We start from the raw sequence: 123121 nt of genomic DNA on the forward strand, positions 1-123121 counted from the left end.
TCAAGGAACAAATTAAATGCCTGATTATAATAGGACTCTTTCCAGCTTCACCACAGTTTTAACTGTAGACATCAACAATATGGGAGAAAATGAATAAGAATTTGCCGTAATTCTCAAGTTATCAAATGAATGTGACATGTAAGACAATCCCCCACCTTGAAAAGTGAAACTGAAATAAAGGGAACTTCAGTGACCTCCCAACCCCAGAAACTGTCAGATGTCCAGTATCTCGCATTTCAGTACCTGGTCCCCTTCTGTTTGTTTTCTTTGACAGAGTGGTGACGCTGGGGACGGTGATGCATAACATCACTTACTCAGTAGCTCTGTCAAAGCTGCTGATGACAACTGTCAGCACATGGAGCACCGCACCTCCCTGGTTAGATTCAGCCTCCTATTCGCCAGGGATCCAGTGGCAGAGCTTTATCTCTTAACTCTAGATGGGGGCAGAATTTCCACCCACCTTTACTCTCTTGATTCTCTTCCGTTTTTGCAACTGAGGGGAAAGACTGCACTAAACTACTCCCATATCACTTTAGGGAATTTAAAACAAGTCGCCACTTTCATAGCTTAAACCTTGTTCTGATTTAGCTAAACTAGTGAGAGGGATGAATACTGGTTAATCTAGAGCATAAACATTGCTAGAGAGCAAATCTCTCTCCCAGTGTGGTGCTCAGGATAAACATACATTCACATACTGTTTATTATACTTCAAAAAATTTTTAAGTTTAGTGTAGGGAAAATTTTTCAAGCTGTATTTAGAGAGTGACCTGAGATGTGGGAAAGTTGTCTATTGCTTATGTTACTTTTTCACCCACTTTTGAATCCTTTGAGGCTCCATTTCCGCTGAGTTCAGCGGAGACCGCCGCCCCCCTCGGCTCTCCCTGCCTCTGCCCGGCAGAGCCTCTTTGTCGTTTTATCTGATCGGATCCAGAGGCCCTGCTATGGCTACTCAGATTTTTCAAGGAGGTTGTATTTCTTATTTCCCAGGCTTCAGAAGACCTAAAAAGAACTGGGTAAAAATCTAAAAGGCAAAGCTGCTCTATCTGCCAGCATTGCATGGAGATAGGATCAGACTTAACTGAAAGAGAGCCTATCTCTGTCCTCCGATGGTTAAAGCAAATTTGTATGAGACCAGTTCAGTAACTACGGTCTCTGGTTTGCTGTAGGTCCATGCTTAATACACTTATTTTTTTCTTATTTGTCAATGAAAAATATCCATATGAACATCTATGCTTTCATGACCAACTTAAAAATGAAACTGCCCTTAAGTCATGTTTGGCCCTCACATTTGCATATCTAATATTAGGATAAAAGAGAGACTACAGAATAAATTTGAAATGGCACCAGTAAGAGGTGTTCAGTCTGAATGGCTGCTATCACCGTTTATATAATTACAACCACTTTCTACATTTGAGTCTCACGGTAATTCTTTTACCACTTAATGGAGAATCTCATTCAGAGTGTGGGGACCCTGAGACTCATTATGAAGGATTTGCTAATCAAGGCAAATGACCCTCTTTTCATGAGGCTTTGCTGGCAGAAACATCCATCGCTTATGTTTTCAAAAGACAGATTATGCCCATGAAGCATGGGTGAGGGAACATCTGTCATACATGAAAGATAAAATATATCTGGCTTTGCCTTTTCATGTTTTATTTTTTAGAGCCATAAAAAATTCAGAGACTAAGTCAGGGGAAAAAGTTCAAAAAAGTACCTTGTGCCATTAACTCTGCTAGGGCATCAGAGGAGATATAGGATTTCAGTTCTGAACTTGAAATATGTGAAAATAATTGAGATTATGAAAATAAATATTTAGTCATATTCCTAGTTGTCTTTTCATAAAGGTTAACAGTTTCATGCTGAATTCAAAGCAAACAAACAGTGGTGAATTAAGAACTTTGTTCAAACTGCTTTATCATGTTCACAGTGATAACCTCCTTATGAAACTCAGCAATTAAAAAATATAAGACTCTCCAAGAAAACACTAAAAAATGACATTGTTATCAGAAAGCATTTGCATGCAACATAGAAATTTTAATAAGTCATTCATCTTAAATATAACATATACATATATATATAAAACATAAATAGCTGAGTTCGGTCACCAGATTTGCCAAATTGTTTCATATATCTGAGCTAAGGCCCAGTTGGCAAGTCAGAGTAGTAAAACAGACTGAAGTTGGGGTAGGGGAGCAAAGAGTAAGACTGTCTGCATATGGGAGCAGGAAGGGTTTCATTCCCATGTCTTCTAGCCTTCCGTACTGGATCACAAAAAATGGCTGGCAATGATTCTGGGTGCTCTAAGTGGTTTTGGTGTAAACTTTTCCAATTCTGACCATCTTTAAGCTCTGTTCGTGCAAGGGCCACCTCTACTCTATTCACAACTCTTCTCCAGAGCCTATCAGTTACTAGTGCTCACAAAATATTTGTTCAATGATTGAATGAAAGAATGAACATATCAACAGTCTGAGTAGAAATGGTTTCATTTCCAATGATGCATTTTAAGTGACTATCTGAGAAACATGCAAAATTTGTTACTGTTGAAGGTAACATTTTACTTTTCCACTCTCCCTAAAAAGCTTCCAGTCTAAAACTGCAAATGATGAAATAGAAAATTTAAGTCAGTATCTGCAAAACCTTTATGTAATACTTTGTTTGAGAAAGAAAGGATGAATGGATTAGCAAGGAACAGGAAATCTCTTTGAGGAACTTTCTGTTATGATATAAAGTGAGAAAAATAGGAGAGTGTATGGTAAAAGAACATGACAAAATGCTGCTTTACAACAATGAAAGTGGTTAGTATCTGCATTATTTGTCTAATAGCGTGAGTGCTTATTTTCATTCCCAAAGCTTGTTTTGCTAAAAAATGTTTTTAAAGAGTAAAAGTTTGCTCCAATCATGCTTGGTGTCTGGAGGCAAAAGGCACAAACACTTCTGCACCATATTTCCATAGGGCCACTCTTGCTCAGACGTTGTTAGTTGGGCATATCTTGAAAAAATTAGTGTAGTTCAAATCATTTCAAAACAGGATCTTACATACACAAAGTTTTTAAAGAATACTTTGTCTCCATAATAAAAAGAAGATAAAGTTCTCCAGACATATTAAATGATTTCACATATTCAATATCTCTCTCATCTGTGCATAAGAACATTATCTCTTCTGTAACACATATGTGCACACACAGGAGAAGTCAGTTTTGAATGAAAGACAAAGAGAACAAAGCACAAACCACTTCAAAGGACCTATGCTAAGTGGACCCATTTAAAATATCTGGGAAAACAGATCAGAAACTTTTCTTAATTATTTGCCAAACACCTACCTATGCTGAGTACATTACCAACACTATCTAGTATCTTAACAGCCCTGAGAGATAATTATTTTTGTTATTTCCATCTTACTATAGAGGAAAATTCATGCTCAGGGAGGTGAAGTAATGGAAAATCCAAGTCACACAGCACTAAAGAGTATAAATGAAATTTTGGCCTTGTCCTGGTGACAAAACAATTGTTTTCTAAACCAATGCAGTGATTTTTAAGCTGTGTTCCATGGGTAGCAGGGCATTTTTGACTGGATGCTGACGGTTGAGCCATCCAGCCCACACTCTCTCCACATATACATTCCTACATATGTGTATACACATAAGCACACCTTAGCAAACATATCTGTTTGACTTCATTTATTTGTTTCTGTTTTTGTTTTTTATTAAGGTATTATTGATATACACTCTTATGAAGGTTTTGCATGAAAAAACAATGTGGCTACTGTATTTACCCATATTATCAAGTCCCCACCCATACCCCATTTTAGTCACTGTCCAACAGTGTAGTAAAATGCCACAGATTCACTATTTGCCTTTTCTGTGCTACACTGTCTTCCCCATGACCCCTGCACCATGTGTGCTAAACATAATACCCCTGAATCCCCTTCTCCTCCCTCCCCACCTGCCCTCCAACACCCCTCCCCTTTGGTAACCACTAGTCCCTTCAAGGAGTCTCTGAGTCCACTGCTGCTTGGTTCCTTCAGTTTTGCTTCACTGTTATACTCCAAAAATGATGGAACTCATTTGGCACTTGTCTTTCTCTGCCTGGCTTTCTCACTGAGAATAATATCCTCCAGCTCCATCCATGTTGTTGCAAATAGTAGGATTTGTTTCTTTCTTATGGCTGAATAGTATTCCATTGCGTATATGTACCACCTCTTCTTTATCCATTCATCTACTGATGGACTGTTAGGTTGCTTCCATTTCTTGGCTATTGTAAATAGTGCTGCAATAAACATAGGGGTGTATATGTCTTGAAATCTGAGAACTTGTATTCTTTGGGTAAATTCCATGGAGTGGGATTCCTGGGTCCAATAGTATTTCTATTTGTAGTTTTTTGAGGAACCTCCATATTGCTTTCCACAATGGTTGAACTAGCTTACATTCCCACCAGCAGTGTAGGATGGTTCCCCTTTCTCCGCATCTTCACAGCACTTGTTGTTCTTAGTCTTTTCGATGCTGGCCATCCTTACTGGTGTGAGGTGATATCTCATTGTGGTTTTACTTTGCATTTCCTTAATGATTAGTGATGTGGAGTATCTTTTCATGTGCCTGTTGGCCATCTGAATTTCTTATTTGGGGAATTGTCTCTTCATATCCTCTGGGTTATTTGCTTTTTGGGTGTTGAGGCATGTGAGTTCTTTATATATTTTGGAGGTTAACCCCTTATTGGATATGTCACTTACAAATAGACTTTCCCATACTGTAGGATGTCTTTTTGTTCTGTTGATAGTGTCCTTTGCTGTACAGAAGCTTTTAAGTTTGATGTAGTCAATGTGTTCATTTTTGCTTTTGTTTCCATTGCTCAAGGAGATGCATTCAGGAAGAAGTTGCTCATGCTTGTATTCAGGAAATTTTTGCCTATGTTGTCTTCTATGAGTTTTATGGTTTCATGACTTACATTTATGTCTTTGATCCATTTTGTGTTTACTTTTGTGTATGGGGTTAAACAATAATCCAGTTTCATTCTCTTGCATGTAGCTGTCCAGTTTTGCCAACACCAGTTGTTGAAGATGCTGTCATTTCCCCATTGTATGTCCATGACTCCTTTATTGTATATTAATTGACCATATATGGTTGGGTTTATATCAGGGATCTCTAGTCTGTTCCATTGGTCTATGGGTCTGTTCTTGTGCCAGTACCAAATTGTCTTGATTACTGTGGCTTTGTAGTAGAGCTTGAAGTCAGGAGCTTAATCCCGCCACCTTTATTCTTCTTCCTCAGGATTGCTTTGTCTTTGGGGTCTTTTGTGGTTCCATATGAATGTTGGAATGATTTGCTCTAGCTCATTGAGGAATGCTGTTGGTATTTTGATAGGAATTGCATTGAATCTGTAGATTGCTTTAGGCAGGATGGCCATTTTAACAATATTAATTCTCCCTATCCATGAGCACAGGATGTGTTTCCATTTATTGGTATCTTCTTTAATTTCTCTCATGAGTGTCTTATAGTTTTCAAAGTATAGGTCTTTCACTTCCTTGGTTAGGTTTACTCCTAGGTATTTTATTTTTTTGATGCAATTGTGAATGGAATTGTTTCCCTAATTTCTCTTTCTGCTAGTTCATTGTTAGTGTATAGGAATGCAGCATATTTCTGGGTATTAATATTGTATCCTGCAACTTTGCTGAATTCAGATATTAGATCTAGTAGGTTTGGAGTGGATTCTTTAGGGTTTTTTATGTACGATATCATGTCATCTGCAACAGGGACAGTTTAACTTCTTCCTTACCAATCTGGATGCCCTTTATTTCTTCGTGTTGTCTAATTGCTGTGGTGAGGACCTCCAGAACTACACTGAATAGAAGTGGAGAGAGTGGGCATCCTTGTCTTGTTCCTGACCTTAAAGGAAAGGCTTTCAGCTTCTGCTGTTAAGTATGATGTTGGCTGAGGGTTTATCATATTGACCTTCATTATGGTCATGTATTTGCCCTCTGTACCCATTTTATTGAGAGTTTTTATCATGAATGAATGTTGAATTTCATTAAATGCTTTTTCAGCATCTATGGAGATGATCATGTGGTTCTTGTCCTTCTTTTTGTTGATGTGGCAGATGATGTTGATGGATTTTCTAATATTCTACCATCCATGCATCCCTGGGATGAATCCTACTTGATCATGGTGGATGATCTTTTTGATATATTTTTTAATTCAGTTCGCCAATATTTTGTTGAGTATTTTTACATCTAAGTTCATTAGGGATATTGGTCTGTAATTTTCTTTTCTTGTGATGTCTTTGCCTGGTTTTGGTATAAGAGTGATGCTGACCTCGTAGAATGAGTTTGGAAGTATTCCCTCCTCTTCGGCTTTTTGGAAAACTTTAAGGAGGATAGGTATTAGGCCTTCACTATATGTTTGATAAAATTCAGCAGTGAAGCCAGGTGGTCCAGGGGTTTTCTTCTTAGGTGATTTTTTGTTTACCAATTCAATTTTGTTGCTGGTAATTGGTCTGTTCAGATTTTCTGTTTCTTCTTGGGTCAGTCTTGGGAGGTTGTATTTTTCTATAAATTTGTCCCTTTCTTCTAGGTTATCCAGTTTGTTAGGATACAATTCTTCATAATATTGTCTAGTAATTCTTTGTATTTCTGTGGTGTCCATAGTGATTTTTCCTTTCTCATTTATGATTCTGTTTATGTGTGTATACCCTCTTTTTTTCTTGATAAGTCTGGCCCAGGGTTTATCTATTTTGTTTATTTTCTTGATGAAGCAGTTGCTTTCATTGATTCTTTCTATTGTTTTATTCTTCTCAATTTTATTAATTTCTGCTCTAATCTTTATTATGTCTCTCCTTCTACTGACTCTGGGCCTCATCTGTTCTTCTTTTTCTAGTTTTGTTAATTGTGAGTTTAGACTGTTTATATGGGATTGTTCTTCTTTCCTGAGGTAGGCCTGTATTGTGATATACTTCCCTCTTAGTACCGACTTTGTTGCATCCCACAGATTTTGCATTGTTGAATTATTGTTGTCACTTGTCTCCATATATTGCTTAATCTCTGTTTTTATTTGGCCATTGATCCATTAGTTCTTTAGGAGCATGCTGTGAAGCCTCCATGTGTTTGTGGGATTTTTCATTTTCTTTGCAGAATTTATTTCTAGTTTCATACCTTTGTTGTCTGAAAAGCTGGTTCATACAATTTCAATGTTTTTGAATTTACTGAAGCTCTTTTTCTGGCCTAGTATATGATCTATTCTTGAAAATGTTCCATGTGCACTTGAGAAGAATATATATTCTGCTGCTTTAGGGTGTACAGTTCTGTAGATGTCTGTTAGATCCATCTGTTCTACACTGATGGACAGTGACAACAATGGGTTTTGTGGGGGACTCGATAATAAGAGTGAATGTAATAACCACATTGTTTTTCTTGTGAAACCTTCATAAGATTGGATATTAATGAACACCCTTTCACATGTTATATGCAAGATAGCTGGTAATAAATGAAATGTTTAAGGTACCTTTGAGAGTGGTTGCTGCTGATATTCCTGAGGATATTTTCTTTAGCCAGCTATGTATGTCTATAACTCTCACAGGCACTCCATCCACCCTGCCCATCTGAAAGGCCATCCATGTCTTTCCATCCCTTGCTTCCCAACTCAAATTCTGCTCTGCATATGCACCAGTCCCAGGATATCTCCAGCTGCACCTTCCATTCAGTAATTCAGTGTGCCCAAGCTTCTCTAGCTCATTCAGTCAATGACCCCATCACTCCTCTGCCCATCCGGTCATTCAAGTCAGAAGCCTCACAGCCTCTTTCCTGCTCTCTCCACCCCACTCTATAAGTTACCCAAACCAATACACTTACCTTCTGTAAAATCTCTCCATCCTTTCTCTTTTCCTCACTGCTCCTTTCTTTTAAAGCCCTCATTATCTCTTACTTGACCATCACAAAAATCTTCTACCTAGACTCCTTGCCTTCATTCTCCTCCTTGCCAATCTCAACATAGATAACAGAATTGTCTCTTAAAAGTAAAAATATGATCATATAATTTCCCTATGATGAAGCCTTCAGTGTGAAAAAAAAACTATTTAGGATGGCATTTGAAATGCTTCATATTCTATCCCAGCCTTCCCGACTCAAGCATGAGCAATTTTGACCTAAACGGGGTCATTAGTTCCAAGAATTATGGCTTATAAAACAAGAAAGGAATTCATGACATACACTGAGGAGCTCACAGAAATCTTGGGAAGGTTGAAGAATCAGGATCAGAAAAAGCAGGAAGGAAGGGAGGCTAAGCAAAAAAAATGACAGCCAAAAGTAAACTATACAACCAAGATAGCTGAGACCAACACTAACTGCCACCACAGAACACTGGTCCTTTGGTTTGGACCATGACGGCTGCTCTGTCTGGATACTGTCTCTGGGCACTGAGGGGGGACTGGTCCCACAGCAACTGCCCTTGGAAGCTGTAACCCCAGTGATGCTGTTAACACCAGAAGGACTCTCCACTCGATGTGTTTTCTGCCTCCTTTGCTCTGCCTGACTGGCATAGCCGGCATTAAATATCCACTGCTTGCCAAGAAGGGAGGGGTGGGAAGGGTGACAATGACAAGAGGCAGATTTTCCAGCTTCACAGGGCGAGGCTCGCCACAAAAAGTGGTATCAGATGCTGGACAACAAAAAATCAACAGAGGTTCGATCTATACTCCAGCTCCGTGGGCTATGCAACATTCTCCTAAGGAGAAATACTCCTTTTGCCCTTTTAAAAAATGCTGTTCTCAATATTTGAAAAGATGGTTCCCTGTTTTCTAGTAAGGGAATGACTTTTATCACCTCTGCTGTAAAGCAGTGGCTGGTAGCAGGCAGAGCTGGTAATCCTTTGGCTGGTGGTCGCCACATGGTACTGTAGCAGGGTGTTGTAATTGTCATTTCACCATTCAATTTCCCATCTCAGCAGTGAGTTCTTCTGTGCAGGGGTTACTTACTTTATCTTCATGCCTTCAGAGCCAGGCATTGCACCTGGGACAAGATATGTCCTTAGTAAAGATTGTTAAATAATTTTTGTGGCTCCCCTAGAGACAATGTGTTGGAGTCTATGGGTGACCCCCAGAAGATGCTGGCCTCTACTGCCATAGCATCAGGTTCCTCTTGCCCAGTGACAGAAACTGACAGTTCCTAGAACTTTACAAAACAATTGCAAGCTGGAAGGTGCTCCAGGCATGAACACTGACTGTTAACCTCGTAACCAACACCTCTTAACTCCATTCTCAGTTCTGACCTTCAATATGGTGTGGTCTTTGGCATATGCAGGTTATGCCTACACAAAAGCTTATGTGTGGCTGTTTTACTGCCCAAACTATCTATAAGCTGGGTAGTAGAGCAATCTTGTGAAAATGTTTCCATTGTTTCATAAATGAGGGCTAAAGGAATTACTAAAGTATCCAATTCCTGTAAAGTAATACTCATGGACACCAAAATCTATATTGTCTTCCCTGTGCCATGAAGACAGTAAAGAGCCCATTGTCTCTTCCTAGATTTCAGATTGAAATTAGATAAATTCTTTAAACTCTTTAATATTGTATGTCAATATAACAAAATTTGATAGTTTTCAGCATGCATTATTACATTTCAAAAGATAGTAAATTTCATGCAAAGTATTCAACTTTTTGATCAATGACATAATGGAAGATAACATTCTTTATACTATTAATATTAACTGAGAGGTAAAGTATTTGTAAATAATGTTCATTTGTTTTAGGGATGAAATTTTTTTACTTGGTACCCAGTTAAATGCTAGCATAAAAACAGTATGATTCTCAGCAAATACATTGACGGTTGTCAGCTGGATGCTTCTTGGAGGCACAGGGAGCTGCTGCTCCTCAGGCAGTTGAGAGGTAGCGGTCAGAACGCACGGTGATCACTCCACCAACATGCACCGAGCTTGCTAAAAGGAAATTAAGCTGAAATAGCTGACTGAAAAAATAAATGTTACAAGAGTTGACATGGGAAAACTGTGAGAAATAAATACCCATAAATTCAGGGGGAAATGTAATTATTCTCTCATTGTGAGAGTCAGCCATATATTGTTTTCATACCTATGTACACTTATTTTTTCATTGTACAACTGACTGCTTCCACCAGGGTGCCTGGGAAGTCTTGGCCCTCCAGCAGTCCTCAGGAATGTGTTTTGATAGAGTTTTTAACCTGAGTCTTTGAGAACCTTTCTACTCCATTCAGTCGTCCTTGTGTTTGGTCACATGTTCTGCCACTGTAGCTGTGGGCAGTATTTTGAGAAACTATTAGATTGTATTGCTGTCCTTTCCCTACTTCTGTCCCTAAATGGTCTTCTCATCTTCACTCTGGACCCCTGCACTTGGTTCAGTACAACAAGAAATCAAATAATGTGTGAGTTTCCAGACTTACGAAGAAATACTTAGTTCATCATGACCTAGATAAAGAAACAACATGGAAGGGGAAAGTCTTAAGTCTCAACCTGCATATTAACCATTCCTATTTTAATATTTATTTATTTTATTATTACCGCAGTTATTATTTTGGGCCCCTTCCACAACATGAAATCTTTATTATGAACATACAACTTATATTATTATCACCTAAGCTATAAATATACTTAAAAGTTCACTGATCATTCAGTAATCTATGGATTTTTTTTCAAATATAAAACTCTAACATTAGGAACTGCCCATGGAAGATGCATAAACATCTGAAATTCGACTATGTTAATAATAACTTCTCAGATAATTAAAGGCTTTATTGATTTTTCTGGTTATAAATATATTTTAAATATAAACTTAAATTTTGTATTTAATGTTACAATTAAATATAGAACTTTAACTTTATATCTGATCATTTTTTTCCCAAAAAATATCTCAATCAAAATTTTTAAACATGTAAACAAAAGTAGTGCATACTTGCATGCTTCATAAATTATTTTGTACTTTCCCTTTTTAAACTTCAAAAAGACTATACTTCCAATGAAGATAATTAGAAAAATATAATAAAGTATAAAAAAATTAATCCAATATGCCTTCCCAGCCCAGATAATTTTCATGTATAGCCTATGCATTTTTTTCTGAGTTTGTATGTATCCATGTATAACAAATTTTGAATTCCAAATTCTAAATGTGATATTTAAATTCTGTCATGTACTAAGATTTCAAAGACTAAGGAATTTTCCAGAATTTAACAAGAAATAGAAAGTAGCTTTTCATCCTTGAAGAGTTGCCAGAACTAAAAATGTAAAACAAACTCAGATTAGCCATGTATTCTGGTTGTGTTATCTGACCTTAAAAGACTTGATCTAGGCCAAAAATATACAATTGTCTTCTAGTGTTCAGATGCTTCTTTCTCAGTAGCATGTCCCTAGTTGGTTTTCACGATGATTCCTGCCAGCCCTGCCTCCCCACCTGCATGATTCACCAGGCTGCGGTTCTGCTGCAGAAGGCTGGAAGTTCTCAGACTATCCAACTTAATCCTCCATGGTGGTAGCCATCTCTGCATCATTTGTCTGACATATTTCTGGTGTCAAAACAAACCCACTAGATGTTTTGCTTCAAGCAAAGTACGTTCATGGTGGTGATATTTCCAAACTCTGTCAAGGGTCCATTCTCCACTTAAAACCAAAGCCTATGGCCTCTTGTTAGATTTACAAAAACAAATATGCTTTAAAAACCCAGGGCTAATGTTACCAATGCTACCATGTGACTTTTTTCTTTATTTCTTGCAGTGTCCGTGTTACATATTTTCAAATAAAAAAGTCAATTTCAACTAAAATTAAATCAAATTTACCTCCTTTAAAAAAGTATCAAGAACTCACAACAAACCTTGAAATATGGAGGTTATAACCTAATGGGTTTTATTATCTTTTTAAAGAAAAATGAGGCATTAACTCTTCCTTGGCTGGGAGGGGACATAAATTCTGCATCTTTACCTATGTATTACAAAATAGCTTTTCAGAGTAGGTAAATAGCCTAAATGTGCTTATTGTTATAAAAGGAAGGAAATGAAACCTCTGAAGAAAGTTACTTTAAGTTACATTAATTTATGAGAAAAATATGATAAAGTTAGCAAAGCTTCTTCAGGCTTCCCAAAGACACTAGACAGGTAACTTACCCAGAAGGCACCACCATTGGACACCCTCATCCTAAGGACTCTGAGGAGCCCTATTCCAGAGCAGTAAGCAATTAGCCAAGATTTTTTATTTGTTCCAGGCCTTCAGAATTTAGACACAAAAGGAAAGAATTTTCCCATTGATGCAACATACAGATTAGAAGAAGCAATTTATTCATCCATATGCTAGACCCTAGGGAGGTAAACATGTGCAATGATGCTGTGCAACTGCTGAGCTGATAGAAGAGTCTGTACAATTCCCATGTTTCTCATTTTTCTACCCCTAGATATTTGGTTATCATTGCCATCACCGTTATCAGAGAAAGTAATAGTGGACCACCACATTATATTGTAACTGTCATACTCCTGCCTGGGAATAACGTGTTGCTATTGCTTAGGCCCAAGGACAATCCTTCTACTAATGCACAGCAGTGGGCTTCAAGGTGAGGGTCGTGGGGAGACTATTACCCCCACCACACATGGGACAACAACCATTCAAGCAGCATTAACACTTAGGAAGTTTTAAGTTATAACTTAAACCATTAGATAATAAAATAGGACCAAATACTACTCTCAGTATCATCGATTATTGAATGCAGGATGGTGGTGGATTATCCAGGATTTTTCTTCCTCTGGCTTTCATCATAAGAACCAAATCATTGTTCATTAAAACTTCCTGCGGAGGGCGAACAAGGGAGGGGATGCAGATGAAATTCATTTTGGAACTTGTTAGAAGCATTGGTGAAAGGTCTGGTGGAACTGTAGAAACAGTCTCTTTATATTTTCTTTTTCTTTCAAAGAAATCTTGTTTTCCATCAGTGAGATTTATATGGTGACTAGAAAATAGTACGTGTGCTTTGACTTTCCAGATAAAGGAGTTCTTCAGAGAATGACTTCAAGAAAAAAACCAAAATTTTCTCCCATTTCATATTGAATATTAATTTATAATTTATAGTTTTCCTTTTAAGACTGATTACATCACCAAACCAAACAAAAGTAAAGTAAAATATTTCTAACAGAGCACATCAGTATTTATACAATAGCAGAATATATTTTCATGTTAAAGGTGATGGACCCTAAATTTACTAATGAATTAAGCAAGTGTGAGAAACAAAAACTCTAAACTGATTTTGGAAAAAGAAAACAAAGAATGACTTCAGAAAAAGTATTATTATTAAGAAAGAGCATGAGTTAAAATAATAAAATCTGTGGTGAAGATATCAGAAACTCCAGATTCTAGCCGACCTCCCCAAGCACCACACACCCATTGTCACTGTATGGGAAGAGAGTGATTTCAGGCAGGAACGTGCTGCGCCTGTCAGCAGAGTGGTGGGCTCCACGACCTGAGGGCCGCTGGAGTCTTAGAGAGTAAACTCAGTAAGACCGAACTGACTCAAAGACGACAGCAGACATGAGGGGAAAGACAACTGTGTGGATGCTGGTGAGGACTAAGGTTTGACTGTTTAAACAGATAGTCCATAAAAATGAATTCCTCTATTAGTCACAAAGATGGGGTTTTTTTAATTATTATTTTTAAGGCTTTCTGATAACTGTGATACTCCTGGGGCTCCAAGAGACAAACACAAATATCTTTTCATACATTAGATGGGAAAAATGGAATGAGTAATAATGGTGATAATAATGAGTATCAAATCATTGTTTACCACATGCACCATATGACGTGCTTCACAAATAACACGACAGCTAATGTTTATTGAGTGTTATGATGTACAAGTCACCATTCACCATTTTTACATGTTTTAACTCATTTATTCCTCACAACACTATTGTGTAGATACTATTGTGCCTGCTTAATCAGGAGGAATTTAGGATGGATGGTGTCACATTTTAATCTAAATTTCTTGCATAAGTCAAATACACGTCTCTCAAGCAGGCCCCTGCCTGCAGGGATTGCTTTTGCCCCCAGTGGCTCCTTTGACTGGCCAGACTGACAGCTGCTGAGAGGCATCCCAGACAGCTCCAGGTGCAGGTGACATTGGACTCCAACTTCAGTGGAAAGGATTCTGATTGCCCAATGTTGATTCATATGCCACAGTATTGTTTTATTCCCATTTAAAAAAATTATAGTAAGATAACAAAATTTGCCATCTTAAGTATTTGTGTTTGTAAGTGTACAGTTGAGTAGTGTTAGGTACATTCACACTGCTGTACAACCATTCCCCAGACATCTTTTCAAGTCTTGCAGAACTGAAACTCTACACCCATTCAATAATCCACAGACCCATTTTGCTTTCTGTCTTTGAATTTGACTACTCTAGATATCTACCTCATAATAAGTGGAATCAACATTTGTCTTTCGTAACTCACTTCATGAGCCATAGACATTTCACAAACAAAATTATGCTAATGCAAAAAATTAACAATCAACAATAAGTTTTTATTATTATTACAAAAAAAGGGCAATGACAATGGATGACTTGTGTATTTTTATTACCCCAATGGAAATTATTTTAACTTATTTTTTGCATTTATAATGATTTACCTAGAGCAAGAAAAGTTTTGAACCAACACATGCTATCTATGATAAACAAAATACATATCAACAGTAGACATGTAAAATTTATTACCAATAATAAATATTTAATACATTTTGCATTTAGTTTATCAGATGCAAAGTTTATGAGACACATCTTTCTATGTTTTATGAAATATATGCTATGTTCACTAAGAGATGCATTCTTAGAGACTTCTGTTTTAACTTTAGTGCCTTTTTTTTAATGAGTGGAATATTTTTGTCAATTACATACCCAAGTCCAGTGGAAATTAAATACAATATAGTTCTAAGACAAATAGTCATTAACACCTTGCATTTAAAATTTTATTCTTAAACTACAAATTGAGAGCACCTAGGTCAAATAATAGCCTGATGTTCTTGTCACCCATCAGATCATTACATTCTTAAGAATTATTTTCTTCCTTTACAAACGACATTAAGTAGATTGTGATTTTCTTTTTAACAAAGCATTCCAGGAATATTACAACTCAAATTACAAACTTACATTTATTTTCAAACGAAGCTCAAATTTTCTTTTCAACATTGTCCTTTCATGACCTCTGATGGCGAAAGCATAAACTGACATTACAAATATCAGTGGAAAAATGCCACAAATTCCATTTACCTTGTTATTGAAGATCCTTTCCCTTCTTTTCAGTCTCAGCTTGTGTTCCTCCCAAAAAGGCTTCCCTACAAGTAATTTATCTGGGAATATGACCCAGAGATCAGGAATAATGAAAGGGGGGAGGTGGTAAAAACAGGAAAGAAGAAAAGCTGAAATACAGATGCATTGTCAGAATGACCATGGCTATGGCCAACCAATGCTGGATTCCATAGTCCTACCAAGTCGCCCTAAGGAAATCCATGAAATAAAAAGAAGGATTTTTCCATGAGTTTCCATGTCCCATTGGTGTGAAGTTGATGCTTTGGACTTTGACTACCACATAACCACTTGTAGATTGCACTTACAAGGCAATTCAGTGGGAATCGCACATTTCTATGTCAGAAAAGTTTGTGCATCACTCAAAATCCTCTCAGTCCTACATTTACTGTCCTTTAACTCCAGTCTGCCATTGAGCCTCCTACAAGGTGCTGGCCAGCTGCAGTTTCTGCAAGAGCGCCTGTGAACTAGCCAGTCCCCATTGCTGCGGGTGGTCCCAAAGCCATGCTGATAGTCATCATTTCTCTCCTCCTCTACTAATGACACGTTTCTCTGTGTTGGCCAGCATCTCAGCTGATCTAAGGTTGTTTACCTGATAGTGTGACTCAGACCTTCTTAGTCTGGGTTTGGCTTGCTTTGCCGCTATCACGGCAAAACTGCTGTAACTTGCCATTCACCATTATCACCTGGCACAAAACACCAGGGCAGAGACTGAGACAGCTGTGTCGGTAGAGAGGCCCAGAGACAGAGACCAGCTTGCTGCGTGCAGACTCGCTCTCAGTGGCAGGATTCTAGTGATTGACTTGTCACGGTGGGAATAAAGTTGAATATAAACCCTTTCACCCCAACAACGTTCTATTGTCATTTTTCGGTCTCATTGAATCCATAGTGAACTTCCCTGAGGCTGAAACCCATTGGCAAGACAGCAACCATCCTGGAGGCAAAAGGGAATCATCAGCTCTGTCTTGCCAACGGGTTCATGTATCATTAGAAACAAACAAACAAAAAATATCCTAAATTGAATTGACTTGTACATTGTAAGGATTAAGTGAAATACTGCATGTGAAGCTATCAACTTCAGTGCTCAATAAATAGTAGACTTTTAAAAATATTATTATTATTCAAATCTTTATTTTCGCAACAGTTCTTGGAATGTATACATTTGTATCGTAATAGACTTGCTGAATGAGAAGTTAGGGCCGGAGATGGGGTTCCTTAACCCTGAGCCGCTAGTAGCAACCCTTTCAACTATTTTACTTAGTGAAATCCTAAATGCTGTCCTCTGAAACTCCAGCTTGTGGGGTTTTTTTCCTTTTTAGAAAGAAGAAAAAGCTAAAATAAAATAAAATCCAATAAGTAATTGTAAGATGCCCCTATATGGGGGAAAAGGAGGGGTACTGGCACACCGTGCAGATATTCTTACGTGAGTAGAGGGTTGCGGTGTGTAGGTGTATTTTCAGTTCTTGCCCACTAGATGGTGGAAGAGTCCCTATCCTGACAACAGTTCTTTCTCACAGGTTTGCATTTTTCTTGAAATGCCCACACAGGGCTTTGCACATGGAGGAAATCAAGTAAATTAAAATTTTTCAAAACTTCTGTATGGAAAGCAAAGAGCTGAAACGACAAGGGTAGGGAAGAGAGGAGATGCGAAGTGATAAGAAATGAGAAAATAAAAGGACCGCGGGGGCTAAACTACATTTCCCAGGAGGCCTCGGGCTGTGCCTACATCACCCATCATGCCCGAGCTCCGGCCCTAGCCGGTGTTCTCAGGAGTGCAGAGAAAGCCACGGGAGTCTTCGTTGATGGAGCAGCGGCGGCTCTGATCCACCAGATTATTCGGAGCTAAGGCTTTTGCCACCTTCCTTCCTAGCCGCAAAAAAATACGAACAACTGTCCAGCCCGGGCAAGAACCACGTGATCGGCTCGTGTCACGTGACCCAGGTGCTGGGCCGCGGAAGTCTGTTACCCTGGCAACTGACCGGACCCCACGGCATTCCGGAGAAGCGCGGAATTTAGAGAGGTAGGTAGGTGAGGCGCGGATGCTCGCTTTGCACCCGGTTCACCATGGCCGAGACTGTCCTCAGGCTCGCTTCCCAGAGCCACTCTCTCCCCTTCCTCCGCCCAGTCTCCCCTGCAGGTGCGTCTTTGTCTTCCTGCCAAGTCCGGAGCCCGCGCTTCCTGCTGGGGCCCCCGCGGACCTGAGCCCTTCCGGGGGATCCGCCTCTCACCAAGATCTGAGGCCCTGACATTAACCACACACACTCTGAGCCGAATCGGAAACGCGCAGTGTGTGGGAGGAATTGTTCTGCAGGTTGAGCAAAGTATTATCCAGGTCTGCACACACATACTGTCTCCCTCTCTTGCCTCTGGAAATAAGCTGCAGTTTGAGCTGCCTCAAGGAGTTACAATCCAGAATCTGTAGATCTGAAGTTGGATTCAAAGAAGAGAGCTTTGCGTTCCAAGTCACTATTGCATTGTTTTTGCTGCATAGTTTATTCTCTTCAAAAGAAACAAAATTCGTTCTGGTTTGAATACTCCATTAATTTAATTTTCTGGTAGATTCTGAGTCTTAAAAAATTACGTTTGTCTGTATCTGGAAACATCCATATCTGTAAGCTATCTAGTTCGCAAAACCGTTAATATGGATTGATAAATAGCTGAACCATAAGGTGCAAAAACTCTGTCCTGTGCTTTGCAAAAAAGAAAGTGTTTTGGATTGCTAATTTACAATTTTTAAAAGATTCTTCAAGAGGACTTGGTTTGATTAAGACATGTTAACACACGCACACACACACACACACACACACACACACACACCCCTCTAATATGTATAGATTTAGTTAATATTGTGGAAGCCATCTTTTAACAATGTTAACAATGAAAATGTAATTCTGGATCTTAAGTGCATGACAAACTGTGAAAGCTGCTTTTCCAGATCAGTTTTATTAGTGAATTAGGAATCTCTTGTCCAGCTGACTGGTCTGTATTGTGCATTTATGCTAAGTCGTAAGAGAAATAAGAGGTGTTTGAGGTTTAAGTCTGGTTGTTTTCATGATGTAATGTGGATTTCATCAAAAAGGTGTTCATTATTGTTTCTTGTTTTATGGTGTTTTCAATGTTTCCAGTGGAATGTTTAATTTGAGAAGTGAAAACTGTTGATTATGGCTTACTATTCCAAAGAAGAGCTGGATGAAGAATTTGAACAGTTCATGAAAGAGGTAAGTTTATGTTTTTAAAAGTTTTATTGTAAATTTGTCTCATAAGAAATTCATCTTTCAGTTCTCTCTCACCCCTAAGATACAGTCTGCCTACCTTGAAAATAAGACAGCTAGTTATTTTACCAGCAAAGTGGGTTTATTTGGGAATGGCAATTTGGGACGAGCAAGCTATGGCAAAACCGTAGGCAAATCCAGAAAACAAAGGAGAGGTACATTATAGAGGAAAAAGGAGGAAGTTGGAAGGGGCTGTTCTGAATAAAAGTACATTGGAAGAAAGAGAATTCAAGGTGGTGACGATTTTCTGTTGACTGAGCTGTTGCTGAGTGAGGAAAAAATTTTCCTCCTCCTGGGGTAGGAAAATAGGCTCTTCCTGTTGGAAACTGTAAGATTCCCTTGTTGGGTTCTGCAATGGATGATGAGTTGGTGGGATGAGAGAGCCCTCCCAGCTGTATTTCAAGTGAAGTGCCCTTTCTTAAGTCTCACATTTCCCCCTTTTGATCAAGATCTTTCCCTGAAAGCATCACTGACCAGGAATTGGATCATCTATGTCCCTCAGTTCCAGGAATGACCTTTCCTGTGTTGTGTCCTATGTCAGAGCAAAAGTGCATAGCAGTTGGAAACCATTGAAGGCCACATTCGAGGTTAGGATGGAGAACTCTCAAGCATTTGCCATCCAAGTCTATATCTTCTCAAGGTTGTACACATTGGAGATCATCTTGAAGCACTGAGCTAACTTCACACCTAATTTGGTACACTGTTTCTCCAAAAGTTTGATAGTCAACAGTTATAAAACTTAAAAGTACTTATACAAACATAATTAAAAATAACATGGCTATTCTAAATTGTATGATAGTTATGAACCAGGACCCTAGGCCTAAATTAAAGGTCACCAACTGAACAAATCAAAGGACCATGGAGAATCAGGTGAAATTTGTTGTAGTAACTGTTCTTATTCCCTAATTTTACGGAATTGGGTTTCTACTTCCTCGGAGTTTATCCACATGCAATAGGTGGTGTTTACCATCACCTAGACACCTTGTTCAAAAAGTAAGTAAAAGAGGGCGATGTGATTGTCCAAAACTGCTTCTGACAATTAGTCAAGTGATCCTTGTTGGGCTGCTTCTGCTTTGACTAGGGATGTGGCCGACTCCCCTGATGTTAGGGAGGGACAGCTGATCGTGTTGTCACTGGTACTTATTCCCATTGACGGAGAAAGGCTCTCCCTGGGGAGGCAAACCTGGAGTCTCGGACACCTCTTGAAAGTTATTTAAGGTGCCCATGAAGGTTCATCAGAGGGAAGCTACTGTTTTGTTATGAAGAAAAATGTAGAAGAGTGAGTGCAGCAAGAGCACACTGTCCTTTTATTCTCCAGACGTCAAGGTGATGGGCTGCCCAAGCCTAGAGGCCATTACCAAAATGTTAGCCAGGAGATGCACATAGGGCTCCCTCCTAAGTAGTAAGTAGTAGCATTTATGGACCTATTGTTGGTAGAGAGGTATTAGCATCATTTAGTCAAAGCTCAAATACCATGTTATTACATACAGAAAGCCTTCCTATATGTGGCTATGACAGCCAGCTTACAAAGGGTCAACTTATATTGGCTGTTTTGTAGTGTCTTTTATGTATATATTATATATATATATGGGGTTGAGTTAAATTGAGCAGGACCAAGGGTTGTGGATTTAGTGTTCTATCCTGATAAAGGGGAACTACGGAACAGTTTAGGCATGCGGTGACTTTCGGGATTCCGGTTAAATTACTTAGAGGGTAAACTAAGGGATCACTGTTATTGTTAACATATTGAGGTTTCTGGTGACAAATGAAACAATCAGAGAAGTTTCACCCTTTTGCAATAGATGGGAAATGTGGATGAGTGTTATTTGTCTGAGGAAGAAAGGGAGAAAATATAGTATAAGAAGCAACAGTGAGAAAGGGGTACACAGGACTAGTCTGGACATCTTGGGTTTGTCTCCATGAGATGTCATCTGCTTCAGTTCCTAGAAATACTTACTTTCAGGTCACCAGTCAGTGTGCAGGTCCAGTCGGGGTTTGATACTCTCTTTTGATATGACGTGAATCCAGAAGTCTATTTCCTGCAGTTTGGCAGCCCAGGGATTGTTTAATAGTACCTGGTAGGGGCCCTTCCAACAAGGTTGAGAGTACTTGTAGAGGTGTCTTTTCTGACAGACAAAAATCTCCGGGTTGCAAGGTGTGATGTTCACGGCCATTGTCTCCTGGAAGCATGCTGTGAGAGGATGGTTCTACTGCACAGGTCATTCTCAACAGCAGCAATAAGGCCTTTACTGTGCTGGAGCAGATCTCCTTTCTTCAGCTCTGAATCAAAGGCAGGAGCCAGGGGCCCCAGGCACCTTGCAACAGTCTCAGAACGTGAGAGTTTGAGTCCCAGAGGGGATAGATCTGGAATTTAGAAGGATCAGTGGGGATGCTTTTGGCCAGCGTATTTGAAGGCTCTTTATAAATTTTGCCAGTTGGGTCTTAATAATGCCATTAGTACATTTAACTAGCCCTGAGGGTTGAGGGTAGTAAGCAGTTCGAGTGCTATAGCACCTGCACAGACCTGTCAAAGGACTTGACTAATGAGGTGGGTTCCCCAGTTACTATGACATTTGAGAGGAGTTCCCCAGGTAAGAATAATCTTTTCTAATAAGATTTTAGCCACAGAAGGCAACATAGCCTGTCTGCAACGGAAAGCTTCAGTCAAAATGAAAAAACATCCGAACCATGACTAAAACATTTATATCCACGAGGGGGGAACAGAATAAAACCCATTTGCCAAATCTAGGCTGGGGGGTTCTTGTGGATGGGTTTCTCAGAATTATATATTGGATTGGTGGGACAAGCAAAATAGGCATTTTTTGCAGCCTTATTGATAGTTCCCCACAAGTATTGGTTCAGGAAGACTGTCATTTTGTCAGTAGACCAGTGACTTAATGCATGTCCAGTGACAGGTAATAGGGATTTTAGTCTCTGGCAGGACTAGACTGTTACTTGGCCCAATCTGGAGTTCTCTCTTTTTAGCGAACCAACAATTACTAGATTGCTGTTATTGCTGCTACTTTTCTGGGTCCATTTTGGGCATCTCTTGTCAGTTTTCCTAGATGATCATTTGGTGAATCATTCCTTTGGACCATGGCAGAGGTTTGGTTATTGATTCCTTTAAGAGCCACATTTTTAGGAGTTTCCTTTGGCCTCCAGGGAGTCAGAGCTGAAATGCCCGGGAACCTCAGTAATAGCCAGAGCAGCTGGCACAAGTATGGCTTCTAACCAACTTGGACGGTAGAGCCATTTTAATTTTATCCCATTAGAAGTAAGGGAAACTTGCTGTTTCCATAACATCTCAAGATCATGGACTACCCCAAAGGCATATTGATTATCAGTATATAGATGTTTGTGGTTTTACCCTTGGCCAAGGTACACCCCCAGCTAAGGAGCATACAATTCAGCCTGTGGGGCTGAAGGTAAAGGTGCTGCTTCAGTGACTTGGAAAGGAGTTTAAAAAGTGCACCCTGCGTGATACTTACCATTTTCATCTTTTAAATAAGACCTATCAGTAAACCATGAAAAATCTGCAATGGTTAGAGAAGTTTTCTGTACTTATCATGGAGTCAAAAGGTGATCTTTTCAGCATCAAGCAGCTCGAAAGGGGAGAAGAATAGTAAGATTAAGGTTGTTACAGCGGGAAAAGGTTCAAGCAGGAGCAGTTGGCAAAAGGCTTTCATAGGAGGTAAGATGACTGCCAGAGAGCACTGGATGCAGTGCAGACTCACGAGGGCCGCCTCACGGGGCACAGGGATGGTTGGAGGGACCCCATGGTCATTTCCTTGGTGGTCTTACCCAAAGGGCAATGGCAAGAATGGCTCTGAGACAAGGTGAGCTGTCCGTGGGCCCCAGGGCCTACTTGTTGGCTTGAATACCCTATGGGTCAATGATGCTTTCCATATTTTTGGGTGAGTACTTGAAGGGCAATTCCCTTTCTTCTCACATACAAAAAGGAAAAAGGGGAGCTGACAATTGGGATGTCTGAAAGCAGGGACTTTATTAAGCTTTTCTTTAAGGCCCCAAAGGCTATGTTATCTCGATTTCCCAAATTATAGAGTCAGGTTTGTTGTTTCTTAGTAAAACTTACAGGGATTGGGCTATAAGAGAAGCTTGGAATTCAATTTTGACAGTAACCAGCTAGCCTGAGAAGAACTTCATGATAGGCAGTTAGTTTTAGGTATTGGGAAGTTCAGGATACTGTGAAGCTGGATCTAAATGTAGTCCTTGCTCCGAGATCGGTGCCCTAAATATTGAACCTTAAGTTTGAACAAACAGCAGTTTTTCTTTGGAGACTTTATGTTCTTCTTAGGCTGAAAGTTTTCCTGGGTGACCGCTGTCCCCCTGTGGAGATGCCTGGGAAAGGGAGCAGAGGGGCAAGTCATGCACACACTGTAGGGCCTCCAGGAGAGGTCGTGTCATCTAAGTCAGCTCTTAAGGTTTGCAAGAAATAAGAGGAACTCAGAAAAACTCTGGAGCAATACTGTCTGGGTATACATATTGTTTTCCTTTCCAAGTAAGGCAAAAGATACTGGCTAGCCTTATCAACTGGAATACTAAAGAATGCCCTGCATAGATCAATTATAGAAAAAAATTTCATGGAATTTTAGTTATAGTGAAAAATCTCAGTAGGAATAGTTGCTAGTAGTGTATGGGGTTAAGAACAACAGGTTGCTGAGGGATACTGATGTTATTTATTGCTTGGAGGTCCTGCGCAAACCAACATCCTTGGCCCCTGGGTTTTCTTACAGGTAAAATAAGGGTGTTACAAGGACTAATGCAGAGGATAATGAGGTCCTGAGCCTTATAATCTACTATAGGCGTGATGCCTTGGATGGCTTCTTTATTTATAGGGTTTTTATTGATTAACTCTGGGAAGAGGTGGTGAGGGATATATTTGAATCTTACGAGGAGGTACACTGTGGATTCTGCCAATATCGGTTGAGAATTTTGCCCATAGGGAAGGTGGTAGCTGACCCAACAGTGACAAATGGTTAGTGTCCTTAGAACCAGCTCCAGTGCCATCAGAGATGGAACAAGTAAAAGATGTTGAAGTGCTGCTTGATTCACCCAGGTTTATATTAGTTGCTGCTATCAAATTGTATAATTATTTCCCCCTTTTTAAAGAAAAAAAAATCCAGCATATTTTTCCAAGAAATCTTAGCCCAGTAAGTGAATCAGGTCAGAGGACCTGAGGAGAAAATGGTGGGTATATTTTAGAGGACCTAACGCAAAGGGATGGTGTGGAGACGGGAACTGTTGCGGTTTCTTAGAGACCCCCGCTGTGTAGACCGTTTTGGTTCTCTGGGGCAGAGGCTGCTCTGTTCCAGTGGGCAGAGCCCTGAGAATGTAGCTCAGTATCGGAGAGGGCAGGTAAACTCATTCCCAGTCTAAGGAGGCGTTTCTGTGAGCCGGTCAGAGGGAGGATGGGATGAGCCCTGTATCTCTTGGAGCCCCGTCACTGGGGACTCAGAGGACATTGGAAAGACTGGGTAGAGGGCGGAAGGCATCTGGAGGGTGTGTTTGTAACAGTCTTTTTTCCAATGCCCTGGTTTTTTGCAGTAGTGTCAGAGATCAGGTGGGTTTTGTTTTTGTTTAGGGACCTCCATTTTGTTGGAGTTAAAAATGAAGAATTTTAGTGGTTTTCCTTTTAGTTGAATCATCTAGAGTGTGGGCAAGCTGGTTTGCTAAGTTAACTAGATCTGGGGTGGACATAGTTTCCCATTCCATCCTGGTTCTCTTAACTAGAAGGCAATGATCTTGGCTCAATCCATTAATGAACACAGAATTAAGGGCTACCTGAGTGGACTTGACATCCAAAAGAGGACCAGAGTTTTCCTTAAAAACTGAAGTTGATTGCGGTAATCATGAACAGGTCCGTCAGGCTTTAATGCCCAAGTGTGAATTATGATCCAGTCAGCAGGCGTAGGGAAAGCTCTTGTAGTTCTGTGGAGGCCTAGGGCCAGGGTTCAGCCTCCTGCCAAAAGTGAGGTCTGGTTCTTTAAATCCCTTTTAGGATTTTTTCATCAGGCCAGTTTCAGCCAGTGTTGGGCCTGGCCCTCACCAACAAGCATATGAACTACTGGGTTGATAGGTTTAAATAATGATTTTTAAATTCCTCAGCTAATCTATGCAGAACTTCAGTCACTTTGTAAAAGTCTTTGACTTTAGCATCTAATTCAGCTTTCTTCCAGGGAACACAAACTAAGGGTTTTGCAGTCAGATCCTCAGAGGACTTAACTTCAAAGAGGCAGGTTCTAATCAGTTCAGAGGAGTCAGGAGCAGGGAGAGGTTCAAGGTCTGAAGAAAAAAGAAAGCTCAGAGAGACGATTAGAATAAGGAAGCAGAGAATTTAAGGGAAGAAGGTTGGCTCTGGAGGCAGGACTTGACACAAGATGGCTTGAAAGACAAAGAATAGGGGAAAGGGAAAGAGAGGCCTCGGAAGCCATTTTGACTTATTTCAGTAGTTTATTTGCCTTGGATAATTTAGAAATTGGTCTTTGCAAAGAGGCAATTTTAGTGTCCTAAATACATTTGGTACCAATTAAAATAGGCATTCTTTTCACTTTGTTTAATTTTAGAGCTGTGGTCTTCTAATTTGCTTTTGAGAAAGGTTAACTTTGGAGGGATCAAACATTCCTCATAACAGCAATTGAAGTCTAAATTATCTTTGGCTAAGTTGATCCATTTGGTTAAAAATACAGAAGAGGAGGGACTATAGCTTTAAGCCTAAAGTTGGCTGGGGTCCCAGAAGGAAGGCTCTCCTGAGGGACTTCAGAGGATTGGGATCCCATTCATCAAAGCCCGAAGTTCAGAAAAACAAATGCGTACTCACCAGAAAGGACAAAGCCTTCACAAAAACAAGAGTGACTAAGCCTTTAAACAGAGCCAGAATAAAGCTGCAGAGCTCAAAATGCAAAGGGGGCGGAGCGTGGATCCGAGAGAGACTGACCCTCCAACCCCCAGGGTCAGCCAGAAAGCACTCAGGTCAGAGGGAATCAGCACCTGGGCGCTCACTAGCCTCAGTGTTGTTGGAGGACATCTGGGTCCTACTTCTGATCACCAAGTGACGACAACCTTGAAAATAAAGCAGCCAGTTATTTTACCAGAAAAATGGGTTTATTTAGGAATGGCAATTTAGGTATGCAATTCAGGACATGCAAGCTGTGGCAAAACGATAGGCAAGCCCAGAGATCAAAGGAGAGGAATGTTACTAATAGAGAACAGTGGAAGCCGGGAGGGGCCACTGTGAATGAAAGTCGTTGGGAGGAAAGCCAGAGTTCAGGGTGGTGGTTTCCCGTTGGCTGAGTTGTAGACGTTTCTCACTGGATGGGCTGTTGCTGGGCCTGGAGAAAACCTTCCTGCTTCCTGCTGGGGGAGTAAAGTAGGCTTTTTCCTGTTGGAAAGTGTACGGTAAGCGTCATCCTAGGATTTGCAGTTGAGGGGTTGGCAGGGTGTGAGAGCTCCCACTTTGGGCCGCCCAGCTCCACTATAAATGAGATTTCCTTTGTTCAGTGTCACAGGTTTAGCACCAAACCCTGTCAGCTCTGCCTCCAGGATATATCTATCATCCCCCTAGGCCTCTCCCTTTTCACTGTTACCATCCTAGTCCAGGACAGTCTTCTCACCTGGGCTACTGCAGCTGTTCCCAAGCATTGCTTTACTGCTCTGCAGCCAGCACGATTGTTCTGTAAATCAGACTGTTCCTCCTCTATGTAAAACACTGTTGGCTTCCCATTACATAGAACAGAATCCAAACTCTTGCCTGTGGTTATAAAGCCCAGGGTGATTTTGCTCATGTCTACCTTACTCACCTTATACTACTCTCCTCCCTTATCCACTTACACTGCAGTGGCCTTTTTTCTCCCCCAGGGATGCTTTGCACTAGCAGTTCTCTTTGCCAATAATGCTGTTCCCCTATTTTTTACCTGGCTGTCGAAGATCTCATCTTAAAAACCACTACTTGAAGATTTCATCTTAAGAGAGCTTATCCAGTAAAAAAGTAACCACCAAGGCATTTCTTAGTGGACCACATATTTAATGCTCTATGTGGCATTTAGCATGATTCATTATTTTACTCGTGTAGGTCTGATTTCTGCCTCTCTCTCATAAGAATCTATGGTCTGTGATGTGATGGCTATATGTTCATTGCTATACCTGCCATACTGAATAGATGCTTAATAAATATTTGCTGAATGAATAAATAAGAGGATTGTACTACATCCTAGGTACTTATATACATGGAGAGGCCTTGCAGGACATTCAGGAGAGACATTTTAAACTGTTACACTAACATTCTTGTTCATAAAGGGCGCTGATAGTAGAAAGAACCTCAGTTTCATTATCTAACAGGAAAAATAGTACTTACTTTGTAGGATTGTTGTCAGGATTTAAAAGAACATTCGCCAATTGCCAGGATGTAGCAGACATTCAGGGTATGAGTACCACTTCCTATTTGAAAATTGAGTTTTTTTATGTAAAAAATGGGCACATTTTGAAAATTAGGTTTACAGGAAATATTTCATTGTAAAAGAAAGCAGTTACAGACCGATTTTTTTCCCCAACCCTCATTTACAACCCCTTCAACATTCTCTCCCACTTCCTCCCTCCCTTCCTTTCATATTCAGCCTCAACTCATGGAAGCTCTTACCTCATGTTAGAGATTTGTGTAAGGCCGTGTCTCTTTTTTTACAGTGAAAACCATGATTTTAGAGTCATGCTAACTTCTTTAGTCATTTTGATAAACTATTGTTCAAACTCTTTGTTCAAGATAGGTTTACATATCTTGGCTTATAAGGAGATTGGTGAGACCAGCCTTTTTTTTTTCCTACAGATTTATTGAGATATCATATGCCATACACTTCACCCATTGGAAGTGTACCATTCAGTGGTTCTCTAATATATTCACAGAGTTATACAGTCATCAACCCAAACACTTTCACAACATCTCATCATGCCAAAAAGAAACCTTGTACTCATTAACAGTTACCCTTTTCTCTAGCCTTAAGCACCACTAATCTGTCTCTGAATATATGTTTTTTACGGATATTTCATAGAAGTGGATTTATACAGTATGGAGTCTTTTGTGATCACCTTCTTCCCCTTAACGTTTTCAGGGTTCATCTATGTTGTAGCATCTATCAGTACTTCTGCTTTATAGCAAAACCGTGTTCCATATGGATTTATCACATTCTATTTAGCCACATACCAGTTGATGGACATTTGAGTTATTTCCACTTTTTGGCAATTATGAATAATGCTGCTGTGAACCATCGTGTACATGTTTTTGTGTGGACTATGTTTTTGTTTCTCTTGTTTATATATTTAGTAGTGGAAACAGTGGGTCATATGGTAACTCTATGTTTAATCTTTTGAGGAACTGCCAGATGTTCTCTAAAGTAGCTGTGCCATTTTATGTCCCGACAGTGGTGTATCAGTAGAGAAGGGTTCCAGTTTCTCCATACTTTTGCCAGCACTGTTGTCTGGCGACCAGCTTTTTGTTTTGATTGTTTTTAATGATAGAAATCTGGAAAGCAGAAGATTGTTGAAGGTGAAAATACCAATTATGTGGTAGGTGGTGGGTGTTCTCCTTTTCTTTTTCTGATCTTTGCCACAACCTTGAAAGGTCAGTGGTACTATGACTATAACTGATGTGTAAACTAAAAAAAGGGGTAACTTTCCCTAAACAACAGAGCTAGCATATTTTAAAGTCTGAAAATCTGCCTGGCCCCTAAAACCTACACTCCTTCTTCCACACTCTTATGAGGCCATGGGGTTTAGAAGGAATAGACTGAGTCTCAGGCAGATTGTCTGCATTTGGTAAACAGTGAAATGTAGGGAGGAGAGAGAAGTGGCACATTTCAAAGTGATAGTTGTCGCGACCCTTCAGGGACCGAAGCAACACGCCCAAGGTCTTGATTCTTCTCTAGGCTTTATTGTCTAATCTCTCACGGCGGTTACAGCAGTTGTCGGGAAGCTCTTCTCCCTCCCGGCGGGCCCCTTATATTCAGTCACCCAACCAATCCGGGACAGTATCACGCGTGACCTTTAAGCGGATCGGTGTCACGCGCCACTCTAAGCGGGCAGCACGAGCTGTGCACGGGTACGGATGTCTGCTGGGCCAATCCCCAACAGGGAAGAGGGGAAAGGGTGGTGAGCAGGAAGCAGGCGCCATCCAGCTAGAGTGGGGCTCAGCCTCGGCCATAGGCCGGGCCCCCACAATAGTGAGTTTAGAGACTGATTGGAAAGTGATGCAACTAAAATGCAGATGGTATAAAGAATATTTTTCCTTCTTCCTACTTCCTGCCTGGTTGTCAGGGAAGACAATCAGTTCTTTTTTTAATATTTAAAAACTGATATTCTTACAAGTCATTGAGGTAGAATTGTTTGGTTGGCAGGGGGAAGTGTGGAAGTTTATAAGGTCACCCCAGAACACAGGGTAGTGGAAGACAGGCAGGTTTTAGTCAGAGAGGCTTCAGTTTGAATCCCAGCTCTGTAACACTCACAGTAGAAACTTGGGCTTCAGGGTTGCTTAAGATTACTTAAAGGGTGATATAACCTAGGTGTATATCCTAAAAGAGCAGGCATGAAATAAATGTTGGTTTCTGCACCAGACAAAATGTATAGAATGAGAATAGAAAGGACCAAGAGTCGATCCTAGTCGAACACTAGGGAAGTCTAGTGTTAAAGAGCCAGAATCTCCTAAAAGGGATGAGTGGGAAAGGTCACAGAGCTCAAGTCTGACCTGGAGGACGTGATGCTGTGAAGCCAAGGTAAAGACTTTCAAGCAGCAGGAGTTGGTCACCAGTGTCAAATTCCGTGATGTGATCAGGATGACTGGCAGGGATCCTTCATCTGTGGGTTGTAGGCGGTCTTTGGTCTCTGGAGGGCTGTTTTGAATGGGAACCAGATTTTAAGGGGTTGACTGGTGAACTCACAAAGTTGGCATATAAAGAAGTGATCAGTAGAGTAAAAGGGGAGGTGGGGATGAGGAACTCTTCCTGGTTGTTCTGTTTTGTTTTTGCTTTGCTTTTTCTTTTTTTTTAAAAGGTCGTGTAGACCCGAGTGCTCGTGCTTGCATTCCACGGTTGTGCCTGGTGCTCTGCTAGGCCTGGGGATGCAGTGGTGGGCAGGTTTATGATCTGAGGGGAGGCAGGAGGGGAAAGAGGAGGCGGGGGAGCTTCTGAGATGACACGGGATACCCAAGGGTGAAAAAACCAGGAGAGCTGGGAGTGACCCCTCCGCAGGTTCTGTTGGGAGAGGAGGAAAGAATTGCTCTTCTGTGACAGGAAGACAGTGTCTTGGTAGGGGAGTTCAGTGGCGGGGTGAGGGGAAGGATGGTGGTTTTTGACTGAAGGTCTTTATTTTCTCTGTGAAGACAAAGCCAGAGTATTGACTGCGAGCAAGGGAGGATAGCTTGGTGTTAGAGTAGAGATTTAGAATTAGTAAAATTTGGACCTGAAGAGCAGAAAAGAACAAATAAACGCTTATTAAAGCTTATTCATCATTGCGATGAATGCTCATTTCTCTGGTAAAAGCCTAAAATTCAATTCTAACCAATCTTAGAATTCTGTGTTCTTCTAGATCGATGCTAGGTAATTTTGCTCAGTCATTATTTATTCTTAGGTCTGAGAGAATGTCTAGAAGGGGACTGCATCCTTTTTTCTCCTTTCCTGATTAAGTTTCTTGGTCACCTTGTCTTTATTTCATTGTTGTTGTCGCTGATTTTTTCTCCCTGGCTAGTTTACATGTTTAATTCTGGATATTAAATTAATGTTCAGAGATAAATGCTTGATTTTTAACCTGTTTTGGCCACATGTTTAGAAATACAAATTTATCCATTTATTGCTGAGAGTACTGTTCATGTGTGTGGCAGCTGAATATTTTTAGTCATGAATCTGGGATTCTTGAATTTAAATTCAGTAACTTGTATCTGATTCAGCTTTCAGATGAATCTTTTGAAAAGTCAAACAAAACACCAAAACAACCCAAAAGAGAAGTGAAAATGAAAGATACAGTGCCATGGTGGATGAGTGAAGATGATTTTGAAGATGGTGGTAAATATTACTCATTTTTAATTTAAGATGATGTGACCACAAGGGGTCAGTCAAGACCTTAATTCTGGATTTTGTTACTTTGCTATAATATAGAAAAAAATAGTAATACTTAGAGCATGAATTTTTGAGATATGAATTGATTTCTTTATTACTTATTACATAATTGAGAAATACTTCTGCATATTCAGTTACTTTACATTGAGATAATTTATATTTTCTCAAATTATGATGACCAGTACATTTACATATTATATTTAATGGTAAATTAATTTAAGGTGATTTAATAAAATATGATGACAATATATTAATTAGTCATCACATTGAAAAGGTTTTAACAAATCTATAGACTTTGACATCACAATCTGTTACTTATAATAGTAAAAAATAGTTTATTGCTTTAATGGTAATAAAACTAATTATTGAGTCTGTCTGTACTTGTGTACAGCTTTCCCAGAACTATTCCTGGTCACATGTTTACAACTGGGAGATTACTCTGGGATGTTTCTTCAGTATGCCTGCTATACGGTATACTGCTGGGTCTGTAAGGAACCCCAGGCCACTTCTGTTAAGTACCGACCTTCACACTCTTTGTGGATCATTAAGCACCATTTTATAAACTAATAGGGTTTCTGTATCTCTTCTTTAGGGGAATATTTACACATGACTTTGTTTTTTTTCACATAAAATTGAGCCAAATTCCTTAATGTGATAATTAATGCTCTACATAGTCTGATTAGAACCCTCCTTTTCTGGCCTCATGTGCTCCAGCCACACTCAGTTATTCCTCATTTCCTGGAAATGCCATTTGCTCCATGCCTCTGTGCATTAGCTCATGCTTTCTTGCCACTAGAATTCCTTTCCTTTCATCCTTCCTGTGCAGTAAAGCTTGGCATTACCTCTTGTTTGCAATCCTTCCCTAATTCTTCTAGCTTCCTTTGCAACATAATTGTTTTCTCCTTTACATACTGTGTTGATAGTCTTAGCCTATAAGATTACCTCTAAGGTTAGGAGCTTTGTGAGGGCAGGAAACACATCTTTTTTCTTGTACCCCTTGACTCTCAACAGTAAGTAAAAAATATGTTTAATACATGAATGTTAGAGTGAATTTGATAGTCACTTTTCTGTCCTTAATACTATACAATAAGGAATTGTCTTAATGAAAAATTCAGTGCATTTTTTTTCATAAAACCCCAAACCAGGCAACAGTGCTGAAGTTTGCATGTAAGGAATTCTTTTTTAGAATCTTTTCCCCATTTGGTGCTTGAAAAGGATATTATGTAATGAAGTACTATTGGAACTGTTGACAAAGATTTGAAATTTTATTAGCATTAAAGTCTCACTTCTAGAAAGTAATGAATCAGAGATGGAGTATGCAGCTCACCCCAAAAAGAAAGACTAGGCCATAGACCAACACTTGAATGTAAATTGACTGAAGTACTAATAATTAAAAAATAATTTGTCAGTCAGAAGTGGATTTGATTAGTAAGGGAGACAAACAAGGATACTTAAGAAGCAAACTGACAGTATCCACTTAAATAAGGGAGAGGGTTTCTCAGCCCAAGGCCATAACCTAGTCCCTCATTCAGCACAGATATTTATTAAATTTATGTTATGTTTTGAGTACTAGACACTAGCACACAAAGCCAAGATATGATTCCTAACATCAAAAGTGTAGAACTTTTTGAGGGAGAAATAACTTTCTCAGTGTTTCAGTTTTCTAGTGCTTTTAGAATTAAGAGCAAACCCCTACCTGGCCTAGAGGACAAGAATGGTTTGACCATCAACTCCTGCTCCGGGCTTATTTCCTCCAGATGCACCCTTACTCTCTGCATCCAGCCTCCCTGGCCTTTTTGCACACACCCTCAAACGTGTTCTGTGGACACTTTGTACCATCTCTTCCTCTGCCTGAAATTGTCTCTGTTTTCCAGTTCACCCAGTTACAGCCGCCTCTTCATATAAGGATGAAGATACTCTTAGGTGGCATGGTATACTGGTTTAAATACTTGTGCTTCAAAATAATTGTTAAAATATTATCTCACTATGCAAATTTTTGAAATAGTCTCTCTAATAAGATCTACTGCTAGCAAATAGAACTAAATTTTTCTTTTGTGAATTTTAGGTCTGATGGATATTTATTTAGTAAACCAAGGTTTATTTTGTAGCTAATATCCACAAAATTAGTTATTACTGAGTTGATATAGTACTGAAAAAAATTTCCTAAACATAAATATCTAACGATATTAACTCTCATCCCTAGGACGGCTTGGAACAAATGTAAGCTATTTGAAAACAAAGCAGACCGCTCAGCCTATTACGGTAACAGAGGAGCCCTCTGCCAGATGGGTTCAGGTTCTTAAGAACAGTGGAACCTCTGTCTTAAGTATTGACAGTTTAGAAACAAATGGTAAGAAATTTAAGGGATATGAGCTGACAGGCTAATTACTGTGCTTATAATCAGAATTTTTATAAAAATTAATTCATAACTGTCTTGGAGCTGCCTTTACTGACTGAACCATGAAACAGCTGTAATATCTTTAATTCTTTTAATAGCTTAGAATTACACATCTAGAAAAGCCTTATGACCTTACATTTTGATTATGAATATAAATCTGTTAGGTGGGTGAGAGATTAAAGTATGTTTTAGTTTTTTAAAAATTTACTATAAATGTCAAAAAAGGCATTATTATAATTAATTTTTTCAAAATTATGTACATTAATAAAATATATTTGTGCTTTCCATTTAGACATGGTAGTTTCTGAGCTCAATCACAGTGTCCTTGGATTGGGATTGGACACATTAGAAGAACAAGAAGAAAAAGAACAATTTTTTACCAGGCTTGAGAAAGGCTTAACATCTTCCATTGATTATTCAAGATTAAATAAGGAGTTAGATTCTAATGACTCCATATATTTTAAAGCTTTACATAGGTAATGTAAATTCAACATAAACTGATCATTAAATGCTTTTCATGTGTATGTTTTTGGAAGGGTGATATCTGCATGGACTTAACGGTAAACATTGTAACAGGCAAAGGTTAGATCCTATTTTTAATTCATTATTTTGGTCAGGATATCACTGCTACATGAATGACATGTGTTGATTTGTATTTGAGAGCCCTCTTTGCCTCCAGATATCTGAAATTTCCTCCCTGAGATACTGAGAGTAACAGTACATTGCCAAAAATATCCTACTAGGAAAGTAATTAGAAAGTGATTTTCCACAGAGAGGGTAAATAAGAAAGTCCAGGGAGCTGATATAGCTTCAGGGAGAAAAGGAACAGGAAAGAAGGGGAAGCAGGCAGGGTTGGTCTGTGTCCTCCCTTCGTGGATGGTTCACCCTGATGATTATCAGGAGGTGTCCATGTATCCTGGAAATCCTACTGGTTGACTGAAGTGGTCCTCTGGTACGTACAGTAGACCTTTGACATTGTCACCTTTGTGACACCTGGTATCTTTAATTTCCTCAGGTTCAGTTTTCAATTTAAGTTTTAAAATTACAAATGGAAGTCAGATTTACAACTTTACAAACACCAAGTGTTAATAAAGTAAGGAGCAGAAAATCATAACCTCTGGATGTGTAGTACCTGGCCCCCTCAGGCTGTGTAGGTTCTTGCCGACAGCGGATAAAGCAGTACAGTGACTGTCATGAACTACCCGTGCGGGGACTGACATGTCTCCTCAGGGCACTACTGCCTCATTTTACCCTCCCTGCAAGCTGACAAGTTAGCCTGCCAGTTCCGTGGATGCCGATTAGAGAGACAGGATTCCTGGGTCAGAAATGAAGGACTATTCCTCACAACAAAAGCAGTGCCCGCGTGTCATGGTTACTTCCCTCAGTTCCCCATGTCCCGCAAGGCCCTCGGAGGCAGCGCACCGCGCCATGATGGCTGTCTGCACGTGTAGTCGGCTGCTTCCCAGGAGAGGATCACTGAGCTGGCGGAACCTATTGCTCTTACAGTTAGTGGAGCCACGCCTTCTCTTTGGGAGATGCTGTTGCTGGCTTTGTCAGGTCTCTCTGCCAGCACAACCCGGAGAAACGCCCTGGGAAAGGAGCGCCTGTGCTTGGAGCTCACGGCACGCCCTGCCAAGGGCCACCCGAGGACCTGCGCGGATTGCCCCTCCCCACCGTGTCCGTGCAGATTAAGCACACAGGCTTGTTGGCCACAAGTTTTTGCCTCACCCTTTGTAATAGTTCTTAACTTTTTGTTATTTCTTAAAAATATTCTTACCCACTGTTATTTCTGCTCTCGAACAAGCTAGTCAGAGTGCTGCACAGCATTGAGTATGCAATGCTGTTTGCTGTTTTTATTATTCTAGTTTTATAGTTTCTTGTATCTGCTAAAGATCTCACAGAAGACGTGGTTGATGGATTGGAAAAGGTAGAACTGATTCCTTGGTTTGAAAGAAAGCGGTAGGTGATTTGCTCAAGCTCCTTTGTCGCTTGTCTGAATATTTATTAGTTTAAGGCTCCTATTCAGCTTCCATTTCAGGATTAAATTGCTTATTAGCATGTAAATGCTGACCCTGGCATTTTTTTTCTGGCCTCCACGTAGACTTCACTGGTCTCATCACTTGTGGTCAATTCCTAATCTTCCCTGTAGAAAGAATATCTGGGCCTAGACATGTAAATGGATAGATTTAAGTATAAAATTGTATATTTGTGTTTGAAGTTAAGAAATAGTGGCATTTCTTACCCTTTGTATTTGGCAGTTACAGTTAGTCTTAGACTTTGATAATCTTTTAGTTTCAAAGCATTATCCTCATAGCTCCCGAATTTTTAGCTTTTCATAGAACACGAGTACCTGAGAAAAAATATATAATATTAGAGGTTTTTAAAAACTAGCACAAAGGATTGCATGGAGGTGTATTATTAACATGTAATACTAAATAAGTAAATATTTTTCCAGTAATCAAGCTAATGCAGAATTTACTGAAGATAAAGAGGAGAATGAATCAAAACATGAAGAACAGCCAGGTAATTTCACTGGTTTTAACATTTATAATATTTGAAAAGATAATTTAGCTTTTAATAAAGACATTAATAAGAGAAAAATAGTTAAAAGTAAAATCAGATTACCTTGGGAAGAGCTCTGAACAAATAGAGTGAATTCCCTGCTACAATCTGAGCTACTAAGAAATTGTTGCAAGTGCCCTCCTGCGTCGTTTGTTGGCAGTGGGCAGTGGACCAGTGGGAAGACAGAAAAAAGGATTTTTGTGCTTAGCCCGGGGCACCCGTGGAGCCTGGACAAACACCTCCAAAGCATGGTTGGGGGAGGGGAGTGGGTATTTCTTTTTCTATCTTTTGATATTTAATGTGCCTGTGTTTTTCAAATGGCTTTCTTATAGATAGCATATAGCTGTAATTTGGTGTTTTAGCCAATCTGATAGCCTCTGACTTTTAATTGAAATGTTTATACCCTTTATAAAAACATTCATTGGCAATGGTTATTTACTGTTTGCCATTTGTTTTTTAGCTCTCCATCTTCTTTTTTCTTGTTACTGTGTTTGTCCTGTATTCTATTGGATTATTTATAGCATTCCATTTTATCCCTTTTTTGTCTTGTTAGTTATACCTGTTTGCTGTATTTTTTCTTACTTGCCCCATGATTCACAATATGTGTCTTTTTCTTATTAGTCTATATTATGCTAGTTTATACAAGTCTTAACAGTAACACTCTCCAAACACTCAGTTTTTGTCATACATTTTTCTGCTACGTATCTTAAAAACCCCACAATACATTATTACTTATTATTATTAATGTTAATGGTTTTATATTATCACTTAATTCTTAAGGATGATAAAAAATTTATATTTATATAAAAATTTCTATTTATCTACATATTTACCATTCCCAGTGCTTGTACTCCTTTGCACAGATTTGAATTTCCTTTTTTAACTTTTATTTTGAAATGAATCTTTTAAAATTTAGTTTCAAATTGAGGTATAATTAACATATTTTTCAGGTGTACAGCATACTGATTTGACATATATATACATTGCAAAATGATTACCACATCAAGTTGAGTTAATATTTGTCACCTTACATAATTACAAAAAATAATTTGCTTTTCTTGTGATAATTTTAAGATGTTCTCTTAGCAATTTTCATATAGTTGCTTTCTAGTATTATTTTGAGTTTCTACCCAGTATTTTTTTTTCATCATGAAGAACCTCCTTTAACAAATTTCTTGTAGTGCAAGTGTACTATCAATGAATTCTCTGTTTTTGTCTGGAAATATATTTGCCTTTGTTTTTGAAAAATACTTTTGCCTGATATAAAATTCTAGGCAGTTTTTTTTCTTTAAGCACTTTAATGATTTCATTTTGTTAACTTTTGATAATAAAGAGAAGTTACTGGTAATTCCTGTTATTGTTATTTTGTATATATTGTGGTTTTTTTTCTGTTTTCGAAATGTTTTGTCCATTAATTCTTCAGATATCATTTCTGTCCTCCTCCCCATCCTCTGGCCCTAATTACAAATAGGTTAGAAAACTGAATTCTGTCCCACAAGTTACTCAGACTGTTTCCTTCTTTAAAGCTTTTTGCCCCTCTGTGCTTCTGCTTTTTTTTGCTATGTGTTCAAGTTCACTGATCTTTTTTCTTCTTTTCTTTAATCTTCTGTTAATTCATCAAATGATTTTTCTTTCACTCTAGAATTTCCTTTTGGACTTTTTTCCCCCAAATCTCTTTAGTCTCTTCCCTCAGAGTTACTTTTTTCTCAAGTTCTCAGCATTGAACATATTCTGCATGTGTTCCCAACATTTGTTCCAATATATTCCCAACATTTGTTCATTTCTGGGTCTCTTTCTATTGACTTCTTCTAGTTATGGCCATTTTTTTCCACCTTATTCTAAGTCTAGTGATTTTTTTTTTTTTTAGTTGGGTATTGGATATGTAGATTTTTACATTGTTAATTGTCTGGATTTTGTTTTCTTTTTTAAAAGATTGTTGAGGTTCGTTCTGGCAGTTGATGCTGCCAGTTTAATCCTTTCAGGCTTTTCTTATGTTTCGTCAGGGAAAGTCTAGAGTGACCTTTGACCTAGCTGAGTTTGGCACCACTGCTAATGCACAGCCCCCCTGAGGTTTCTGCTGAATGCCCTTACTTCACAGTGAGGACTTATTTCACTCAAGATGTTTAGAGCTCCAGTCTTCTTACCCTGTGTGAACTCTGGGAATTGTCCAGCCTGAACCATCCCAGTTATTCTTTGCTGAAACTACACAAGAATGGATTAGTATTCAGCAAAGACTCAAGGAGACCGCAGGCAGATTACTACAGCTCTGTTTCTACGTAGGTACTTCCTATCATTATCACTGCCCTGTAACTTCTAATTGCCTCAACTTTTCTGATCTCTTATCTCTGTCTGCTTAGCACAAGACCATCTTGATCTCCACATTTCCTGCTCAGCTTTCTAAAATGTATATACTTTCAAGTACGTTAGGGATCATCTCACTTGTTAATCATTTCTTGGAAATCAAATTTTTGTGCTGCGGGTTGTCCATTGTCTGAAAACAGTTGTTTCATACATTTTGTTCAGTTGACTCATTGTTTACAAAGTCCTTAAAATCCAACATGGTAGAGGAGAAAGTCCTCTAGTGTGCCTCCTACTTGAATCAAAATTTGTAGCTAACTTCCAACAATGAAAAATGTTTCCAAAATGTATCATTTAGATCTTTTACATTGAATATTGTTTATTAGAATTTTAAAAACATTTTATGTAAATACTGTTTTCAAAGTGACAGGGGTACGGAATATAATAATAGAAATAGTACCTTGTCTTTGTAACATCCTCCTCCCACAAGTATCGGAACACTGCAAATATTCTCCTTTTCCAACCAATATGGGAGAGCCTGGGTATTAGCTCTGATATTTCTCAGTGGGGCACCACCTTCTCGGCTTGGTTTTATTCTTCCGTTTTTGTATAAACTTAATTTGCTTTGGTATTTCTTTCTGGAATCTTTGATGTGCTATTATTTTCCTTCCCTTTATTTCTCATTTTATCTATCTCATTTCTATCTACCAGTGACATTTTCTTCCTACTTCAAACATAGTTTATTCATGACAAATTCCTGGGGAAGGAATATGTTGGACAACAATATTTGCCTATAGACTATTCAGTTGCTAAGTGCAGTTGACAAAATCTATTTTTTTTAAATTCACAATTTATTAGCACTTTTCCCAATCAGAAATAGTATTTGGCTTATTAACTTTTGGTTCATAGTAAGTACAATGCTAGGTGTAATAATACTAACAGATAATTATTACTACTAAATATAACACCTAACACTTGTATATATAATATATAGTGTATATCAGTCACTGTTCTAAACACTTTAATTTTTAGTCTTCTCAGTGACCTTTTGAGATAAGTACTATTTTCATCCCAATATTATAGATGAGAAAAATGAGGCAAAGAGAATTTTTGACTTGGTGATGGTTCTGCAGTTGAAAGTAGCAGAACCAGGAATTGAATGCAGGCCTTCAGGCTTCTGGTCATGCTCTTAAGCTCTATGCTGTTTTATGTGAACTGTTGCTTATGCTACCTCTCAGCAGTCACGCAGACACTACACTACACCTCCTTCCACTGATCTCAGGGAGTTCTCAAAACCCGAGTATTGTCGAAATTCACTGTTGTACCCTCCCAGGTCTCCTCAACTTGTTCATCATTTTTACTTAAACAAATCTAATTTCAGAGGTTACTTAAAATTCAGTCATTCCTACCTTGGACATTAGAATCTTAATTATCATATATTAGTCCTAGCACCCAGAATTATGTTTAATACAAAGTAATTTCTTGATAACTGTTTTGTGAATTTATATCTACTGAAATTTAGAAAATTCCAGTGTTCTTTTTCATGTGGAAGAGTTGTAACATATGTAACAATTTGTATATAATGATTTGAAACAAAAATTGTAACAGTTCATATGTAAACAGTTTCAGATTTTTGTCTTTGAAAAACAAATATTAAAATTTGTTTAAAAGTTATAAAATATTTTGGACAGCCCTATAATATTTTAGTCAGTTAATAATATAAAAGATTAAAAATGAAAACTTTTATAACTAATTGAAGTACAAGAAAAATGAAATAAACCTGTCTTTTGAGTTGAATTCTATTACAACTTTGCAAAAAAAGGTTTCTAAAGCTATCTTTCTGTCAACATTTTAATAAATTATTCTTATACAGAGTTCTTCCTTTGGTAATCCAGTCGTTTTCTGGAATTTGACTTTCTGACCCTGTGATCTTTGTATTTTTAAAAATTATTTTCTTCAGAAGATTACAGTGATGATTTTGAAGATGAGGATATTGATGCACATTTGACTACTAAAGAAGAGACTAATTCCAAAGAAAATTCCATATCAGAAAATATAAATGCACCCAAACAGGTATATATCAATTATAAATTTGACAGTTTTAAAGCTTCTTTTATCACCTTAGCTAATTGTTTTTATATGAAGAGCATGAAATTTGGAGATTTTTCATAGTTTTGCTCATTGTTACAAAGTTATAGGTATCAGCAAGTCAACTTAGTGCCTTAATGAAATACCATAGTTAATTCTTTTGGCAGATAATTTCCTTAAGGTTTAGAAATTGAAAACTTAATTAAAATCTCAAGTCTATTTTTTAAACAGGTATATTAAATCACACTTTTCTTTGGCAGGTCTTGTCCTTGTGAAGTACAGTAAATACCCCTCCTCAGTATTTATCCTAATAGTGACATTACTATCTGAAACTTAATTGGCTACATTACTACATTCACGTTCAGTGTTGCTGTACTCTAGTTCTCTGATATCTCTGTTCTTACCAAGACTGGCCAAGTGTTCTCTTCCATATTGCTTGCCATGTAAAATTTATCCTTGAAGATCCCTAATAGTAAGCAGTAGAATAATAACTATTTGTTATATTGGTCTTGATCCAGACACGGTCTCTTTTGGAACTGTGTATTAGGAATAGATGTTTTGAAAACGTTATGTAACCATACATTCTAAATAGAAGTGAGGGACACTTTCCAGGTATTAGTAAACACTCTTATTTTTAAATTTACCTAATACTTTGTCCTTGGGTGTCTCTATGTTACTCAGCTTGGAGGGAAAGATAAGATGACTTTAGAAATACACAAAGATTAATGTGATATGATTATTCTTAGGTATTAATGGGATTTATACTTGTAATGTGGCAATTACAATATTTTGTGAAAAATAAATAGGTCAGTAGAAGAGGTGATAGTTTGGTATATTAGGAGAGTACAACTTGCATAAAAATGTGCCATCCTAAATGTGGAACCCTAATAGAGAGCCATCTGGGTAAGGATCAAAATAGGAAGGAGTTAGAGCTCTTTCATTGGGATGATCCTACACACTGCCTATCCAAGTGGAGAATGTAGATGACACTAATTAGAAAACTTACTTTAAAGGAACCTACAGTTTTGACAAATTTTAACTTCCATGCCATTTGATGGCCTGCCTTTTTGAAAATTTTTTTTCCAAAATATACATGAAACAATGATTACAAGTTATATTTGATCATTAATTTTGAACAATAAGGGAAGAATGACTGGTGATGTTATAATAGAAGGAATTATGTATAAAATAGTCATGTTACCTTGAAGTTTGAAAAATAGAATTTTTGAGCAAGGTAGGTGAATAGATGGTATCTAGAAACTCTTAACCAATGTTATAAAAGCCTAAATTAATTACCAATAATTGCCAAGGTTCTGAAGAGACCTGTAGAAGTTCTCTCACAGTTACATTCTCTGACCATGTAGGTTTGTTGGTGAATGAGAGTGATAGAAAAAACCTAGAGGTCACATTTCTTGACCTTTTACTAATGGAATAAAGCACTGACTTTCAAATTTTGTTACCATGTGCATCATGGTCATTTTATGTAACTGGTTTCAAATCAAATTATTGTTTTCTTCTTTTAATTTAGGAAGAAGAGAAAACTGGCATGCTGGCTAATGGTAAATATTTATATTCATATCTTTTAGTTGGAAAAAAATTGGTCTGTTCAGAATTGCATCTAAATTATTCTGAATCACTATCTCTGTTGTTAAATATCTAATGAATTGAAGTAAACAAATTTTCTCAACAAATGTACCTTCTGTTTATTTTGAATCCATCTTGTTTTATTTAGGAATATTTCCTATTTTAAAAGGCTAGTATCATAATGGCATTATGGGTTAATTCTACCAAACATTCAAAAACAAATTCGTATCAATCTTTCTTAAAATTTTCCAAATGCAGAAAAAGAGGGAATTCTTCCAAACTCATTCTATGAGATCAGCATCATCTTGAAATCAAGACCAGACAAAGATACCTCAGGAAAATAAAACCACAAGAAACAATCCCATTTATCACAGCATTAAAACAAATAAGATACTTAGGAATAAATTTAATCAAGGAGATAAGAGTTGGACACTTAAAATTGTAAAACATTGATGAAAGCAATTGAAGAACACCCAAATAAATGGAAAGATACTCTGTGCTCATTGATTGAAACAATTGATATTCTAAAAATGTCTATACTACCTAAAGTGATCTATAGATTTAGGGCACTCCCTATCAAATTCCAATGGCATTTTTTACAGAAATAGGAAAAATAATACTAAAACATGTATGGAATCATAAAAAGCCTTAATAGCCAAAGCAGTCTTAAAAAAGAAGAACAAAGCTGGAGGCATCATACTTCTTGATTTCAAACTATATTACTAAATTATAGTAATCAAAACAGTATGTTATTGGTCTTAAAAATAGACACAGAGATCAATGGAACAGTTGGAGAACCCAGAAATGATCATTTAATTTTGACAAAGGCACAAAGAATACACAGTGAGGAAAGGATAATTTCTTCGATAAATAGTATTTGGAAAACTGGGTAGCAAAAGATGAAACTGGACCATTATCTTACATGATACACAAAAATCAATTAAAAATGGATTAAATACTTGAGCATAAGACCTGAAACTGTAAAACAGCTGAAGAAAACATGGGAGGTAAGCTCTTTGACTTTGGTCTTGGCAATGATTTTTTAGATGTAACACCAAAACAAAGTCAGCAAAAGCAAAAATAAGGAAGTGGGAGTACATCAAACTAAAAATCTTATCACAGCAAAGGGAACCTTCAACACAATGAAAAGGCATTCTGTGAATGGAACAAAATACTTGCAAACCACTTGTCAAAGAAGAGGTTAATACCCAAACTACACAAGGAACTCATCTGGCTTTATAGTCAAAAAACAACTGAATTAAAAAAAATGGTCAAAGGATCCCAATAGCTATTTTCCCAAAGAAGACATACAAATGGCCAACAGATATATGGAAAAATGTTCAGTTTCACTAATCATCAGGGAAATGCAAATCCAGACCCTTCATCTGTCAGTATGGCTATTATCAAAACGGAGATAACAAAATTGGCAAGAATGTGAAGAAAAGGGAACCCTCATATACTGTTGGTGGGAATGTAAATGTGTAATCAGTATGGAAAACAGTATGAAGGGTCCTCAAGAAATTAAAAAGAGAACTACCATATTATCCAGCAATCCACTTTTGGGAATATATTCAAAGAAAATGAAATCTTAAAGTGATTTCTGTAACTCCCATGTTCGTTGTAGCATTATTCACAATAGCCAAGGTATGGAAACGACCTAACTGTTGATGGATGAATAAAAATGTGGAATATATATACTAATGGCATATTTTTCATCCTTTAAAAAGAAGGATATTGTGTCATTTGCAACAGTATGGATGACCCTGGAGGGCATTATGCTAAGTGAAATAAACCACGGAGAAAAACAAATACCACATAGTATTATTTATGTGTGGAATCTTAAAAAAAAAGTTCAACTTATATAAACATTAGAATGGAGGGTGCAGGAGGCTTGGAGGTTGGAGGATGGGAGAGACTGGTAAACAGGTACAAATATTAAGTTATAAGATTAATAAGTTCTAAGGATCTAATGTATAACATGATGAGTAAATAATATTGTATTATATAATTGAAATTTGGTAAAGTAGAATTTAAGTGTTCTCAACAATAAAAGCAGATTGTGAGGTGATGGATGTAATTAACTCACAGAAATCCTTTCACAGTATATACATATGTCAAATCATCATGTTGTACACATTGAATATATTGTAATTTTATTTGTCAGTTATGCCTCAGTAGATCTTGAAAAAACAAATATAGTTAATTGAAGAAGAAAACTAATTTACAGGGTCCCAACCAGTGATATATTGATATATGTTTAACAAAAAGATTCTAGAAGAAAAGAAAAAGCCTTATTTTGTAGACTTTGCCTGTTTTATGATATAAATACTTACATATTGATTGCAAGATAACGACATGCTGAAATACTATGAAGATACTATTCAGAAAGACTACAGAGACAACTGATATGAATTACCTTAAATTTGATAATAGTAAAATGTAGTAAAGCAAGAAGACGGGGAGGAAAGAAAATTATAGGCCAATATCCCTGATGAAAATAAATATAAACAAAACCCCTAACAATTAACAGCACATTAAAAGGATCATATACCATGACAAAATGGGATTTATCCCTGGATACAAGGATAGCTCGATATGTGCAAGACAGTCAGTATGTTACAACATGTTAACAAAATGAAAGCAAAAAAAGCCTAGTAATCTCAATAAACTGAAAAAGCATTTGACAAAGTTCAACATCTATTCGTAATTAAAACTCCCAACAAAATAGAACCTGCCTCACACAATAAAGACCATCTATGAAAAGCCTACAACTAACATCATAATCAGAGGGGGAAAATGGAGAACTTTCCCGCTAAGATCCAAAACAAGGCAAAGATGCCCACTCTCACCACTTTTGTTTAACATAGTACTGAAAGTTCTAACTAGAGAAGACAAGGAAAAAAGATACCCAAATCAGAAAGGAAGAAGTAAAATTATATCTGGCTGCCAATGGCATGATCACATGCATGGGAAACCCTAATGACTCCATAAAATTGTTAGAATTAGTAAACAAATTCAGTAAAAACTTCAATATACAAAAATCAGTCTTGTTTTCTATATATGAACAATAAACTATCTGAAAAAGAAATCAATAAAACAATCCCATTCACAATAGGAACAAAAAGGATAAGATACTTGGGAGTAAGCTTAACCAAAGAAGTGAAAGACTTTTAAACTGAAAAGTACAAAACATGGAAGTTAAAGAAATCACAGATGAATGAAAGGCATCCCATTTTCATGGACTGGAAGAATGAGTATTTTTTTAAATGTCCATACTGCTCAAAGTGATCTACATGTCTGCATGCAATCCCAATAAAAATCCCTATGTCATTCTCTACAGAAACAGGAAAATCAATTTAAAAATTTTTGGTGAACCACAAAAGACCCCAAATAGCCAAAGCAACTTTGAGAAAGAGCACAGCTTGGAGGCATCACACTGCCTGGTGTAACAATATATTATAAAGCTGTAGGTATCAAAGCAATATGGCATTGACATAAAAACAGATACAAAACTGATGAAACAGAATGGAGAGCCCAGAAATAAATCCATGTATCTATGTTCAACAAAGCTGCCAAGAATATACAATGAAGAGAGAATAATTTCTTTAATACAAGTGTTCAGGAAACTAGATATCCCCATAAAGAAGAAAGAAATTGGACCCTTATTTTGCACCACCTACAAAAATTAACTCAAAATGGATCGAAGACTTAAAGACCAAAACTACAAAACTACTGCAAGAAAACAAGAAGAAAGCTTCTTAACATTGTACTGGGCAATAATTTTTTAGATATGGTCCTATAAATACAGGCAACAAAAGCAAAAATACACAAATGGGATTGCATCAAACTAAAATGCTTCTGCATAACAAAAGAAACAACAGACTAAAAAAGGCAACCTATGGAATGAATGAGAGAAAATATTTGTAAACCATATAATAGGTAAGGGGTTAATATCCAAAATTCACAGAACTCATGTAGCTCAAGAGCAAAAAAAAAAAAAACCCAGATTGATTAAAAGTGAGCAAATGACCTGAATAGACATTCCTCAAAAGAAGACATGCAAATGGCCAATAGGTATATGAAAAGATGCTAAATTTCACTAATCATCAGAGAAATACAAAGAGATATCACTTCACACTTAGGAGGATTATCATCAGAAAGAGGAAAGATAAGTTTTGGTGAGGATGTGGAGACAAGGGAACTTTTGTACAGTGTTGGTGAGAATATAGATTGGTGTAGCCCCTGTGGAGAATGGTATGGAGGTTTCTGAAAAAAAAAATGGAACTACCTTATTATTCAGCAGTCCCACCTTTGGCTATATTTCAAAGACAATCTGTACTCCCTGTTCATTGCAGCGTTATAATAGCCAACATATAGATACAACCTAATATCCATCAATGGATGAATAAAGAAAATGTAACATACATAATATATTATGGATGACATCATGCTAAATGAAATAAGTGAGATACAGATCATGTATGTGTGGAATCTAAAAATGTTAAACTCATAGAAACAGAGCAGAATAATGGTTACCAGAGGCTGGGTGAGGAGAATATGGGAAGATGTTGGTTAAGGGGTACAAAGTTTCAGTTATGCAAGATAAGTAAGTTCTGGAGGTCTAACAATGTGACTATAGGTAAAAATATTGTATACTTGAGTTTGCTAAGGGGGAAATCTTAAGTATTCTCACAGCACACACACAAAAGATAACTATATAAGGTAATGGATATATTAGCTTGATTGTGGTAAATACATGTATTCACAATGTGTACATATATTGAATCATCAAATTGTACAATTAGAATTATAAAAATTACAATTTTTAGTTGTCAACTATACTTTAATAAAGCTGGGGGGAAAAAAGAATATTTCTTTCTGTTACTTTCTTCATCCCCTTTGCCTTCTACACCTAAATGTACATTAGACCTGTATACAAGCACAGATAATGTATGTTGATGTAAGTCTGATCTCTTGTTTTTAAGAAAGGCATGCTTGTGAAAGATACATGATTACATATTCTTTATTTGTAAATATTTCTTCGTTTTTATACAGCTTGTGTATAATTAAAATATTCCATTAAAGGAACTATACAAAGTTCTCTATATTCCTAATATATATTTTTTTATGTTGTTCCAGTGGAGCTGCTGGATTCATTAGACTCTGTTGCAGAGGTCAACCTTGATGAACAGGATAGAGCAACAACTAAGCCAAAAGCCCTGCCAGAAATAACTGATAATGAAATGACAGGAACAGGTAAAAGTGAAAAACTGACTGTTCTCTATTAATTGATTACACTTCTAGGGGAATATATGTTGTATATAATAATATGTATGATAACTATGTTGACAGTAAAATTTTAAATCTCACATTTTCTACCATATTTGACAACTTAAATAATCTGAATTTATTAATAGTGACACTTAATGCTAGTATGCCAAGTCAAGTGTGTTTTCAAATAAATACTTATTAATAAATGAATAAATGCTGTTGATAAAAAGTATAGCACTGTAGGGAAATAGTAACTAATTTTCTATGGCCCTCCAAAGTGTCCAGTTAAAATTGCCATGTGCAGGAGAAATGAGACTTTGGACTTTGATTTTCCGTAGTTCCCTGTGTATAGCAAAAAGCTAGATCACATACCCAAATTCTGAAATGCCTAGGACCATCTAAACTTAAACTTGTAAAGGTCTTTAAGATTGTTTTTTCAAAATTTTTTCTAAAGCGGTAGGTGGAATACTTATTTCCAAATGAAATCTCATGTAGTATACTCTCTTATACTCTCTGTGTAGATAAAAATGGTATTTTTTCGGTATAAATATGTTTACATTTGTAACATTTACTTATAAAGTTAGAACAATAATGGTCTTTTGAAATTTTTGAAATCAGAAGTTACAGGCATTTCTTATATTCTTATATCATCATCAGACTTCCAATATGTTTTTATATTTTGTTTTTGTAGTATAATATAAAAATATTATTGGTTTACTGCACAAATACTTGCACATGGAACTTCTTAATTAGCTTGCTTTGCAAGCCTCAGTTGACCAAGATGGTCAATTAAACCAATCCAGACACTTGGGAAAAAAGAGCAATGGAAATGATAAATCACTAACCAACTCCAAACATCTGCTTGCATTTTATTTTTTACTTCTTTGTACTTTTTACTGAAGTGTAGTATGCCTATATAAAAGTTAGTGTATCATAACAGTGCAAGTTGATGAACTTTCAAATACTGACACACTCATGTAACCGGCAACCAAATACAAAAAACAAAACATGACTGAAACCACAAAGCCCGCTCAGATTTCCTCTTTCTAGTCACTGCCATTCTAAGAGTCACCACTATCTTATTTCATCCAGTTGTGTATGTACAAATATGAAAGTAAAAAAATGACAATAGAATTTCTCATCAATACATGGTACTCCCTTACTTGTTATTACCCAGTTGAATGTTCTGCCACGATGGAAGCATGTGCTGAGCACATGTTCCTCTGTCTTACTGCTGTTTATTTATATACATGAAACATATGTGCCATGATAGTCCAGTTGTACAATTTTCATAAGCAGACATGAATTCTTCTAAAAGACCAGTGTAGATCTTATAGACCCATGAAGGAAGTTCACATATGTACAGGATGGGCAGAGAAGTACAACTTTATTCTAAGATATGCATGTAAACAAAGCAGGAGACAAAAGTTACCACTCCAGTGGCCTTCAAAATATTACAGTTACATACATGGCACATTTGCATGTACAGATTAATTTTTATTATAGTTCTTATGTTTTAAAGGATAATTTTTAATGAAATTCTGAATATTTGTAGAACCCATGATTTTCTCTGAAAACCTGTTTTTTATAAAACACAGTATGAATATTACTGCTGTAGGTTATAAGAAAAACTCAGAAATAAAAAATTGTATTACTGAAAATAAAAATTCTGTTAAGATTATCCAAGCAGTAATATAAAACTATAGTGTTTTGGTCTTATTTCTTAAATATTCTTGACTCTGAAATAGTTTGATGAGTCATTTATTGGAAGATAGTAGCATATGATTTTATTGTTGTGTAGCCTTGTGTTTATATTCCCAGCCTGGCCAGTTATCAGCTGTGTAACATTGAACAATTAGTGCCTCTAAGCCGCTTTATAATGAGATCTTGGGTTGGTCGATTGAGATAATGTGTAGTGCTGCATATATTGTTAAGATTCAATAAGCAGTAGCAACTGTATGGTTCTTCTTCTTATTTATACCAGTCCTCTGTTAATAGTACAAATTATAATTAAAAACCTGAAGGCATACAGTATTAATACTTCTTGATTGTGGGGTATTGAATTTATCTGGTATTTCAAACATTTTTTTTGAAAATCTTCAAATCGGCATATGAACTTGGTTTAAGAAGTGAAAAAGTTCAGTGGGTTGTTTTGTTTGGTTTTGTTTTTTACCAGGTTTCTTCCAGTATTAAGCAGGTTCAGATGATGCATTATCAAAGATCATCTTTTTAAAATAATACTTATGAAATTTTTTGTGCTTTATTATTTTGGAAAGGTTGGTAACTATAAAAATGAGGGCCGGAGCTAGCCTTTGCATATTTCCATTTGTCTCATGGGCAAGTACCATTTTGAGCTTTGGCTGTATGATTAGAATAGTCAGGATGAAAGTCATTCCATGACTAGACCCTTGGCTCTACAAAACAAGATTTGACATATTTCAACTTCCTAAAGTGGAAAAATATAAAGTGGAAAAATCTTGACTTGCAATAATATATAAAATAATTACATAGAGTCCTATCTTCTTTTTTTAATTGGTATGTCTCCTCTTGGCACTATTCTATCACAGAGTGTTGTAAATATTAAATGAGATAACAGGTATACCATGCATGACAGTCAGCCAGCCAAAAAGCAGATATTTATTGTGCATCTACTTTGTGACAGCCCTAGAGTATAGCTAGGGAGCAGAGAGTCTCTGCCCTAAGGGGACTTGCATAATTATTCTTAATTGCTTCTTTCTGGAAATGGCAGTGATTAGATTTCTGACACTTCCATAAAACCACTGCTGCTGCCTCTCCAGATAGTACTTTGCTTTGCTTCTGAGCTACTTTGGCTTATTTGTTTTCATTACATATTCCAGGAGCCTATTAATTGTCTAGGAATGAGGAATCCTCCTTCTGAACTCCCAGCTGCTACCCTACCTGTCTGTCTTCACTAAGAGGGGCCTGCTGGTATCAGTAACATGATGATGCCCTTTGGTCTGGGTGCGACTTGCTGCTCTGACTCCCCACACAGCAGCAGCAGAAACCAGCAGAAAGCAGGAGTTAAGAGCTTGCTTTTCCTTCCAGCTTCTTCCACACCCGAGAACCTGAATTTTTCATGCATGGCACAGTGCCTGAGAGCTTCAGTAATGAATGGTGCAAATGATTTCCATGGTGCTAAATCCAGCACTCAGTTTCCATCTTAGCTGACCCACTAGCAGTACTTAGCAGAGTCAGTACCTCCACTTCTTTCTCTCTCACATGCTTTCTTCACTGGGCTTCAAGGACACCTGATTTGTACTTTCCTCCTCCCCTCTACAGGGGTGTCCAAATCTGCCCTCTTCATCTCCCACTCCTTACTTGACTACCATCTCCTCTGCTGAAAGCACTGTCACCCTTCTAGTTGCTCAGGCCCAAACCCATAGAGTCCCCCTTTTTTCTTCTCTTTCTCTCACACCCAGCATCTAATCATTGCAAACCTTGTTAATTCCACATGCCGAGAATCTGAGCGCCCCTCATCCCCTCTCCCAGCACCGCCTTGGTCCCAGCTGCCGTCATCTCTTTCCTGGGCTATTGTAGGAGCCTCCTAACTGATAGCCCACTTCAGGCCTTGCTCCCCCTAGTAATTTATTCTTGACCACAGTGGGCCTTTCTTTTTTAATTTAAAAGGAGGAAAAGTCAACCCTTTTCTTTTCATAAAATGCATGAAAAAAATTAACTCATATGACCTTGGAATTATATTTAATACCAGTTTGGATTCATGATTCAAGAGAAAAGTACTTCCCCTGCTCTGTATTCCGAACAGCCCTTCATACCTCTCTGTCTTCCATTTCTAATTTCTAACTTTTAGGTCATTTCTTTTTCTGAGTGTTTACTGTTGCTTTAAGCCTAGAACCTCTTCTTGACACCTCACACCTGTTAAATTAAGTATGAGCATTCGGTACTGCTATGCTATTTACATGTCATATATTTTTTATATACTCAGCAGATACTTAAGTATTGTGCTATTTCTGTAGAGGAGAAAAAAACACCTTGTGCCTTTTTTCTTTTTTCATAACGATTAATTTTCTCCCTCAGTCATGCTCCTCTGGGTCTGATGGATGGTTTAGGGGGAAAGTTAGGCTCACCTTAGCAGGCAAGATCTTCTTCTCAGATCCTACTGAAAATCCCTGCCACTTAAGTCTTAGTGATTCTTCTCTAACAGTATCCCTACATTTTTGTTTTTAATTTATTTAAGCAAATCATATTTTTTGGGTGTGCTTCAAATAGCAGTGGTAACCTGAAACATTAGATGGAAGGATATCCCATTGCAAAGCATTCTTAAACACAGTCTTATATGTGGTACTTGGCGACCTCTTATGTTTAGAGTTGGAAATATCCTCTCAGAAGTGTATACTTTGCAAGTTACAACTTATACAGAGGAAGAGGAGGATGTGTATTATATTTTATTTTAAGCAGTAAAATTGATCGTGGGTATCAAGAGAAAAGTAGGCTGGTCACCCTGTTTCTGTTCTTTTTTTCCCACTTTTCTATGACTCTTGTATTCTTTTTTCTAATTCTGAAAATTCCACCGTTAGTAATGAAAGGTACAAAATGAGTAAGAAAATAACTCATAAAAATCTTAGATTATTACTGTCATTAGGTTATTTGAATTCTTTTTTCCAGAATGTATTCATCGGTTGGTATGTAGCAGAGGAGCTCAATAGGGAAGGAGAGGTGAGTGAAGTAACCATGGCATCAGCTTTCCTGTCTGGCTGACTGGGTGAATAGTGATGCCATCAGCCAAAACAGGAAGTAGTGGAGAGCAAGTTTTGTTGGGGAATATAATTAATTCAATTGGGGATATGTTAAATATGATTTCTTTAACAATCTAAATGTCTCTTAGAAAGTTTAATATTCAGAAAAAAGGACAAAAGACAGATTTGGGAGTCATGAGCACATGGGTAATAGTTAAGCTAAGGGTCTTGTTGAAATTAGCCTGGCCAAAAACAAAGTAAAAGAGAGCTTTTTAGGAGGGGGCTAAAGGTGGAGCCCTGAGATCAGTCACTGACCATAAAAGGTGGAGAAACAGTAGTGGGAAGAACAAGAAGAACCTGTGCAGAAGGAAGAGCCCCAGGTAGAGGGCAGTGTCAGATGTCTCTGCAGGGCTGAAGAGAAGAAGAAATTGGATCGCAAAGTTAAAGGAGTGAATTTCAGCTGGAGAAATGCAGACTACAAGATGCTGTGTGGCACAGGGAAGCAGAGAGAGAGAGAGAAAGATAGGAAGGGAAAGAGAGAGTGAGTGATAATGGTAAGGGAGAGAGAGTTTTTGGAAGATTTTGTCAGTTTGGGACATTTAGGATGTTTTGTCCCACGTAGAGGGGTTGATTAAGCATAGTAGGAAGAAAGGGCAATAACTCATGGGGTTAGATTTTATAGTTACTTTGTCAGGACAGGCTCTTGACACATTGAGCCTGCTGTGATGTCATACTGGTAGGCTATGCTGCGTATTACCAATGTTTGTATTTATATCAGTCTTGTCCTATCACCTTGTTTACCATTCCTAACAGATTAAGGGATAATATTAGAGTTTTACATTTCTCATGTGTTTGTGTGATTATGCTGTAGATCACATTTATATTTCAACAGCTGTTTCTTGTGGGCGAAGCAGCAGTGACATTGAAGCTTTGCATCAGGCCTATTACCATCTAGCCCATTCTGTGGGGGACGCAGGGGAGGAAGGACTTGGGAGCAGTGCAGGGGAGAACGCCAAGAGCTCAGCGAAAGATCATCCTCAGGAAGATAGAGAGTCCCCTAAACACATCTCTACTACAGAATCTGGTAAAAGTTGATTTATTGAGACTCTCTCTGAACAGTTTCCAGTGTAGTGTAATTTAAATACAGTTTCTGTAATGATTGTTTCTCATCTCGGAATTTATTTAAAAGGTTCAAATGAAAACTGGAATCATTGTTTTAACTATGAAGTTAGAGCCGAACATGGGATAAAATTTCAATTATTTCTCCAATTGCCTTGACCAAATGAGGAAGTTACATAAGTGTTTTCATTTTTTTTTACCCTTTTCCATGTACATGTACCAAAGTTACTTTTTGAACAGAGAACAGTATTTTGGGGTCAACTAAATACATATTTAGGAAGTGTGTGTGTCTGTGTGTGTGAGAGAGAGAGAGAAAGAGATTGTGTGTGTTTACACTCATGTACATACACTTAATATTTAGATATTCCATACATAAATGGTATAGATCTATCAAATACATAGGCATATGTATGTCAAATGTAAACATCAAAGGAGGTTTTTTGGTACAAGCAAGTTTACAGTGGGAAATGGAGTTTATTATTATGACATTTTGCCAAGTGTGTCAATCAGAAAATGTAATTTTGGTGGTGACATTAAATTTAGCAATTTATATAACATTTTTGTTGCTGTTCTTTTTTCCCTTCTTAGATCTGCCCACAGTAGAGGAGCTGATGAAACCTATCAAAATAAATTCCTTTGGAGTCAGTGGTTTTGACTTACAACCTGTCAGGTATGAGTTTTTTGGAATGAATTGTACAGTTTGTTTATTGCCTTGTCACTGAAAAATTTTAGAGTCATTTGTTCTAGTTAATCATTCCTAGTGAATGATTAATAAATGGGAAGCTTATATGAGTCTACCTGTGAGTCACTGCTTTCTTTATTAGTCCTTAATTAGTTCATCAAAATTCTTCTAGTTCTAAAATTAAAACAAAAGGCTGACACTACCAAAAAAGTTGCTGCCATTAAGTAGTCTTAAAGCTTTTCACTGAAAAGCAAAATCCTTTCAGCTTTACCTATCTTGGACAGTTAGTTGATTTGAACAGTGAGAGGGAACATGAATTTTCTTCTGTATATGAGTCATAGATTTCCTTCTTTATAAATCAGCTAGTTTTACACTTAGTCACAGACCAGCCAGCAGCTCACAAGGGTGAGTCTTTGGTCACAAGAGTAATGGGCTTCCTGGAAATGCCCCCGTTCCACTGCCCTTTAAGGGAAACCTGTGGGACCTTGCTGTTATTCTCCAGCACACAGAGTAGCACCTTATAATAACTTTGTCATAAGACAGTTTTACGTATGTGTAACGCTTAAGGTATCACATCCATTATCTCATGTGACCCTCTGGCATCTTTATCTCTGTTACTCAAATGATGAAAGTGAAGTGAACCAGTCCAGCGGTGGAGCTCTCTCCAGAACCAGATGATGATAGCTACCATTTTTATCACATTTTATTGTAGGCGAGTTACTGTACAAAGTGCTTTCCATATTAGATTTCATTTCATCTTAGAACAGCTCCCTGAAGTGTATTCCATCATTATCTTATCCCCATTTCATAGATAAGAAAAATAAGGCTTAAAGAAGTTAAATAAATTGCTCAAGATCACATGGCTAAAACCAGGGAAATCTGTGTTCTGAATCACATATATTGTCAGTTCTCTGATCTCCTTGAAATATTTCTGTCAAAAGCCTATCATCCTTTCACATATTCATTCATTCATTTGTGTTTTCAACAGACACATTTTGAGGCCCTACTAGTACCATATCCCCATCGTGTGCATCACTTGGAGTGTTGCTTGCCCTGTTCCTGCATTTGTGCTGGTTGAGAGAAAATGATGCAGCAAAGCTTACTCTAAAGCCCACCCACTTGAATGCTAAGTCTGCTGTTCTGCTGGCCTCCAATGCTCGTTGGCATTTATAAGGGGCAGGTTATGCCCACTTAGAATTGCTGTTTAGGGCTCTGGTAGTGTAACTGAAGAGATTCTCTTTACCCATCGTGTGTGTTTGTGGGCATAGGTGGAACCATGCTAGTAATGTGAACTCTAAATATAGTTTTTTATGCTTGTGTTAAGAAGTTGAAAACCAGAATACTTACCTTAAAGACATAACAATAATTATAGAAATGTCAGTAGTATAAACTTTAGTATACACATCCAAATACTCTTTAGTAAACTGTAGGGTAGGCAATCCTAGCTGCTATAACAAATAACCCTTGAAATTTCAGAAGCTTAACATCATCAGAAAGTTATTTCTTGCTCATATCATATGTGTGTCTGTGGGGCTAGGGAGGGACTCTGTTCCACCATCATTTAGGGACCTAGACTACTTCGATCATCAACACATGGTTTGGTTTTAAGGTTGTTATGGTCTCAACCAACCAGTTGATAAGAAAAGAAAAAAAATGGCTTAGAATATTTCCTTTTAGCTGCCTCAACACAGAATCATTTGCATCCCTGCAGCTCATATTCTATTGACAAGAACCAGTACGTCTAGGTAACAAGGTCCAAGAGGGCTGGGAAATGGGGTTTGCTTATGTGCTCAGAAAGAAAAGTGAAATATGAGTTTGTTAGGCATCTAGCCAGTCTTTATAGAATCTACCCTTCAAATAGCCAAGTATGCATTTCACTCTTTTCATACAAAAACCCCCTCATCCCATCCCCAAGGCAAACAACCCAAAGTCCCATTCAGGGCTGTGTCCATGTGAACGGCCAGGATTGCCAGGTGAAGCACAGTCCTCTCCCATCAGGCTTGATTTAGCTCCTCATTGTCTGCTGTGCAGTGACTTCCTCACCCGCACCCAATGATGTGAAACTGCAACAAATACTCCCATTCAGAGAGGGAAATTCTGAGGAAACTTTTGATTTTGATGTCCTTATGCAATCAGTAATGCAACTTCAGAATCCACTGAAAAAACCTTATAAAGACCTCCTACCTTGAAGTTGGGAATTTTCCATAATCAGGCCATTATTCTGCTCTTAAGAAGGAGCTACCTTATAAATACATTGTTCCACATAGCTCCTAGCTGTATAGCTCCGGGACAGATTTGTCTTGCATTTTGTCACCCTTGGCTGCAGCCAGAGTGGGCTTTTGGGGGCGGGCGTGCCCATCTTGGAGGATGCCCTCCTTGTGGTCACTTCCTACTCGCTGGTGGGTTAAAGCTCCTGAACAAGTCTCTGGCTTCTTTTTTTTTTAAGTAGGGTTGTGGTTTCTTTGTCATTACAGTTCCTTCAAAAAGTTTAGTAGGCTTCTGATCCACTTGGTTCCATTTAGTCCCATCTGCCAACAACTGCAGTTACAATTTTTTGCTAGACAAAGGTTTTAAACCTGCTTTGTGTCTTTGCTTTCTTGTCCCTCTGTTATTTTCTCTCAGTTTAATTGCAGCTGTCTGGCTGTTGTTGGAATAACAATCTTAAGTGTGAAGATGACACCTTTAATATGATCTTTGCCAAGGAACTGAAATCACTCCTTTCCAACAAGAAGTCTTATGAAATCTTGCTTTTTCATAGCATTTTTCAATGCCAAATCTTACTGTTTAAACCTAGACACAGAGTGAACCTAAGAAACCCTGAGTTTCTAGACTCTCTGTTCCCTTTGATTGCTTCTCTCAGACTGGCCCACTCTATTGTGAGCTCATCTTTCTTATCATAAATTTCCAGAAGTAGCCAATAGTAGCTGGCACTTAAAAACTCACTGTTCTCTCCTGCCATTTCTCCTTGATACCCCAGACTCTGTAGCCATGTGGTCTGCCTCATAAACTAATTCAGGTGACAGTTTAACAAATGTTTGCCACTGTGACATGTGCACTGCCTCCCTCTGGCCTCTGGTTCGTATGCTGCCTTGTCCAAAACCCAGCCATTAAGCCAACAACACGTATCTTAGGTTCTTGTCACCAGAGCACTCCCATTCTAAAGGGAAAGACTAGAAAACGGACCCATCCAGATTCGATGTAGGGAGGAAACGTAGTTTAACTGGCACAGGCAAGTTTTGATGAGCATCTAGTCAGGTTATGCTACCACAAAGAGCGAAAGAATTATTTTATTTTCTAATGATTCTAGCTACTTTAGAGGCTTCTAACAATTACCAAAAAGCCATTCTACCTTACTTTTATGGAAATGGTAACCTATTAATTTTTTAAATCTCATTTTATAAATTATGAAATTAAATTATCTAATTGACCATTTTTATTTTGAAAGCAGCAATGACTATATTTTTTGGAACCCCCAGAATATGCTGATATTTAACCACATTTAGGATGTTTCCTTAAGGGATTCCCATAGTTTTAAGATCCAGTGGTCTGAAATGTTCTATTGCATTTAGGTGTTTTAAACCACAGAAATTATTTATTTCAAAATCTTAGTCATGTTCCTGTTCTACCTTAAAGTTTTCCTATACTGTGATGAAATTTATGGTTTTTAATATTTATACCCCATGCCTCATTAACATAAATAACAATTACTTCTTTAGTTTCTTCTAGAAATGAATAAAATATTTTTCCTGCCTCAAATGCATGTTGACTTCATAAAATATTATTGATAAAAAAAATACCACAAAAAGGCCGTTCAGAAATTTATATTTTTTTCTAGCACAGAAGCAGTCTCAGTCTTGCTTGGTTTGGCTTTGCTTTGATGTAGGTCTCACAGTCATTCATGTCATCCCTCGTATTGTACTGCATTAGAATTATCTAAAATTTAAAGCAATTATATGATACCATGTGAATATACTTTCAGCCAGAATTGTAAATAATGTATTTGACATCAATTACCTAATTTGAATAGTTACAATATTAAATACATTAAATATTATATGTTAATAATACAAATATATTTATATGTACATATTATGTGTGTGTGCACTGTATTAATAAAACTGATATTTGAGGAGTCATATAGAGTTCATTATTTATGTACTGTTTTGTTTTATAGCTGTAAGAAATTGGCTGATAGTAAAGAAACTGAATTTGTTAGCCCTTCACCCCTGAATATGAACCCAAATGTAACATCTCAAGAGCCACAAATTGGGAACCAATTTTTTGACAAAACTCAAGAGAATGTGGTTTTACAAATGACAACAAACAAATGTATAGAAAATAGCTGTCCAAGAGTAAATACTATGGAAGAACATGTAGATAAAATGTACCTTGATATTTTGAAGAAAAAGATATCTGTTGGTCCTACATTATTACCTCAGGATGACAAATTAAATAAAGTAAGTGTTTATGATCTAAATAGATTTGACATTTTGATAAATTATGTTATATAAATACTGTCTGTATTATTTCTTAAGCTAATGCAATTAATTAGACACTAATCTCCATATAGATCCTGTATGTTTGTGAATATTTATTATAACACCCTGCAGTCCCCAAATTGGAAATTTCCACTATAACATTAGCTTTCTTTTAGAAGTCATCTTTTCTATTTTTCACTTTTTTAAGTAAACATAGTTTAGGATTTGAGTAGTATAAGAAAATAAAATTTATCCACCATTCTAGTGCTTTTTACTCAGTCTTCCCAGTAGGTCTGTATTCTGCAGAAGTCGGTAAGTTGGCATTTCATATAAATGCTGTTCTCAGCTGTTGAGAACTTTTATTTCACTGTTCCTTTTTTCTCTGTTCTTGATCTGTTCTGATTGATGGTTTCCATGATTCCAATATTCTATTTTATTTTATAATTTTGAGTTACACATTTATTTTAAATCATCTCCAGAGCTTGTGTAGTTAAAGCATTCATCTTGAGAAACCTAGAGAAAAGAGATAAGATTTTATGTCATTTCAAAATGTGCTCAACCCTGCTCTCTACATTCGTACTAGCAAATTACACATCTTGCTTTCTGCAAGCTGATTCTGTTTATTATTTTGCTTATTTTAGTTCTGACTTTGAAGATGTGCTGCAAAATACTAAAATTCTGATGAATTAAGACTTAGAAAATTTTAACATAGGGATTTGTCTTCTGTAAATTATGTTTTTTAGTAATCATTATGGTTTTGCCATCTGTTAAATGTTTACAACTATAGTTGAAGTCTGTACTTGTGCATAGACTTACAGATCTCAGCTCAGCTCTGGAGAGGAAGAGGCTGTAACTGGTAAACAGGTGCCATACAAGGAGACTGGAAGTGCCCCTTCTTTGCTTAAGAGAAAACCCCCGAGTGCACTATATGCATCAGTTAGGAGCTCAGGCTACGGCAAACCCAGTTTACCATTCAAGACGTTTTCTACTCTTGAAAAGAAAACTTCAAAGGATATGAAAAGCAAAAACTTGAGATCCATTCCCACATCAAATCAAACTAGGAAAAAAGGTAATCATATATTCCTTTAATAATAGAATTCTGTGCATATAGTGTATTAGTTTACTTTCCATGTTCTTTCCTCTCCCTATTTCCTTCTCTTGTGTGAACTTTCCTTCCTTACTCATAGAGAAGGATTAATCTTAAGGTACTACATTCCATTTCTGAAAGGTTCAGTTTACAGGAGATTTTTGTCATTAGTTCTGGGCTCTCCTGCTGTGAGATCCATAGTGTGGGAAGTGAATAGAAGATGGGAGTTTCAAACCCCTCTTCATCTGGCTGGCTTTGTAACATCCAAAATGTTTTCCAGAGAAGAACAATCAATTCAGAATGCAAATGGTAACCTGCAATATAGAAATTATCTGGAGAGTAGTTCAGTATAGACTTGGAGAGGCAGGATGTTTTACATGTCACATAATACACATTTGTGTACATCACAGTATTTCTGTTATTTCCTAATGTAGTCATTTATATTGACTATATTCAACTCAGAAGCCCATTCAGCTATTCAAAGAAATAGAAATGTTCAGGTCAGACCAACATTTCTGCTGCCTTTAGACCCCAGTGGAGAAGGGAGAGCAAGGAAACCAGAAGCATTTTGTCCTTTCTTTTGTGATTAAATTGAATGAATAACCAATTTTATCATTGTTATGTGGTGATATTTGTCATGAGGAGAGCTACCTTTATTGGAAAATTCATTTCTAGCTTAAGTATCTTTCCTGGCCTTTTCCTACAACTGTGAATTCCAGGACCACTTTGACTACATTTAAAATTCTTTAGGTATTAATGACTTGCTACTTCTGTCCTTGTGGGTGTGTATTTGCTGTGGTAACTTGTGCATATGAGATGGGAAGCCTAGGGCTGATTTTTGTCAGCATGAAGGAGAACAGAGAGTAGATTGCTTATTCTGGAGAGACAGAAATATGATTGTAGAGGATTAATACAAGCATCCTTTTCTCCTGTTCTTAACCTAGGGACCCCTAATCCCTTCTCCTAAGAAGTCTTTTGTGTTCTCTTTTCTGTGGAACATCTGTCTGTGATGTCATCTACTCATTAGAAATTAACCATCCATTGGGTCTAGTACCTAAGATTTTAAAAAGCACCTGGAACATTTCTCAGATTTTAGAATCATAAAGAGGAGTATGAAAATGATTCATTAATGTTCTAGGAGTGTTCATTCTGTACTTTTTGGGAGCAAGAAGAGGAAGTTTTGTTTTTAATATTATTTATTTATTTTAGATAAATTAACCTCCAACATTTTTTGAAGTTTACTTTATCCAAATTCATTCATTTAACAAATACTTTTTGAGCACCTACCTTGGTCAGGCAGTTAAGGCCCATGCAATACATCAGTAAACAAAACAGGCAGAGATATTTACCCTCCCCCATGTTTGTGGAACTTTCATCTGCTGAGGAGAGACAGACATTTAACAAGAAGCATAATAAGTAAATGATGTTATATCTAAGAAAAATGGAAAGTACAGCAAGAGTGTTAGTGGTAGAGTCCAGCAGGTTACAATTTTAAATAGGGTAGGCAAAGTGGGCCTCATTGAGAAAGAGCCATTTGAACAAAGACTTGTAGGAGATAAAAAAGTTGCCCGTGGATATCTAGGGGAAGTATATTCCATGAAGATGAAATAGTGCAGAAGTCCTAAAGTACAAAAGATTGCCTGGCGTGTTCAAGGAACAGCGGAGAAGCCCATGTCTAGAGCAGAGTAAGCAAAGAGGATTGTAGGAGATGAGATCAGAGTGTTTTTTGCCAACTGAGAGGAGGAAGACAGGGCTAATGATATATGTGGAATTTAAGTTGAGTAATGAAGGAAGAAGGAACATCAAGTGTTGTGGTACAGTGTGAGACAGGTAGGAACAATAGACTGTGGGTCCCAGTGGGGTCAAAGGGTTCTTGGAATCCAGGTACCAGGGAGGTGGGAGACAGGATTGATAGAGAGTAAATGCCAGAGACTGAGAATCAGGAGTGATTTACTAGTAATAGAAAAAGACACACAGTATGCCAGTGGGCATAAGTAGCTAGGTGGAGAGAAGTATAAGGAACCAGAAGCCAGGGGGTTGAAAGGTTTCACCTGTGAGTATATTGAAATTACTAAGAATGAAGACACAAGTAATGTCACAGTAAGTGGAAAAGAAAAGAGGGGGATGATGTAGAGGTTGATAGTTAAAGACAATAATATTTTTATGAGTGTTTTTCCCTATTTCAAAATGTTAGTGTTTGTGACTACCAAAATAAAAATAGAACACATCACTAAAGTTTAGATTATACAATGATAAACCATGATTATTTTTATACTGAGTTACATTTTCTCATTAGACTATTAAGTATGAATTTTTAAAATCTCTTTTCATTGTAAAATTGCCCACAACAATTTTAGTTTTATTCAGAACTGTAATTCCTTTGGGATGGTTATGCAGGTTGAGTTGTCTTAGAAGCAGCTCTCAGATAGAGAGTAGTGTACAGAAAGTCTAGAGAATGCTTTTGGGATCAACATTGGTTAAGATGGGAAAGATGACCAACTACTGGGGCATCCTCAAATAAAAGGCTGCTTTTTTCATGCATCAAAGAAGCCAGGGATAGACAATTAGATCTGGTACAACCGTGCAAGGAATCAGATCCCTTCTTTACTGCTTCAAAATTCTTAGTCCATGACTTTTGTCTTCATTGTTAATAAGATGACTACCCAACCTTCAGGCCCTGTCAGGAGGAGAAGCAAAAGGTAAAAGGTTTGTGCTAGTTAAATCATCAACTTTAATCAGGAAAATAGTCACTTTCCAAGCCCAGTGGAGGAAACTTGCTTTCGTCTTATTGGCCAGAACTTTGATTTTATGGCCTCCCCCAATTGCATGGAGTCCAGGGAGAGGAATATTTTTAACTGGGCACATTGTTGCTCAGGGCAAAATTAGGTTTCTTTTAGCAAGGAGAAAGGAGTTTGGCAGCTAGCAGTAGCTGTTATGTGGTTGTTTTCCTTTTTATTCTAAATTGATTTTCTTTAGCTATTAACTCTTATGTTTTTATTTTTAGACTAGTAAATTTATTGTCACAAAAGATACTTCCTCGTTATTTAAAAATTCCAAAATACAGATAAGTAAAAAGAAAGCAATAATTGAGCCAGACACAGCTGTATCAAACTGGGTCCACATTCTATGCTTCTCATATGTATGTCCACCTGCAGATAGAAGTAAGCATGGATGAGTGGATGAAGGAAGGAGAATGGCAGATATATGTATAAATGGACAAAACATTTCATAAGACTGGGATCACACTTTACAAAATCTTTTTAAATAGAATACTTTAGTTTTACTTAAATCTGTAAGAAACTTCATCCTAAGAAATATTACATCCCAAGAGTTCCATTAAGAAAATAGATTATCTAAATCCCCCCAAAGGTTGCCAAAACCATGTTGTTTTTAACTACATTTTTTAATTGTATACATTTTCAGTTTTCCTTTCTATGAAATATAAGCCAGTGAAACATGTGCATCCCCTATTCACACATCTCCTGCCCATTTTTGTTGGTTTTATTTTTACCTGTTTAAGGTATATTTATTTTATTTTATTTTTTTATGAATATTTGTTTGATTTTTATACTTGATTTATATGTGGATCCCACATTTCTCCCTTTATTATTATTTTTATTTTTAATAAACTGCTGAAGTGGTAGGTAGATGCAAGATAAAGGTAGAAAACATAGTTTAGTGTTGTAAGAGAGCAATTGTAGATGATCAGGTGTGTGCCTGTAGACTATGTGCTAATCTGAGCTAGACAAGGGCAATAAAACATCCATGGATGCAGAAGCTTTCTCTCAACACACAGGGGGGTGAGGTTCTAAGCTTCACCACTGTTGTTCCCCAATTTCTCACCTGATGGCCCCCCTGCGACTGTGCCTATCTTAGGCTGTTCCTCCCTTGAGGAATCTTACCCGTCTCTGGCTAACCAGTCATCTTCCGGGGCCACACAGGGAAATGTAAAGTTGGTAAGTGAGAGAGAAGCCATATTGTTTGAAAAGGTTAGCTTTTTACTTCTTTGCAGATTTATGCCCTGTGGCTTCTATGCCCAGCACTTGTCTCGAGGTATCTTTACCACCTGGAGGAATTATGATACTCGGTAAATTTGATATGAGGCACGAATTCTATTTAAGGGTTGTAATTAGGAAGGAAGAAGAAAAGCTATAGAGGTAGCATATGGAAGAAAACATGGGAGGATTGATTATTTCTTTGACATATCTTCTTGTAGAGTACCTTAAGTATGTATAGGTTTTAAACTTCTAACTAACTTGCGCACACATATTAACATAATAGGAATACGGTGACATAAACAAAGCAAATCCATAATTACCAGCCATCTCCAGTGAAGCCAAGAAAACCATTTAGGCACCCTAGGCATTTGTGAAAATTAGTCTATGATATGATGGATATTGTCCAACTGTACTTGAACAGTCTGAGAAAGTCAGACAAATTAAAGGAACCCATTTCTGGGATCTGTTCACATCCCATATGTTCTTTTAACCGTAGGTAGTCTATAGTCGTAAGATGTTGGAGTGCTACAACTTGCACCCCTCCCAACTCCTGATTGAGTTCCAACAGTACAGATCCGATCAAATTCGTTGTCTCACTGTATGCACATGCCAGCCTAGACATCTCCCTCCTCATTCCAATGGCAAGTCCAGGAAACGGTGGGGTGGACGCAGCCACAACCGCAGCACTGCCTGGATCCCTGTGGAGGCTTTTTGATGCTTATCCCCCAGCACGAGTCCTCCAGAGAGCACTGATGCCGGAAGCTCTTCCTCATATCGTATCTTAGTTCATTTTCTGGGTAGCCAAGCTAGGCCTTGATCTTCTGCATGGAAACAAACAGACCCTTTGCCCACACTTTGACATGCCCTCTATACCACTGTGTAGAACTCACTGGAGGTCAGCACACAGGAACTGATTTTTTTTTTAATCTTTAATCTATACTTACATGAAGAATACTATGTTTACTATGCTTTCCCCTATATCAGGTCCCCCCTAAAAACTACATTACGGTCACTGTTCATCAGCATAGCAAAATGTAGAATCACTACTTGTCCTCTCTGTGTTGTACAGCCCTCCCTCCCCTTTCTCCCTCCCCCCACTATGCATGCTAATCTTAATACCCCCTTCTTCTTCCCCCCCCTTATCTCCACCTGCCCACCCATCCTCCCCAGTTCCTTTCCCTTTGGTACCTGTTAGTCCATTTTTGGGTTCTGTAATTCTGCTGCTGTTTTGTTCCTTCAGTTTTTCCTTTGTTCTTATACTCCTCAGATGAGTGAAATCATTTGGTATTTCTCTTTCACCACTTGGCTTATTTCACTGAGCATAATACTCTCCAGCTCCATCCATGTTGCTGCAAATGGTAGGATTTTTCCTGTTCTTATGGCTGAGTAGTATTCCATTGTGTATATGTACCACATCTTCTTTATCCATTCATCTACCGATGGACATTTAGGTTGCTTCCAAATCTTGGCTATTGTAAATAGCGCTGCGATAAACATAGGGGTGAATCTGTCTTTCTCAAATTTGATTGCTGCGTTCTTAGGGTAAATTCCTAGGAGTGGAATACCTGGGTCAAATGGTAGGTCTGTTTTGAGCATTTTGATGAACCTCCATACTGCTTTCCACAATGGCTGAACTAATTTACATTCCCACCAGCAGTGTAGGAGGGTTCCCCTTTCTCCATAGCCTTGCCAACATTTGTTGTTGTTTGTCTTTTGGATGGCAGCTATCCTTACTGGTGTGAGGTGATACCTCATTGTAGTTATAATTTGCATTTCTCTGATAATTAGCGATGTAGAGCATCTATTCATGTGTCTGTTGGCCATCTGTATTTCTTTTTTAGAGAACTGTCTGTTCAGTTCCTCTGTCCATTTTTTAATTGGGTTATTTGTTTTTTGTTTGTTGAGGCGTTTGAGCTCTTTATATATTCTGGACGTCAAGCCTTTATCGGATCTGTCATTTTCAAATATATTCTCCCATACTGTAGGGTTCCTTTTTGTTCTATTGATGGTGTCTTTCGCTGTACAGAAATTTTCAGCTTAATGTAGTCCCACTTGCTCATTTTTGCTCTTGTTTTCCTTGCCTGGGGAGATACGCTCAAGAAGAGGTCACTCATGTTTATGTCTAAGAGGTTTTTGCCTATGTTTTTTTCCAAGAGTTTAATGGTTTCATGACTTACATTCAGGTGTTTGATCCATTTTGAGTTTACCTTTGTATATGGGGTTAGACAAAGGTCCAGTTTCATTCTCCTACATGTAGCTGTCCAGTTTTGCCAGCACCATCTGTTGAAGAGACTGTCATTTTGCCATTGTATGTCCATGGCTCCTTTATCAAATATTAATTGACCATATATGTTTGGGTTAATTTCTGAAGTCTCTAATCTGTTCCACTGGTCTGTGGCTCTGTTCTTGTGCCAGTACCAAATTGTCTTGATTACAATGGCTTGGTAGTAGAGCTTGACATTGGGGAGTGAGATCCCCCCTACTTTATTCTTCTTTCTCAGGATTGCTTTGTCTATTTGGGGTCTTTGGTGTTTCCATATGAATTTTTAAACTATTTGTTCCAATTCGTAAAAGAATGTTGCTGGTAATTTGATAGGGATTGCATCAAATCTGTATATTGCTTTAGGCAGGATGGCCATTTTGACGATATTAATTCTTCCCAGCCATGAGCAGGGGATGAGTTTCCATCTGTTAGTGTCCCCTTTAATTTCTCTTAAGAGTGACTTGTAGTTTTCAGAGTATAAGTCTTTCACTTCTTTGGTTAGGTTTATTCCTAGGTATTTTACTCTTTTTGATGCAATTGTGAATGGAATTGTTTTCCTGATTTCTCTTTCTATTGGTTCATTGTTAGTGTATAGGAAAGCTACAGATTTCTGTGTGTTAATTTTGTATCCTGCAACTTTGCTGTATTCCGATATCAGTTCTAGTAGTTTTGGAGTGGAGTCTTTAGGGTTTTTTATCTACAGTATCATATCATCTGCAAAGAGTGACACTTTAACTTCTTCTTTACCAATCTGGATTCCTTGTATTTCTTTGTTTTGTCTGATTGCCATGGCTAGGACCTCCAGTACTATGTTAAATAACAGTGGGGAGAGTGGGCATCCCTGTCTAGTTCCCGATCTCAGAGGAAATGCTTTCAGCTTCTCGCTGTTCAGTATAATGCTGGCTGGGGTTTATCATATATGGCCTTTATTATGTTGAGGTACTTGCCCTCTATTCCCATTTTGCTGAGAGTTTTTATCATGAATGGATGTTGAACTTTGTCAAATGCTTTTTCAGCATCTATGGAGATGATCATGTGGTTTTTGTCTTTCTTTTTGTTGATGTGGTGGATGATGTTGATGGATTTTCGAATGTTGTACCATCCTTGCATCCCTGGGATGAATCCCACTTGGTCATGGTGTATGATCCTTTTGATATACTGTTGAATTCTGTTTGCTAATATTTTATTGAGAATTTTTGCATGTACATTCATCAGGGATATTGGTCTGTAATTTTCTTTTTTGGTGGGGTCTTTGCCTGGTTTTGGTATTAGGTTGATGTTGGCTTCATAGAATGAGTTTGGGAGTATTCCCTCCTCTTCTATGTTTTGGAAAACTTTAAGGAGAATGGGTATTATGTCTTCTCTGTGTGTCTGATAAAATTCCGAGGTAAATCCGGGGAATTTTGTTCTTGGGTAGATTTTTGATTACCGTTTCAATTTCTTTGCTCATAATTGGTTTGTTTAACTTTTGTGTTTCTTCCTTGGTCAGTCTTGGAAGGTTGTATTTTTCTAGGAAGTTGTCCATTTCTTCTAGGTTTTCCAGCTTGTTGGCATGTAGGTTTTCATAGTAGTCTTTAATAATTCTTTGTATTTCTGTGGGGTCTGTCGTGATTTTTCCATTCTCATTTCTGATTATGTTGATTTGTGTTGATTCTCTTTTTCTCTTAACAAGTTTGGCTAGAAGCTTATCTATTTTGTTTATTTTCTCAAGGATCCAGCTCTTGGTTTCGTTGATTTTTACTATTGTTTTATTCTTCTCAATTTTGTTTATTTCTTCTCTGATCTTTATTATGTCCCTCCTTCTGCTGACTTTAGGCCTCATTTGTTCTTCTTTTTCCAGTTTCGATAGTTGTGATGTTAGACTATTCATTTGGGATTGTACTTCCTTCTTCAGGTGTGCCTGGATCACTACGTACTTTCCTCTTAAGACTGCTTTCACTGCATCCCACAGAAGTTGGTGCTTTGTGTTGTTGTTGTCATTTGTTTCTATATATTCCTTGATCTATATTTTGATTTGTTCGCTGATCCATTGATTATTTAGAAGCATGTTGTTAAGCCTCCATGTGTTTGTGAGCCTTTTTGTTTTCTTTGTAGACTTTATTTCTAGTTTCATACCTTTGTGGTCTGAAAAATTGGTTGGTAGAATTTCAATATTTTGGAATTTACTGAGGCTCTTTTTGTGAGCTAGTATGTGGTCTATTCTGGAGAATGTTCCATGTCCACTTGAGAAGAATGTATATCCTGCTGCTTTTGGATGTAGAGTTCTATAGATATCTGTTAGGTCCATCTGTTCTAGTGTGTTGTTCAATGCCTGTGTGTCCTTACTTATTTTCTGCCCAGTGGATCTATCCTTTGGGGTGAGTGGTGTGTTGAAGTCTCCTAAAATGAATGCATTGCAGTCTATTTCCCTCTTTAGTTCTGTTAGTATTTGTTTCACATATGCTGGGGCTCCTGTGTTGGGTGCATATATATTTAGAATTGTTATATCCTCTTGTTGGACTGAGCCCTTTATCATTATGTAGTGTCCTTCTTTATCTCTTGTTACTTTCTTTCTTTTGAAGTCTATTTTGTCTGATATTAGTACTGCTACCCCTGCTTTCTTCTCGCTGTTGTTTGCCTGAAGTATGTTTTTCCATCCCTTGACTTTTAGTCTGTGCATGTCTTTGGGTTTGAGGTGAGTTTCTTGTAAGCAGCATGTAGATGGGTCTTGCTTTTTTATCCATTCTATTACTCTGTGTCTTTTGATTGGTACATTAAGTCCATTTACATTTAGGGTGACTATTGAGAGATATGTACTTATTGCCATTGCAGGCTTTAGATTCGTGGTTACCAACGGTTCAAGGTTAGCTTCTTTAGTATCTTACTGCCTAGCTTAGCTCACTTATTGAGCTGTTATATACACTCTCTGGAGGTTCTTTTCTTCTCTCCCTTCTTATTCCTCCTCCTCCATTCTTCATATGTTGTGTGTTTTGTTCTGTGCTCTTTTTAGGAGTGCTCCCATCTAGAGCAGTCCCTATAAGATTCCCTGTAGAAGTGGTTTGTGGGAAGCAAATTCCCTCAGCTTTTGCATGTCTGGGAATTGTTTAATCCCGCCATCATATTTAAATGATAGTCGTGCTGGATATAGTACCCTTGGTTCAACGCCCTTCTGTTTCATTGCATTAAATATATCATGCCATTCTCTTCTGACCTGTAGTGTTTCTGTTGAGAAGTCTGATGTTAGCCTGATGGGTTTTTTTTAATAGGTGACCTGTTTCTCTCTAGCTGCCTTTAAAACTCTTTCCTTGTCCTTGATCCTTGCCATTTTAATTATTATGTGTCTTGGTGTTGTCCTCCTTGGATCCTTTCTGTTGCGGGTTCTGTGTATTTCCGTGGTCTGTTTGATTATTTCCTCCCCCAGTTTGGGGACGTTTTCAGCAATTATTTCTTCAAAGAGACTTTCTATCCCTTTTCCTCTTTCTTCTTCTTCTGGTACCCCTATAATACGAATATTATTCCTTTTGGATTGTTCACATAGTTCTCTTAGTGTTGTTTCATTCCTGGAGATCCTTTTATCTCTCTCTATGTCAGCTTCTGTATGTTCCTGTTCTCTGGTTTCTCTTCCTTCAATGGCCTCTTGCATCTTATCCATTCTGCTTATAAATCCTTCCAGGGATTGTTTCACTTCTGTGATCTCCTTCCTGACATCTGTGATCTCCCTCCGGACTTCATCCCATTGCTCTTGCATTTTTCTCTGCATCTCTGTCAGCATGTTCATGATTTTTATTTTGAATTCTTTTTCAGGAGGACTGGTTAGGTCTGTCTCCTTCTCAGGTGTTGTCTCTGTGATCTTTGTCTGCCTGTAGTTTTGCCTTTTCATGGTGATAGAGATAGTTTGCAGAGCTGGTACGAGTGACAGCTGGAAGAGCTTCCTTTCTTGTTGGTTTGTGGCCTTCCTCTCCTGGGAGAATAGCGACCTCTAGTGGCTTATGCTTTGCTGCTGTGCGCAGACAGGGCTTCTGCTATGTACCCGGTTCCTATGGAGTTTATATCTGGTGTTGCTTTGGGCATGGCCTGGCTGGGGCTGCTCCTCCAAAATGGTGGAGCCCTGTTGGATGGGGAGTGGCCGGGAGGCTATTTATCTCTGTAATGGGCCTCTGTGCTCCCTGTTACCCAGGGTGTTAGAGTGCCCAGAGATCCCCAGATTCCCTGCCTCTGGGCTAAGTGTCCTGTCCTGCCCCTTTAAGACTTCCAAAAAGTACTCTTCAAACCAAAAGAACAACAGCAACAATGAAAGAGGAAAAAAAAAAAAAGAAAAAAAACGTGCGATTTTCTTTGTCCTCAGGCGCCAGTCTCAGGCACCTGCTCACCAGTCTTGCTGCCTTGTTTCCCTAGTATTGGGGTCCCTGTCCCTTTAAGGCTTCCAAAAAGCACTCGCCAAAAAAAGAAAAGGTAGAAACGCGCAATATTGTGTGTCCTCAGGTGCCGGTCTTACGCACCCGCTCACTGGTCTTGTTGCCCTGTTTCCCTAGTATTGGGGTCCCTGTCCCCTTAAGGCTTCCAAAAAGCACTCACCAAAAAAAAAAAAAAAAAATAAGGGAGAAATGCGCGATATTGTTTGTCCTCAGGCGCCGGTCTCAGGCACCCGCTCACTGGTCTTGTTGCCCTATTTCCCTAGTATTGGGGTCCCTGTCCCTTTAAGCCTTCCAAAAAGCACTCACCAAGAAAAAAAAGGGAAAAATGCGCGATCTTCTTTGTCCTCAGGCTCCGGTCTCAGGCACCTGCTCACCGGTCTTGCTGCCGTTTCCCTAGTATTGGGGTCCCTGTCCCTTTAAGGCTTCCTAAAGCACTCGCCAAGAAAAAAAGGGAAAATCGCGTGATCTTCTTTGTCCTCATGCGCCGGTCTCAGGCACCCGCTCACCGGTCTTGCTGCCCTGTTTCCCTAGTATTGGGATCCCTGTCCCTTTAAGGCTTCCAAAAAGCTCTCGCCAAAAAAAAAGGGAAAAACGCGCAATTTTCTTTGTCCTCAGGCACCGGTCTCAGGCACCCACTCACCGGCCTTACTGCCCTGTTTCCCTGGTATTGGGGTCCCTGTCCCTTTAAGTTTTCCAAAAAGCACTCGCCAAAAAAAAAGAAAAAAACCGCTCCGGTTTCTTTCCACCCGCCCGGAGCCGGAGGGAGGGGTGCTTGGATCCCGCCGGGCCAGGGCTGTATCTTACCCCCTTTGCGAGGCGCTGAATTCTCGCAGGTGTGGATGTGGTCTAGATGTTGTCCTGTGTCCTCTGGTCTCTATTTTAGGAAGTTGTCTTTGTTGTATTTTCATAATTCTATGTGGTTTTGGGAGGAGAGTTCCTCTGCTCTACTCACGCCGCCATCTTGGCTCTGCCCCCCTAAGGTATATTTATTACATTCTCTCCTGCAATCTTGAGTCCCTGAGCTTTTGAGTTTAGATCTTGGTCTTTTTACCAAAGAGGTGGAATGCTTTTCACCATCCTCTAGCCAAAGCTTTCCATACTGGAATTATTTTGATTAATTTCTTATTTGACCGAACTTTCTTATTAATCCATCATTTTTCAAGAAGAGCTCATGGGTTCCAGATTCTGCAGTGTTTTCATGCTTGGATTTTATAGCCAAGAAAATTTTATTTCATGTATAAAAAAAAGATACTGTTCCTGTAGCATTATTGAAAATAATTACTTTAGAGAAATCAAAATTGAGAACGTGGGAAGGGAGAATTCTGGTAAAAAAGCACTAGCTGACTACAACTCGAACAGGAGCCACCTGCCACCCTTGGCTGCCGTGTCCTAGAGGGAACCACAGTGCTAGCAGATCACATCCCCCTCACTGGCCACATTGATGGACTTCAGTGACTTGGAATAATTAACACCTGCTTTTACAGTGACTCAAAAATGGTTTCTTTATGAACGCTTTAAGAAATTCCTTGAGAAAACCTACATCAAACAGTCCCATTAAACATGATGATAACACTCTAAGGAAAATCTCCCCGTGTCCACACAGAAGATTAGAAAGAAATCTTTGGGTGAGGTGACTTGGTTCTCCTTTTGACATTACTATACTTTCCAAATCTTTAATAACCATCATTTCACTTTTAATGAAAAAGCAAATTTTACTTTTAAAAAGTTAGTGTCTTGAAGAAATTACATTAAAAATACAAATTTCAAACTCTTCATTTACCTCTAAAGCAGTTAAGTTTTACTGAGTGTTCAGCTCAGAACCTGTAGTGCTTGAATGTGGGCCTCAAGATCTCTTCTAGATATTCACCTTAAACTTTTTTTTTTTTATTAAAAGAGTAACTTATTGGCTTTAGAATTATTCCTATTTGGGAATTTACAAGGTACTTTAAAAGCTGGAAATTTGACCAGAATATACATTAATCACATTTTTTCTAAATAATACATTTTTTCAAAGTATTATAACAATACTGTAATTTTATCTTTAAATCAGATATAGACTAGCCATTATGAAGTTTCCATGCAATTTATATTATTCCATTGATACTGTATCTTGATATACATTGTTTATAAAAAATGTGCTTTGAAAGCATAGTTAATATTAACTAAAATGCTTCATAAAGTTATCAGCTGGTTTTTGAGTCATCATTTAGATATTCTTATTTGTTATTGCTGTGAACATGTTAATAACATTTAAAAACAATAAAGCCTGAAATTATCCCAGTCCATATCCTCCTCACATTTATTTACTCCATTTGTCATTTGACATGAATCTTGGGTCAATTAGCCTTCTGTGCCAGCATTGAGTAGAATGTTGCTTATGGGCAGCACTTCTGAGTACAGTGAAGCAGCTGTGTTCGAGTGTTAGACATCAGCCTACCCTGAGATCCTCATTTAACTTAGTGTTCCAGCATATTAGTGCTTACTGTTACATAATTGCTGAATACACATTCAATTTTGTTTAGAAATCTTATCTGGGACAAAACTCATCAAGCCTGCAGCTTTGGGTAGACCAGCTCCCCAAACTGAAAGCTGCCTGACTCCTGAGAAGTCTGCACATCCTGCAGAAACAGAGTCCTGTGTTCAGTCTCGGAATGTAGGTATTGGATTTCCAAATAATATTCATACTTTTTTATGTTCTATAATTATGTCAAAACTGAATTATAAATAATGAAATACATGAAGTTTCTTTTATATCAAGAGTGATATTCTAATCACTCATATTGGGCATTGGTTTTCTTACATAGAACAGTGTTAACCATATCATTTTGGGTTTTTTTTTTCCTAACCACCTGTGTTTGAACCTAATATGTAAATCTGCTACAATGAAGTAATGCTCTTCCTTAAAAGGATTCTTCAGGATGCCATGGTGGGACAAAGGAGACAGAACTAATTATGTTTAAAAGAGTTCAGGAAGCAGAGGAAAAATGGAGGGGGGCACAAGCCCTAATTGACCAAATTAAAGTCACATTCTCAGAAAAGGAGAAAGAGCTGGAAAATAAGATGGAAGAACGAAAGAGACAACAAGAGAAGGAGCTCTTCAAACTGAATCAAGACAATTATATTCTTCAAGCCAAGGTACTAGACATACCTCTTTTTCCTTTTTATTGATTAAAAAAGAACTAGAACTTCCTGCTAAATGCACTGTCATTCTTTGTTCCTGGAGTTGCTGACGTGATGTATCCGCTGTGTAAGACAAGAACATGTTCCTGAGCGCCTCCTCACAGAAGAGCCTACATCGATCCCATGGGGAAAAGATCAAAATTTAAGTGGGCTCTTTTTCATAGCTTTCTTCTGTTAGCAGTCCTTTTTGAAAATAAATCCCTTAGTTCCCTTGACCTTCAAGAAGAGAAAATTTCGGTAAGAAATGCCATAGAAAGTCAAGATTCAGAGAATGACACTATATAGCATTTCTGAGTCACTTCCGTCACTAAAACCGTTAGTACAGAACAGCACTGGTGTGCAAGAAGAAAGAACTGGGGCTGAAAAGCAAACCAAAATATTATTTGGGGTATTTAGGAATTTCAATCTGGGAAACAGATTCAGGAAGAGCCTGAAATGTGCTCTGAGGGATGTGAAGAAAGACAGTTTTGTTTTGTTTTTTGAGGTATCATTGAAATACAGTCTTATGAAGGTTTCACATGAGTAACATTGTAGCTTCAATGTTCACCCATATTATCAAGTCCCCCCCAACCCCACTGCAGTCACTGTCTGTAATAAGATGCTAGAGTCACTACTTGTCTTCTCCGTGCTATACTGCCTTCCCCGTGACCTGCCTATGCTGAGTGTGCTAATCCTAATGCCCCTCAATCCCCATCTCCCTCCCTCCCCACCCGCCATCCCCCAGCCCTCCCCTTTGGTAACCGCTAGTCCCTTCTTAGAGTCTGTGAGTCTGCTGCTGTTTTGTTCCTTCAGTTTTGCTTTGTTGTTACACTCCACAAATGAGTGAAATCATTTAGTACTTGTCTTTCTCTGCCTGGTTTATCTTACTGAGCATAGTACATAGTACCCTCTAGATCCATCCATGCTGTTGCAAATGATAGCATTTCTTTTCTTTTTATGGCTGAATAATATTCCACTGTGTATATGTACCATATCTTCTTTATCCATTCATCTACTGATGGACACTTATATTGCTTCCATATCTTGGCTATTGTAAGTAGTGCTACAATAAACATAAGGGTGCATAAGTCTTTTTGAATCAGGGATCTTGTTTTTTCAGGTTAATTCTAGGGTGGAAATCCTGGGTCAAATGGTATTTCTATTTTTAGTTTTTTGAGGAACCTCCGTACTACTTTCTACAATGGCTGAAATAATTTACATTCCCACCAGCAGTGTAGGAAGGTTCCCCTTTCTCCACATCCCCCCCAGTATTTGATGATCCTTGTCTTTTGGATGTTGGCCATCCTAACTGGTGTGAGGTGATATCTCATTGTGGTTTTAATTTGAACCTCCCTGATAATTAGCAATGTGGAACATCTTTTCATGTGCCTGTTGGCCATCTGAATTTCTTCTTTGGAGAAGTGTCTGTTCATATCCTCTGCCCATTTTTTAATTGGGTTACTTGCTTTCTGGGTGTTGAGGCATGTAAGCTCTTTATATATTTTGGATGTTAAACCCTTATCAGATATGTCATTTATGAATATATTCTCCCATACTGTAGGATGCCTTTTTGTTCTACTGATGGTGTCCTTTGCTGTACACAAGCTTTTTAGTTTGATGTAGTTCCATTTGCTCATTTTTGCTTGTTTCCCTTGCCCAAGGAGATGCCTTCAGGAAAAAATTGCTCATGTTTATATAGGAGATTTTTGCCTGTGTTTTCTTCTGTGAGTTTTATGGTTTTATGAGTAACATAAAGATCTTTGATCCATTTCAAGTTTCCTTTTTTTGTATAGTTGGACAGTAATCCAGTTTCATCCTCTTATATGTAGCTGTCCAGTTTTGCCAACACCAGTTGTTGAAGAGGCTGACATTTCCTCACTGTATATCCATGACTCCGTTATTGTATATTAATTGGCCGTTTATGTGTGGGTTTATATCTAGGCTCTCTTCTGCTCCATTGATTTATGAATCTGTTCTTGTGCCAGTACCAAACTGCTCTGATTACTGTGGCTTTGTAGTAGAGCTTTAAGTTAGGGAGCATAATCCCCCTAGCTTTTTTCTTCCTTCTCAGGATTGCTTTGGCTATTTGGGGTCTTTTGTGGTTCCATATGAATTTTAGAACTATTTGTTCTAGTTCATTGAAGGATGCTGTTGGCATTTTATTAGGATTGCATTGAATCTGTAGATTTCTTTGGGCAGGATGGCCATTTTGACAATATTAGTTCTTCCTGTCCATTTATTGGTTTTTTCTTTAATTTCTCTCATGAGCGTCTTGCAGTTTTCAGGGTATATAGGTCTTTCACCTCCATAGTTAGGTTTATTCCTAGCTATTTTTTTCTTTTTGATGCAGTTATAAATGGAATTCTTTTTCTGATTTCTCTTTATGCTAGTTCATCATTAGTATATAGGAATGCAACAGCTTTCTGTGTATTAATTTTGTATCCTGCAACTTTGCTGAATTCAGTTATTAGTTCTAGTAGTTTTGGAGTGGATTCTTTAGGGTTTTTTATATACAATATCATATCATTTGCAAACAGTGACAGTTTAACTTCTTCCTTACCAATCTGGATGCCTTTTATTTCTTTTTGTTGTCTGACTGCCATGGCTAGGACCTCCAGTACTATGTTGAATAAAAGTAGTAAGAGTGAGAATCCTTGTCTTGTTCCCTATCTTAGAGGAAAAGCTTTAAGCTTTTGGTGGTTAAGTGTGATGTTGGCTGTGGGTTTATCATATATGGCCTTTATTATGTTGAGATACTTGCCCTCCCTACCCATTTTGTTGAGAGTTTTTATTATGAATGGATGTTGAATTTTCTCAAATGCTTTTTCAGTGTCTATTGAGATGATCATGTGATTCTTGTCCTTCTTTTTCTTGATGTGGTGGATGATGTTGATTGACTTTCAAATATTGTACCATCCTTTCATCCCTGGAATAAATCCACTTGATTATGATGGGTGATCTTTTTTATGTATTTTTGAATTCAAAATATTCTGCTAACATTTTGTTGAGGATTTTTGCATCTGTTTTCATCAGGGATATTGGTCTGTAATTTTCTTTTTTTGTGGTACCTTTCTCTCTTTTTGGTGTTAGAGTGATGATGGCTTCATAGTATGAGTTTGAAAGTATTCCCTCCTCTTCTACATATTGAAATACTTTAAATAGGGTGATTATTAGCTTCTCTTTAAATATTTGGTAAAATCCAGCTGTGAAGCCATCTGATGATGGATTTTTGTTGGGGGTTTTTTGATTGCCAGTTCAATTCCATTACTGGTAATTGGTCTGTTCAGATTTTCTGTTTCTTCCTGGGTCAGTCTTGGAAGGTTGTATTTTTCTAGAAAGTTGTCCACTTTTTCTAGGTTGTCCAGTTTGTTATGATATAATTTTTCATAGTATTTTCTAATAAATCTTTATATTTCCATGGTGTCCATAGTGATTTTTCCTTTCTTCTGATTCTGTTTTTGTGTATACACTCTCTTTTTTTCTTGATAAGTCTGGCTAGACTATTTTGTTAATTTTCTCAAAGAACTGGCTCCTGCTTTCATTGATTTTTTTGTGTGTGTGGTTTTATTCTTCTCAATTTTATTTATTTCTGCTCTGATCTTTATTATGTCCCTTCTACTGACTTTGGGCCTCATCTGTTCTTTTTCTAGCTTCATTAACTGTAGGTTAGACTGTTTGGGATTGCTTTTTCTTGAGGTAGGCCTGTATTGCAGTATAATTTCCTCTTAGAACTGCCTTCAGTATGTCCCATATGTTTTGGGGTGTTGATTTGTTTTTATTTGTCTCCATATATTGCTTGATCTCTGTTTTTGGTCATTGATCCATTGATTAGTTAGAAGCACGTGATTAAGCCTCCATGTGTTTGTGGGCTTTTTTGTTTTCTTTGCATAATTTATTTCTAGTTTCATTCCCTTGTGGTCTGAGAAGCTGATTGGCCCAATTTCAATCATTCTGAATTTACTGAGGCTCTTTTTGTGGCCTACTATATGATGTATTCTTGAAAATATTCCATGTACAGTTGAGAAGAATGTGTATCCTGTTATTTTGGGTGTAGAGTTCTGTAGATGTCTGTTAGGTCCATCTGTTCTAATGCGTTGTTTATTGCCTCTGTCTCCTTACTTTTTTTCTGTCTGATTAATCTGTCTTTTGGAGTGAGTGGTATATTAAAGTCTCCTAAAATGAATGCATTGCATTCTGTTTCCCCCTTTAATTCTGTTAGTATTTGTTCCACATATTTAGGTGTGCCTATACTCCTATATTGGGTGCATAGATATTTATAATGGTTATATCCTCTTGTTGGACTGATGCCTTTATCATTGTGTGATGTCCTTCTTTGTCTCTTACTGGTTTCTTTGTTTTGAAATCTATTTTGTCTGATATAAGTACTGCTACTCCTGATTTTTTTCCATGAAATATCTTTTAACCATCCCTTTACTTTCAGTCTGTGTATATGTCTTTGGGTTTGAAGTGAGTGTCTTGTAGGCAGCATATAGATGGGTCTGGTTTTCTTATCAAATCTGTAACTCTGTGTCTTTTGATTGGTGCATTCAGTACATTTACATTTAGGGTGATTATCAATAAACATGTACTTATTGCCATTGTAGGCTTCAGATTTGTGGTTACCAATCGTTCAAGGGCAGTTTCCTTACTATCTAACGGTCTTTCTTAACTCGCTTTATTACGCTATTACAAACACAATCTAAAGGTTCATTTTTTTACCCCCTTCTTCTTTTTACTCCTCCAGTCTTTATATATTAGGTATCCTATTCTGTACTCTTTGGGTTTCCCTTGACTAACTTTTTGGGGTTGATTTAATTTTGCATTTGCTTTGTAATTAACTGGTCTACTTCCTTTACTGTGATTTTACTTTCTCTGATGACAGCTATTTAGCCTTAGGAGCACTTCCATCTATATCAGTCCCTTTAAAATACACTCTGGAGAGATGGTTTATGGGATGTAAATTCCCTCAACTTTTACATATCTGGAAAGTGTTTAATCCCTGTTTCAAATTTAAATGATAATCTTGCTGGATACATTATTCTTTGTTCGAGGCCCTTCTGTTTCATTGCATTAAATATATCATGCCCCTCCCTTCTGGCCTATAAGGTTTCTGCTGAGAAGTCTGCAGATAGCCTGATGTGCTTTCCTTTTTACTTGATCTTTTTTCTCACTCTGGCCACTTTTAATACTCTCTCCTTATCCTTGATCTTTACCATTTTAATTATTATATGTCTTGGTGTTGAAAGACAGTTTCATTCAAAAAAAGAAAAGCAGTCTTAGGTAAGTTGTATTGAAAGAATTATGATGGCCTAGGCAAAATAACTAATTTTGCTCCATATAGGATAGATCACTGTGTTAGTTGCTAGATTGGAGTTCAGCAAAATAAGCCTCATTCTGAGACTGCAACAGGACGTAGCCATTTGTGGTTAGCACAGTGCAGAAGTTCATGTTCCATCTAGTTATGGATGTGCATAGACCAACTTCCCCAAGGCCTCTCAGCCTTATTTTAGGGCCCTTTGACATTCCTGACTCCATTTCAGATGTTTCTCTTCATATTATTTAACTATGATTATGTTAATTCCATAGTGGTTGTAAGATAGTATTAGGCCTTTGCACTTTGAGTTTTCTTACTGTTCCTCACTTCTCAATCATTTCCTTCCAAATGAAAAAACAATTTTCGCATTTTCTCAAAGTTAAGTCACTTTGAAGAAACAAACAAAAAACAGAGGTGGTTACATTTTGAAGAAACAACTGATCCTGTCACTGAAGAAAAACTGAAGCAAATCCAAAAAGAAATACAAGAACAGGAGACACTCCTTCAGGGATATCAACAGGTAAGGTGACTCTTCGCGAAAGAATTTGTTCTTGAGATCCTTTAGTTATAAAACTAAGCATATTAAAGTATTCCTGTGCTCATTTAACAGGTAATGGCAATTCTGGCAAATATGAGAAAGCAATAATTTGACTAGTCTGAACTTTTTCATGAACATAATTCAAGTGGTTAAGAGCATGGGTTTGCATTCAGAGAATCTCGTTTGGTCTTAGCTCCACCACCTGCTGTGCAGCCTTGGGCAAATCACTTTAACCTTCATATAACCCAGTTTCCTCATTTGTGAAATTGGGTATGATGATAGTAATAGTTGCCTCATAAGGAGTTTGTGAAATGAAAATAAGACAGTGTAAGCTAACCTCTTAGTGACTGGCACACAGTAACTAGCTAATGAATGTTGCCTGTTTTTTTAAATAGCCATTTCCTTAAAACTATCCCAATTTTCTTTAGTTTTCTGTAACACTTTTCAGTGGAAGGTTTTGATATATTCAGAAATACAAATCTGAAATCAATTGGCATTTGCACTATGAGTGAAAAATGAATTAGAGAAAATCTTTGTGTCCTGCAGAAGGCAGACATTTGCGAACCGTGATGGATCCTTGGTGATGTTGACTTGACAGTCGGCCGGGACAGATTTAGTGATCTCTAGCCTGAAATTTCATCTCAGTTTCTTCCCCACCACTCCCTTTTTTTTTTAATCCCTCCCTTTCTCTCTCATCTTTTTCTCCTTTGACTGCATAGCCCAAGAATCAAGCCTATCAGTAACAAGCATTGTCTTCCAAGAACATCCAGAGAAAGCATTCCAGTGTCAGTGATTACATTTACTACCTGTGGAAGTACTGATTTTAAAAGACACATTGCCCTGAAGTTCGTGAGAATCTTCCATACCCTTTGCCTGCCATTCCAATCATGCCCTTTAGAACATGCATTTTTAAGGATTTCACAGACCCATTAACATGCTAGCTACCCCCTCCCACAAAGATAACACAAAATTTATGTATCTGTGTATATATTTATATTTTTTTCTGGTTTTCACTAATTCTACAAATATTAAGCACACATCATCTGCCAGGCATTAGGCCAGATACAGTGAGATAGTGCATAGTTTTCATTAGATCTTCAAAGGTCCTTGATTTTCATCAGGTTCTTAAAGAGGTTAATAACCCAGAGCACCTTAGCACAGATTGGTGCTTTCTGATCTCAGTTTGAGTCACTCAAGGCTGGAGGTAAACTGGGTCTAGTCCTTGCTCTCCCTCATCCTGACATTTTCAGAAATATCCAGTCTCTAAGTCTGGTCACAGAAAATTCCAGAAACATGAACGCCCACTGTGACTATAACCAATTTCTTCATTTTCTTCACTGTGGGAAGCCAAGCCAGAAACAGAAAAAAGAGGGTGCAGATAGTCCCCCCAGGCCTTTCCACCCCTGGTCCCCACAGTCAGAATGTGCTTATTCCTACAGCCACTCACCCACTTACTCCTGTGAAATGTGCAAACACTGACATAAGGCCCTTTGACTCTGGGCATTTTTGCAACTTTTTTTTCCAAGTAAACATTTTGGAAAGAATTGTTTTCAGATAAAACTTTTTTTCTGAGATGATATAAGTAGTTTGAAAAAGATTTTGCTTACTGAAAAACTGAAAAATTTAAAAGACTTCAAAAATGTTTAAAGGATATAGCTGTTGTGAGCATATATACTTATGTTTTATAAGTACTAGCAACTTTTAACTATATGTGATTTTCTATTTATGAAGGAAAATGAAAGACTGTATAATCAAGTGAAAGATCTCCAAGAAGAAAACAAGAAAAATGAGGAGCGAATGTTCAAGGAAAACCAGGGTTTATTCAGCGAGTTAGCTTCCTTAAAGTAAGTCCTTTTTAAATTCTTAGAACCAAACAGACTATTTCTAAGTGTTTTATTGTTATATTAAGAATACATTTATTTTTACTAAGAATGAAGATTTATAGTTTTGTAACTTTTATATTTTAATATTCAGTGGGTTTGTCTTAGTGTTAAATGACTAGTGGATACCTTGGTATTTTCAGCCTATTCATATTTGAGTTTGATGATCAGTTTTAGGAAATTGAATATACAGTATTCTTCTTGATCAGTCATTAAGCCTGAGATGCTTAACATTTCCTAAGGAACCATGGGATTAACAATAATAAAAAGTATGTGTCATACAATATCACGTAACGTCTTAGGAGAGGTTCCATACCACAGTAGTAGAGCCTGAGGCGGGGATCCTTGTGGAGGTCATCTCCTAGAGGATAACATTCAGGAGAAAGGGAGTAAGAGAAGCAAGATGGGGTGGGGGGAAGGCAAGTAAGCATATGGTCTCAGCTGGAGACTGGTTTCATTCTGCTCTCACCGGAAGCTTGGGAGAACAGACTGTCCGACAGAGTTGGTCTCTGCTTGAGGCAAGGGGGGCAGCCTTTCATACCCCTAGCCTTTTATACCACCAGCTGAGGTATGCCCCAGGAAGGGGTTGGGGGATATTCCCCAGGCCATGGGGCAGGGCTCTCAGTGGGCTGAAGGCATTCCTCCAGAGGAAGAGAACTTCTGACTTGTTGTTGACCAATGCTCAGTGTGGCAGGCCTGTGGAGCACCAGCCCTACTTAGGCGTCGTAGTTCGGACTGTAAGATCTTTTGGATGTTACTCCGTCCGACTTTAACATGTTAGGTAAAAGGCTGGACCCACAAACATGGGCAAGTCAGGGCACTACCTTCTTCTAGAAAATGACTGCCGATTTGCATTTTCATAAATATCTAATCACTCAGATAGGACTGCTATTGGAAGGAACTTCTTTGGCGATGAATGTCATGAACTTTCTTTTTATGCACATATTTCCTTCATTCTTTTGTTAGATAACCTACGGAGTAAGAGGCAGGATTGCTGCCAGCTCCAGCTGATCTTTATGCAAAAATAGCAAAAGGCACACCTTGTATATACAAAGCTAGACAGTACACAGGGTGGCAAGTAAGGGCACTTCTGTGTAAATCAGGGGAAAAAATACCTCTTAATCCTGGTAAGCGTAACCCCAGGCCAATTGTGATAATCTGCCAGTTCCAGTGCATGAAAGCATTTACATCTGCTTTCTTTTCAATGCTTCAGTATTTTTAAATGTCATCTTATATCGTCTAGCTTTTAAAAAAGATCTATTCCAAAATCCAAAACTGAAGCTCTCAGTGGAACTTTCACAATTAAATGTTTCATTAGTGCATTAGGGCTAGATGCTCTTACATGGAGTCCTAAACTCCTTGTTATAGTATCTCTGGAAAAACAAATACAATTCTAATGTCCAAACAGTAGAGTGTGTTTGGTTTTATTTCTCAGTTTCCATGTGTAATTTCTCAGAAAGGAATCTAGGATGATGTGACAACCAACACACATTACCACAGGAAAAATGGGGCCCATTTTTCTAGGACATTGATTTTTTTTTTCTCTAAGAATTGGGAGAAAATATTTTTAAAAACAACTTCAGGGTTCTATTCTTTCATATTAAACTTAAAAATTTCCCTTAAAATAACTTCTTTTAGTATTTTAAACTTTAGATGAAATAAACTTTTTTCCTTAGCGTCTCACATAGTTTCAATATCCACTGCAGGTTTTAATCTTGAAGAATTGAATATTTTGCATCAAATGGAGTACCTTGTAAAAAGAAAATTAAAATCTTTTTCTTTTCAAAATAAATCAGAGAGCAGATGCACCAAAGTCGTTTCCTATCTCAAGGAGCTGAGACTTCAGAGCCTTCTGGAAACTGGAATTTTACAGATCTTTTAACAGAACTACGGGTGGCACAGGTAAGTTGCATAGGGATTTTAAATATCAATGAGAGTAAAGATTATAAAAATTCCTGTATGTGTAATAAACTTTATTACTTTATGAGTAAATGTTTAAATTTCATACCATTAAAAAACTAAGAAATATCAAGATTAGCTTGTGACCTCACCATTGAGAAAACAACATCACACTGGTTTTGGATGGTATCTTTTTATAATCCGACCTCTTGCCGGGCACTTACCACGTGGAGTCATACTGGAGGCATCACCACACTTGGGGCATGTACACCTTATTCAGACAAATCCCTCATTGGAAATGTATGTCTAAAATAGGAAAATAATTTGTAGATGGTTATTCACCATAGAAAGTTTCATTAGCTTTTTACCTGTCTCCTTAAATGTACTGTGTACTTCTAAAGAGCAGAGAGTGTATCTACAACTATTTATATCACATTTTTCTAACATATATGTGAAATGCCATAGCTGCTGCATAACTTTTTTCTCTATTTTTATTGATTTGTGTTATAAAACATACGGTTCTAGAATTTTCAAGAGCACATTTATCAATGGAAGAAGTTCTGATATTTTGGTCAGGTTAATTCTATTTGAAGAAGAACAATTCCATGTACTGCATAACTTTTATCACCCCTGTCACCAGGAACTATGTGCTTATAGCTCCCACCAGTCATTTTAACCATCAAAACTACTGCCACATTTCAAAACATCCCCTGTGGGAGGGCAGTTAATTCTCCCCACTCCTTCCCATTAAGAACCATACCACTGAACTAAAAGGCCCTTCCAGTCTATTTGAATGATTGTATAAATTAGAAAAATTCCAATTACATGCCACCTTTAAGAAGAAATTTATTATATAAAATTAGATTACATAGAAATCTAAACATACCATAGTTTGATAACTGATGTTTAACAGGTTTTTGTAGTATATAAAGTACAGCTTCAAATATGAATCCATTAGGGAACTTTCTTTTGATGCATGTATGTATGCATGTATAGAATGATTAAAGAGTGAGTGGTTGCACTGTCCTCCCCTTATCAGTAGGCCTAAAAAATTAACAAGTTAAAGGAGTACCATATTTTATGAAGGCTGAAAAAAACATGATAAGGTTCCAACCATAGCATTAGTTTTATTCAAAGGCTGTTTTTAGTGACCTTTTACAAGTGTGCTGTTGGAATATACAGCTCTTGGAATATACACCCTTAACCCAGCTCACACAGTATTCCTACAGGTAAAAAACCCACTGATAATTACCTACAGTTAAAAATTATACAGAGAAACAAGCCATCATGAGCCAGCATGCATAATTGAAACCTTGGAAGGCAACACCACAGATGGGGGAACTAATTTGGCAACAAATCAGTCTTGGTCCCCGTAGAGCTTTCTGCCTAATAAAGAGAAGAGGCTTGTACACAAGTCAATGTCATAGGAGACAGAAAGAGATAAATGCTAGACTAGCAGTACAATGAAAAGTTTATGATGATGCAGTGGAGGGGATAGCAGGAATAGACTCATTTGAACTAAGCTTTGAAGGGTAAGTATGATTTTTATCAAGTAGAGGAAGGGGGCCTAAGAGTAGCATGGAACATACAGCATATCGAGAATTCATGCAACAGTGTTTTGATATGCCAAGCATTTTTTATGCATTTATGATAAAGGGATTACCAAAATAAAGTACGGCTTTCAAGTAAATACATGATGTCTTTTTTCAAGTAAATTTTAAGTAAGTACATAAAGTGGTGATAAGCATTGCAACAAGAAAATAAAGCAACAGGAGTGGGTTTGCTGTGTTAGAACTTCCTGGGGCTTCATTTGAGCAGAAATCCTGATGAATAGAAAGTGAGCCGCCTACATATCTGGGGGCAGAGGACACAGCGCAGACATCTCGGGGCAGGAGTGTGCTGGGTCCGCTCAAAGAGCTCAGCAGTCTCTGGCTGAAATGGAGTGGAAGGGTAAGATCTGTAGTAGCTGAGGTCAGAGGCGTGGGCAAGGCTGGGTTACGTGACGCTGAAAGGCGTGGTGAGGATTCTGGATTTGCCCTGGGAGGATGGGAGCCGCCAGAGAGCCTCAGACAGAGGAGTGATCTTAACTCATTCTTTAACACAATTCCTGTGGCTGCTGTGAGGAGAGCAGACTGTATTGCTGCAGGCGGAGGAGGCAGACCGGTTAGGAGGTCAGCGCAGTGATTCAGGGGAGGTGGAGGAGCAGATCGGAAGGTCTTCAGGCTGCGGTGGGTTAAATCATTAAAACTTTCTCGTAGGCTCTAGGGAGCTACTGGTAATTGTGGGAAGTGATAAAATCAGAACTGAAATTTAGGAAAAATAATTAGCACCAGTTTTTATGAAAGACTGGGTGAAAGAGAGATTATACCACAGTTTTTTATGGTTGGAAATAATTTGCTTTTGTAATTCTATGAATATCAAGAAAGAAAAAATAAGTTTATTAGAAGACATCAAAAGACTGAAACAGGACAAACAAGCTCTTGAAGTAGACTTGGAAAAAATGAAGAAAGAGAGAGACCAGGCCAAGGATCAGATTGCTTATGCCACAGGTAAGACCCTGGGCTGGAACAGTTTACCTTCATATTCATGGCTGTTCTTTATTCTTGAATTTAAGTAACAGCAATTGGATAGTGTAATCAAAATGCTGTTCCTTGAAGTATATTCTAATTTTAGAGACATTTTTTAAAAATTGGTTGTAATAGGTATGTACATTTAATAGGTTTTAGCAGGAGTAATTGCAGGATTAAAGAAAATCAAAGATTATTTTGAATTTATGGCATTTTATGTGGGATGACAGACATTGTTCACATGTCTGTCATCCCACCTAGATGGTGACCTAGACCTAAAAAGACGAGGGCATAGTCTGTCTTTTTATCCCTAGGTCTGAAACATAGGCTCCCACCTATTTGCCAAATGAACAAATAGCACTAAATTTTGTAGAAAACACAAGGATAAATATGGTATTCCCCACCAGGGAAATCAAAGATAAGAATGCAGAAAAGTTTAATATTTTAAAAATTGCAAATGAGATGGGGTGCTGTGTAAGAGTTTCAGAAAGGGAAGGCTGTCATTTGAGCCAGGTCCTGACAGATGGGAAAATTCAGAAGTGGAGTGGGGAGGGGCTGCCCAGGGTGTTTCAAGAGCACATTACTGAGTGTACCTGTGGACTGGAGCTTCAGACAGGAGAGCACAGGACTAGGAAGGTGGATCGGAGGAGCCCTCATCTGCTAAATTAAGGATCTTTCCTCTGTGATGGTATAATCTTCAGTGTAAGGTACATACAATAAAGTCCACTTACCTGTTTGTAAGAAAACCACATTTACTTTTCTCACTAGTAAAACAGAATAATAATAATAATAGTATCCATCATGTAAGTTTTTGTGCTAGAAAAAATCATTCATAACAGGCATTCTTTAATGTTTGCAATTGTTACTTCTTAATATAATTAAAGGAATTCTTCATTCTTATTATCTCTCAAGTCTAACATTTATTTTTTAATGGAAATGACTTTACTTTTATAATGAAAGTGAGTGGGAAAACAGTTGATTTATCAAAAATTTCTACATAGCCAACTTTGCTGCAGGTTTGAGGATTTGGACTATGAACATAATCTTCAACTCTCTTTACTAATAGTAGATTAAACTAGACACCACCTTGCACACATCAGTTGTTTTTTTACCTCATATTTTTTCATAATGCTTTTATTAGGTTAGCATTGGTTTTCATGTAAAATATTTTAATATATATTTGTAAACATCTGAGATTTTTATGAATATTAAACATTCCCTTATTTTTCCTTAAATTTTATACAAAGCACTTTAATGATAGATGCAACTTAATTTTTCAGTTTCTATTTTTTTTAAGTACCACACATTTACTAATGTTAATATGAAGGTAGTAAATAGCTTACTGGTATTTTATGGATGCAGATAATCCATGCACAACCACTTCTTATGATACTAGTTTATTTCTTTAAATACTGCTAAAAAAGGAAGATGGGGGGTATAAACCCTGCTTTTTTTTCTCCCAAGTAAAAATCTTAAATGACCACTTTAGATATTTGATTTCTACTGTAAAATTTGGAAAATAATGAATTCCTGTCCATTTTTGCAATCAAGACCTTAGGAAAAACAGAAGTACACCTATCTTTATGAAATATTGGGCAGGTTTTTGGGTATCAATATTTTGTACTTTTTGGGGAATATTTTATTTTTTAGTAATTTTTGTCAAATTATAATTTTAAAAGGTACAGCAGAGAATATACCATGCTTTTATATGGGTCCACACCTGTACTTAAGAGGGACCCTGTCCATCTATATACTTTTTGTATAAATTTTTTAAATGATTTAAGTTCTACAAGGTCATAATAAATGCCTCTATAGCTAGAAAAACATTTACCCCTCCCAGTGCTTTGCACTAAAATATACTGTGAAAGGAAACTAGAAAGACTGTAACTGTTGCTGGAAATGTTCTATATTGAATGTACATGCTCTTGTTGGAAAAATGTACTATATGTGATGGAAGTAAACCAGACTCAAAGTTATTTCAGCTAATGGTTGAAACTTAAATGTTTTATTATCAAATTTAAATTTATTCAGTGACTATGAGCAGGTACACTTGAATTATATCGTGATAGTTGTATTTTTAAGAATTAGAGTAATTTCTTTGTAAAGTAATTTAAAAAACAGATATGTTTTTCTACATATGGAAAACTTGTACTTATAGGTCTAACTTTAATGATTAATAGCATAATATATTTAGGGAACTAAATGTTTAGGTGGTATTTCATTTATAAACCATCTTCATTAGTTGCACATTATTAAACTGTATGTTTGACTTAAAAAATATTTTAATATAGTTTATTTCCATATTTTGAAAAATTGCAGTCAAGTTATTGAGTTTATCTTATAGGTGAAAAATTATATGAAATAAAAATTTTAGAAGAAACACATAAAGAGGAAATCAGTCTTCTGCAAAAAAGATTACAATGGTTTGCTGAAAATCAGGAACTACTGGATAGAGATGCAGTTCAGCTTAAAGAAGCAAATGAAGAAATTGAGAAGCTCAAACTTGAGGTAGTCATTTCAGAATGTATTTCTGTAGGTGACCCGTTACCTTCAATAATTAGTTCTTAGCCTTATAAGTGTTCTAGAATCAATATCTAAACTCTGTTCACTCAAATTGCTGGTTTGACATTTGGTTGCTTTTAGGTGTGTAGCCTATTTTAGATAAGACTGAGAGTAAATCCAAGCTGCTCGCCATGCCCTGTCAGGCCCCATGTGGTCTGGATCCTGCCTGCCCAGAGTCATCATACCTCAGCCCCAGGAGTCACTGTCCCCCAGCCGCACCAGACCTCCCCCTGGTTCCTGAACATGCCGAGCCTGTTCCACTTGGTGCTTCTGGCCTAGGTTCTTCCCTTGTCTCACTCCTTGTTCAAGTCTCATCTCAAACTTCTCCCCAGAGAGACCTTTCCTGACATTCTCTAATCTAATGCAGCCATCAGTGTCGTCCCTGACTCTCTTCTCATGCCTTCACTCTGTTTTATTTTCTTCATAGCACTTGTCGCTCTCTGAAGTTATTTTATTCACTGAGTGACTTACTTTGTTAGCTGATCAGCCGTCTCCTTTCCCTGGAGTGTAAGTGCCCTGAAAGCAGGGACTTGGCTTGTTTGCCTGCTTTGTCTCCATGCAGTGCCACATCTGGGAATTCATGCATGAGTGAAGGAACCACCATCATGCTGCCCTGCTTGTGTTTCTCCGTGTTTTAAATATGCTTCTTAATAGGTTCTTTACTTACTGACAGGTTGAGAAACTGAAAGCTGAATCCAGAAATCCATCTCTTCAGCAGAAGATACGCTTGAAAGATAGAGCAGCTGATGCCAAAAAAATTCAGGATCTAGAGAGACAAGTATGTATTCAGGGTAAATTTTCATTAAGGCATTTTATATATAGTGCATTTTTATGTTCTCTTTTGCTCCAGGAGTTCCTATAAAATATATTAACCTGAAAATTCTTGTTTTTATTCATTTATTGTGATATAGAACTGCTCCTACTTCAAATAAACGATACGTAATATTTAAAGTAACTAATAAAAGTAGTAAACAGCATCACTTTATATAATCTGTGGCTTTACACATAAAGAGTTTTTAGACTAAAGTGCCTCATTACCTGGTAGAACTATTGATGGAAAGTTATTTTTGCATCCCAGCTCTTTTTAGGCATCTGGGAAGAAGGAAGTAGAAATCTGAAACACTGGGTGTGGAGTTAGAATTCCTTCTGTCGAAGACAGGTGAGAGAGGAGTACAGCAAGGGAGACCCATAAGCGGGGACCATGGTAGTAGTGCTCGGGAATGGTGAGACACCCTAGAAACAGTAGGCAGCCTCCCAAAGAGCTGGCCGTAATTTTAAGTTCTTATTCACTTTACAGGCTTAGAAATATTTCATGGTCAGTGTGGCTGGACGACCTTCTTTAAAAATCATAGTACACTAATTAGGGTAAAGATTTTTTTCATTGATGTAGTTTTTTAGGGTGAAATATTAACTTTTTCATTCTACTTTTAAAACTATAAAGTAACACTTTTATTCATAACTAAATATTAAACAAAATAAGGATGTTCAGCCTCATTCATAAGAGAGCAAGATTCTGTAGTCAAGTCATGACACTTAAACATACAGGTTTTATTCCATCACAAACCCAAAAAATGAGGTCATCACTGGGCTGAATATTATGCCAGTTTTATGAGAAAGAAAAAAAAGCAGAATATTAACTTTGATACTTTCACAGGACCTGTTCTTTTATCAAAGGTATAATTTGATAGTTTGGCTCAGTGGCCAGGAAAGAAACAGGACAAAGGTAGTTTGAAGAGCTAGAAATATTCTGAAGTAAGTATAGTCCAGGATTGCTTGGCATTTTTTCAATGTAAGATTTAGAGTAGCCAGTTTATTTAAAGTGGGAGCAGTTCTATGTCAAAATAAATGAGTAAAAACAAGAATTTTCAGTGTTTACCATACAGAATTGTGAGAGAGAGAAGACCAAAGAAACTACCACTCCTCCTGATAACTTCAAGAGAAGTAATGTAGAGCTGAATGTATTAGAATAAAAAAATAAAGTGTGTTTCAAAAGCAAAGTTAAGACTTGAAGTGGTGATCCATATTGGTGAGAAATATAATACTTTATTAAAGTAAATACTCTTTATTAACACTTTCATTAAAAATATATTGCTTAATCATCTTAGATTATATCTTTCTAAAATATTATTCATTAATACCATTCTATATAGTTTGCTGCATATACATTTCAGATCTTATTCAGTGCCTATGAACATTTCTAGCCTTATGATTTTAAATCTTAATATATATTTTATAATAAATGTATATCACAAAATATCTAGAATCATTTTGGAGCTATATTCTAAAATAGATTATAGATATATACTATAAATAGATTATAGGTACATATTTATGAATTATAGATATAAAATAGATTATAATTATAGAGTAAAATATCTTCTTTTCTAAATAGCACATAAGTAAAAATGAAGCTAATTAGAATTGCATGTTACAGTGAAAATTTCAGATCACATGCATTCATTCATGCTTTTACTTAATATAATATTCCACAGGTTAATTTCCAGTGAGAATTTAAAAAATTTTTACTTTGTATGACAGCCACACTGATATCTCTAACCAAAGAATAATATTAAAAAGCAAATCAAAGAAGCTACAAATAAAATCTAATTTTCCCCAAAACTGTAATATACATTTCAAGATATCAAAATTAGATTGAAAATTTTAAGATTTTAAAATTTTCAGTGAATGCATTAATTATAAGTATATTAAAACATTGATTTAAAAAAAATCTGTCTCTTTTCAATATACATGGTATATGCGTGTATATACCTTTACATGCTCACATCTAATTACTAGTTTTTTAATACCAGAGGAAGCAAAACTTTGAAAATTTTGCAGATGTAATTATCAATATTTGTATCTGTATAAATATTTGTATTTATATCCCAATTTCCATTACATGTATGAATGTGCAAGCAATCTTCATGAATGGAAATATTTGCTATTAGTTTTGCAAATGATGTGACCCTTAAATACCTAACATGAACAATGTTCAGTCTGTAAATAGGATTTTCAGCACCAGCAACCCATCTTGTCCTAGGAAACGTCATTTTTGAGACCAGATTATAATAAAAGTGAACATTATCAAGCCCTTACTATATGCTAGACACACTGCTACCTACACATTTTACCAGGAGAAATGTCATTTGATGCTCACATATGTTTTCCAAAGATATCTTAAATCATAATATCTTTAGCAAAAACAGATATACACACATATGCATATATAATAGCTAGCTCTAATTTCTGTGGACCCTGGTACAGTTCTAGCTTACAGAAAGACCATGTGCTGTGTCATGGTAGACTGAATGAGAAGTGTTGTAAAGATTTCATTAAATATCACCTATTCCTCCTTGCTTCCTAATTGAAAGACATCATTTTAAAATAGATTAAACATCTCTTTGAAATCTAAACACGATTGATATAGTATAATGTAAGTTTTATACATTAAACTGCTTAATTTTAATATACATCAAACTTTACAAATGTACAAAAATATTTTAATAGGTGAAGGAAATGGAAGGAATTCTAAAGAGAAGATATCCCAATTCTTTACCTGCTTTAATATTGGCTGCATCAGCAGCTGGTGATACAGTGGACAGAAATACAGTAGAATTTATGGAAAAAAGGATAAAAATACTAGAAGCTGATCTGGAGGGCAAAGATGAAGAAGCAAAGAAAAGCCTTCGTACCATGGAACAACAGTTTCAGAAAATGAAGGTCAGCACCAAGTAGCGGTGATGACGGGCTCAGAGGTACCAAGAGGACCGGAGGCTTCTTAGACGGCATTGTAACAAATAGCTGCGATTGTCCTTTCCCACGAAACCTTTGAGTGTTAACAGATGCGAAGGAAAACTAGGTCCGTCCTTTTTGTTTTCCGTCAGCAACTTTTTATTACCAACACGGAATAATCAAACACAGGACAATCTTCACATAAGCCCCTCTCAGTGATATTAGAATTATTTGAAATTAAGTCATGAAAAGGCAGAGTAGAACATCTCTCATACATATTCAGTATAAATATTTTTTTGAATTCCTGTTGTTGAAAACATTTCTCTGAATTTACCTGGACAAGGGAGAGGGAATGAGACAGAAAGTAAATTTTTAGAATCCAACAAGAGGCAGGGCAGTGTCTTCTGCAATGTCTTACTGAGTTTTCTGAGCGTTCATCAGGAATGTATAAGAAAGTACAGGTGCCGCAATGACCAAATATGAAATAGGATGTGATACTTAATTTACTTCCTAAGAGCTTGTTGAGCGCATGGTTTCTGTAGTAAGTCATGCTGGACGCTTTCACAGGCGTTTCGGTCCATCCAGTGTAATCTTTCCGATCACCTGTGAGAAATAGATCCTGCTGACTCACCTTGCAGATCAGGGACTTGAGATGTTCGCAGTTTAACTCCCGCCCGAGGTTCTGCCGCTGGCGAGACGCAGAGCAAAGCCTCCAACTTCGCGCTGCGTTGCTTCTAGGACACAGACCTCATTCCTCATGGGTTTCTGTCCTCAGAGACACAACAATGGTAGAATGCTGTTTCAGAAACAGGAAAAGGTTGAAAACCTGGAAGTTCTTTGGCCTGCTAGTTAAGGTCTTACCAAGGTTTCCTTTACCCCACCCTCTTCAAATCTTTCTGCTGCTTACCTGGTTCGTTTTCTTTTCTCACTTCCCTAAATTCTGAGTTGCTCTCCTCCTTTAACCACCCAGTTTTCAGCTTCCCTAACTTAGCCTCTGATTTACTGTTAATTATGCCACTTTTACTCCTAAGTTTCTTTCAGTTCCTCTATTCCTTTTCATCACCGTGTCACCCTCCTACTGTCATTAATTAAAGATGGCTCAATTACTGTTGGAACCTCCCGACTAGTCTACTCATACCCACTCATTCACCCCATTCTCTAATCAGCTCTTGACACCAAAGGCAAAATCATATTGTCATCTCTTAACACACACACACACACACACACACACACACCTGTCTTTGTTTATACCCCTCAATGACTTCCTGTTCCCTTTAAGATAAATAAATGGCCTGTGAAGGCACATACGGGCAGGCCCCTTTGTGCCTCCCCACGCCATGCGTCCGCCGGCCACTCACATTGACCTATTTATCCTTGCCACGTGTCTTTCAGCCACAGTAATTTGTGTACTCTGCCCTCTGACAGTACTCTTGGCCTTCTCACAGTTAGGGCATCCTGTCCAGCTCTCAAAACAAGCATTGCTTCCCCTGTGAAGCCTTTCCTGGACTTGCGGGCAGACAGATTCCCTCTGTAAGCACTGCATCCCGCACCCCTCTCCTCCACTGCATCCACCCCATCTGGAGGATCATGAGTGACATCTCTCCCCATCCAGCTTCTGGGAGTCATGACCACCCCACTTCTGCTCTCTGTTGTATTCTGCCACTCAGCAAAGTGCCTGACACAGAGTAGATGCTCAAACACTTTAACTAGTCAATCCAAAAATTCGTAGGGTATCAGGAGGATTGAGTGGCAGAGTGTATGTAAAGCCCTTGTGTCATACCTGGAGCACAGCAGACACTCAAGAAATGATTGCAATAATTACAGTTAATATTCCACTGACCAAACAGAGGTATAAATTCCAACCCATGACCCCATTTTAACAGATCTAAATCTACCCATCCATTTTTCTTGTTTGCAGTCCCTGACCACATCTCACTCCTGCCCTGGTTACTTCCTGCCCGTTCCTCTTTCATTTCTGATTCCCATTACACACCAACCACTTGCTTGTCTTTATACGGCTCTTCCTACTTCCAAAATGTCCCTGCCTCCACTTATCCCCAAATTTATGCTCATCCCTCACGGCTGAACTTAAATGTGTAGTCTGCCCACCTTCGCTCGGGCATCCAGATAACTCAGGTGCCTTGTCCCCCCTGCATCAGGAGGCCCACCATCCCTGTCACAGGACTGTGCAGCTACTGCCATGTCACTCTCCTTAATCAGGCTGGGAACTCGTAAGGCAAGAACTGACTTTCTTTCCCTCTAGAATCTGGCACAGTGCCTGGCATTCAGCAGTAGCTCAATAAATACTCATTAAGTTAATGAACAAACACTACTGCACCTCCCTATGCAGAGTAAAGTATTAGATTATTACTTTTACAATACTAAAGCTCCAGTAAATAAATTCCAAGCTGACTTACTACTTAGGTAATTTCTAAGTTCATGTTAGAAAGTTGAAACTGTGCTATTTCTTAAAGACTTCAATACCAGCAGTTGCTTTCGCTATTTATCATCAGGGTATAGTTTGCATAGAGAAGGATACACAATAATAAGTTTGATTGTGAGATTTAAAATAAGTTCTGGGGTATACAGAATGTCTAATGTGTTTATGAAGCAAAATATCTAATGTAATGTTTATGAAACAAGTTACTTATGAAATTATATAAAATACCTTGAGAATATATAATGGTATGACCTTCTAAGACTGGGATTTCAATACGTGACAGACTCAAGGAACTTGGAACTGGAGGCGTCAGGAAATGTGATGACTGCCTGAATGAGTGAATGAATGGGAGAACGCAGGCCTTCATTGGCTAGTGAAATGTGTAGCAGTGGTTTGGCATTACATGGATTCTTTCCTTTCAGATTCGGTATGAACAGAGACTAGAGGAGCAAGAGCAGCTACTTGTCTCCAGATTGAGGGGAGCACCTCAGAAACAGCGTGGGGACCTCTCCAGAGTTAAAGCACTAGAGAAGGAACTCAGCAACATGAAGGAAGCCCATCAAGTCACAGTAAGAAAGCTTGAAGCTGAGATAGGCATTCTTAAACATCAGAAAGCTGAATTGGGACTCAAAAAAAAAGATAAAGATGACAATGATTTTCAGTCTATAGAATTCCAGGTGGAACAGGCTCATGCCAAAGCTAAATTGATGAGGCTTAATGAGGAGCTGGCTGCAAAGGGGAGAGAAATACAAGACCTTTCAAAAACCGTGGAGAGGCTTCAGAAGGAGAGAAGGACGATGCTCTCTAGTCAGAGTTCCCAGGGCAGAGAGGAAGCGACTACAAACAGGGTGAAGAAAGGCGTGCCCGCAGGGAAAGGGGACGCGCTCTCCTCCTCTGCAGCGCTGGGGGGCAGACTTTACCAACCAGATGCTTTTACAGGTTCCCATCTGTCAGAGGTTTTACAGGAAAACGGCAGATTGAAAAGTGAACTGCAGAGATTAACTGTAGAGAGGAATGAGCTGCAGATGAAATCTGATGTAGCAATGAATCAATTTGAAGATTCCATGAAAAGGTAAAATGTGAATTCAAAAATACATGGGGATATGAAAAGATAAAAATTTGAAAATTGTAAGATGTATTTCTTCCGGTAATTTGTTTGACCCTGAACTGAATTTATTACCAAATCACATTGCTAAGTAGAGATCTGTTTCAGAGTGAGATCCTATACCTATGCCCAGAATCCGATGAACCGGACTCTCCACGTCAAACCAAACCATGCCCTTGGGCTGACCAGTCCTGTTTTTCTGCAAGTGTCCAAATGGTGTTGATAAGCTGACCCATTGGGCCCTCTTACAAACAAATATCATTATTTATAATTACCACAGGAAAATGCTGTCACAAAATAGCCACTATTAAAATTAGTGATATTCTAAGAGGAAAAGGTCGGTCCTCTTTTCCCAAATAACTCATCGAATTAATCTAGTGATCACACCCATTCATTCCTTGGGGAATGTGTCTGCTCATCCCTTGCTTCCCCAGAGTCTCAGATACTATCCACTGCCTCTCCCCTGAGCCGCCCCACATGCTCAGACCTTTGCACTTGATCAAACCAAGTGCTGGTCCTCTTTCAGCACCACTTTGCCGCCAGCAGCTTCTTTTATTTCTGCCTCACTTATTCTTAAATACGGCTCTCATCCTCACCCCTCTTGGAAACCTGGTCTCTCAGGAACGACCTTTCCTGGTCAGCGTGGTTTTCCGTGACGTTGTTGACCACACCGCCTTTCCTGAAACGGTTTCCTCCCTTAGCCTCCATGACTCAGCAGCTCTGACCGAAATTCCTTTTCTCTTCCCTTTAACTGACTCCTGACTCTCATTCATCCTCCTTGAAAATCCGACTTTCTGCCACGGTTTCAGTTTTAGACTTTCTGTTTATTTTTCTCCATTGCTAAACTCATCACTCATATGGCTTTTATGAGCCATGACGTTAGATTTACTTTGCAAGGCTTGTTCTCTTCCCTGGGTTCATATATATGTGTATATATTTTTTTTCCTTTGGATTCTTCCTCTTGTATCTCAAATATTATCTTTTCTAACTGTGAACTAGGTCCTCCTCCCAGCTTCCTCATCTCTGTTTATAACCATATTTTTTCAGTTGCTGGGCCCAGCTTTACTTCATTTTTTGGGTTCATTTTACGGGGTACTTTAGAAATAGGTCCCATCTTGCTTTCCTACGAACTACAGTGCAGTGGCCTCCCTAGTATGCCAGCCGGTGCCCCACCCTGACTGCCCTGGTTTTGGTTGCTGTCTCCCCCATTCGTCTTACTTAAAAACGGTTAGTATTCTTTAAGCACTCCTGTGTCTGAGTTACTCTGTTCTCCACTGACTCCCAGCTTCCTGAAGAATCAAGACTGAATTTCTCTGCCTGGTGTCACGAGTCCCCATCACTGGTCTAATACTCCACTGTGGGGCTCACTGTACTCGCTGCCTCTTGCATGTTTCAAGCCCTACTTCTTCCACCAAATACTTCCCTGAGCTTCGCAGGAAGTGTCCTGCTCCCACCTCCGACTCCTGGGTGACCTGTGATGTGTACCGAGAAAGCACTGTCCGCACACAGCCTTGTAGCGCCCGGGAACTGATGTAAGATCACACTTACTCTGCAACCTGGTGTAGGAGCAGAATGAGCATCCGGAGCGCCCAACAAATGCTTACTGATTGATTGGCAGCCACACGTGACTGAATCATCGTGGCAACTATACTGCCTCCAAACTGAAACCTTGTTTCTTTAGTATTGAATGCAATAGTAGCAGTGGAGCTATTTGGAAGAAATTACATTTTTTTCCTAGAAATAATTTAAAATAAAGATTTTTCCTATAAATTGTCCTAAACATAATTGGTAATTTTTTTAGTATTGTCAGTCTGATTCTCAGATAACTCGGCCTGAGAAGTGAGGAGTGATCTTTCCTAGTCCCAGATTTTAGGTTGTTTTTTCACTTTAGATCAATTACATCATGGGTGCTTTAGCTGTTTATGCTTTTCCTAGGACCCTAATCATGAAGAAATAATTCACATAGTCAAGTAAGTGATTGGTAAATTTGTTTATAGTTTGGGAATTTCCATATTAATATATATCAACAATGACTTACTAAGTACCTGCTTTGAGTCCAAACCATCATTTTAAAATTATTTTCCCAATAAGAGATAAAATGTTTTTCTGTAAGAAATGTATCCAGTCTTTAGTCAGAACTTCACCATTTACTAACTGCCTCTGAGTTCATAGATTTTGCCACAGAGAAAAACCAATGGTTTCTCACACTTAATGGTCCAAATGAATTAGGTGCCGATTACCCTGGGCCCTGATAATCGCCATCACTATTGTTGTGATGCAGGAGTCACATGCATAGGCCAGAAACTGATGCATGTTACCTAGAAACAAAGCATTGGAGATTCTTTAGGGAACTGAGGTTACCCAAATAAAAGTCTGCACAAAAAATCTGAGTTTATCTTAAAAGGTAAAATGTCAAGCCCTTTGCTTTAAATCCACACAGACATTTAGAACCTTTAATTCCTTCCAAAAGTTCAGCCCCAGACGAGTCAAATGGAAGGCCCAGATTCTGAGGTCCAACTCTGCTGGGTTTGAACCCTGACTCTGCAAGTTAGTGATCTAGACCCCAGGTACATCACTCATTCATAAACTCAAGTTTGTCCTTATAAAATTCAGCAAATAATAGCAAGTCCATGGAATGGTTCTAAGAACTCAGAGGCAATAATGTATAAAGCTCCTCACACAGGACAATACTGGGGCACGCTCTCCCTTTGCTTCTTTAAGTTTCAGGCTTCTTACACTATTTTTGTGCTAACTCTGAATTGAAGAGCTGCTTTTACATGTTGTTTTCTTTAATTTGCTCTACAGGATCAAGGAAGATGCTGCAGCACACATCACATCTCTCAAAGCCTCTCATCAGAGGGAAATAGAGAAACTCTTTTGCCAAAATGCAGTAGAAAATTCTTCTTCCAAAGTAGCCGAATTAAATCGCAAACTAGCAACTCAAGAGGTAATGACTTTAACAAGCTTTCTTTGGCTTTAACATGATTGTTTTCAGGACTGTTCACTGAACATTATTTAATTGGAAAATATTTTTGACTTTACTTTTTGAGGTTGGTAATGGAAATGTGAAATGATTGGCTTTTGTTAATAGGACAAGATGCCATTACCATATGCTTAACTATTGTACTTTAAAATCATACCCTTTAAATATCTGATTTTACAGTTTTGTCCCTACATTTCTCAAATAGGTCTTCTCCTAAGTTAGTTGTAATGGATGATCAAGACCTTGGTACTTGAACTTGAATGTTGAACTGTTTCCCTCCTTCCCAAGCCCCAGCTGACAAGTAATTATCCTGGTCTTTCTTCCTGCCCCATTACTTTTCATTCATTAAACAAATAATGATTCGGGGCCTACAGTCAGGCACTGGGGACAAAATAATGAACAGAGGGATAGACACAGTTGTAGCCACAGTTCTAGTATTATGAAGCATAGTCTTCTAAGAATTACGACCGGGTAGCTGACAGCTCATCCACATTTCCTTGAATACATATATTTTCCTTCTTGGTTAGTGTATATATCTACTTGGAATATCTATGAATATCTACTGTTTGGCCCATCTTCTGTGCTTGTTAGCAAGGTGAAAACACAGCATTAAAGTAGAATTTATAGCCCCAACTTATTTTCAAATCATGTGCCCAGAAAAGAAAAAGGAAAAAGCACATGTGGCAAGAAGGTAGCAGTTTGTAAATCAAGTAGAAGAATATATGAATATTCATTGTACTCTTCTTTTCTGTAGGTTTTAATTGTAAAACACAGGCTGAGGGGGAAAACTTCAAGAATAATTATCTCACCACCACCTCTCTCATCAATAATTATTTAATAGTCTGGATTAAAAACAAATCCCTTAATTGGGAAAGTTTAAATATGAACTGGATATTAGATATTTTGAGATTATTATAAATTTTCTTAGGTATAAAAATGTTATTGTGGTTTTATGAGAAAATGCCGTTATAAGAATGCATGTTGAAATATTTGGAGTATTTAGGGTGAAATGTAATGAGGTTTGTAATTGAATTTCAAGTAGCTCAGAAAAACGAATTGAATATTTCAATGAAAAAGATGTAAAGTGCTTTACAAAAGTAACCATTATACAGCTTTGCAAATAACTTGTCTAGCTTCTTCCCACATAGGAGTGGGACGGTAGTGGGCAGCGTAAATATTATATCAAATGACTACAGTCTGGGAGAGGCAGGAGGAGTGGTGGCATTGTGCTGGAGGGCCCTAAGGATTATTTTCCCAGAGTTTTAAGTGTAACATGGTAAATTGTGTGTTAAATGAAAGTCAGCACAGTCTGATCATAAAAATAGTAATTTTTAAAAAAGCATTAGAGATAAGAAATAAAAATGTTCCCTAAGTTTTTTCAGTTTCTTGATGGAAGTATTTATGAATTTTGGTTTCTTTGTCTAAAAATACAAGTGACAGTTATTTCACAGATATTATTAGGCTTATGTTATCTTTATTCAGTCAATTGCCCTTTAAAAGAAACATTGTCCTACTTATTCCCAGTGTTACAAAGATAACTGGTCACTTTTCAAAATGCTTGGACTTTATGGAGGTTTATTTTAAAAGGTATTTTTTTGGAACTTCAGAAGAAGATTACTAAAGAAACCAAATAGATTCATATTCATTAATTTGTGATATGTATGATGCTTTATATTAAATATTGAAAAAAATGAAATAAATTTATTCTATGAGTTTAATTAATTCAACAAACTTTATTCCTGTGGCAGTTTATTTCTGACATTGAATTTGGTCATTTTAAAATATTAAGAGCCTTTTAATATTTTAGTACAAAAAAAGTTGGCTTTCTTTGTTTCTCAAATAATATTCAAGGAAAAACTTATTTACATTGTACTTCTAACATAATTTCCTAGGTACTTGTAAAGCATTTCCAAAATCAGGTTAATGAGCTGCAGGGTAAACAGGAGTCTCTTGTAGTTTCTCAAGTTCGAGAAGAAATTCTACAGAAAGAGGTAAGAAATAACCAAAATATTGGGCCAACATAAACATTTCTTAACTGTTTCAATCATATTCATCTTTATGTAGAAATGCTTAACTTAAATGTAGAAATAGATATAACCTGAAAATACCTGTCACCTGTCAAGAACATATTTGTAACTTCTTTATGGAAAGAATGCTTTCTCCAGATGAAGCTCAAATATTTAACTGATTAACATATATTTGTATTTGTTGTTGAGATTTTTTGGGCAATGGGGAATTGAATGGTTAAGGCCATTTCTACATTAAGTACTACACTATTTAATTTGGTAAAGAAATAGGTTAAGCAATCATGGCAGTGATGCTGGATTACCCAGGACAGTATCACCACAGGAAATAGATCTCCCTGGAGATATACCATTTTTATGACTCTAAGATCCTTTTGTTTCTAGAAAGTCCAAAAAACCAGATAAACTGCGCTTTCTATTCTTTGAAGCATATACACCATTTTTTATTACTAAGGGATTTATTAAATTAGCACAAGCAAAACATCCAACTAATTGTATTATGAAATGTTAATATATTTGTGAGTTTCCCTCATTGATTTCTTGTTTCATACCATTATGGTCAGAGAAGATACTTGATATGATTTCAGTCTTCTTGAATTTGCTAAAACTTGCTTTGTGGCCTAACATATTTTCTGTTCTCAAAAATGTTACATGTGATTGAGAAGAATGTGTCTTCTACTGTTGCTGAATTGAATATTCTGTCTATGTCTGTTATGTTCATTTGGCTTATGATGATGTTTAAGTCTTCTGTTTCCTTATTCTGTTTCTGGGTGGATTATCCATTGTTAAGAGTGAGGTATTAAAGTTCACAACTATTATTGTACTGCTGTTTATTTTTCTTTCTAGCATTGATAGTTTTTGCTTTATATATGTCGGTGCTCCAAAGTTGGATGCATAAATAATGGATATGATTGGTGTATCTTCTTGAAAGATTTACCCCTTTACCATTATATAATGACCTCCTTTGTCTCTTTTTACCATTTTTACTTTAAAGTCTGTTTTATCTAATAAGTATGGCTACACCGGCTTTCTTTTATATACCATTTGTTTGAATATCTTTTTCCATCCCTTCACTCTTAGTCTATCATTGGATCTTGCTTTTGTGTTTTTTTCTTTTAATCTATCCTCCATTTTGGTTTTTTTTTTTTACTGGAGAATTTAATCCTTTTATATTTAAAGTAATTACTGATAGGTAACAATTTACCACTGCTATTTTGTTCATTATTTTCTAGCTGTTTTATAAATCCATTATTTCTTGTTTCATATCCTTCCATTTTTTGGTGTGTTTTGATTTTGGTATCAGTACGCTTTTACTTCTTTATAGTCATCTGTGTAAATACTAAGGTTTTTCCCATGTGGTTACCATGAGGCTTACATAAAATATATGTAACATAATCTTAAATTATAACACCCTCTTTTAAGCTGGTAACAAGTTAACTTCAATAGAATTCCTAAACTTTACATTTGTACTTCTCCCTCTCCCAGTTTAGGTCATTGATGTTACAGTTTATATCTTTTTTACCATTTAATAGCAGATTATTATAACCATAGTTATTATTACCACAGTTGTTTAACTCTTAAATTAGAGTTATAAATGAATTATGCCCCACCACCATATTACAAAATCTAACTTACTCCATATATACCATTACCAATGAGTTTCATGCTACCTTCTTAAGTTTTTGCAGCATTAGTTACCATTCTTTTATTTCCCCTCAAAGAATCCCCTCTTTGTAAGGCAGGTGTAGTGGTGATGAGCTCTTGCAGCTTTTGTCTGTTCAGAATCTATAGTTCTGAGGAACAACTTTCCTATGTATAGAATTCTTGGTTGACAGTTTCTTTCAATATTTTGAATCTATCACCTCATTCTCTATCCTGAAACGTTTCATTTTAAGAAATCCACCGTCTTATGGTAGTTCCCTTGTATGTAATTTTTTCCTCTTGCTGCTTTCAAAATTCTTTGTCTTTGACGTCTGACAATGATGGTGTGTCTCCGTGTAACCCTGTTCAGGTTCAACCTCCTTGGGGTCAGTTGGGCTTCACAGATCTGGATATCCACTTCTCTCCCCAGATTTGGGACATTTCAGCCATTATTGCTTTAGGTATACTTTCTGACTCTTTCTCTTCCTCTGGAATTACCATAATGTGGATATCGTTTTCTTTTAATTGTGTCCATAGGCTTTCTTCATCCATTTTTATTTTCCTTTTTGCTCCTCTGACAATTTTAAATTGCCTGTATTCTGGATTGTGGGCTCTTGTCTTCTACATGGTCAAGTCTGCTGTCCAGGCGCTCTTGGATTCTTTAGGCCAGCCATTGTATTTTCAGCTCGAGGATTTCAACTTGTTTTGGAATTTTTGATGGTTTTGATTTCTTTGTAAAACTTCTCATTTTGTTCATGTATTGTTTTCCTAACTTTGTTTAGTTGTCTGTATGTTCTTGTTCTTCTCTAAATTTCTATAAGAGTTCTTTGATAGTTCATAGATGTCCATTTCTTTATGGTCAATTCCTGGAGCTTTATTACTTACCTTGATGGCAGTTTCCAGATTTTCATGGTCCTTCATTCCTTTTTCATTATCTGCATATTTGAGAAACCAGTCTTCTCTTTAATATGTTACAGGTCTGACTTGGCAGAGATAGTTCTTCCCAGTCGGCTCAGTTTGGGCTTCTGGGTGTGTCTGCTGGTAACAGTCCTGGGCAGGCAGAGCGTGCCCTGGGGGCCTGTTTTTGGGTGAGGCCACTGCACCGGCTCTCAGGCTGGGTGAGTGGGGTACTGGCTGAGCACAGCTGGGTGAGATTTCTGCCTCGGTTCCCTGCCAAAGTGAGGCAGGAGGAGGATGGCCTAGTGTGAAATTCTTGGTTGGATTTTGCCCACTGGTAGAAAACGCTGGTTGCCTGAGTTCTCCGGTCAGGCTCACTAGCCTCTCATGACTGAGGGTTATATTCAGCAGTAGGTGGGGCTATGGGCCCCTTCAAGGCCTGCTCAGCTCGGTGTTTGGAGACCCAAACCAGGCAAGACCTGTGCCGTGAATTCTCTGGCCAGACGAGGTGAGTGAGAGTCTGTGCTCTCTTCAGGTGCCTTTGTAAGCAGGGCTGTTGCAGGTTTGCACAGCTTCCCGTGTGTTGCGGTTGGACCCGCGGTCGGGCAGGCTGAGAGCTGTAGGCAGCAGTGGTTGGGGGCCTTCAGTCAGTCTCCTTCCTGGTTCAGGCGGTGGGAGACCCAGCTCCAATACCAGTGACGTTCTTTGTGGTCCTGTCCCAGCCAAGCAGTCTAAGTACCCTGGCCAGACAGGTCACTGGCTTTGCTCTGCAGACTGTCAGCTCTGACTTCCGTACTCTGCTCTAGTGTCGCTGGGCTACTCAGCTTTCCAGATGTTCCATCAACATCCTGGTCGGGTGGTCCAGACCATGACTTAGCTCACATACCTAGGAGGGTACAGACCAGGCGCCAGGGCTGGCAAATCTCTTCATTCAAGGACCCAGATCAGGAGACCTACACCCTCACCCCACTACCTTGTCAGACGGCACCACTGACTTGGTTCTACACGTGAGCAAAATTGCCAGTTGGGATCGCTGTCTGGGTGCTGCAGGTCTGCCATGGAACTCAGTCTGCCTTGACCCGAGTGCCAGGTTTGTCACCAGCCCCTCCCTACTTCTCCATCACAGTCAGACTCCCAGTAGTGAGTCCTCATGGAGTCCCCCATAATCTCCATGGGGCAAGACCAGAGTTGGAGTTTCCAGGAAGTAACACACATGCTGCGGAGCTGGATCTCCATCCTGGGCTCTCCTGTCCACCTGGAGGAGCCACAGGCTCAGGAGATCTCTGTCGGTGAGGTGTCACCAGCCTGGCAGAGGGGCGGTGTGGGCAGCATGCAGCTGCTGCTCCTACTTTTCTAACATGGCCTGTCGTGGTCGGGCTGGTGCAGGAGTGTTCCAGCCTCGTGTTCCAGGATTCTCTTGTTAGTGGTGTCTTGTCCATGAATGGCTGTTAGCTATTCTTGTGAAGAGGAGCAGGAATAACCTATGTCACCATCATGACATCACCCATCCCATCTTTACATCTAATATGTCTTTATTACCACTTTTGCTATACATTTGTATAATAGTCATATAGTAATAATAAGCATTTGTTTAGTATGTACTAGGCACTGTGTGAAGTGCTCTGAGTTTCTCACCATAACCCAGAAGTATTGTTATTATTCTCCTTTTATAAATGAAGACATTGATACTATGAAAAATGACATAACTTGTCTGAGGCTTACCAAGCAATATGTAGAAGTGCCAGCATTAGAATCTAGGGCCTCTGATTCTAGCTCCCAGGCTCCTAATTACAGTTTACCAGTGCCTTCCCATTGGACATTCAGGCTGTTGCCATTTGGTACCACATAGTTTTTTGGTAGTATCAAGTAGCAGGAGGCATTTTTGATCATCATGCTTTTTTTACCTATGTGCCCATTGACCTCCAGAGAATAATAAATTCACTGAACTACAAGGATTTTCTTAAAAATATTCAACTTTATACTCTTTAAGAGTTGCCTTTAAATAAGTACAAATGAAGGGACATTTTGTCTTTGTCTAGAACCAAGTTTCTAAATTTATGTGATTTACAAATGAATAATCAGTGAAAGGTGAATTCATTAATTAATTCATGAATAATTGTTAAACACTCTCTGCCATGCATAGCTACAGGTGGTCGGAATACTGAGAACAAAGTAGACAAATTCCTGCTCTCATGGAGCTTACGCTTTACTTGGGGAATCAGACAATAAATGTAAGGTTTGATAAATAAAAGTAACTGAGACAACATGTATAAAGTACTTAGCATAGTGCCAAGCACATGATAATGTCATGACTTAGTACTACTTGTCATTTAAGAATCAGTTTAAACATAGCTGCGTCCAGTGAACAGGCCTCCACTCTAAGTTCTGTGTTCCTCCCGCATCCCCGTCTCTCCACCATAGCGCACCCCATGAGAGTTCGTATCCATCCGACTGCTCTCACTGGACTAGAACTTCCCGTCTGGTGTCCCAGGAGTGGGTTACCTATGGATCACGAGATAGTAATAGCTGGAAGTGTTCTTATGACAAACTCAGAATCATTTTTTAATCTTTTTAAAGTTGACAGAAAAGTTGATATTTGACTGGTATGTGTATGACAATGCTTCTGACAACTTCCTTAGTACAATAATCCTTTTGTTTTGGTTTGTTACAATTTTTAATAATCATTGTTTTAGCATATAAGATTTTTACACCCGGCACCCATCACCACAGCATGTTCTGTAAGGCCTCTCCCTGGCCCTTCTGCAAACCATCCCAATTAACATATGCATGTTTCTTTTTTCACTGGCAATGCCATCAGGAGGATGTTCCACATTTAAAGTATTTAGACTTAACTCTGATTTAATTTGCTTGTATTTTCACATTTTTTTAACTTACTTAGGAGAAGTATGTGGGGTTTTTTTGTTTTACTTTTTACTATTATTGCTATTAGGTAAAGCATTGAATTTGTTCATTTTAACCATTTTCATTTGCTTGTTTTTTACTTTGCCTTTTGATGTTAACAATTACCAAATTATCATAATTATAGCATAAAGAAAATGCAATTAATTGTTTCACTAAACCCAATTTAGAGATTCCTCACATCTTCTCCATTTTACTCCTGGTGCCCCCAAAGTATTACCATTTTCTCTGTGAGCCATGATATGAAAAAGGAGGTACTGCACTAGACCAACCCTCCATGAGGACAGGGACTGTGTCTTTAGTCTCTGCATCCTCACGACCTAAACAGCAGCCAGCACAGAAAGAGTTCAGTACTTCATTATCTACTTTATACACATACATTTATTTGTAGAGTGAATTATTATAAATTATAGCAATAAGATCTAGAAGAGAATTGCAAATAGAATTATAGGGAGTAGAGTAAAGATGGATCCATAGTTTTTGAATTCTTTCTGTGTGTTGGGTGCTTTCAATGTGTTATTTAATCCCAAAAGTAATCGCCTATTAAACACTTTATGGCAAAGCTGAATACACCAAAGAAAATGCCCAACTTCGTTTTGAGTGCCATAACCAGCCTGGTATATATGGGAGGGAGAAGGCAGTCCTGTCATCTGGAAACTTTTGGAATATGAGGTCATTTCAGGGCTAGAATGAACCTTTACTTCCTTGATGTATGGAATGAAAGCTATTAATTATTTCTAACTACTCAAGATACCTTTGTAACAATAAACCTCTTATCTAGAGAAGTTTATACTGAGAAGAGGTGATGCACATTTTTACCCCTTAAGACTACCTATTAAAAAATTACTTCCTTATCATAGTTTTTCATTTACTTCTTACCTCAATTTTAGATAGCAAAACTCTTAGAGGAATTGAGAGAAGCTAAAGAAAACCATACACCAGAGATGAAACATTTCATGGGCTTAGAAAAGAAAATTAAACAGATGGAAATAAGACATGAACAAAGAGAGCAGGAACTTCAACAGGTAAAGTAGTAAATCACATTTACGTATTATAAAATTCACCACATTTAAGTATCTCTAGCTTGCTATAGTATTGTCATCCCTAGCAAAACTTCTTATTGTTTTCATTGGGTGTTGAGTTTATAAAAAAAAAATGTATAACTTTTGAGACAAAATAAGACTTTAAATCTCAAATACCTAAATATTGGTATGCCTTTTATCTGGAAAAATAGAGAAGCAACTTTTATCATGTTCTTTGTTAATTATTGATTGGTATAATTAATAAAAATTAAAAATAGGAGAACTAAGGGCATGATTTATTTTTAGGTGCCAGCCTTGGTGTTATTATTAGCTTCACATAAACAGTGTATTAATCTGCTTGGGCTGCCACAACAAAGTATCATAAACTGGGTGGCTTAAACAATAGAAATAACGTTTCTCACAGTTCTGAGGCTATAAGTCCTAGATCAAGGTTACAGCTGATTCAGTTTCTGGTGAGAACTCTCTTCTTTGATTTGCAGGTACCCTGCCTATGTGTGTGAACTGCAGGCTGGGGGAGGGGAATAAAGAAAGAGTTCTCTGATGCATTTTCTTACAAGGACACTACTGCAGTCTGATCAGGACCCCAGCCTTATTGCTTCAGTTAACTTTAATTAGTTCCTTACTCTAAATGTGGCCACACTGTGGGTTGCAGCTTCAATATATGAATGGGAGTGGGGGCACACAAAAAGGTTCCATCTGTAACAGTATAAATTTATATAATCTTTGAAAATAAAAAATATCATATACATGCAAAGCTTTATGGTTGACCTGAGGTCCACAGAGAAACCCTAGTTCTATTAAATCATATCAAGATTGTAGCTTTTCATCATTATAGAAACTTTGAAATATAAAATGGAGAACAAAGAAGTTAATGTAATTGATTTCTCATTCTTACTCTTGGACTTTTATTTGTGGACTGCTCTTAAAAACATGGAATACCAAGAAAACATCAGCCTTGGTAGAACTAAGGCATCATAGTGCATCACCATTTCAACAGACACACTTGTATGTGTATAGGACTTTGTAATTCCTGTTTTAGAAAATGGTTGTAAGTTGATAAATTTGTTTAACATTATCTGTGTTACTTGTTATAAGCACATACTTTATTATAGCTTTATCACCAATAATTGTTTGATAGACTTGTTATAAATACAACTAATATGTACACAAATAAGTTATATAGTACACAGCACAATTCTAAAATATATACAGGATTTTTTAACAAATACATGTTTATCTTAAATATATAATTTCAATATGGTCTACAAAATTGTCTTTTATTTGCTTAAGCAAAAATGTAGTAGGACTTGTAGGACATCCTTGTAGGATATTTATAGAGAAGTAATAGATGTGTTTCATATACAACATGGTAAAATGCTAAATTAGGATGTCTTCAAGATATCCCCTCACTTCAGTCTCCCTCACAAGAAGACCAACTAGCATGTATCATAGAGAAGACACACCTGTGAAAATCCTGGACACAGGTGCAACTGCAGCACCCACTTGAGAGACCAAGAAGGATGGCATTAGAAGGGTAAGAGGAGTGTCCACACACTGAAGGCATCCTCCTCACCCAGGCTAGCACAGTACTGCAACCAGGGGCTCCCAGAAACCTACAGTTTCTTCAGTGGGAAAAAAGAGAGCCCAGGGTTAACACTGCACTCACCCACCATTATGGGTTGCTTCCCAGGAGGCCCACTCATTTATCAAATTATAGGAGTTTCAGGAAGAATCTGTGAAGCTTGACCACAGGACATCAAATTGTGATCAAAAAGGGGCACAGGGGTTACAGCAAGCACCACTCAGGTCTTGGTAGACTGAGGCGCCCTCCTCAAAGCTGTATCAAAGTAGAGAGAGAACCAGTGCTGCATCCACTGCAGAACCAAGACGGTGGCCAGAACCAAGACTACTGGGAGTCGGTGAGCAGTTTGCCTCATTCAGGACCCAAACAACAGCACCCGCCAGCCTTGGAGCCAGTTCAGCCACTGTGCTTGGATGGGGAAGCTACTTAATCATCCCATCTATTGCTGAATACAGCCTCCCGCCCCATTCAACCAGGAAGCCACATAGCCCATCCTACAGCTCTGTTTACAATGGCATTTGTGCAGAAAGCCCAGCCAACCGGTCTGCCTGTCTGGAGAGTAACCCAATTTACTTAGTAACACCGTCTGCCCAGGGTTCTTTGTCCACAGTTCTACCTGATTTGGGTCCCCAAACAAAGACCAGTGCCCACCTTGGGGCACATTCTGTTGCCCCTCCTGGGAAAGGAAGCTAATTCCTAGCCCCATGTACTGTTGAGTACCCAACTAGAAAGCCTGATGAGAATCCAGATACCTGTAGAGCACATCCTATAGCAGTGCTTGGGCAGCAAACCAAGCTACCAGTCCTACCCAGCTGTTCCCAGCTGCCAGCATCCCCCTCTCCTCAGTGCTCAGGCAGCAGCCTCATCCAAAAAAGAGACCCCAGTAGAGTAGACAGCCTCACCTGCCCAGGAATGCCACCAGCTGTGCCCTGTCCAAAACCCTGAGCTGAGCTGACTGGCAAAGGACTGCCTGTGGAAGCAAACTTGTAAAGTCCAGAAGAGGAGACCAGTTAAATGCACAGATATCAACTCAAGGGTCATGAAAAATCTGGTAAACATGACACCATCAAGGGAAGCTAATAAAGATCTAATAACTGTTCATAATAAAATGGAGATCTTTGGACTGTTCTGACAATTCAGAGTAATCCTTTTAGTGAAGTTTAGTGCACTATAAGAACACTCAGAAAGACAACTTCCTAAACAAAATTAGAAAAATAATGCATGAGCAAAAACAAGTTCAATAAAAAACTGCAAACCATAAAAAAAAAAACACATCCTAGAGCTGAAGAATACAATGACAAAACAGGAATTCAAAGGACAGCTTCAACAGAAGATTTGACCTAACAAAAGAAAGGTCATTTGAAATTACCAGTCAGAGGAACAAAAAAGGCAAAGAGTGAAAAAGTGAGGACATCTTACAGAACTTATAGAGGCACCATCAGAACAAACTATCCCCATTACAGAAATCCCAGACGGGGAAAAGGACAAGAGCAGAAAGCATATTTAAGGTAATAATGAAACTTCCAAAATGGGAAAAACATGGATATCCAGATTCATGACACCCAGAGGAGCACAAAAAGATTGAACTTAAAAAGTGCTGCACCAAGAAACATTATAATTGTCAACAAGTGAAAATGAAAAGATGCTATTTAACAGTAAAATCATAAATGTGGGTGTAAAAATGAATAGTAATAGTAAACATTATCAAAGTCAGATTCTCTACTGTTATAGTTCATTTAGTACTCTAGGTTAAATGTTAAAAAATAAGCATATTAAAATAGCCTTAACTACATCAATTTGTTATTGGATACACAATATTAAAAATAGGTAACTTGTAAATGGGTTGCAGCAAAAGCAGTTCTATGAGGGAAGTTTATAGTAATACAGACCTACTTCAAGAAACAAGAAAAATCTCAATCTGTCCCTGCACTGAAAGGAACTAGAAAAGAACAAACAAGGCCAGTTAGCAGAAGGAAGGAAATAATAAATATTGAAACAGAAATGAATGAAATAGACTAAAAAAATAATAGAAAGAATCAATGAAACTAAGCGCTTGCTCTTTGGAAAGATAAAGTAGAAAAACCTTTCACTAGACTCATCAAGAAAAAATAGGGGACACTAATAAATAAAATGAAAAAAGACTGATACTACAGAAATGCAGACATTTATAAGAGATTGCTATTAAAAATAATATTCCAACAAAATGGACAATCTAGAAGAAATGGATAAATTCCTAGAAATATGCAATCTCTCAAGACTGAACCAGGAACAAATAGAAAATTCAAACAGATTACTAGTAATGAAATTGAGCAGTATTTTTTAAAATAAAAAAAAAAGCAGGACCACACAGTGCTTCACAGAATTCTACCAAACATTTAAAGGAGAGTCAATGCCCATCCTTCTCAAGCTATTCCAGAAAAACTGAAGAGAAAGGAAAAATCCCAAACTCATTCTATGAGGACAGCATTACCCTCATACCATAACCAGGCAAGCACACTATAAGAAAAGAAAACTATAGGCCAACATTCCTGATGAACATAGATGCAAAAATCTTTAATATTAGCAAACTGAGTTCAACAATACATTGAAAGGACCACATACCATAATCGTGTGGAACTTATTCCAGATATGCATGGATGGTTCAACATCTGTAAATCAATGTGATATACTACATTAACAAAAGGAAAGATAAAAACTGCATCATTTCAATAGATGCAGAAAAGCATTTGACAAAATTAACATCCACTCCTAATAAAAACTCAACAAAGTGGGCACAGAGGGAATATACTTCAGTACAATAAAGGCCACATACAACAAACCCCAAAGCTGAAATCATAATGGTGAAAAGCTGAAAGACTCATTATAGCTTTAGAGACATATACAGAGAGTGAAAAAATTGAAAAAGATATTTCAAGCAAATGGTAATCAAAAAAAGGCAATAGTAGCTATGGTTCTATCAGGCAAATTAAAATTTTAAACTAAAAGAAGAGAAAAGGTAAGTATGTAATGATAAAGATTATCAGTACATCAATAAGATAATTGTAAATATGCACCCAGATCAGAGTACTTAAATATATAAAACAAACACTAATTGAACTAAAAGGATAAATGAACAGCAATACAATGGTAGGGTACTTCCCCAGTCTGAGCAATGAATAGATCATCCAGACAGAACATCAATAAAGAAATAGTGGGGTTTGAACAACAGTCTAAAAAAATGGACCTAACAGACATATACAGTACATTTCCACCAATAACAGAATACATATTCTCTAGCACATATAGAACATTTTCTAGAATAGATAGTATGTTAGGCCACAAAACAAGTCTGATCAAATTTGGGAAAATGAAAATCATATCAAGTAGCTTCTTTGACCACAGTGGTATGAAACAAATCAATAATGAGAAAAAATCACAAATACATGGAAATTAAGCAACACTCACCTGAACAAAGAAGAAATTAAAAATGAAATTAAAGAGTATTTTGAGACAAATGAAATTGGAAACACAACATACCAAGACTTACAGAACACAACAAAAGCAGTTCTGAGAGGGAAGGTTACAGTGATAAATGCACACATCAAAAAACAAAAAAGATTTCAAACAACCTAACTTAACACCTTATAAACTAACAAAGCAAAAAGAGGGAAACCAAGATTAAATACAGGACAGGAAAACAATAGAAAAGATTAACAAAACTAAGTTGGTTCTTTGAAAAGTTTAATAAAATTGACAAGCCATTAGCTAGACTAACCAAGAGAAAAGGGGGAACTCTCAAAATGCAAGTGAAAAAGGAGACATTACAATTGATACTACAGAAATACAAAGGATCATAGGAGACTACTATGAAAACTATATGTCAACAAGCTGGGCAGCCTAAAAGACAGAGGTAAGTTCTAGAAACATAAAACTCTCCAATAATGAATAAGGAAGAAATAGAAAATCTGAATAGACTAGTAAGGAGATAGAATCAGCAATTGAAAATTCCCAACAAAGAAAAATCCAAGACCAAATGGCTTCACTGGTAAATTCTAACAAACTTTTAAAGAAAAATTTGTATCAGCCCTTCCCAAACTTTTCCAAAATAGAAGAGGAGTGAACATTACCAAATGGATTTTACAAGGTCAGCATTCCCTCATAATAAAGCCAGATAAGGACACTACCAAAAAAGAAAACCAGAGGCCAGTATCCCTTATGAATATAGATGTAAAAATTCTCAAAAAATTAGTAAATGAAATTCAATAGCATGTTAAAAGGATTGTACACCATGATCAAGTGTGATTCATTCCTGAGATGTAACAATGATTTAACGTATGCCAATAAGTATATGTGATAACATCAAATTACTAGAATGACAGATAAAAGTCTTGTCTACTCAATAAATGCAGAAAGAACATGTCAAAAAATTCAATATCCATTCATGATAAAACACAACAGATTAGGTATATAAAGAATGTACCTAGACATAATAAAGGCCATATATAGTAAGACACAACTAACATCATACTCAGTGGTAAAAATTTGAAAGCTTTTCCTCTAAGATCAGAAATATGACAAGGGTGCTCATTCTAATCACTCCTAGTACTTGACATCCTAGCAGGAGCAATCAGGCAAGAAAAAGAAATGAAAGGCACCAAAATTGAAAAGGAAAAGGTAAAATCATCTCTATTTGCAGATGACATGATTTTATATATTGGAAGTCATAAAGACTCTGCCAAAAACTTGGTTAGTCAACAAATTCAGTGAAATTGCAGGGTATATAAATCAATATACAAAAATCATACTGTTTCTATATAGTAACAAATTATCTGAAAAAGAAAATCCCATTTATAGAAGCATCATAAACAATGAACAACTTGAGAATAAATGTATATCCAAGGAGGTAAAAGAGCTGTGTGAGACATTGTGAAAGAAATTAAAGTAGATAAAAATTAATGGATAGGTGTCCCATATTCATGGATTAGAAGAATCAATATTGTTAAAATGTCCAACTCCAGCTATAAATTCAGTGTATTCCCTATCAAGATTCCAGTGTCATTTGTATAGTAATAGAAGAAACAATTCTGAAATTTGTAACCACAAAAGACCCTGAATAGCCAGAACAATCCTGAGAAAGAACAAAGCTGGAAGCCTCACACTTCCTAATTTCAAAATATAATCAAAGCTATAGTAATCAAAACAGTGTGGTACTGGTGTTAGAAGCAGACATATAGACCATTGGAACAGAATCAAGAGCCCAGGAGAAAAAACCATGCATATACAGTCAATTATTATTTGATAAGGAAACCAAAAATACCCAATGAAGAAAAGACAGTCTCTTCAATAAAAGGTTCTGATAAAATTGGATATTCACATGCAAAAGAAAGAAACTAGACCCCTATCTTACACAACTCACAAAAATTTATTCAAAATGGATTACAGACTTAAATGTAACACCTGAAATCATGTAACCCTTAGAAGAAAACACAGAAAAAAAGCTCCTTGACCTGGATTTTAGCAATGATGTTTTGAGTATGACACCTAAAAGCAACAAAGCAAAAATAAACAACTGGAAATACATCAAACTAAGAAGTACTTGCATGACCAGAAAATCAATATATGAAAATGCAACCTATGAACTGAGAGAAAATATTTAAAAGCCACACATGAGATAAGGGGTTAAAATACAAGGAACTCATAATATATATATACATATATATATATACATTTTTAAATGGGCAAAGGACCTGAATATTTTTCCAAAAAAGATATTTAAATGTCCAACAGATACATGAAGAGGAGTTCAACATTACTAATCATTAGGACACTGCAAATCAAACCCACAATGGGGCATCGCCTCACACCTATTAGAATAGCTATCATCAAAAAGACAAAAATAGCAAGTATCAGCAAAAGTGTAGAGGAAAAGGAACACTTGTGCACTGTTGCTGGTAAATTTATATAGCTACTATTGAAAACAGTGTGGAGGGTCCTGAAAAAAACAAACCTCATTTTAATGAGGGGACGCTCATTTCACAGTTGAAAAAAGCAGATCTACATAAGCAAGGCAGTCTAGTGTGGTAGTCAAGACAAAGGACTCTCCAGGTTGCCTGGGTGTGAATCCTGAATCTGCTTCCAATGGGTTGTGTGTAAACGGTGGGCAAAAAAATTTTTCTTTAAACTTACCTGTGTCTCCATTTCCCTACCTGTTAAATGGGGATAAGTACAGAGAATCTATTCCTAGTATGTTGTCAAAATTAAATGACTAGATACATGTAAAATGCTTGAAACCAAGCCTGGCACATGATGATGCTACATGTGTGCTTTTATCATTATTTCTGGTGCTATAATGTGTGGTTCATTAATGGCATATGTTGTATGTTAAAACTGTCTTGACATTATCTCAAGTGCCATTTTTAGGAGGAACAGCATTTTAGGGATGTTTGGATTCATACCAAGGTATTAAAATTTTCTGATGCTTTAAATGCTTTTTTTGAAAAGACTATAAAACTCTATCAGAATTGGATACTAGATTTCCCAATTCTTACCCTCTTCATCTGCAAACCTTTTCAGACACAGAGGAGCCTGTTAATAAGGCGCCCTCTCCTCCCTCCCCTCCTCTGATACACCAGTCACTGGTTTACCGTAGTCGGCATTGTCCCATTGTAGCTCTTTGCAATCTCTTAAATGTACTTCGCCCATTCCTGGGGAGATGTAAAAGAAGCCCCTTCCCCTTAGTTGTGAGGGAACTGACAGGCCAAAAAGTGACTCAGACTAGCCCAGCTTGGTGAGCAAATGAGTTTTATTAAGGGGTTACTTACGGAACAGTAGATGGCATTCGCGTGGTTGCTGCACAGAAGTGGCCACTGCGGACCTGTTAGGCTGGCTCTTATTGGGATGGGGAAAGGGCTACGTGCAGGGGGCATGTAAGCACAGGCTGGTGCTTATCTTGTTTCAAGGGACTCAGTGAACATCCTTGCAGTCCTTGTGTCTCCAGCCTGCAGGCTGGGGCAGGGGAGTGTCCCGGTCCCCTTCCTTAGGAATGTAGCCCAGCAGTTTGTCATTTAAAATGACTCTGGTAGTCAAATTGCCTTTACTTTAGTCAAGTTTCAGAGGATCTTCTATAACAACCCCCAATGTGAACTCTAATGGTAATAAAGAACTTTCTATTTGCAGATCATACAGCAAACCCAGCAAGTAGTAGAAACCGAACAAAGCAAAGAAACCGAGAAGTGGAAAAGACTTGCCCAGTTGAAGAATCGTGAGCTGGACAAGTTCCGCACAGAACTGGACTCCGTATTAGACGTCCTCCGAGAGCTGCACCGGCAGGGGGCGGGGGTCTCCGCTGCTTCGGCAGCAGCCCCAAGGGCACCAGAGTGTCCCTAGAGACTCGCAGGGCCTCACAGGAAGACTTGGGGATGGATGGTGGACGGGATTGTGCCAGTTTCGAAGGAAGCTTTGAAAACAACAAGCAACTAACACAAAAGGAACATTTCAAAACAAATTGCACTTAACCAGTAAGAAAAAAAATAGTACTGTGGTATCTTACTGAAAATTATTAACCAGTCACATTTTAAATCATTTATGGACAAGGCCCTTTATGTCCATGATTAGAACCAGTAAGGTTTATTGTAAAAGGACACATGCTAAGGAAAGGAAAGTGCATATACGCAGCCATCATTGACTAAATGTGTATTCCTAATTCTCAGAGACAGAAAAATGGCTCCTCTTTCTCTTGGAAACAGAGAGGAATGTGAGCACGTGGCATGCACAGCCACATGAACAGTCCCCTGAGTAGCACAGCTTCCATGATGACTTAACAAGACCTGTGACATCCGCACGGGAAGCAGGTGAGCTCTCGCGTTTTCCCTCGGAGCTCCACTCCTGCCTCTAGTTGCCTCCCGTCTGTACTTGCCATCAGGTGAAAATGCGTTTTATGAGTGCTAAGAGGATTTGGTATATTCATTGTTTTAATCTTTTATGCTGTGTGTCTTAAATGCAAGTCCTTGTTTGTAACTCTAAGATTATAAATAAAACATAACATTTTTACTTTCTCTACTTAAAAAGTAATGTATGTTCATTAGAAAAAAGCATGCATACTCGTGTGATTATTGTTTTATGTTACAATCCCATCCCAAAAGCAGATGGTGAGTATAAAAGATACTAGCAAGTTAAAGATATCACCACTTTGTTTTCAAGTGTTCTAGCCCAGTTGCTATCCAATAAAAGTATAATGGAGCCACATGTAATTTTTTATTTTTCTTGTAGCCACATTTATCTTTTTACGGTAAAAAGAAACAGATGAAGTTAATTTCGGTAATTTATGTAATATTTCTAAAATATCAATATAAAAATTGATTTTTTACATTCTTTTTTTCATTCCAAGTCTCTAAAATCTGGTGTATTTAACATTTAACAGCATATCTCAATTTGGACTAGCCACATTCCAATTGCTCAATAGCCACATGCCAATAAATGCAATTCTAGAATAATAACTGAAATATTTTGTAAAGGACAGGTGATATCAATTTTGGTGACATTATGGGTAGCAAATGAAATGTGGAAATTAAATATAAGGAATGCAATTAATGTCTTATTGTCCATTTTTTAATGTCCTTTTCCTAAAAGGGTAGAAAAAGCATTAGTTACAGTTTGCTATTCCTTATGTGACATAATTTTATTTTAAGTTATAATATAAACTATTTTGGTCATTATTTGAGTGAGCTTTTGTTTAGTTTTTATCTGCAATGCTATGAGTTCATAGCCACAACCATCCCTCCCTTTGTCTTTCTGACGGGAGAGCCGCGGGCCGTCCATCCCGAGCACAAACACGACTGAAGCACAAGGAGGTGCGAACATCAGCTGGATGATCACTCCAGGGACATGCATCCTATTGTGATGAGAATTCTGTATTCTGTTGTGGAGCTGTGTTCATGACAGATGTTCAGTTCTATTTAGATTAATGATCCATAAACACTATCAAAATCATTAGTTACAACTAAAAACCTCATATCCCAATCCTTAGCCATTGCACAAAGCCTCTAGGATGAGAAAAAGTACATACAGCCAAATATGAATAAATGCAATAAGAGTGTTATGAAGTGTGAATGGAGCACAGAAGAGTAATTCCCTTCACCCAGGATCTGGGGAGACCTTTTTCTTGGAAAACGTGGCTTTCGGCTTTGGATATTGATCTTAAGAAGGGGTGGAATTTTGGTACAATGGGATGTAAGGGAATTTTAAAACAGATTCTAAAATTCATATAGAAATACAGAGAACCTCAAAAAGTCAAAACAAAGCAAATATCTGGCTGGAGGACTTAGAATATCCGATTTCAAGACTCACTATAAAGCTACAGTAACTAGGAAGTATAATATTGCCATAATATAGGCAAATCAAAAAATAGAACAGGATAGAATATCCAGAAATAAATTAACACATGTAAAGAAGTTTGATTCATACCTTACAACATAGACAAGAATTAATTCAAAATAGATCATAGACCTTAAAAGAAAACCTTAAACTATGAAACTTCTAGGAAAAATAAATAAACCTTTATGACCTTGAGTTTGGTGAAGATTGCTATAACATGAAAAGTATGATTTATTTTAAAAAGAAATTGATAAATTAGACTTTACCATAGTGAAGAACTTCTGCTCTTCAAAGATACTATTAAGCAAATAAAAAGCAAGCCATAGGCTGAAATTTGTAAATCATATATCTAAAATTTTAAAGGATTTATATCCAGAATGAAGAACTCTCAAAACTCAACAATAACAAATGCCCTCAATAAAGGAATCTACCAAAGACTTGAAAAGACACTTCACCAAAGATACCCAGATGGAAAATAAGCATATGAAAAGATGCTGAACACCATCAGTTATTAGTGGAATGCAACTGAAACCTGCTGAGAGATAACTACTACGCACGTATCAACATAGATAAAATTCAAAAGACTGACCTTACAAAGTCTTGGCAAGGAAGTAGAGCAACCAGAATTCATATACACCATGAGGAATTAAAAATGACACAGCCGTTTTGGAAAACTGTTTAGCAGTTCCTAGAAAGGTAAACACCTATCTACCACATGACCCAGACATTCCTCTCCTAGGAATTCAAGAAAATAAAAGCATATGTACATACAAAGACTTATAAACAAATATTCATAGCAGTTTTATTTATAATACCCAAAATGTAAATAATCCAAATGTCCATCAAGAAGTGAATGGAGTACATCCCTAAAATGAAACACTACTCCAATAAAAAGCAATATGGTATTGATACGCTCAACATGGATGAATCTCAAAATAATTATGCTGAATGAAAGAAGCCAGATAAAACAGAAGAGATATGGCATGATTGCATTCATATAAATAATTTGAAAATGCCAACCAATATGTAGTGCAGACAGAAGATCAGGGGTTTCCAGGGAAGGTATGGGGAGGCAGGGATTACAAAAGAGCATGAGAAAACTTTTGTGGGTGATGGATATGTTCATTCTCTTGATTGTGGTGCTAGTTTCTTGGATATATGTATATGTTAAAATGTATTGTACACTTTACAAATATGTAAAACTTACTTGGTAAAGTATACCTCAAATTTGCTTTAAAATGCAGTCTACAAACAACAAATGTTGGTGAGGTTGCAAAGAAAGGGGAACCCTCCTACACTGCTGGTGGGAATGTAAATTAGTTCAACCATTGTGGAAGCAGTATGGAGGTTCCTCAAGATGATCAAAATAGACATACCATTTGACCCAGGAATTCCAGTTCTAGGAATTTACTCTAAGAATACAGCAGCCCAGTTTGAAAAAGACAGATGCACCCCTATGTTTATCATAGCACTATTTACAATAGCCAAGAAATGGAAACAACCTAAGTGTCCATCAGTAGATGAATGGATAAAGAAGATGTGGTACATATACACAATGGAATATTATTCAGCCGTAAGAAGAAAACAAATCCTAGCATTTGCAACAACATGGATGGAGCTAGAGGGTATTATGCTCAGTGAAATAAGCCAAGCAGAGAAAGGCAAATACCAAATGATTTCACTCATACATGGAGTATAAGAACAAAGGAAAACTGAAGAAACAAAACAGCAGCAGAATCATAGAACCTAAGAATGGACTAACAGTTACCAAAGGGAAAGGGACTGGGGAGAATGGGAGGGTAGGGAGGGATAAGGGCAGGGAAGAAGAAAGGGGGCCTTATGATTAGCACATACAATGTGGGGGTGGGGGGTGGGGGAGGGATGTGCAACACAGAGAAGACAAGTAGTGATTCTACAGCATCTTACTATGCTGATGGACAGTGACTGTAATGGGGTTTGTGGGGGAGACTTAGTGAAGGGGGGACCCTAGTAAACAATGTTCTTCATGTAATTGTAGATTAATGATAACAAAAAAAAATGCAGTCTAATCCTGACTCATCTGAATGCCTGACTGGAAAGAGATGAGGCAGCCCCCACTGCCTAACAGGAAGCAGGGGAATTTCTGTCATGGACGAAAACATCATGTGTGGCGTCAATGGATTCTCCATTCACAATGTCTGCCAAATAATAAAAACTGTCTGGACCAGAAAAGTGTTGAGACTACATGATTGATAATATGAGAATAAGAAATATTAGGCAACAAATGCAAACCCACAGATGTGATTCAGGTATTAGGCTTAGCAAATAAAGACTATAAAATAATTCCTCTTAATATGTTCAATAAAATAGAGGAATGATGGACAAAACAGATGAAAGGATAAACAGTTTCACCAGAGAAATAAGCTGAAATATATTATTAAGAAAAACCAAACTGATACTCTAGAATTGAAGCTTTCAGTTGTGGAAACACAGTGAACTAAGTTAATTTGAATTTTTTTTAAAAGTAAGGCCAGGTGGCAAAAATAAACAGCAAGCTTGCAGTCAAAATCATCAGCTTGTAATAGCCTTTGCCACAGCTCCCCGGAGGAAAGGGGTTTTCATCTGTATCATGAATGGGGTTACAGTGTCCATTCAGAAAGAGGGCTTCATACCAGATGGAAAGACTCCTGCTTTTCTGCCACCCACCGCATGACAGTTACTGGGTGGGGCCGCCTCTTGGGTGAAAGGGAGACTCAAAGAACTCTGTGCACCAACACAAGGAAGGCATGGGGAAACTGATTCTACCAGAGTCTCTAGGAAAAAACAAGGTAGCCCTTAAAAAAGCTGAACTCCAAACTCATGCCTCATGTGGATGTGGAATCCAAACTTACATTTCACTTACGATGCAGGAATCCCCAAGCAGAAAATAATAATGGAATTTCAGATTGATCAAATCATTTGGGGCCTAAGGATAAGCAACAGAAATTTGTTCTCTAGGAAAACTTTTATAAACCAGGGTGCATGGAGGACCATAGGAAAAAACAGTACTTGCTGAAGGGAGCTCACACAACTGTGTGCAAGATGAACAGGGAGAAATCTTCACCCTAAGTAAGAAGGGGCAGAGCCCAGGTTCCCAGGATGATCAGTGCTCCAGGGCATAAAATCATGAAACAATCTAAAAGAGCATAAAATGAGTACAGCCGAATTTTCTTTTTTAATCATAGAAAATGTAATGAAAAAGCAGGACATTATGAAAAAAGAATCTTTTTTAAAGAACTAAACAGAACTTATGGGAACAAAATAGACATAACAGTTGATAAATAAAATTCAATGGTGGGTTTAACAACAGACTTTAAACATCTAGTATGTTCCTTAAAATTCAAGAGTAATCTCTGAAATTCCTATTTAAAAGGAGAATAAAAACAAAGGGGCCGCAATGGAGCTTCTATTCTCAGTGCTTTATGTATTTCATCACTTGATGCTCATAGACCTCTTGGTGGGTTTATTACCCCCTTTTGTATATGAGGAAACAATCTCAAAGGGACTGAGTGTCCAGGTTAAGATCGCAGTTACTGAGCGATGGAACCAAGTCCAGATGCACCATCTCAGCCCTGTGCCCTCAGCCAAGACTGCGCAGCGTAAAGAGGGAGAGAAGAGCAGAGCAAAGGGGACAGAGGTCACAGGTAAGGTGCCAGGAACAAGGTATCGTCGGGAGCCACATATGTTTACATGGAATAAAAGAACAGACTTCATTTATTTACCTGAAACAAAGCAAAATTAAAACATAAAACAGATTGAAAGTTAAAAGAATAACATAAAGAGGTCAACAGAGTAGAAAAATGGTATATCAGATAATACTAACCAACAGAAAGAAAATAATCTATACTTTCCAGATTCACTATTTACTTGAAACTCAGCTTGATTGGCTACTTACTAGCTCTGCGCCTTAGCAAAATACTGAATCTCCCAGGGCCTTTGTTTTCTTAGTACACCTGTAATAATAGGTATGAGAAACAGCCCCCCTCCATGCAGCCAGTTCTTACTGACCGCCAACTGTATGCAGGCGCTGGGCTAGACCAAGTTCTGTCGTGAACAAAATAAAGATCCCTGCCATTGCAGAGCTTACATTCTAGTAGGAGGAGAAAAAAATAAGCTACAGACATAATAATCATGTGAATTATATAACATGATAGAAGGTGATAAGCACTGTAGAGAAAGAAAAAGAGAATCTGGGAATGCTGGGCAGGGATGAGGAGGAAGCAGTTTCCAATTTACAACAGGACGGCCAGAGTAAGAACACTGGGGAGGTGGATATTACTTTGCTAAGATTCCCACAGCAAAGTACTACAAACTGGAGGACTTAAAACAGCAGAAACACACTGTCTCACAGTTCTGGAGGCTGGAATTCCAAAGTCAAGGTGTCAGTAGGCTCAGGCTCCTTCTGAGGGCCGAGGGCAAATCTGTCCCAGACTCCGTCCTTTAGATGGCCATCTTCTCTCTACCAGCTCTCGACATGTCTTCCTTCTGTGCATGTCAGTGTCCAAATTCCTTTTCCTAAGGACACAAGTCATACTGGACTAGGGCCCACCCTAAGGACCTCATCTTAACTGCTGACATCTGCAGCAATACTGTTTCCAAGGAAGGTCACATTCTGTGGTATTGGAAGTCAGGACTCCAACATACAAACTGAGGGCACACTCAATTTGACCCCTAATGGGGGACATTTGAGGAAAAACTTGAAAGAAGTGAGGGAGTCGGCCATGTGGGGCAGAATGTTCCAGACAGAGACCAGCCAGGGAAGCAGCCTTAAGATGGGCACGTCTGATGCCTCCAAGGGACAGTGGGGGGCAGTGTGATGGGTGAGTGAGCCAGGGGGCAGAGGAGTGGGTGCTGCCAGCGGCGCAGCAGGAGCGAGGCCTTGAGGGCTCTGTAAGGACGCAGCCTCTTCACCAAATGGCATGGGAAGCTGTTGCAGGATTTTGAGCAGAGAAGCAACCTGACTTAACTTATACTTAAAAGGATCATTTAAGCTTCTGTGTTGACTTCTCATAGGAGGGCTTCAAAAATTAACTTCACACAGAGGCTGTTTATCCCCAAGAGATGTCACAAGATGTTTACAAGGGTGTTTATAATGATGCTGGTAGTGTCCCTTCCCCTCTCCCCAGATTCTTTTACTATCCAATGTGTCTCTCCCAGCTTCTGGGAATGTTGGCCCTCTAGTGCCCTTTCTATAGAGAACTGCCCCTGGCCAAAGCAGAAGTCACCTTACCCTGACTGGCCTGGGGCTACAAAAGGTAGTCTTAAGGAGGAATGACTTTTGTGGTTCAATTTGGGCCTCTTGCCTAATGGAGTGAATACATGTGACATATAGAGGAGACTCACAATGTTCTTGAGAATGCTATATCAGCAGAAGCACTGCCAACTTCAGCTTTATGGAACAGAGTGGACAAGATAAATAATACTGGCAGACTCCCCAGATTCGATATGCAAGAAACAGGTTCATAAACTTCTCCATTAGAAACACATTCGACACTTTAAGAAAAAGGAAGGATATTTCCTGTGGTGGAGCTGCTGGCCCAAAGGGTAAACCCATGAGCCATAGAGCATTATTTCCAGGCCTTACAACTTGAATTTTCCCAGTTGAATTTTGAAATTGCTAGGAGTTTATGACTCCTTTTTGCCTTCCAGGTCCTCCCTTTCTAATAGGAATGTCTGTAACCAGTATCCTATGCTTGTCCCACCATTGAATTTTTGGAACAAGTAACTTATTTTCTAGTTTCACAAGTCCATAGATGGAGAATTTTTCCCCAGGATGAATCATATGCAGAGTTTCACCATATGTGATTTAGATGATTAATATGGTAAGATATGGGATTTTTGAGCTGATATTTAGACTACGTATTAG

General features: G+C 37.7%; 1 protein-coding gene across 10 annotated transcripts; it reads left to right on the forward strand.

Annotated features, from left to right (window-relative positions):
• The first annotated feature begins 17034 nt into the window (after positions 1-17034).
• Positions 17035-116450, forward strand: CEP162 (centrosomal protein 162). Of its 10 annotated transcripts, none has more exons than XM_073219370.1 (28): positions 17037-17299; positions 17405-17611; positions 18405-18497; positions 30496-30610; positions 32868-33014; positions 33355-33538; positions 35518-35585; positions 39883-39995; positions 41539-41569; positions 46734-46850; positions 52473-52664; positions 53288-53369; positions 57556-57838; positions 58670-58928; positions 72124-72254; positions 72509-72736; positions 78454-78594; positions 80344-80456; positions 82289-82394; positions 84814-84940; positions 87303-87466; positions 88194-88298; positions 91028-91240; positions 94115-94764; positions 97603-97744; positions 99673-99771; positions 106152-106286; positions 115042-116450. In XM_073219370.1, exons 3-28 carry the CDS (start codon positions 18441-18443, stop codon positions 115249-115251), a joined length of 4212 nt encoding a protein of 1403 aa, XP_073075471.1. In that variant the 5' UTR covers positions 17037-17299; positions 17405-17611; positions 18405-18440; the 3' UTR covers positions 115252-116450. The 10 variants fall into 10 exon arrangements, 8 of the variants coding, with proteins under 8 accessions (XP_073075477.1, XP_073075478.1, XP_073075474.1 ...); XM_073219372.1 differs by having other exon boundaries at positions 39886-39995; XM_073219373.1 differs by lacking the exon at positions 99673-99771 and having other exon boundaries at positions 17036-17299.
• The last annotated feature ends 6671 nt before the right edge of the window (positions 116451-123121 follow it).

Source organism: Manis javanica, chromosome 13, assembly GCF_040802235.1.
Source record: "Manis javanica isolate MJ-LG chromosome 13, MJ_LKY, whole genome shotgun sequence".
NCBI classification, from domain to species: Eukaryota; Metazoa; Chordata; class Mammalia; order Pholidota; family Manidae; genus Manis; species Manis javanica.

Excerpts from the sequence above, each read along its gene's own strand:
- CEP162 (XM_073219370.1), top strand. The coding sequence starts at position 18,441 with ATGGCTTACTATTCCAAAGAAGAGCTGGATGAAGAATTTGAACAGTTC. Across the intron at positions 53,370-57,555 it reads TTTGACTTACAACCTGTCAG|CTGTAAGAAATTGGCTGATA; the intron begins GTATGAGTTTTT and ends TTTGTTTTATAG. Across the intron at positions 72,737-78,453 it reads ATTATATTCTTCAAGCCAAG|TTAAGTCACTTTGAAGAAAC; the intron begins GTACTAGACATA and ends ATTTTCTCAAAG.